This window comes from Delphinus delphis, chromosome 20 (genome assembly GCF_949987515.2).
Source record: "Delphinus delphis chromosome 20, mDelDel1.2, whole genome shotgun sequence".
Lineage (NCBI taxonomy): Eukaryota > Metazoa > Chordata > Mammalia > Artiodactyla > Delphinidae > Delphinus > Delphinus delphis.
Window position 1 is genome coordinate 45045502 of NC_082702.1, and position 144179 is coordinate 45189680.

The window sequence follows — 144179 nt, forward strand, 5'->3', positions numbered from 1 at the left end:
CATTGTATTACAATGTAATCTCGAGATGATTTAAAGTATACAGGAGGATGTGTATAGGTTATATGCATATACTATACCATTTTATATAAGGAACTTGAGCGTGGTATCAGCGAGGGTCCTGGAACCAATTCCCTTGCAGATACGGAGGAAGGGTTGATTGTACAGGCAAAAATATGCAGATCAATAAAGGGAAGTCTTCAGGTCAAAGGCCAGATTATATAAAGCAACACACCAGAAGTCCCAAGCCTTGAGTCAGCCACGAAAAATAGCCTGTATAGCTTCCAGGACACTGATTAATTCAGAAACTGTTCGATAAATGTTTACTCCCTTTCACAGAGAGGGGAGATCCAGAAGAGAAGTCGCCTATAGTGTAGCACAGGCACAAACTGACTTCTCTTTCGTGGGCGGCTAAGAGCCTCTTACACTGTATATTCTTGGACTATGTCAGGTAGTCATAGATTCAGCCACTGGATTTGTCACATTATTAACTTCATAATCACTGTGTAATTCACACAGACCTTTATATAGTCCTTTCTTCCTGGAGGCGAGTTTATTGTTGGAATTAAATGGACTGCCACTCCCTGGGGAAGATAGAACCAACATTTCGCTTGGCTCATCTTGGCTATGAGGAAGGAAAAACAAGATGAGGAAGCTCTTTTTACAACATGTACAGGAATAAAGGTAAATTGTGGTGGAGTGTAAAAGCGACTGATTTTGGAGTCAGACGTCTGGGCAAGTCATTCCACCTCTCTGAGCCCTAGAATATCACTGTAAAATAAGGTGTAAAGTATCAGTGTAAAATACATGTTCACCTAATGGAATTCTTGTGAATGTTAGGATTGGATTCATGCATATAACACCCCTAACACAATATTATGACAATAATGAGTTTAAAAGTGGTAGTTATTATAGAATCATAATAACACCTCTTTTTTTCTTTCTCGGCTGTTGGCTTATTTTCCAAGGCCTTGAAAGAGAGAACAGGCAGAGTTGTGTGAGTCCTGGGATAATCTAGGCAGTATATTTGCTGGTTTCAATCAGCTGAGCCCCCTAAGGCCTTATCATAAGCACCATAAGCACCACCTGTGGTGGTGCCTTGTATTGATTTCAGTCGTGTGGCCTTCTCTCCCTTCCTGTTTCTCTCTAGCAGGTGGAAGAGAAATTTCTCTTCCTCGAGGTGACTCCATTGCAGAGACGTAAATTGAAGAGCAAAACTGGGCCGTTGGTAGTTCTGCTTTTATTCTTACTATAAAAGTAATACTTGTTAATTATAAAAAATTTTAAAAATACAAAATGTATAAAGAAGACAACACAAATCTCTTTACATTTTGCTGCTGAGAGAAGAGCACCATTGATCGTTTTTCCCAAGCCTGCAGAAATCTGTATAATTGGGATCACACTGAAAATATAGTTTTGTATTTATTTTTCCTTAGTCTTTAAAACATTTTAAATTATGAAATTAAAATTAAGGTATAACGGTACAATTTAACAAATGATATAAAGGAACTACCACTCCAAAATAAAACACCCAAAAAACAGAACATTGCCAAAGCTGCCTCAGTATCTCTTCACTCTCACGTCCTCCCCCTTCCCTCATCATTCAGAGGTGACCACTTCCAAGGTAAGCAGCTCCTTATTCTTCCATATAGTTTATCACCTTAAGCAGTACAATTGAATTTTCCCCAAATTAACCTCTTTCTAGGTAGAATTATAGCACATGTATTCTTTTGAGATTTGCTTTTTTCATTTCATTTTATCCTTGTAAGTTTCATCACATTGTTACATACAGTTATGGCTTTTTTTTATTACTGTGTAATATTCCATGTATAAATATGCCACAATTTGTCCATGCTCATGTTAATGGACATTTGAGTTGTTCATAGTTTGGAACTATGACTGAATATTCTTGACATGTCTCCTGGCACACGTTTATACATGTGTCTCTAATAGAGGCTGGGTCGTGGGGGTTAGATCTGCTTTTTTCACTCACATTATATTGTGAGCATTTACCCATCTCAACACATATTTATGGGAGACATTACTTTGAATGGATTTATCATATGCCAGTATTCCAGGATTCTATTGACAGATGTTTAGATTGTTTCCAATTTTTCCTTATTGCATTTGCATATAATTCTGTGACAAATACAGTGATTTTTTTTTTTTTTTTGGTTGTGTTGGGTCTTTGTTGCTGTGTGTGGGCTTTCTCTAGTTGCGGCGAGAGGGGGGCTACTCTTTGTTGCGGTGCACGGGCTCTAGGCGCACAGACTTCAGTAGTTGTGGCACGCGGGCTTCAGTAGTTGTGGCTCGCAGGCTCTAGAGCACAGTCTCAGTAGTTGTGGTGCACGGGCTTAGTTGCTCCACGGCATGTGGAATCTTCCTGGACCAGGGATCAAACCCTTGTCCCCTGCATTGGCAGGCAGATTCTTAACCACTGTGCTACCAGGGAAGTCCCAAACACAATGTTCTTAATGATTAATGAAGCACCTCCCACAGTGCTCAGTGCAAGTAGCCATCACACCTCCTTCCTTCGTGTAATACCACAGATCTTAGCCTCTTTAATTTGTGATTCATGAGTCAGTTAGGAAGAACTCCTGGAAAGGCTGGCTGGAAGCAGTCGTTAAGAAATAAGTATTCATGGGACCTCCCTGGCAGTCCAGTGGTTAAGACTTCACACTACCAATGCAGGGGGTGTGGGTTCAATCCCTGGTTGGGGAACTAAGATCCCCTATGCTGTGTGGCACAGCCAAAAAAAAAAAAAAAAGAAATAGGTAATTAATTGAAAACTCAGGGTATCCAAAACAGAGGGCACTTCCAAAAAGGAATTATGGAGCGTGAAGGTTATGAAAGAAGATCATTGTAGCTACTGCTCCTTCAGAGCTTGCGACAAACCAGGTACTATACTTCACACTTATTTGGGTTATCACATTGTCTTTGCCATGGCCTTAGGAGGTAAATTTCATAATTTCCAAATGATGGAATAGAGGTTTGGAGAAGTTAAATAATGTATCCACAGCTACATGGTTTATAGTGGCAAAATCTGGACTCAACCCCAGGTCTGTTGAAAGCCCAGGCTTACTCATCAGGTAATGTTACCTTGCTACATGACCATGGACCATTTCTTTAAGGCAGCACTGTCCAATAGAACTTTCTGTGGTGAGGAATGTTTTTGCACAAATACAGTGGCAACTACCACTTGTGGACATTGGACACTTGAAATGTGGCTAATGCTACCATTTTGGAAAGTGCAGATAAGGTTGTACAGATCCAGTCCTTTTCTTGTTTTTGTTTTTGCTTTCAATTCTGTTTATTTTTTTAAGTCTGTCTTGAAAATACAAACAATGTGATTAATTGTGCCTTAAACAAAATCAGTGTCTAAACAAATTCAATATCTAAACACATCTTCACCAACGATATTAGGGAAAAGGGAAGGAATTTCAAAACACAGACCAGGAAACAATCACAAAATACAGGTTTAATTACTACGGTTAAAATTTTTTTAAAAAATTAGAAAAAAGAAACTACCAAGAAAACAATCGTAAGTACTTGAGTAAGTCTCGCTATTCTGAATAATGTAACATCTTTTCTAAATTGTAGATTTAGAAGTTTTAGAACACACAGACACTAAGGAAAAGAAAGGCTAGTTCCTTGGGAATTACTATCCAGTATGATACAATTACTTCAGGATAACAGAAGCAGAACCTTCCTTACAATTAGATTTTAACAAATGATTTTGCCGCTAATAGAAATGGGGAATGTGTGAATGACAAGTTTTGGAGGGTGAAAGAAAAAAAAATGGACTGAAGGTAAGCACTGGATACAGAACTGAGATTTGCTTATTTTTCACAACCAAAAATAAGCAAGTTAAACTATCTTGTACAAATCAAGCTTGATACTAAGTATGCAAACAGAAGCATAAACATTTGTAACTAATCACACCCATGAAAGACTAGGTTAACACTCCAAACACAGTATTGCTACTAGTGGACATACAAGGCAGAAATTTCTAAAATACTGTTACACAGATGAGTAATGTTAGTATAAATTCTTTATTTACATTAAAATCTGTTTCAGGGGGCTTCCCTGGTGGCGCAGTGGTTGAGAGTCCAAAATAACATTTTCTGTCAGAGATAATATGGACAAAAATTGTGTGCTGAACAGAAAGTTTTGAAACTGCTTAAAATGCACCTACTGTTTAAAGCAAACAAGTTTAACAAGTGTAAATTTATACTGCGAGTCCTTAGTGGTCATATATGAATAACTGCACATTTCTTTTTTTGTAAACCTCAGCAACTATATTCACACATCAAGAGTTGTCAGTGAGCTCAGTCTTAAACTACACCTTTTTTTTTTTTTTTGTGGTACGCAGGCCTCTCACCGCTGCAGCCTCTCCCGCCGCGGAGCACAGGCTCCGGACGCGCAGGCCCAGCGGCCATGGCCCGCGGGCCCAGCCGCTCCGCGGCATGCGGGATCCTCCCGGACCGGGGCACAAACCCGCGTCCCCTGCATCGGCAGGCAGACCCCCAACCACTGCGCCACCAGGGAAGCCCTGTCTGCTAAAGATTTTTATCTCAACTTTAAATCTTCCTAAAATGCCAACATCCCAAAATAAAATTTAGTATCACCTGACTGTAGACTGAATAAACCTTCAACATCAATCCTTAGCACCTCAAATAATGACACAAAGTCATAACACATTTTTTTTCATGTAAGGACCAATTAGTTTTAAAAACAATCTAGGGCTTCCCTGGTGGTGCAGTGGTTGAGAGTCCGCCTACTGATGCAGGGGACACGGGTTCGTGCCCCGGTCCGGGAAGATCCCACATGCCGCGGAGCGGCTGGGCCCGTGAGCCATGGCCGCTGAGCCTGCGCGTCCGGAGCCTGTGCTCCGCAACGGGAGAGGCTACAACAGTGAGAGGCCCGCGTACCGCAAAAAAACAAAACAAAACAAAAACAATCTAAATGGCCTCAAAGCATTCCCAAACTTACATGAAAATTTGAGTACACATAATACTTCCAAAGAGTAGGATTGTTTTAAGATTCTCTTTGGATTCTAAGAATAACCATTTTGTTCATTTTTAAATAAATTATTTTACGAAAATAAACAATTGAGGATGTTTTTTGTTTTTAGTTTACCCAGGCAAAGGCCTTTGTGTTGCGCAGGCAAAGGCAACCACAATGTACACGCAGGCTAGATTGTAACCTGTCCGCACAGAGCAAATCAAGAGCGAGCAAGCCAAAAGGGACAAATGAAGCCTCCAATCTGATTTAAGCTCTTGTAACTATGGCTCCTAGGGCAGCTTATTCCTGCCCTCTAGGTCTAAGATTGTGGGACGCAGTTCCAAACCTACCAAAAATGGAAGCCAAGGGCATAAGCTGACAGGCAGGCAAAAAGATCTTTTGACAGGAATCACTCCATGAGTTAGGGAAGTGGATGAAAGTGAGGGGAATATAACGAAGATTCTAGAATAAAGGCAGTGGCAGGATTAAGGAGAAGCCTTAGGAAGGGTTCTCACACTTCTAAAGTATACATGTTAACTGGGTGAGGACAAAAGTACAGTCCCCAGATTCAAATGAAATTTTAAATAATTATACGAGTGCCTACAGGCCAGAGTTAAATCCCTAGCAGTACTATTAATATCAGATGTTATCAAGAGTGAACTGGAAACAGATTTTGTTTGTGCCTTTCCACAGACATTGAAGTCAAAGGAAGAAATTGCACCTACAACTAAGAACTAAGAGGCCCAAATACCACCTTCATAAACCTTTGACCATAAATTTCCAAATTTGTGCTCTCATTTAGTTGAAGTTGCATTTATCCTAATTTACTGACATTTTTGTTTAAGCATGCCTACATTTTAAAAAATGGTGATTAGTTTTGAAATTTAAGATAAAACTTCTAGAACCTTCACCGAGATTACTATTAAAACCCTTAGTATAAAAGATTTCTGTGATCCTTACAATTGATGGAAACCCTACTACTTTCACATTTTTTAATTTATATTTTCTGAAATATTAATGGTCAGATATCCCCAACTGCTAAAGAAAATATAGTATGATCTGGTTTCCCAAAATCGAAACATTGTTAATAAAAATGAAAAAAATTGTATTTACACAAAATAGCCTGAAAAATTAAAAAGAACGGTGTATCCTAGGTCCTACAGGGGAGGGAAAAGCAGCATCATAAATAAGTTCAAATTGAAAATTTGGAGTTTTTGTCCTGTGCCCCATGCTATTTATTCACTGCCATATTTTAAAAACAACAATTATGTTATCCGCATTTCTTCCTCATTCAGGTCAGCTTGGCTTTCTTCTTCGCAGGTCCTTTGTGCCCTTTGGCCTTTCTTCTTAAATTCCGCCTGTCGACCACAGGCACTTCCACTTCTATCTCCTCTGAGCTGCTATCCACAGTCTTCTCTGTTGATTGTGTCAACTGATCCAGTTGCTCAGAAGATGCTTCAGACTGCTCCTCTGACTGGCTCTTTTGTCCTGCATTCTGTGCAAATGGCACATCTTCAAGTTCAACCTCTATTAAAGAGCTCTGAGGAAGAGCTGGAGGTGTTTCCTGAGGCTCGGCTGCCCCCTCCTCACCCTGGTCTTCCAATGAGGCAGTAGTGTTGAGTGACACATTTTCAGGAATCGATTCTTCAGAAAATTCAGTTATTACGGAGTTTGGAAAACCATTCTTCATTTGGGATAGTAGCCACATTGTCTGAACTCCCAAAATGTGCTTTCTTTCTTGAAACTAGAGGTAGCCTCTCTTCAGTGTGCCCCTTGTCATCAGATGGGCCTTCATCTAGCAACATTTCTGAGTCAGTTACATGTGAAGTCTTATCCTGTGCAACAGCCTCAGGAGATTTTGAAGATTCTACCACCAGTGGAACAAGATTCGTAGAGTCTTCACTGGCATTAAAAGACTGCAATTTTATTATATTTTATATTTTATTTTTATTATTATTATTATTATTTTTCGGTACACGGGCCTCTCACTGTTGTGGCCTCTCCCATTGCAGGGCACAGGCTCCAGACGCGCAGGCTCAGCGGCCATGGCTCACGGGCCCAGCCTCTCCGCGGCATGTGGGATCTTCCCGGACCGGGACACGAACCTGTGTCCCCTGCATCGGCAGGCGGACTCTCAACCACTGCACCACCAGGGAAGCCCCAAAACTGCAATTTTAATTCTTCACTTAAAACTTCACTAGTGGAGTCCTCCTCTTCTGTTATAGGTGAAGTCTTAAGAGTATCATCCATTATCTCACCATTCATAGGCTCTAATTCAGATTCCTTTTCACCTTCTTGCTTTTCCAGGCCTGGCTGGGTTTCTGGTGCTGGTCGAACATTTTTATCACTACTTTCATCTTCAGATTCAATCACAGTCTGTTAGGGTTCTTCTTCCAAGAATTTTTCTGAGCTCTCTGATATTTGTGCAGTAGACTCCAATTTGTTCACTGAAGCTGTAGGTGAAGTCTGGGGAGTCTTTTCGTCTTCCCCTCGAGAACTACTAAATTCAGAATCCTGAAACCGTTTTCCAATCTTTGGCTGCTTAGATGACTACTTCGAGTACGAGTGGAAACAGGTGTTTTATCGTGACCTTCAGAAGTGCTTGCAAAGGCATCTTTTAGAGAATCAATAGTTAGCTGCATCTCACTAGACAAACTGTCTTCAGCTCCTGTTTCATAGTCTGGAACAGATGCAAGACCATATTCTCCAGACACAGGTCTTTTAGCTTCATTTTGAGAAACTGCAGTCATTTTACATGTTTCTCTTTGTAATGCTCTGGTGATTGGTATTCTCTGGTACCAGCGTCCAACACCTTCAACTTCCCAAAGCAGTTCATGGTCTCCTGGATATTTTTCAAAGTACTGGTTGCAAGCTGTGTACATAAGAGAGGTCAGTGGATACCACAAGCCAAGTGCATCTTCTGTGAAGGAATCAACAAGTCCTCCAGCATATGAAGCCCAAAGTCTTTGCCTCTATATTTCTTTCTTATGAACATTGTATCAAGAACTGGCAGTTGGTAGCTTTGGGTAAGAAATGAGGCACATGTGCTTCCTGTAGGCTTAACTGGATAAAACCCAGTGGCCTCTCCTTTCTTCCACAGAATCTTAGCATAATCAGTACTGCTATGACCCAGGAATGGGATCTCATTTCTCTCCATTTCCTGCTTTCTGTAAATAATTCGATTCAGTACAGAACCCCTCTCTCCCCAAGAGTTCTCACCTGCTTAAGTCTCTCTCTAGAAGGGACAGATGTTTTCACAGTATCATCAATAGCCCACCACCGATCAGCAAGGTAAAGTGCCGCAGCTGTGAGTGAGTCCTCGGGTGCAGAAAGAGCAAGAACTTTCTGGGTCTGATCTCCACCATAGAGAGGTACAAAGCTAATTTGACAGGCTAATAGGAATCGTAATATTGAGAAGAGAAGAACATTCAGGATTTTCAGGGTCCCCACACCTGAGATCTGACATGTAATCTTCAGCAGAATTTTCCATTTCCTCATGACTGCAATTATCCAGCATATCCACAGGGAATGCCATCCTCTCGGACGCGCCGCCTGAGCCCGGGAAAGGAGGCGGAGCCGCGGGAATGAATGAAGCCGGCGGCGGCTCGCTGGCGACCCCCGGCCGGGACCGGGCTGCGCCGCCCGCGGCTACCGGGGCCGGTACAGCCGCCTGCCCCTCGCCCGGGACGCCCGGCTCCTCCAGTCCCTTTCTTCTTGAGTCTCAGAGAATCTGATGAAAGATAAAGACCTTCTCTCTAGAAAAACGCACATTTGCAAATCATCCAATTTCAAGGGGTCCCAAGTTAAGAATCCTTACAAAAGTCTGCATGCACTTCAGGTGCTTCCCAAACTGTGATTTTGTGGAGAGAGCTTTCTCCCAGGGACCACTATACAGCAGAGCTCTGAGCTCCATCAGTTGCTCTTGGATCTTTACAGTCTGGGGACCCATCTGAATGGTGAAGAAATCCTTGGTCAGCCCCTGAACCAGAGTCTGATTTTCTCAAGAGACCAAGAAGGATTTCTATGCTGGTTACACTACGCATTCCTGCTACCTTCACCCAGACCATCACCCCTTGTGTGCTAGGACTGGAGTTTCTCAACTGCTGTACTTGGCTACCTGTCTTTCCTGTCCACAGTGACACTAAAAGCACAGTCCAGCTTTCCGTGCGTTCCTTTTCACATAGGGGCTCCAGCACTCCTCATTTCACTCAGTATGCCTCAGCCTGCAGTGTGGATGTTAAGGCCTGAAACTTGAGTGACGTTACACTCCCTCCATTGTTCACCAGCCCTGTGTGGCTTACCAAAGCCTGGTGTCAGTCCCAACCAGGGTACTGGCTAAGCGGCTGGGTTTAAAGAATGAATTCTGGAGGACCGGAGCTTTCTGTTTGGGCTAAGCCTCTGTAGACGGTAGCAGTTAGTTGGACCTTAGCATCCTAGGGAGCCAAGACCTTCTGAAGAAGTATGCCAGGAAGGGAATCTTGGTTGCTGTAAATCCTATTATCAAATGGACAACGGCCTTCAGTAGAACTTGCTTCCTTGAGCTGGGCCCTGAGGGAGGACACCTGGGTGGGGATCCCCTGGAAATAGGATAGCCCCTATCTCTGTATTAGAAGTATCTATTTCAGTCAACACTGGGAGAACACGCTGAATTAAGGTAGGTCAGTAGGACGTAAAAGGTAAACACGGTTTTAAGTTTCTTGTTGGTTCTTGCTTGCTTAAGTCTCCTTTACACGTCAGAGTGAGTGAGAAAATGGGAAATAGAGCCAGGTGTTCCTTGTTCCTTACAAGAAGAAGTTCCTTACAAGAACTTGTAAGTTCTTGGTGGTTCAGGAGCTTGACATTGTTGGATGATGCCTTACCTGGAGTCAGGACAGGATGTGATCTGAGGATTCTGCCTCCAGGCTTTCAAAAATCAGTGGAGACTGCTGCAGGTGATCCATGATGGCCCAGTCAAGGAGTTGCTGGGGATGAAATCTGGGGAGAATAAAAGGGTGTCTTCTGTTGGTCTGGGGATGAAATCTGGGGAGAATAAAAGGGTGTCTTCTGTTGGTCTGTATTCCTTGTATCACATTGATCACCAAGGTTTGTCTGTTCTACCCGTAAGTAACTGTCAACTTTGCTCCCTTTCCCTTTATGTCCATAGCCACTGTCTTTGCTCAGACTCTCAATTTTCCTTGCTTGAATCTCTGCCGACAGCCCCTCAACTATTCCCTCCACCTCCAATCCCACCCCTCCAGTCTTTGCTCCACCCTACAGCTAGAGTGATCTTTCGCTGTACAGATCTAATCCCTATCACCTTTCTGCTGGAAGTGCTGCAGTGGAGCTCAGTATAGGCAAGATGGAAACTTGGCATGCCATTAAGTATTTTTTTCAAGTGCTGTTGTTTCTGTACTCTCCATCATAATCTCCTTCATGCAGTAAATTCCAGAAATACTTGTTGGGTGTCTCTTACACTCCAGGCACTACTCTAGGCCCTGAGAACAGCAGTGAACAAAACAGGCAAAATTCTCTGTGTCTGTGGAGCTTGCATTCTGTTGGGCGGGGAACAAACGCATAAATGTGTAGTATATCAGATTGTGGCAAGTGCTGTGGAGAAAAATAAGGAAGGAAGAAATTGTGACCGGGGCTGGGGTTGTTCCAATTTTTAATTTATGTATTTATTTATTCATTTTTTAGTTGTGGCACACAGGATCTTCATTGTGGCATGCAGACTCTTAGTTGCGGCATGTGTGTGGGATCTAGTTCCCTGACTGCGGATGAAACCCAGGCCCCCTTCATTGGAAGCATGGAGTCTTAACTCTTAACCACTGGACCACCAGGGAACTCCGTTTTCCAATTTTTAATAGAAGGGTCAGGGAAAGTAACATTTTGGTGAGAACCTAAAGGAGGTGAGGAAAATACCTGAGGAAAGACCATTCTAGGCAAAAGGAACAGGCAAGTGCAGAGGTGCTAAGCCAGGAATCACAAGGAAAGCAGTGTGACTGATCAGAGTGAGTTAGCAAGGAGAGCATGAGAGAGGAGGTTGCAAGGAAGCAAAGGCAGGATGGGACAAACGGTGTAGGAATGCAGTAGACCTTATTAGTTGGAGTTTGACTCTGACGTAGGGTGAAATGGGAAGCTACTGGAGGGTATAAGTTTAGGAATGACATATTCTAAGGGATCACTTGGGTTACAGTGAGGGGAATAACCCATAAGAGGGTCAAGGGCAGAAGCTGGGAGGTCAGCTAGGAGGCTAGGCAAGAGACCATTGTCTCGGATCAGGGTAGTAGCAGTGGAGGTAGTGGATTCTAAAATATCTATTAAAACATATATTTTAAAGGTAGAGTCAAATAATTCACTGATGGATCAGATGTGGCAATGAGGGTAAGAGAGGAGTCAAGGCTGACCCAAGTGTATGGTTGCCCTTTTCAAAGATGGGAAGAATTAGACTTTGGTGTAGAAATCAAGAATTTGGTTTTGGATGTGTTAAGTTCAAGACGCCTATTGGACAACCACGTGGGAATGTTGATCAGGCAGTTAGATATATGTGTATGCATACATATATAGAATTCAAAGGAGAGGTCTGGGCTTGAAACGTATATTTGAGAATCATCAACATAGAGAGCCACAGGGCTGGATAAAAGCACTCAGGAAGAGTGAGAAGTTGGAGAAGAGGACGAAAGAAACCAAGGAGTCCCCAGCAAGACAGGCGGAAAACAAAGTGCGTGTGGTGCCAAGAGAAGAAAGTGTTCCAGGGACAAAGGAGTAATCAATTGTGTTTAAAGATTCAGAAAGATTAAGGATAGATATTGACCATTAGATATAGGAATTTGGATGTCATTCATAACCTTGACAAGAGGACATTCTGTGGAGTCATAAGCATGAAAATCTGATGGGAGGAAAGGTTTGGAGATGGGAAAATAGCCAATTCTCATTGTCTGAAGGGGAGGAGAAATAGGACCGTAGCTGGAAAGAGAAGTGAGATCAAGAGACAGTTGTTGTTGTTTTTGAAGATCAGAGAAATAATGGCTTGTTTATTTGCTGAGGGAAATGATCCAGGAGAGAGAAGAGAATGGTTGGAGTGATGGAATCAGGTGTACACAAGTGGAGGAGTTGGTCCAAGTTAGGAGCACATACCATTCATCATTATTGATAGGAGGGAAGGCAGAGTAGATGAGCATGGATGTGGGGAGGTGGGAACCTTGTGGACTTTCTCTTCTTATTTTTATTTTCTCAGTGAACTAGGAGACAAGGTTGTCATCTTAGGTTGGGGAAGAAGTTATGAAAAGTTTGAAAAGAGAGGGGAAGGTATGGAATGGTCATCTGTGAGAATGCGTTAATGACTGTGCTAGGATAATGTAAGTAGAATTGATGAGTGACATTGAAGGCCTTTTTAAGGTGAGTGGTCATAAACTTAAAGAGAGAGCAGTTAGCAGAGGTATGTGAATTTTCCAGTCATGTTCAGCTGCCCACTTGTGCATGCGTAGGTGGAAGGTTAGATTTTATTAAGGCTTGTGTTCTGTCAGAAAAGTAAAATGAAACAAGAGAGAGAGGGGAAAGGGAACCAAGGTTATATTCGAAGGAGTGATTATAATAACAAACCACAGAATCTAAGTGAGATAAGAGGTGAAACAAGGACACAAAGGGAATAACTGAGCTACAATGGGGGACAAACTTTTTAGAGGAGAGGCGGTCAGGGATTTTAGAAATTAGTGTTTTGAAAGCATCATCTATAAGGATACTGAGGTTATGTGGGAGCAGGGTTGGAGACTGGTAGTGGCCACATGATGGCAATGAGGGTAGCATAGTCTGGTTAACATCAGAATCAAAGCTGGACACTTTTGGGAAGGAGGGAAGCAGAATGGTCTGGAAGCAGCAATAAGGACAAAGAGAAAAAAAAAAAGGACAAAGAGGATACCTATTCCACTGCAAGGTGTGGGGAAAAAACAGCCACCACTTGAGAGGGCTGCAGAGGAATCACTGTCCTCAGAGGAGACCCAGATCTCCTTTAGAGCAAGAAGGAAAAATTCAGAGATTTTGAGAAAAGAGGAATTTTGCGGATCCCAACAACCAGTTCCTGAGAGTTTCAGGAGATGAAGAGGGTAGGAAATGGGGTTAGAAAACAGAATGTACAGGACCATTTGGGATGAAATGCAAGGGATAATGAATGATCTAGAATCCTGGGGCTCCTTGTGTGACTAGCATAAACCAGGCTAAAGGGAATAATGATAACAGATAATGATGGTCTGAAGGCAGATAACGGTGGCCAAACTGTGAATACTGAGGAAAGGGAGGTATGAAGGACCTTCCAGGCGCGTCCAAGGTATGCCCATCTTTACTCTTCACAGTGATGAGGTCAGGGGAGGGGTGTTGTCTTGTCGAGGGCACCTGAAATTCTAGAAATTTAGAAATGTCATTCTGGAGATGAATAGTGTCACCATTTCTGCAAATGATGCAAAGCATCTGGAGTCAGCTTGACTGAACAAATGGGAGTTTTGATTGAAGGAAGAAAGGGGTGGAGTGTGGAACACTGAAGAACAAGGTAATTCTTCAGGGGATTTTACAGGAGTTTCTGGTGCTGACTCATATGACAAGAAGTCTGGGCATAGTCAGTTGGGGCTCTTAACAGTGGCTCAGTGATGTGTTAAGTGCCGTCTTTCTGCAGACCTTCAACCTGACACTTATTGCCTTATAGTCATAAGAAGTTTGCTGCACATGTAGAACTCAAATCTAAATTCCACATGGGAAAGGGGGAAAAGGGTATCTGCATCTATGAGGCAAAAATGTGGAAGTACTTACAATAGCTCATGTGGATTGCTCTGTTTAAAGCATCTTCTTTATTCCCTAGCTAGCTTCCATCTTCTCTTTCAAAATTCTACTCAAGTCAACATAACCTTCTTGGAGAAACCATTCCTCATCTCCCTAGGCTGAGTTAGGTGCCCCTGGTGTGTGTGTTCAGAGCCTGTGATAGATTGCAATGTCAACCCCCATTCTTCCATCTCTGTATCCATGCCCTGTGCCATATAACTCTGATTCTGGTCTCAGCCATGCAGCTTGCTTTAACCAGTGGGATATTTTAAAGCAAAAGCTTAAAACTCCTCAAGAGCATGCTCTTCCTCTTGTGTCTAAGCCAGTGCCATGAGAACATACCTGCTGGAGGATGAGAGACACATGAAACAGAGCTAGATCAACACGGTGAGGCCATCCTAGATCAGCCAGCAGCACCTAACCCCCAGACACTTCACTGAGCCCAACCCAAATCAGCAGAACTGCTGAGGCAACCGCCGAAATTAACAGTTACTGTTTCATCCACTAAAGTTACGTGGTTGGTTGCTACTTAGCATTATTATGGCACTGGATCATTGACACAGAGTCCCTTGGGTATAGCTCTGCTACAAGCCTTAGCCCTGTCTCCTGAACTAACGTTAGGGAGCTCCCTTAGGGACAGGACACTTTTATATGTGTACATCTGTCACCTAGCACAGTGCCTGGCACCTAGAAGGTGCACAGTGAAATCTTGTGAAAGGAATGAATGAATGAACCTTTGTTCAACCTTTACAAAGGGCCTTACTTCTTTGTGCACGACAGGTGCAAAATTCCCCATAGTTAAACAGTGTAATCAAATGGACACACCCACAGAAAACCTAGTTCAGCAAGATATGTGAAGCTACAGTATATAGTAAACACTCATCACAGATTAAAGCTTTTTACTGCCTCAAGTACAAATGACTATTTCTTAAACATTGCGCAATCTATTTTATATTTTATTATGTTGTATAGATCCGTTTAAAGATAATCTAAATACTGTAAGAACACTTTAAAGGGTAGAGTGCAAATGGATATGACTCAGTCTACATATCTTTACTATTATCTTCAGTACACAATACCAAACCATTGTGAACTACTGATATTTCCTAAATCATGTCAAAAAATTTGCATGGCTTAAAAAAAAAAGTATTTGTGTTAATATAAAAAAGAGAGAAAGAGAGAACTTCCTCTAGGGGTCTACAGAGGAAAATATCATTTCTAGTAGCCTAGTCAAGTATGGGGGTGGGGAGAAAGGCAAGAATATTATCCTTATGAAAGGTCAGCAACAATCACATGGTATCGCATGTTTTGGGGACACTGAGCAAACTAGTTTTGCCTAGGAAGAGAGTTTCTACAGAGAAATAGTAAAAAAAAAAAAAAAAAAAAAGTCTGGGAGTGGTAGGGCAGCATGGAGCCCAGTCGTGGAGATCCTTGAATATAAGGTTAGGGACATTTTAACATGATCTTTTACTCAGCAGGGGATAGTTAACTTTTGAGCAAGGGAGTGACATAATGAAGGGTTGGGTCAACCTTAGCTGCTAAATTCTAGCAGCATGGTGTGGGATGGTTTTTGCAGAAATATGGCTAATAGTCATATCAAATAATTTAATACAAAAATAATATTATGCTCCCATTTATCTTTTTTATTAATTAATTAATTTATTTACTTTTGGCTGCGTTGGGTCTTCGTTGCTGCACATGGGCTTTCTCTAGTTGCTGTGAGCGGGGGCTACTCTTCCTTGCAGTGCACGGGCTTCTCATTGCGGTGGCTTCTCTTGTTGTGGAGCATGGGCTCTAGGCGCGTGGGCTTCAGTAGTTGTGGCTCGCGGGCTGTAGAGCGCAGGCTCAGTAGTTGTGGTGCATGGGTTTAGTTGCTTCGAGGCATGTGGGATCCTCCTGGACCAGGAATTGAACCTGTATCCCCCGCATTAGCAGGCGGATTCCTAACCACTGTGCCACCAGGGAAGTCCCCCATTTATTTTTAAATCACATCTCTTATTAAAGTCTAGATTTCTGCTGGATACCAGTGACCAAGGAATTATTTTGAGATGAAAAGGTTTGCTATTCTCTCCCTGACAGTCATTTAGCCTGTTGTCCATTGGGGGTCCATGAATTGTTTCTTCCCCGCTCCGGCTATTGGGTTGTCTCATTTTCTTCTATTTTGCTTTCCATACACTCCCCTGGCCTCTGCTGGTCTAATTCTGTGAAAAACTAATTATAGCCAGGGGTAGAGGTCAGATGTAAGAATGAACGAGACTCCATGTAACCAAAACCAGAATCAACATCGGAATAAACTATTCTAAGTGCTTTTCTTAAGAGCACATCTCACCTGAGTTGTGGTAGCATTTACCTTTCAGGTGTGAGGATGTCATTTTGTCCTCAAAAAGTGTTTCATAATCCACTAATTATATTTGTTAGGTGGGTGTCACTGTTTTTCATGCAAGTGGAATTTAGTCAGGAAGGATAAATACCTTATCTAAAATCTTGTGTCATGTTTTCTCTAGAATATTTTCTCCATTTTGCTCCCATTCCACCTGACACACTCCTTTTAAGCCTTCTAAACTCTGTTCAGACATGCCTTGTCTGTGCAACGTTTCCTTACCCCGCTGCTCAGTTCAGTCTCCTCCCTCCCTGCCCCACTGCAATGGTCTCTGGGTTGTACAGACCTCTGCAGTTATGCACTTTGCTCTACATGTCTGTCTCCCCTGTGAGATTACAGGGGTGATGAGGGGGTTGTGGAATCCAAAGCGAGAGAATCTAAAGGCAAAGTGGAAACTTCTGAACTTGGCCAACAGTCGGAGCAAAAGATAAAGGGGCAACACCTAAAACCATCCCCAGCTAGATTCATTTCCTTCCTGCTTTAAAATGTTTGGGAAGGGAGTTTTCACAGCCCCCCAGGAGCCGTCAGGGCAATGGCGTTCACCTCAGGGGCTCCCAGGCCAACTCCCTGTGCTGTTTGCTGAGCACATCTCGCTTCTCACGCCACCTCATCCCCTCCTGCGCGCTCCTCACAGCACGGCTGCTTTTTCTGCTTCACTGCGTTTCCAGCGTGGATGCTTACGCCTCACTTCACTTTGCCCCGTTTTTTCACATTTCTGTCGCCCGGGAACTTTGTTTCCTCCTTCCGAGGAGATCTGCCTTCACCACCACATCCTCCTCGACTCAGCGCCTCGCCTCCCTCCCACGGGCTCTTGCGGGCCTCCCTGGAGAGCCCGGGGAGGGAGCTAACTCCTCTGGGCCCCCGGGGCATGTTTTCTATTGTGCGGTGAATGTTCCTCCTGACTTTTCAAATCTGTAATCAGACAGGCATGAAGTGTAATCAACTGGTGGTGAGGACTGAATGAAAGTGAGCACAGTTTATTTAAGGGGCAAGGAGGAAGTCTACACTGGCAGGCCTGCTCTTCCAGCTTCTTCAGACTCCCTATGGACAAAACCACTGGTCAGCCGGCTTAGGGTTGAAACTGGCAGGTGGACCTTGGGGAAGCTGAGTCCTGAAGCTTCACACACAACCTGTCCTCAGGATGCCGAAAGAACCCAGTACAGGTCTGCTGCTCCCCACCTTGAATTCCTCAGATCTGTAACAAAGCGGGGGGCCCAGGTGGCCCCACTACTCCAGCTCTAGGGTCTCCTTCCAATAGGTGATGAGAAGGGATGGAGTGGGGAAAAGAAATATTCCAACCTCTCGCTCCTCCCACCCTCTGGTTTCTAATAGGTGCCTCCTGTTGGTTGAATCCTACTGGAAACCAGAAGGCAAAGAAGCCCATTGATGCAGTCCTCAGGGACCAGCCCCCCAGGGACCAGAGCAGGGCTGAGAAGGGCAGAGAATGGATCTGTTGGGAAGAAGGAACATACAGAAAATAACCAAGCACAGTCAGTGAGGCTGAGTGGGGCAAGCACAGGGTTGGAGCCTGCTTTTCTTTAAAACTTAGGTATTGGGCTTCCCTGGTGGCGCAGTGGTTGAGAGTCCGCCTGCCGATGCTGGGGACACGGGTTCGTGCCCCGGTCCGGGAAGATCCCACATGCCACGGAGCGGCTGGGCCCGTGAGCCATGGCCGCTAGGCCTGCGCGTCCGGAGCCTGTGCCCCGCAACGGGAGAGGCCACAACAGTGAGAGGCCCGTGTACAGCACAAAAACAAACAAAAAAACCTTAGGTATTGTGTCATCCTGGATGTTTTGCAATAATTTTGATTTTTTAAAAAATTAGAATATTACTGATTTGTTTTAGCGCTTTCCCCTCCTCTGAAATTTTGCACCTGAGGCAAAATTCACCTCACCTTAATCCTGGTCCTGAAGTGGTGTTCTGTGGATTAGGGAGATTTTGAGTGGGTCTTATTTTGTCATTTTTGCTCACCTGTATGTTCCAGTTTTTTTTTTTTTTCAAGTGATCCTATATTTGTTATAAAAACAGTTAAATGCAAGATATCTTCTTTGAAAGTAGGGATCCTTCGTTCGTACAACGTGGAGCAGACTTAGCAGAAAAATCAAATGTTTGTTGGATGAGTAAATAAAAGAATGTGTATGTCAACTCTATTCCCAAATCCTACCCCTTCTCAAAATTCTAACTCAAATGGTACTTCCTCATAAAACATTTCCTTATATCCCAAATCACATTGGCCTACCAAGGCCTACACAATGTGTCCATGGCCCTCTCCGATCTCTCCATATCCCCCCTTACCTCCTGCCACCCTTCCTCTCCACTATGTTGGCCCCCTACTGCGTGTCGCTCCTGAAACACAGGAAGCAATTCATTAATATTTGTTGAGAATGAGTGTGACCGCTCTCTCTTCTATCATTCTCGTCATAATCTTTTGTTCTCACAGTTACGCATTTATTTTATCTCTCCTACTCTTAAGTGACTCAGGCTATTTTCCTCACTTTGATATGATCCTTGGTGCCTGGCACAATGCTTGGCATGTTGTCATAACAAATATTAACAACAGTAGTAGAAGAGTCATCATTTGAGTGATTACTAGGGGCCAAACACTATATTAAACATTTATCAGTGTCACCTCACTTCTGTTGTTTTTTGTTTGTTTTTTGTTTTTGCGGTACGCGGGCCTCTCACTGTTGTGGCCTCTCCCGTTGCGGAGCACAGGCTCCGGACGCGCAGGCTCAGCGGCCATGGCTCACGGGCCCAGCTGCTCTGCGGCATGTGGGTCTTCCCGGACCGGGTCGCGAACCCGTGTCCCCTGCATCGGCAGGTGGACTCTCAACTACTGCGCCACCAGGGAAGCCCCTCACTTCTGTATTTTAAATGACTGTGAGGACTCACATTTATAGGAATCCACACAAGTCTGTTATTAGTCCAACTTCACAGCTAAGGAAGCTGAGGTCTAGAGAGGTCAAGTAACTTGCTGAAGGTCGCATTGCTAATAAGTGGCATTACAGGAAAGTGTAATCCTAAATTACATCAGATCAGTAGTTCTCAAACCGTGGTCCAGGAACTACTGAGATTCCCAAGACATTTCAGGGGAGTCTGTACATTCCAAACCACTCTTGTATGTATACAGTGTTTTTCCTGAGGCTCCACTCCATGTGATATCAAACACCTTGAATACAGAAGCAGAGAGAATCCAGCTGTCTCCAGTTAAGTCAGGCACTAAAGAGATTTTCAACAATAATGCTGATCTTTTCACTTATTTTTTTTCTGTTTTGGAAAATATAGTTATTTTTCATAGAAAGTCTTATACATGTAATGTGTTTATTATTGTTGTTTAAAAATATATTAATAAATATTTTAAAAAATTCATCAGTGTTCCTTTTTAATATAGTAAATATAGATAGACATAGCCTACATAAACAGAAACTTTTGGGGTCCTCAGTATCTTTAAGAGTATTATGCGGCCCTGAGACCAAAGTCCTTGAGAATAGACATGTTAGATAATTTCTAAGTTTCTTCTCAGCTCAAAAATGTAGGGGTTCTCTATCCGTGAAGCAGTTTTGGAGAGTAGGGGCTCAAGATCATTAATCAGTCTGAGAAAAGAGGGGCAGTCTTGGGGCCTGACTCCATGCCTAGGTTCTACATTGACTGGTCTTGGTTACCTGGATTTATTCTGATCTTAACTGCTCTGTGGACTTCTGAAAACTCGTGTTCCTGCCTTGGGCTCACACATAACTCGTAGTTATAATTCAGCACTCCCAGACTCATTATTTCATTCCTTTGTCCTTCATCCTCTTCTCTGCTTCTGTGCCTTTTTTATCTCGACCCTGCTTCCAACTTTCTACACTTAGTCTTCCGTAGCAAAGGTTTTACAATAGCCAAACACTTCCTGGGCTATAGATTAGCCTCAAATGGTTTCTCTTATGTTGCCCCAGGCATATACAGGATTACAACAGATTTCATGTTTTAAATTCTTTCTCATTGATAACCTCTGGTGAAAGGAACAGGGTGGAGGAGGAAAAGGGTGGAAGGGGAGCCTCTTTTGTAATACCTTTTATATCTGTATAAATGAAAACTTTGCTTCAAAGGAAGCAAAGAGAAAAACAAACAAAAAACCCAAAACTCTCCTGAAGCGTAATTCTTTCTTTCTTTTTTCTCTTTTAAAAAAAATTAATTAATTTATTTTAGGCTGCGCTGGGTCTATTGTTGCTGTGCATGGGCTTTCTCTAGTTGCAGCGAGCGGGAGCGACTCTTCATTGCAGTGCACGGGCTTCTCATTGCTGTGGGTTCTCTTGTTGCGGAGCACGGGCTCTAGGCGCGCGGGCTTCAATAGTTGTGGTTCACGGGCTCTAGAGCACAGGCTCAGTAGTTGTGGCGCATGGGCTTAGTTGCTCCGTAGCATGTGGAATCTTCCCGGACCAGGGCTCAAACCCGTGTCCCCTGCATTGGCAGGAAGATTCTTAACCACTGCGCCACCAGGGAAGCCCTCTAAGATTTTTGGCAAAAATGTATTTAAAATGTGGGATGAGATAAAATTATTTTTATTGGAAAAATATTGAATCGGCTGTGATGCATTGGAATTCATATTTTGCCTTTCCTAATATCTTCTGAGTTTATCAGATTAAACAAGGTATATCTTAAGTGAAAGAGTAACAGATATAATTCATTGTAATTACATAATACTCAACATTAATAATTATGTAATATAATTCTTGAAATTTTAAAAAGTATACTAGTTTACAGAAATTAAGAAAGTGAATGACTCCAATAAGAAGGGAACAAATTAATTTGCAAGTTTCCAATGATTTATTTTTGTCAAAAATGAAAAAGGAAAATAAAAAACAAAAAAATAAAAATAATGAAAGAGGAACTTATAATGAAATGATGGATCTAAGAAATGATCATTAATGATTGCTAAAACCATTAGATGAAAAGCTAATGGGGACCTTGATAATGAGTGGATACATTGAACCCACAGATTAATACTATCAGAAAAAAGAGATACTCGGATGTTATGTACCTCCAATGAAACAGGAAGCACACACACACCACCTATGAAGGATTCTTTTTTTTTTTTAAGTTTTATTTAGCAGCTAAAGATGACATTTTCAAAGTATATGGTTTTTGGGTTCTTGGCTGTACTGGCTCTTTGCTGCTGCATGCGGGCTTTCTCTAGTTGTGGCGAGAGGGGGCTGCTCTTCGTTGCTGTGTGTGGGTGTCTCATTGCAGTGCCTTCTCTCTTGTGGAGCACGGGCTCTAGGCACATGGGCTTCAGTAGTTGTGGCTTGTGAGCTCAGTAGTTGTGGTGCACAGGCTTAGTTGCCCCATGGCATGTGGGATCTTCCCAGACCAGAGATCGAACCTGTGTCCCCTGCATTGGCAGGCGGATCTTAACCACTGGTTCACCTATGGAAGATTCTTGCCAAAGTATCAACTCTGAATCTGACCAGGCCTAAATATCAATTTTCAGGAAATACAGAGGCCAGGGAGAAGTAATCAGCAAAATCCAGAATGTGGAAAACCCTACAAGAAAAATGACCCAGTTTTTCAACAAACCAATTACAAGAGGAAAGAAAAATAGGAGGAAGAATCTGTCACTAAGAGACAAGAGAAATATTAGCCAAAAGCAATTCGTGGGCATTGTTAGGACCTTGAATTGAAAAACCAACACTAAAATCCAAACCAAAACAAAACAAAAAGCATGTATGAGACAACCAGGGGAGATTTGAATGTTGCCTGAATACTGGATGACTTACATTTTTTAGGTGTACTGGTTTGTTTTAAAAAGAGTCCTTATATTTTAGAGCTATATAGAGAGGTATTTACAGAAGAAGTGGCCTGATACTTGGCATTTGCTTCAAAATAATCCAGCAGTGGTGAAGGGTGGGGGATGGAGAGCAGATAGTGGGGGTGGATAGAGATCAAACAGGATTGGCCATAGGTTGGTAAAGCTGTTGAAAGCTTGATGGTGGTCACATAGAGATTCATTTCATTACTCTTCGAAATTTGTATAGACTTGAACTCTTCAATAACAAAAATTAAAAGATAAATGAATCTAAAAAATAAACTCACTGAAGAAATACCTAATCTAGCTGTCAGCAGATAGATCACTGACAGTAATCTTTTGATGATTGACCATTGGGTGGGTTTTGGCATATACCTTCAAAGGATTGATTGACTGCCATTGCTATAACAAAACTCTCTATTCCCATCTACTTGTTTATGTGAACAGTACTTGAATGTGTAGAAGCAAAATCAAGAAATAGAGGTTTATGCTGAACTTTTTCATTTTGGCAAGAGGTAATATTTATCCATGAATTCAAGAATAAACAGAAAAAAAAAGCCCCATCCATGCTATTAAGAGATCTGTATTTTCAGCAAATTTCTTTATGTTTAATAACTGTTCATATTATTTATCAAAATTTGTAATACTTATGTTATTTTGATCAAATGTATACTAATACCAATTATAACAACCCAATCCAGAAGAAAGTTGTAATATTTGGGACCTTTGGTATCAGGAAACTAAAACAAAAACAAAAACCATAAAAAAATTACACAAGGATAAAAATATGTGGGGAAATGTAATGGCAATATCATTTTAAGGAGAAAAAGGAGTGATGTAAAATAGTGATAGCTCTTTTTTCCTGTGTGTATGAGCCATACATTCTGGTTTCTTTGTATATCTCATAAGTGGTTTTTGGTTGTTGAAAACTGCACATTTTAAATAAGATAATGTGGCAACTCTGGAAAAATCGATAAAATATCTGATAGTTAAAGAAGAGTTTATTCATGTATTTTTACAAATAGGTGATGGGGTATCAATTAGAGCATTAGGATTGTATGGATATATTTAAAAGAATGATGTTAACAGTTTTATTTTAAATTGTCATTATTTATAATATACTGGACAGCTGCCCTCTTAGCGCAGCCAGCAGCACATCGGGCTTATATAATATACCGGAAGTTACATCCTTTGCAACTCTTTAAACTTCAGAAATGTTAAATATTAGCTAAAAACGAGTAGGGCGACTACTTAGGTCTTTTTTTCTTTTATTGATTTTTTTTATTGAGTAAAATTCACAAAACATAAAATTAACCATTAACCATGTTAAACTGTATAATTCAGTAGCCGTTAGTACATTTACAGTGTTGCACAACCATCACCTGTATTTCCAAGACATTTTCATCACCTCAAAAGGAAACTCTAGGGTACTTCCCTGGTGGCGCAGTGGTTAAGAATCTGCCTGCTAAGTCAGGGGATACAGGTTTGAGCCGTGGTCCAGCAAGACCCCACGTGCCATGGAGCAACTAAGCCTGTGTGCCACAACTACTGAGCCTGCGCTCTAGAGCCCGTGCTCTGCAACAAGAGAAGTTATGGCAATCACCACAACAAAGAGTAGCCCCTGCTCGCCACAACTAGGGAAAACCCCGCGCACAGCAACGAAGACCCAACGGAGCCAAAAATAAATTAATAAAATAACTTTTTTAAAAAAGAAAATAAAGGAAACTCTACACCCATTAAGCAATCACTCCTCCTGGCAACCACTAATCTGTTTTCTGTTTCTATGGATTTACTACTCTGGACGTTTCATATAAATGGAATCATACAGTATGTAACCTTGTCTAGCTTCGTTCACTTAACATGTTTTTGCTGTTTATCCAAGTTGTATCATGTATCAGTATTTCAGTCCCTTTTATGGTTGAATAGTATTCCACTGAATGGATATATCACATTGTGCTTATTCACTCATCAGCTGATGGACATTTGGGTTGTTTCTACCTTTTGGCTATTATGAATAGTGCTGCTATTATGAACATAGGTGTACAAGTATTTGTTTGAATACCTATTTTCAGTCCTTTTGGTTCTATACCTAGGAGTGACGTTGCTGATAATTTGGTTTAACTTTTTGAGGAACTACCAAACTTTTCCACAGCCACTGCAACATTTTACATTTCCACCAGCAATGTATGAAGGTTCCAATTTCTCCACATCTTTGCCAACTCTTGTTATTTTCCATTTTAAAAAAGTCATGAGCTTTCCAACGCTGGCCGGGCAGGATGGCTCCTGCAATGAAGGGCGGCAAGAAGAAGAAGGTCCGGTCTGCCATCAACGAGGTGGTGACCAGAGAATACACCATCAACATTCACAAGCGCATCGTGGAGTGGGTTTCAAGAAGCGTGCCCCTCGGGCACTCAGAGAAATCTGGAAATTTGCCATGAAGGAGATGGGAACTCCAGATGTACTCATTGACACCAGGCTCAACAAAGCTGTCTGGGCCAAAGGAATAAGGAATGTCCCATACTGTATCCGTGTGTGGTTGTCCAGAAAACATAATGGAAGATTCACCAAACAAGCTCTATACATTGGTTACCTATGTACCTGTCACCACTTTCAAAAATCTACAGACAGTTAGTGTGGATGAGAACTAACTGCTGATTGTTCAATAAAGTAATAGAACTGCCAAAAGAAAAAAGAAAAAAAAAGAAAAAAGTTATGGTTAACTTAGTGGATGTGAAGTGGTATCTCAATGTGATTTTCATTTTCATTTTCCTAACGAGTAACAATGTTGAGCATCTTTTAATATGCTTGTTAACTGCAACTACCTAGTATTCACAAAATTACCTTAGGAGGTGTACAAACAAAAAATGTATGGCTCATGACTCTAGGCCTAAACTGCTGTGTTTCTTTTCTTTTCTTTTTTTAACATCTTTATTGGAGTATAATTGCTTTACAATAGTGTGTTAGTTTCTGCTTTATAACAAAGTTTATCAGTTATACATATACATATGTTCCCATATCTCCTCCCTCTTGTGTCTGCCTCCCTCCCACCCTTCCTATCCCACCCCTCTAGGTGGTCGCAAGGCACTGAGCTGATCTCCCTGTGCTATGTGGCCGCTTCCCACTAGCTAGCTATTTTACATTTGGTAGTGTATATATTTCACTGTTACTCTCTCACTTCGTCCCACCTTACTGTTCCCCCCCCCATATCCTCATGTCCATTCTCTACGTCTGTGTTTTTATTCCTGTCCTGCCCCTAGGTTCATCAGAACCTTTTTTTTTTTTTTTTTTTAGATTCCATATATATGTGTTTCATATGGTGTTTGTTTTTCTCTTTCTGACTTACTTCACTCTGTATGATAGACTCCAGGTCTATCCACCTCACTACAAATAACTCAATTTCCTTTCATTTTATTAGCCCTCTTCTATTTTGAAGACATCATTATAAATGCTAAACTTCCAAGCCTATATGATGGAATTTGAACGCCAGTTAGCTAGCCCCTTGGACATAGTGAGCTTTTTCCATGCTAATTTGTTAGTTTGACATGACAGCCAGAAGAGACCTTCAGCTGTGCTGAATTGTGGTTCTCACAGACTGAGTGGGAACGCTAAGGGAAAGACATTTTTGTGTGAGGCTGGAAGAGAGTGAGGAAATGAGGAGGGATCTGCACAACGTTGTGCCTAGGCAGGGATCTGTGAAAGCAACAGGAGAGTCTCAGAACCCCATGTCTACCCTAGGACAGCAGGGAGCTGTACAATTGGCGATATCCCCTGTATAGATCAATAGTTAGTTCTTTGAGGACAAGAACAGCATCTTAGTCTATATCTTTACATGTTCCCTAACCCAGAACCTGGCTCATAGTAGATACACACAGGATGTTTGCTGAATGGGAAAGTGCACTGGCGACACTCTGACCCATGATGACTGTCTCCTTGGTGGGAATTAGGAGGTAGACATCCTGGTTGTTGCTCCGGATTCTCTCTCCTTCCTGTCCATCTCAGTCTGACATCCTCTAACAGCTCTTCATTACCCCCACCACTGTGTTCCTAAGATCCCCAGCTTCAACATAAAATATCCCCTATATCCTTGATCATTATTTCTAGAGCATTCCCTCTACTTCCGTTATATTTCTGTTACCTTCGACCTACACATAGGCATGGCCATGCTTGCGACCTTAGAATCACATCCAACACTTTGTAGTAAAGAAGAATTCGAGAGACTGTTGAATTTTTTGTCGATAGACCCTTACCACAGATGTCTGTAGGTTTATTGGGTGTTATTCCCTTTATTCCTTGCCTCTAAAGAAGGCCCTTCCAAGCTCCTGTGCAGACGGTATAAAGCCAGGTTGATAGAGTTTGAGAGCCAGGTGGGAGAATAGATCTGGGGGTGGGGGTGGGGGAGGAGGAGCTGAGGCATTGTGATGTTTCTCTGTACAGTTTGCAGACTTTCATTCATCTCCTTGTTCTAAATCCACTGCTTCAATCTGGCCCTCTGTAATTTTTTTTTCCCCCAGAGAATAAACCTCCTGTGTTACAGGGTTTGGGGGCAGAAATCTCTGGGCTGTATACATGGGGATGGGATCTATAGGTCCAGTTGTCCCTATACCTCTTCCCTCTTTCCTCTTCCCTGTGTCTTGTGTCTGCTGTGCAAAGTGTCTGACGCCTGATTCCTGAGCCTTTCTGCTGGGTGAATCAGTTTGCTTTGTGGTATTATCCACGTGTCCTAGCCACCCTCCTCCCCTCTCTTGTCACATGCAAGGCTTCTGGTTTTCTCTGGTTACCACTTCTTTCTCTCTTTCCATCTGCTCACACTGTGTTGATATCTCTCATCAGTTTTCATCTCCTTTCTCATTCTCTTGTCCTTATAAATCCTTATCCTTGTTGTACTTTTAGTGTCATGTTATAGGATTCCAGGAATTCTTGTGTTCAGTCCACCCTTATTTAATAAGCAACTACTCTTTAAGGTCATCAGTTCCACACAAATGTAATACTCTGTAGTTGTTAGATGGAATAACATAGCTACATGTCTGAACCTGTGGAGTGGACAATATAGAAAGTTAAATGAAAAAGAAAGTTGCAGGGAATTCCCTGCCGATCCAGTGGTTAAGACTGAGCTTTCACTGCCGTAGCCCAGGTTCAGTCCCTCGTTGGGGAACTAAGATCCCGCAAGATGCATGGCATGGCCAAAAAAAAAAAAAGCAAGTTGCAGTTGGTATGTATAATATAATACCATTTGTGTTTAAAAATTGTTTATATTAAGGCTCCGTGCTCCCAATGCAGGGGGCCCAGTTTCGATCCCTGATCAGAGAAGTAGATCCCACATGCATGCCGCAACTAAGGAGCCTGCCTGACACAACTAAGACCCGGTGCAACCAAATAAATAAATATTTTTTTAAAAATTGTTTATATTATATATATACACATGCAAATATCATATATATAATATAAAATATATTCTCCTTAGTATTATCTGAGACAGTATAAGTATCAGAATAGGGACTTCCCTGGTGGTCCAGCGGTTAAGACTTTGCCTTCCAATGCAGGGAGTGCAGGTTTGATCCCTGGTCAGGGAGCTAAGATTCCACATGCTTCCCGGCCAAAAAACCAAAACATAGAACAGAAGCAATATTGTAACAAATTCAATAAAGACGTTAAAAATGGTCCACGTAAAAAAAAAAACTAAAAAAAATAGAATATATAGAGCTATTTTCATTTGGCAAAAATATTTAAAACGGTTTAGCTTAAAAGTCTAGGCAATCTGGTGAATGTAAAAATTTACTTCGGGGGCTACGGAGCCAGGAAGCACCATTCGTGTTGTGTTCTATTTGAACAGTACCCCTGAAGTTGTGCAACTGCAGTGGCCCTTCCTGGAGTTCCCCCCCAAAGAAGCTGTCACCTCCCAGAGCAGCGGCAATGATTAGCCAGCTTGCTTCCCCCATGTGTGACTCCTAGTGGCCAATTTCCCAGGACGTGACTGTTTGTAGTTAATGATCCTTCTGATGTATACCAGCGAGGCCAACTCCTAAGTAGGTGAATAATAAGCAGCAAAACTTATATTTGTGGAGATGTCCATTCTAGCATGTTGTGGGGTCCTCCTTATGAAAGCAACCAACTCTTCCTTCTTCCAACCACCTTCAACCTCCAACCCAACTCACGATCCAATGAGAAGATGTGGAAATTTTCCAGTTGAAACTCAGTGGCACAGGGTTGAAAGCAATTTAGCCACATATGCAAATATTCTCTAGCAACAGGTTTCTAGCTTTTTTCCCTCAAACTTAGCTGCATAATGGAATCACCTGGGAAGGTTTTAACTCCCATGCCAATGGGAAAAGACTGAAAAAGAATAGATACATGGTTATGTAAACTGAATCACTTTGCTGTACACCTGAAACTAACACAACATTGTTAATCAACTGTGCTCCAATATAAAATAAAATTTTTTTAATTGAAAAAAAAACTCCCACACGCAGGGTGAACACATATCTAGAGAGTCAAATCTTTAATGAGGTTTCTCAGCATTGCCCATATTGACATTTGGGACCAGACATTCTTTACTATGGAGGCCTTTCTCTTTCTCTGCATTGTGGGATGTTTAGTACCATCCCTCGGCTCTACCCACTAGATACCAGTCACACCCTCTCCCGGTTGTAACAACCAAAAGACATTGCTAAGTGTTTCCTGGTGGAAGGAGCAAATCACCCAATTGAAAATCACTGCTTTGGGGGCAAGACCCAGGCATCACAGTTTAAAAAAATCTTCCCAGGTGATTCCAATGTGCATTCCAGTTTAAGAGCTGTGATCTGATGGAATTTACTTTGGGAAGCGTATCCTGGTGGAGAGTCCCAGGAGTTTTGGAGTGGGTTTTTATAAACTGTGATTTAATATTGATTCAGTAAAAATGAGTATATTCTGAGCCAGATGAGCAGTTCCATTCATCCTATCTAGTAAACATCTGTTTCTTTCTATTAAGGGGACTTTAGAAAACAAAGAGGCTGTGAACATCATGAGAGGTTAGCAAAGCCAGCTGAGCATGTAACTTAACAAGGAATCTTTACAGTGAGCTAATGAAAGGGACCTGAGGTAATGGAAGGTCTAAACAACACTCGAGGGCCATTGGGGGGTACCTTATTGGTGCCAAGATAGTATCTACCATTGAATGGAGTTCCCCTGTGGGCCAGGGTCTTGTGCTAGGGGATCTATTTACATGTCATCAAATAAGACATCTAAGTTAATACTAACTGTAGTAATAATAATAATGAATGGGGCTGGCTGAAGGAGTAGGTATGTCAATACTTTTGAAACATGTTTTAAACCTAACTGGAGTACATAAGCGTTTACACATTTCAAGCATGCTCCTCAGTCCCATTGTGGCAGGAACTGTAAGTTGGTTCACAAAACACCCTTTCCATTTTCTTTCTATTGTGGAAGCCAAAAAGCTAAAAACTTGCCTTCCAAATTCCTTTGCTGTTGGGAGTAGCCATGTGGCATAATTCTGGCCATTAAGAATGCAAGCTGGAAAAAAAAGAATGCAAGCCAGGACTTCCCTGCTGGTCCAGTGGTTAAGAATCCGCCTTCCAATGCAGGGTACTTGGGTTCAATCCCTGGTCAGGGAACTAAGATCCCACATGCCGAGGGGCAACTGAGTCTGCACGCTACAACCAGAGAGCCCACATGCTGTAACTACAGAGCTCACGTGCTCTGGAGCCTGCACGCCACAACTAGAGAGAGAAAACCTGCACACCACAACTAGAGAGAAGCCCACGTGCTGCAATGAAAGATCCCCTGTACCACAACTTAGACCCAACGCAGCCAAAGTTAGAAATAAATAAATAAATACTTTTTTTAAAAGAATGCAAGCCTACGAGGACAGGAATTTTTGTCTGTTTCGTTCTCTGCTGGTCAAAATTCTCCACGTTGTACACCCTAAAAATGTCCAATTTGGGTGGGAGGATAGGACAGATGTTTAAGGCTACAAATTTGCAACAAGTAGTAAATAAGTCCTAGAGTAGTCCCAGTGTAGTGAATATAGACAACAGTATTATAATCATCAAACTTGCTAAAAGACTAGAACTTAATTGTTCCAGCCACTAAAAGAAAGGATAATTACGTAATGTGGAAGAGGTGCAAATAATCACTACAATGGCAATCATATGATACTATATAAATGTATCAAATTAGCATGTTGTACACCTTAAGTTTACACAATGTTATGTCAAATCTATTTCAATTAAAAAATTTAAATATCCAGTCTATTGTACATCACTTTTACTTCAACAGTGTGAAAAATAAAAGAGCAATTGTTAAGAAAATTAAAAGGCAAGTTAGAAATTGGAAAAAAACAAAAACAAATTTCTTGGTCCTGCAGGAAGCCAAGGTGAGAATCCTAAGGCGAAAGGAGACACCAAGACTCTGAATTTCAGGTCAATTGCAAGGCTGATATTTACCCAGCTAACACTAGATGTCACCATTGTGCTGTGAAAAATGTAGCTGACATTCAGGTGTTCTATTTAATATTCAGGACCGAGGGAAGCCTTCAAGTGTTTGAAATTGTTCATTTCTCTCCTCTCCTGATCCCAGTATATGATTACTGTGGCCTTATTAAAACTCCCTGAACCTTGATTTTCTCATGCGTATGATTCATTCCGCATCCCTTGAGCCGGGTAGTGCTTGAGGTTGTCCAAGCTCCAAGGAAGACACCAGGGAGGTCGCCGGCCTCAAAGCTCCTGGTGGAGGGTCTCCCCGTGCAGCGGTTCCCACCTATGGGTCTCTGCCTCGGACCTGCGCTAGCTTCCCCCACCCCAACCCCGCTGTCGGAGGCCACACAGCTGCAAGCTCCACTACTGCAGCCTGAGCTGGAAAGAGAGCAGCCTGGGGATGGTGAGCTCGAGGGAAGTGTGTGCAGATGGCACTGCCCTGCATGAGAGGGAAAGAGGCAAGGAGGCCGTGCAGAGTTTTAGAATGAGGAAACCTCCTGGCCCTGAGAGACAGAACAGCCCCCTGGGTTCTGTCACTGAAAGCTGAGGCTTTAACCAAGGCTGTGGAAGTGTCCAGTTGTTTTGGAGCGTCCAAACCCAGCAGTTTGGTACACCACATGTAGCACAGAAGTTATCGTTCCCCGAAGTCTTTAATGATTCCTGGGCTTTGGCAAGAAATATCAGGAAAGCACATATTGTATATGGAATAGAGGAAAATGATTAGTGAGACCTCACTAATATTTTAATTTGTTGCATTAGTAATTCAGAAATTTCTGTTTAGGATAGTGTACTTCATGAGTATATGGGGTCTTATCCTCAGTGAAAAGAACAAGGGCTCTCCAGGTAATTAGAAACAGAAGCTCTCTGGTTTGTGAGGGATGTCTAGGTAAAGGCAATCTCCTTATTCACAGGCTTATTTACCCTTGGATTTATGGAAAGTAGCCCAATTATCTAGGCAGAGTATGTTTCATACATTTCCTGTATTGATGCATTTAAGAATATTTTAAACAACTTACATTTATTGTGATAAATTTTGGTCTGACATCTGTCATCTTGAATGCTTTTAATTTTTAACGATTACTTGTGTCCTATTTTGTCCCTTTTGCTTTCTTTGCTCTTTTATCAATTTCTGTTAAAGATTTTTTTGACGTGGCATTTTTAAAATCTTTATGGAATTTGTTACAATATTGCTTCTGTTTTATGTTTTTTGGTTTTTTTGGCCTCAAGGCATGTGGGATTTTAGCTCCCTGACCAGGGATTGAACCTGCACCCCCTGAATTGGAAAGTGAAGTTTTAACCACTGGACTGCCAGGGAAGTCCCTCTCTTTTCTCAATTTTTTAAAAGGTATTTCTCCTGGTTTTATTCTACTAGTGGAACTATTGAAATTTTTTTAAAGTTCTTTAAAATACTTCAAGTGTAGAAAAATTAAGAGAATAACAAACACCCATGTACCTCCCCTCAGCTTTATCGTATCTGACCATTTTGTCATGGCTGTTCCATGTGTTTTTTAGAACTAAAGCATTACAGATGGAATTGAAGTCCCCTGTATACATCTTTTGAATTGCATTTACCTCTCTGTGGTTCCAGAGGTAGGTACCATATGAATTTGTTGTTATTCATGCTCATAGATGCTTGAAAACTTGTTATATATGGTTATTTCCATAAACATCATAACATTATTTTACATGTTTTTAATGTATATAAATAGTATACTTGATATTTTCTTCTGCAGCTTACTTTTTAAAATTTTTAATCTAATTTTTATTTTATATTGGAGTAGAGTTGATCTACAATGTTGTGTTAGCTTCAGGTGTAGAGCAAAGTGATTCAGTTATACATATACATATATCCATTCTTTTTCAGATTCTTTTCCCATATAGATTATTACAGAATAGTAAATAGAGTCCCTGTGCTATACAGTAGGTCCTTGTAGATGATCTATTTTTTTTGAACATCTTTATTGGAGTATAATTGCTTTACAATGGTGTGTTAGTTTCTGCTTTATAACAAAGTGAATCAATTATACATATACATATGTCCCCATATCTCTTCCCTCTTGCATCCCCCTCCCTCCCACCCTCCCTATCTCACCCCTCTAGGTGGTCACAAAGCCCCAAGCTGATCTCCCTGTGCTATGCGGCTGCTTCCCACTAGCTATCTATTTTACGTTTGGTAGTGTATATATGTCCATGCCACTGTCTTACTCTGTCCCAGCTTACCCTTCCCCCTCCCCGTATCCTCAAGTCCATTCTCTAGTAGGTCTGCATTTTTATTCCCGTCTTGCCCCTAGGTTCTTCTGACCTTTTTTTTTCCCCATATATATGTGTTAGCATATGGTATTTGTTTTTCTCTTTCTGACTTACTGCACTCTGTATGACAGTCTCTAGGTCCATCCACCTCACTACAAATAACTCAGTTTTGTTCCTTTTTATGGCTGAGTAATATTCCATTGTATATATATGCCACATCTTCTTTATCCATTCATCTGTGGATGGACACTTAGGTTGCTTCCATGTCCTGGCTATTGTAAATAGAGCTGCAATGAACATTTTGGTACTTGACTCTTTTTGAATTATGGTTTTCTCAGGGTATATGCCCAGTAGTGGGATTGCTGGGTATATGTTAGTTCTATTTGTAGTCTTTTAAGGAACCTCCATACTGTTCTCCATAGTGGCTGTACCAATTCACATTCCCACCAGCAGTGCAAGAGTGTTCCCTTTTCTCCACACCCTCTCCAGCATTTATTGTTTCTAGATTTTTTGATGATGGCCATTCTGACCGGTGTGAGATGATATCTCATTGTAGTTTTGATTTGCATTTCTCTAATGATTAATGATTTTAAGCATTCTTTCATGTGTTTTTTGGCAATCTGTATATCTTCTTTGGAGAAATGTCTATTTAGGTCTTCTGCCCATTTTTGGATTGGGTTGTTTGTTTTTTTGTTATTGAGCTGCATGAGTTGCTTGTATGTTTTGGAGATTAATCCTTTGTCAGTTGCTTCATTTGCAAATATTTTCTCCCATTCTGAAGGTTGTCTTTTCATCTTGTTTATGGTTTCCTTTGCTGTGCAAAAGCTTTGAAGTTTCATTAGGTCCCATTTGTTTATTTTTGTTTTTATTTCCATTTCTCTAGGAGGTGGGTCAAAAAGGATCTTGCTGTGATTTATGTCATGGAGTGTTCTGCCTATGTTTTCCTCTAAGAGTTTGATGGTGTCTGGCCTTACAGTTAGTTCTTTAATCCATTTTGAGTTTATTTTTGTGTATGGTGTTAGGGAGTGTTCTAATCTCATACTTTTACATGTACCTGTCCAGTTTTCCCAGCACCACTTATTGAAGAGGCTGTCCTTTCTCCACTGTACATTCCTGCCTCCTTTATCAAAGATAAGGTGACCATATGTGCATGGGTTTATCTCTGGGCTTTCTATCCTGTTCCATTGATCTATCTTTCTGTTTTTGTGCCAGTACCATACTGTCTCGATTACTGTAACTTTGTAGTATAGTCTGAAGTCAGGGAGCCTGATTCCTCCAGCTTCGTTTTTTTTCCTCAAGATTGCTTTGGCTATTCGGCATCTTTTGTGTTTCCATACAAATTGTGAAATTTTTTGTTCTAGTTCTGTGAAAAATGCCAGTGGTAGTTTGAAAAAAATATGGAACGCTTCATGAATTTGCGTGTCATCCTTGTGCAGGGGCCATGCTAATCTTCTCTGTATCATTCCAATTTTAGTATATGTGCTGCTGAAGCGAGCACCAGCTTACCTTTTTTTTTTTTTTTTTACAACTTTATTTATTTATTTATGGCTATGTTGGGTCTTTGTTTCTGTGTGAGGGCTTTCTCTAGTTGTGGCAAGCGAGGGCCACTCTTCATCGCGGTGCACGGGCCTCTCACTGTCGCGGCCTCTCTTGTTGCGGTGCACAGGCTCCAGATGTGCAGGCTCAGTAATTGTGGCTCACGGGCCCAGTTGCTCCGCGGCATGTGGGATCTTCCCAGACCAGGGCTCGAACCCGTGTCCCCTGCATTGGCAGGCAGATTCTCAACCACTGCGCCACCAGGGAAGCCCCCTAGCTTACTTTTTAAATTCAACTTTATAGACTTGAGATTTAACCACATAGCTCAAGTTCATTCATTTTCACTGATGTTTAATATCATGGTTTTATATTTTCCATCTCTGTCAAGCTGTGCTCTTCAATGGGACAGGCCACAACAGTGAGAGGCCTGCATACCGAAAAAAATATATATATATTGGCAAATCCAGTTTTGGGTGTGGGTGTGGGGAAATGGGCATTCTTGTGCTCTGTTGTGACCATAAATTGATGATGAACTTTCTGGGTGGCAGTTTGCTAGCAGTGTATGTAATAAAATTTTAAATATGCTACCCCTTAGACTCAGAAATTCCACATCTACTAGAAATTTACTCTCAGGTAATAATAAAATTGTATTCAGAAATATACTTATGAGAGTATTTCTTGTAGCTTTATATACAGTTTATATTAATGATAAATTAGAAATGACCTAAATATCCATCAATAGGTGGATATATAATCAATATCCATCAATAGGTGATTAGATAAATTATTATAACTGCTGTGGAATACTGTACAGTCACTTAGAACAATATTGGGAATCACTGTTAATATGAAAAAGACATGCCCATACCTTGTTGACTGACAAGTAAGTTATGGTTGAGCATACATAGTATGATACCTGTTTTGGGCCAGATTCTAGCAGAAGCAGAGCCTGAGATGGGGATTCTTGTGCAAGTGATTGATTGAGTGTGCTTAGGAGATACAGGACCAGGGAAAAAGCTAGGCAAAGATGTGGTCTTAGCTGGGAACTAATTTCATATTGATCCCATGAGAATTATGGAGCTTGAATACATCTACTACAATATTTTCTATAAAATTGAATTTATGGTCATGTAATATGCATATGAGCTTATATGCATGAAAAGATTTCTACAAAGGTACTTACCAAATGTTTTCTCCTGTTTTCCGTGGGATTTCTAATAATTTTTACATTGCTTGGTATACTTTTTTAAAAAAATTATTCCATAGGTCTTTTATTTGTATCTAACTTATCAAATTTTTTTTTAGTTCATCTAACCACTTTTTTATAATGGTGCTGATATATATTTTTTTATTTTTTAAAATTTATTCATTTTTTATACAGCAGGTTCTTATTAGTTATCTATTTTATACATATTAGTGTGTATATGTCAATCCCAATCTCCCAATTCATCTAACCATCATTAACCCCCTCCCCTGCTTTCCCCCTTTCATGTCCATATGTTTGTTCTCTACATCTGTGTCTCTGATTCTGCCTTGCAAACCAGTTCACCTGTACCATTTTTCTAGATTCCACATATATGTGTTAATGTACAATATTTGTTTTTCTCTTTCTGACTTACATCACTCTATATGACAGTCTCTAGATCCATCCACATCTCTACAGATGACCAGATTTTGTTCCTTTTTATGGCTGAGTAATATTCCATTGTGTATATGTACCACATCTTCTTAATCCATTCATCTGTCAATGGGCATTTAGGTTGCTTCCGTGACCTGGCTATTGTAAATAGTGCTGCAATGAACATTGGGATGCATGTGTCTTTTTGAATGATGGCTTTCTCTGGGTATATGCCCAGCAGTGGGATTGCTGGATCATATGGTAATTCTATTTTTAGTTTTTTAAGGAACCTCCATACTGTTCTCCACAGTGGCTGTATCAATTTACATTCCCTGTTGTACTTTTTTATAGAATTTGAATTTTCTGTGTTTACATATTCTTTTATAAGGATGTTTGTAAACTTTTGCTTTTTATTGATTTTAAACTTACATACAGTAAAAGTTACTCTTTTTTGGTTGTATAGGTCTATGAGCCTGGACAATCGCATAGTTATGTAATCACCACTACTGCAATCAAGATTCAGAACAGTTCTATCATTTCAATAAAACTCTCTGCTGCCCATTTGTAGTTAAATCCTCCCTTAACCCTTGACCTTGGAAATCACTGATATGGGAAACAATGTTATGGAATTAATGTGGGAAAGCTTCAGATACAATATAAATGACATCACTAGTGAAGCCACATAGGGGGAAAAATTGAAATAAGTTGTGGCTATTCCAAGTGTAAACTGAAGGCTCTCCAGTATCCTAGTGTTATTTGGTCAACCTTCTCCTTTTTCTATTTTTTCTCCCCCTCAATATTCCTAAAGGACCACTAACTGGTAGCCAGGGCTCCCCTGCACCCGAGATCCTGAGCCTCCAACAACATGAATAGATGCCCTCAACCCCATCCTTGGAAGCCAAGTACCACAGCCTCTCTATGGAAGATCTGTCCAGCCAGAAGCCCCCCAGAAAAGACCTTCTGTCTGTATCCAGAGCAATAAATTGGGCTGAAGAATTCTGCCTAGAGTCTAAGTCCCCTTTGTATTTTTCCTACTAGTTGAATTTGAACTGAATTACAGAGTTTACAGTCCAGCCTCATCAGGGCCTGATAATTATCTGTCTAGGAAAAGTGGAACTGGAAGTGTTTGCAGAGCCCCAAGAGATGTTAAGGCCCTCAGTGACTGAGTTGAAGCAGTGAGAACGGAGATAAAAGCCAGGGTCATACTGCAAAGGCGGCCAGAAATCTGCCTAGGTTGCTTTGAGATCTCAGATATGTCTCCTTTTTCTAGGATTCCATTTCCTCGTTGAAATAACGGAGTGATTTTTTTTGTTCCTTAAACAGGGCTGACTTTTGTTTTGTTTTGTTTTGTTTTTATTTTGCCGTGCTGGGTCTTAGTTGCAGCATGCAGGATCTAGTTCCCGGGCCCCCTGCTTTGGGAGTACGGAGTCTTAACTGCTGGACCACCAGGGAGGTCCTTGGAGTGATCTTTATTTTATTTTAAAAATTATTTATTTATTTATTTTGGCTGTGTTGGGTCTTCGTTGCTCCGTGCAGGCTTTCTCTAGTTGCGGCGAGCAGGGGCTACTCTTCGTTGCAGTGCGCGGGCTTCTCATTGTGGTGGCTTCTCTTGTTGCTGAGCATGGGCTCTAGGCGCGCGAGCTTCAGTAGTTATGGTTCGCAGGCTCTAGAGCTCAAGCTCATTAGTTGTGGCGCAGTGGTTTAGTTGCTCTGCAGCATGCCGGATCTTCCTGGACTAGGGCTCGAACTGGTGTCCCCTGCATTGGCAGGCGGATTCTTAACCACTGCGCGCCACCAGGGAAGTCCCTGGAGTGATCTTTAAATGAAGAAGGCATATCTCAGAACATTTTGTTGTCAGCCAAGAGCACTGGGACAGAATAAACATTGTCGATTTTGAAGTAGTCTGGATGCTAATTATGTGTGATGGGAAATTAAGAATATCTAAATATTAATTTCTAGAGCGGTACCATCCAGAAGGCTGAATAAATGTACAGGTGATTCATATAAATGAGCTTGTGTGTATCTACAGTTACAGCTGTTTCTCGTTACAAAGAGTTATAAACAGTACTGCCTTGATCCAGCTGTTCTTTATCGTGACTGGGCCTTTTTAATAGCCTCCTAACTGCTTTCCTGCCCAGCTTAAATCCATTCTTCATACTGCAGTTGCAACTTGATTGACCTACAGCGAAATCTGACCCGATCCAATGAGCACAGCCAGCTTGACTGCAGTCAAATAAGAGAATCCCCAAATGCTAGCGCTCATCGAGGCTGACCTTTGGCTTCCTCCGCCCCATACAAAATGCTGAAAGGCAGTGCCACCATAGGCCACCGGGAAAAAAAGCAGCCTGCTCTTCGTAGGAGTTGGTCCGGGTGAAAGGGAGTGAAGCCCCCAGAGAAGCGCGGGCGTTCTACAAGAGCGGAAGCGCAGGCTCCGTAAAACGCGCCAGCTGGTGAAGTACTTCCGGAGCGCCGGAGCGCCGGAGCGTCGCCGCCCACCGTCGGAGGTGAGTGCAAGGTGAACAGGCGTTCTTGTTCCACATTCCGGGCGGGCAGCGCCACAGGTTCCACCAGGCCCCGGGGAGGCGGACCCGGGAGGGGGACGGGCGGTGGCGCAGGGCCGCATCAAGCGAGGAGGTCTGCGGGCAGTCCAGCCCTGCCCAGACTCCCTCAGCCCCCCGCCACGGCCGCTTTGGGAGTGGGGCGGGGGTGTGGACTGCCTTGGAAGGGGTGGCCCCGGTAAGTGACACGCTACGGTTTAGAAAGTGACCGTATCGAGCGCCTACTAAGTGCAGTGTTGTTCCGGGTTCCGGGGACGCAACTGTGATTGAGACGGACGCGGGGACTTTTCAGCCTCATGGGAAAGTCGATATTAATCAAGTCTGATCATAACCGCTGCTCCTGCTCGTAATAACCCCATTGTTTGGGGGCAGAAGACGATGTTCTTAACGTTCATGGGCCCTGTGTGGCCTGGCATCTTGCTTTTGTTTACGTGTATTTTTTTGCTCTATTGTTTCACGCGGGAGAGAGCATTACTTAGTGGTTATGAATACAGATCTTGTGGCCTAAGATAATTAATTAAACTTTCTAGGGCTCATTTCTTTGTTTTGGTCAAATGAGGACAACAGTATTACATATCTCCTAGTACATAGTAAAGTGCCCGAGTTCTGAGGCTGGCACATTGCAGGCCTTCAGTAAATGTCAGCTGTCGTTATTCGCAGCTAATACAGGTTTGCAGGTTTAAAGGAAAGGTATTGACTGAGTTGGGCTCACTCTTGTTTCTCTTTGCTTCTTCTCTCAGCCCCTGCCCTTCATTGAGAGGGAGCCCCGGTGATGACTATCAGGCCCCTTAAAGCCTGGCACAAGGTGAGCATGGGATCCCTCAGATGTGTCTTCAAGAGATCTGATTTGAAGGAAATGGAGACTGAAAGGGGTGATTCTGACACAGTCCTAGAGCCAAAGCAGTAGGAAGACCCCTGTTCACACATCCCTCATCCAACCCCCGTCCTCCCCCAGTGAGACTGGATGATGGTGAGAGGCTAAGCAGCAGAGACCCCAGGGCCCAGGAAGTGATGGCTGGAGATAGCTGGAGAGAATGTCCTGGGAAGCAAAAGTACAGCCTCCTGCATTCTGAGGATTTCTGCTCAGCCAGAGGATCTCCAAGTTCAATAGTTTCCCCCACAGAGGGATATGTGAGAATGAGGGACTCGGGCTAGTGGTGTGGATCACAAGGTTCTTGGGAAGTGGGGGCAGAGGGACAGCAGGAGGAAGGCAAGAAAAGGGGGGCCTGTGCTGAAACCGCACAACTCAGATGGGACTTGAATCCAGCCGAAACCCAGACTGGGACTTGAACTCCCTGTTTTTTAATTGAGATCACACACCTGGTCTCAGGATTTAATGACACTCAGGTTCTTTATGTCTCCTCGAAGAAAGCATTCAGTGAGAGACAAAGTGATAGGTAAGAAGTGGATTTATTTGTAGAGATACACATTCTATTAATGTAAGTTCCTGTGCCCAATGCACAGTGAGGCCAAACAAACTGAAACGTTGAAGTTTGGAGCAGAGAAAGGTTTATTGCAAGGCCATGCAAGGAGACGAGGTGGCTCATGCCCTAAAAGCCCCAAACTCCCCAAAGGGTTTCAGCAAAGCACTTTTAAAAGCCGGGTGAGGGAGGGGGGTGCAGGGTGTGTGGTCAGCTTGTGCACAGTTCTCTGATTGGCTGATGGTGTAGCAGGATGGGGTCACAGGGCTAACATTATCAGTCCTTAGGCTCCAGGAGGCCTGGGGTGGGGGAGTGGTTACATCTGCAAAACAACTCAGGAAATGTGCATCAAATGCTACTCTCTTAAGTACTTAAGAGAGGAGCTAAAGCAGAGGATACGGGGGAAGGCCTGTAACCCAGGAGTCCTGCTGGGTTACAGTTCCATAGACAGAAAGTGGTCCATCTCAAAGGGCGAGAGTGGCCCTAGGAGAAACACACTCCACAGAGACAGTGTGGGCCATCTCAGAAAGTGAGAGGCCCTGGGTTTCCCTGGTGGTGCAGAGGTTAAGAATCCGCCTGCCAATGCAGGGGACACGAGTTCGAGCCCTGGTCCGGGAAGATCCCACATGCCACAGAGCAGCTACGCCCATGCGCCACAACTACTAAGCCAGTGCTCCAGAGCCTGCGAACCACAACTACTGAGCCCACGCACCTAGAGCCCATGCTCCACAACAAGAGAAGCCACTGCAATGAGAAGCCTGTGTACCACAACGAAGAGTAGCCCCTGCTCACCGCAACTAGAAAAAGCCCGCAGGCAGCAATGAAGACCCAATGCAGCCAAAAATAAATAAATAAAATAAAAAGGATCCGCCTGCCAATGCAGGGGACACGGGTTTGATCCCTGGCCTGGGAAGATCCCACACGCTGCGGAGCAACTAAGCCCCTGTGCCACAACTACTGAGCCTGCGCTCTAGAGCCCGTGAGCCACAGCTACTGAAACCTGTGCACCTAGAGCCTGTGCTCCACAACAAGAGAAGCCACCGCAATGAGAAGCCCGCGCACCACAACGAAGAGTAGCCCCCACTCGCCACATCTAGAGAAAGCCTGTGCACAGCAGTGAAGACCCAACACAGCCAAAAATAAAAACAAATAAATAAATAAGTTTATTCAAAACAAAAAAAAGTGTCTCTAATCTTCTGACATTTGTTGCCTGTGGAGCTTAGGGTCAGGATCTTGGGCTTAAGTTTGCTGTTGTGTGGTGATCCATTTAAGTGTTTTAACCCACAGAGTTGAGGTCAGGTTGGCATTTTCTATAGATCATTCTATGTGCTGGACAGAAGGTGGACTTGGAGGATGAGTCTGGAGTTAGGGACTGTTGCAGTGCTGAGGGACAGTTGCTGAGGAACTGAAAAATTATATGGTGAGTAATGATGGCGAGTAGGAGTCAGATCCAAGAAATACTTAGGAGATAAAATTGGCAGGATCTGATTACTGATTGTGTGTCAGAACTGAGCAGTGAGTAGGGAAATGGTTAAGAGGGATTCTCGGGTTTCTAGCATAGGAGACCAGGCTGAAAGTGTTGGTACTAACTCACTGAGACAAGGGATCAAAATCAGAACCAACATCATGTTTGAGCATTTGTTTCTCACCGTTTGTTTCTCACGTACTGAGCAGTTGGTGTGAATTTGGAGGAGCAAAGGAGCCAGTTTAGGAAGGGAGATGAGTTCAAAACTGGATTGTGGCTCATATGAATGAGGAACATAACTGGGATGAAGGTTGTATCAGCTTAAAGGAAAAAAAGCACAACATAAGATCTGTGAGTTGAGTTTATTCAGTGTTTTACTAAGGACTGTAGCCCAGGAGTCAGCCTCTCAGCTCTGAGAAACTGTTCTGAAGAGATAAGGAAGGAGCCAGGATGTATATGAATATTTGCCATGGGGGAGAAAAAAAAAACATGTCAAACATCAAAAGATTACTCCTAAACACAAAGACATCTTGAGTTAATGATTTTAGTGCTTTGCATGGGAAGATGCAAGAATTTGGGGTCATTGAAAAATTTCCTTAGATATGTATCTTAACTAACTAGGGGTTGTATCCAGAGCACAGAACGATTCCTGTTTTTCTCCATCCTGAATTCTTCTCCATCCTGAATTCTTCTCCATCCTGAATTCCTCTCAGGCGCATTGTGGGTGGAAGACTGCAGTGGCTAATGGCTTGATCCTTGTAAAACTGGAATGGCAGGCAACAATATTTTTTTTCTTTAGTCATCAGGGCATCTGAGTTAGCCATGTGGTGATGCCAGAACCACATGAGACCTTGGAGTGAGGAGATGGAAGGGTCATCACCGCACAGGGAAGGCACCAAAGAGACCAGGGGATCCGATCATGGCACTGTATGGGAAGGGAGAGTTGGGCTGCTGGCAGTTTTGTCTGGCAGAGGACAGATTATGTGAGGGGCATAAAGAGAGATGGCCCGAGGAGCTACCTAGCAGCCATTAGAATCAGGAAGCACCTTCTCCTAGGAAGACCATCCGGAGTTGAGTAGGCTGTTCAGAGGGAAATCTGCTGGAGGGGCTCAAGCAGAGGCTTCACAGTCCCCCCCCCCCTTTTTTTTTTTTGCGGTACGCGGGCCTCTCACTTCTGTGGCCTCTCCCGTTGCGGAGCATAGGCTCCAGACGCGCAGGCTCAGCAGCCATGGCTCACGGGCCCAGCCGCTCCGCGGCATGTGGGATCCTCCCGGACCGGGGCACGAACCCGTGTCCCCTGCATCGGCAGGCGGACTCTCAACCACTGCGCCACCAGGGAAGCCCAGGATATACTTTTTTAAATAGACCTTTATTGGAGTATAATTGCTTCACAAGACTGTGTTAGTTTCTTGTGTTAGTTGTAAGAATGGATATTTCTGATAAACCCTGAGGCTGTGAGCCACGTGGCAGAGCAGTTCTCCTGGGTTCCCTCGGCACGGCCAAAAAAAAAAGTAAAAAGTAAAAAGTAAAAAAATGTAAATGGCCTCATTAATAATCTTTATGTTGATTTCATGTTGAAATAAAATTTTGGATATATTGGGTTAAATAAAATATATTATTTAAATATATTACATAAAATGTATTATTAAAATTAATGTTGCCATTTTCTTTTTACTTTTTTAATGTGGCCACCAGAAAATTTAAATTACATATGTAGCTTGCATTTATGGCTCACATTATAGTTCTTTGGACATCCCTCTTCTACTGCAGAGCATATCCTTAAGCCCCCTTACTTAGCCATCCATGCATAAATGTTGTTGGTGCATGTGGAAAGTCTAGAACACAGAGTTTATGGCCGACCTGAAGAGTTCTGTCCTAGGGAACTTACTGCATGGGAACAGAAAATGAGAGAGCAGTCATGTTGTATGAAAGGAGAGAAGGTTAGCAGTCCCCTTGACAAGGATGGAAGAGGCCCTCGGACCTGACAATATGTATTCAGAAAATTAGAGTGCAGTCAAATGGGAGTGTGGAGCAGGGGCCCCACCGCGGTGCCTTTGCCATCGTGACAGAGTTCCGTAATGGGCTCTGTTTTAGAAATACTAACTCAAAATAGTATGTAATTTGATTGGACTGAGGAGAAAATGAAGGCATAAACCCCTATTCCATTGTCATTATATTGCAATTAATAACTTTGGAGGCCTACACAAGTTTGGGGACAGGGTGATGTAGGGATGGAAAGGATTGTGAGAAATGTCCTGGTACCACTGACAGAGCTTAGTAAAAGTGTCAGTGAATTGGGTAACGTAGGGGAGTCCTGATATAAAAACAGTTTTTATGGTAGATGACACTAGACTTAATGCCACGAAGTTTGAGTTTCCTTGGGACACCCACCTCCCTGGGTATAGCAGGCTGTTGAGAATGCAGCTCTGTAATCTTGGGGAGAGGTCAGGTCTGGAATTGTACAGTTATTTTTGAGCCAGAATAATTTTATTATTGCAGTGCGTGAGTTGTATGCCTATTTATACAGAGTAACAAACAATTATTCAATCATTTATTTATCATACTTATTTATTGTCTACTATGTGCCAGGTATTGTTCAAGACACCCAAGATAGCAGGAAAGAAAACAAAGTCCCTGCTCTCATGGAGTTTATGTTCTAGTGGTTTAAGATCAAGGTCAGCTAATTTGTAAAGAAAAGGAAAAATAAAGCAGGTGTTCAGCACATAGTTTTATTTTGCAAAAGATATAAAAAGCTAATATTTTAGAATACAAATTAACAAAAATGTACGAATTGATAAAGATAAACACTTGAATATAAAATTTATTTTTTTAACAACTCAAAAATTTAGAAATATTGGTTAAATTTTGTGCTTCCCTGGTGGTGCAGTGGTGAAGAATCCACCCTACAATGCAGGGGACATGGGTTCGATCCCTGGTCAGGGAACTAAGATCCCACATGCCGCGGGGTAACTGAGCCCACTCGCCACAACTACTGAGCTCGCACGCCTCAGCTAGAGAGCCTGCGTGCCAGAAACTACAGAGCCCACGCGCTGTGGAGCCTGCACGCCACAACTAAAGAGAAAACCCGCACACTGCAATGAAGAACCCATGCGCCACTAGGAAAGATCCCGCATGCCTCAAGGAAGTCCTGCGGGCCGCAACTAAGACCTGACGCAGCCAAAAATGAATGTAATGAGTGCAGCAAACCTTTTGCTGTTAAGTCAACATTAAGTTGGCATCAGAGAATCCACAGTGGAAAAAAACCATATGAGTGTAGCAAGTGTGGGAAAACCTTTAGGACTTCCTCCCAGCTACATCATCTCGGGTATGCCCACCCTAGAAAGAAGCCTGTCCTGGACCTTGGTTCTTTTGGCCTCCCAGCATTTTTTACCCCATTTTCATGGTAATTACTGCCCTACTTTTGGGGGAAATACGACTCTGCCCCAACACAACAGTTCATGTGGTTTGGGTGGAGCTCTGTTCCCTACTGCAAAGGTGGAACATGTAGCCTAGTCTGGCCCATCTGTACTGTTCCTTCCACCCACCACAATGGTGGGTTCAGGTGACCCAAGTTCATCCAATCAGAATGGACCCTTTGACTGTGCAAAACCTACCATGAAGTGACATTCTTTTCTGCTGGACATGGATGTTAGCCTTGACCCACGTGAAGGCTGAGAAGAAAGCCAGCCCTGCAAACAGAGATGCAGAGAACTAAACTTGCCTCTGGATTTTTCAGTGATGTAAATCAAAAAATTAAATTCTTTGATTAAATAGTTTTGAGTTGGAATTTCTTTCACTTGTAACAGAATCCATACTGATATTGAGCCATTTCAATGTCTCATATGTTTCAAAACCTTCAGAGTTAACATAAACTTGATTTAGCTTCACTGATTCCACACTATGAAGAAACCTTTCATGTGAGTGACGTATTGGAAAAGATGTAGCTGTGATTCTGATGGTTCATACAGAGGCAACCATTCAAGTGTTGTGAATGTGGGAAAGCCTTTAACCCTCGATTAAGCCAAGTCAACATTCAGGCATCCTAAATGGTTGGAAGTTACAGCAATTTAAGCACTTTGATGAAAATTTCAAGTTATTATAAAACAAAATCTCTATCGAATATTCTGTAGGGTAGATGAATGTATTAATTAGAAAATATTTTTTAAAGTATTTATATCCTACTCAGTTTCTAATAGAAGTGGATGCTGAATTTTATCTTATTTTAGATTGTTAAAGATGATATTTCTTTTTTGACCTATTTATATAGTTAATTATATTAATGGTTTTCCTAATATTGAGTCATACTTATGTTCTCATAATCTTAGTTGGGTATAGTGTTGTTAAGTTTCTTTAAATGTTGCTGGATTATATTAATATGTTTAGGATATTAGCATCTATATTCATAAGTGTGATTGGCCTGTAATTTTTTTCACTCTTTGTCAAGATTTGGGACCTGAATTATACCACGTTGCTAAAAATAGTTAGGAGACTATTCTTTGTGCTTTGGAACAGTTTCAAAAGCCTAGCAATTATCTGTTCTTTGGAGATTTGAAAAAAGTTCACCTGTAAAGCTGCCTGGACCAGTTGCTTTTGTTGGGGGTAGTGTAAAGCAGAGTAGAACTTTCACTACTTTAGTAATTCCTTCCCTGGCATTGTCCATTACATTGTCTGTTTCTTCTTGAATCAATGTTGGTAACGTATAATTTCCCACTGACATTTATAAATCATTAGCTTAGCATTGTACCCAAGTAATTTTTCTTATTTTAAAAAGTATTTTCAAATATGCCCCTTGTCATTCCTGTTTGTTTGTCTATAAAACCTATAGGAAGATTTTTATTACTCATATTTCCGTGCAAAAGCTTGATATTATCATTATAATGCCCGGCATAGCATGTTTGCCCTGCCCTTTGATCTGGTTAGGGGGCTTTTACACCCAAGGAAATGGCTTTGGTTCTCAGTCTGAAGCAGGATTTTACAAACGCAGCACTATTGACATTTAGGACCTGTTAATTTTTTGCTGGACACTGTCCTGTGAGTTGTAGGATGTTTAGCCTACCTACTGGCCTCTACCCACTAGATACTGTTTGTGATGTTCTCCCCTACCCTCATTCATAACAATCAAAATTGTTTCCACTGGTCTAAAGAGATACTGAGGATATGTTTTTGTAAAAATAAGGAGGAAGTTCTCTTCTTTGGATGCCTGTCAACCTGTGCCTTGTTACTTCCCATGCCACCTTGTACTGTCATCTGTCATGGCAGTTTTTCAGTTCCAGATTTAACCTGTTGACTGAAATCTGGCCCTGAGAGAATGACTTCACCACTTCCTCTTTATTTGACAGCAATCTACCCCTGCCTGGGGAGGGGAATCATTTTTAGTAGAGGACTTATAATTCTGCCGAAACCAAAGTGATTCAGATAAAGAAATGGTTGAAGTCACTTGAGTTGAGGTTTGTTAGTTCCTGTTGTTGCTTCCCCAACAGAATACTAGCCTTTAATTTGCCATAGCTGTTCTTTAATAAATGCTACTAACCAGTAACATTTTGTGGCACTTATCTCTGCTAGGTGCTCCACAATGCATTAACTTATTAACTCCTAACAGCCTTTGAAGTACTGTTATCTTGTTTCAGTTAGGAAAATGAGGAACAGAGAGGTTAAGTAGGTTGCCCAAAGATACAGCTAGTAACTGGAAGAGCAGAGATTCAAACCCAGGCAGTCTGGCTTCAGAGCCCATGCTCTAACTGTCACAGAGTGATGCCCTAAAGTCTGGAAGCAAGATCTGTAACAAATGTAATTCAGTGACCAAAAAGACACATTTGAGGTGACTTTGCTATGCTCTTTGTGAGTGGAAGACACTGGGGATCAGATCAAGGCAAAGGGAGGCTGTATATTGGCTTTGGAGAAAAGAGGGCGGTGAATGGGTTGAGATAAAACAGCGAGGCATATCTAGTACAGAGTGGCTCATTGTGTGTTTGACAGTCTCAAAACTACTGTTGTCAGGGAGGTAGCATGTGCAGAAGTTGAAAATACAGCTCTAGGAGGCAGAGGACCTCGTTCCTAGATTCCCCAGTAAGGCTTAGTGGCTGCGTGGCACTGGCATTTTTGTTGCTACAACTATTTGAAAGTAGTACCTTCATAGTAAGTGCCTGAGCCAGAGAGCTGGACCCCCAAGGTGTCTCTTATCTCTAAGATAACGGAGTAGCTCCATCTTCCTGAACTTGAGTATCTAGCAGATTATCCATGATATGTGACCTAGGTGCCACTGCTGGAGTCCCCCTCTAACTGACTTACTGTCTTTGGATCAGGCTTGGTTAGGTTCAAGTGCACATAATTGAAAATCCAAAATAATAGAGCTTAAAACAAGAATGGAGTTGATTTTTCCTTTTTTAAAAAGAGATCTGGGGACTTCCCTGGTGGTGCAGTGGTTGGGAATCTGCCTGCCAATGCAGGGGACACGGATTCGAGCCCTGGTCTGGGAAGATCCCACATGCCGCGGAGCAACTAAGCCCGTGCACCACAACTATTGAGCACACGTGCCACAACTACTGAAGCCCACGCGCCTAGAGCCTGTGCTCCACAACAAGAGAAGCCACCGCCGTAAGAAGCCCGGGCACTGCAATGAAGAGTAGTCCCCGCTCGCCTCAACTAGAGAAAGCCAGCGCAGCAACGAAGTCCCAAGGCAGCCAAAAATAAATTAATTAATTAATTTAAAAAAATATATAAAATAAAAGAGATCTGGAGATAGGCAGCTGCACACTGGCAGCGGGAATCCTGCCTCCTTCCAGTTCACCGCACTGCCATCCATCAGATGGGGCAATATCCTCACAGTCTAAAGCAATAGCTAGAGCTCCAGCCATTCCAGGATGCAGGATGGAGGAAAAGAAGAGCATGTCACCTTCCTTTCAAGGAAATATCCTGTAAGTGCTGAGAACACTTCCACTTCCACTTCACTGTGCAGAACTTAGTCCTGGGAGAGCCACAGACTTACAAGGATGGCAAGAACTGTCCTTGGATGAGAGATAAGGTGCCAACCCCTGATGAACTTTTCTGTTACTAAATAAGAGGGACAAATAGATGTTTGTACAGGCAACTAGCAGCCTCTAACACCGCCAACATGTCTTAACTTTATATGTCTAAATTAGTTTGCACGTACTGCTGTAACAAATACCACAGACTGTGAGGCTTAAACAACGGAGATTTATTTTCTCACAATTCTGGAGGCTGGAAGTTCAAAATCAAGGTGTTAGCAGGTTTGATTTCTCCTGAGGCCTTTCTCCTTGGCTTACAGAAGGGCAGGAGGGGCAGTCATAGGAGACAACACAGGACATGAAGAGGTAATCAGTGCCACTGGGCATTATGGCAAGGTTGGTGGCAAGTGGGTACAAACATGTACAGGGAGGCCATGCGAGATGCCTCTGAAGACACCACGTCCATCTGCCAGGGATGCTGGACTGTAGCTTGAGCAGCCCCATGTTGAGGTATCCATTACAGAGTTCAGGCATCAGATGTGTGGGCAGACAGTATTAACACATCTATAGAAATCATACTGCTCATACTTTCTCATCAAAGATGTAGATTTGTTGCAATTAGATTTTTCGTCCACCTGGAATTTATTTTAGTGATGGTGTGAAGTAAGAATCTTATTTTTCTATTGGGATATCCAAATGTTCCAGCATAATTTATTGAAAAATTCCTCCTTTCTCCACTGCTTTTTTTCAGCTCTGTTAAATGATTGACATGCAATTTAATCAGCTTATTGATTTCTACAAAGGTCTTGCTGGGATTTTGATTGGCTTGCTTTGAATATATAGAGCAATTTGGGGGATAACTGACATCTTAATAATACTGAGTTTTTCAATCAATTAACACAGTATCTCAATTTATTAGGTATACATTCATCTCTTTTGTGATTATTTTATAGTTTCAGCATGCATATCTTGTACATATTTTGTTAGGCATTAAGTATTTCATGTTTTTTATGCTGTTGTAAATGGTACTATTTTTTTTAATTTATTAAGGTTGCAGGAAATTTTATTGCTGGAAATTTTGGTTTCCAACAATTGATCTTTTTTGCACTTTTACTTTAACTCTGTGACCTTGAAGCCACACAACTCAGTTTGGGACTTGACCCACTGTCTTTTAATAAAAATCACACACCTGGTCTCAGGACCTACTGAAGTTTAGGTTCTTTATGTCTCTGCGCGGAAGGAATTCAGTGAGAGGTGAAGTAGATTTATTGAGAGAAATACACACTCCACAGAGAGAATACGGGCCATCTCAGCAGGCGAGAGGCCCTGAAATATGGGGTGGTTAGTTTTTATGGGCTGGGTAATTTCATAGGCTAATGACTGGGAGGATTATTTCAACTATCTTGGAGAAGGGTGTGGGGATTTCCAGGAGTTGGGCCACTGCTCACTTTTTGGCCTTTTAGGGTTAGCCTTGGAACTGTCATGGCACCTGTGGGTGTGTCATTAGCATATGGTAGTGTGTTATAATGAGCGTATAATGAGACTCAAGGTTTACGGGAAGTTGAATCTTCTGCTATCTTGGACCTAGTTGGAGGTTTTTTTTTTTTTTTTTTTTTTCCTTCCTTCCCACTCTGTGAGGCATGCGGAATCTTAGCTCCCCCACCAGGGGTCGAACCCGTGCCCCCTGCAATGGGGGCATAGAGTCTCAACCACTGGCCGGTCAGGGAAGTCCAGACCTAGTTGGTTCTAACCAGTTTATGTCGTATCCTCAACAGCTGTCATTCCTTTGAAGGTTGTACCCTGGCCCCTTCCCTCCTGTTTCAACCTTGGTAAACTCACTTGTTAGTTCTAGAAGTTTTGTAGATTCTTTGGGATTTTTTTGTGTAGACAATCATGTCCTCTGCAAATAGTAACCGTTTTATTTATCTCCAATCTCTATGCCTTTTATTTCTTTTTCTGGCCTTCTTGCACTTGCTAGGACTCCCAGGAGGATGTTGAATAGTAGTGGGAAGAGCGGACATACCTGCCTTGTTGCCAACTTTACAGGGAAGGCGTTCTCTCACCATTAAGTATGTTTTCAGCAGCAAGGAGATAATCACATCAAATATAGTCAATATAGGTACTGCAACAAAACATTAGGTTAACTTTACATTTTTTGTCAGCCAAGGCAAAAATGACCGTGCATGATACTTAAGTTCCACTATAACTTCATCAATTGCAATGTGATATGAAAACATCTATGATTTCTATTGTTGACAAAGTCGCAAGGTACTGCTGATACTACTGTGGTTTTTGCCAACATATAATTGAAGGAAATGCTAAGTTTCAGCTAGAGGTTAGCTTAAACAAGGATAAGCTTTTTCTATTCTAGGTCCGTGGTTAAAAACGTGCGCCAGGGGAAGAAAAGCAGAGTCCACAGAGAGGAGCGTTCTGGCTTCCTAGAGAGGAAGCTCGTGAAGCTTGGGCGTCGCAGCCGCAGCCGACTTAGTGACGCACTTCCGGTCAAGCCGCACTTTGCACCTTTCCTGAGGTGAGTGTTGGGGGTTTGTGGCCCCAGCAAAGCTGCTGGGGCCACGCTCTTTACTCCCCTGGAGGAGGCTGTCCCCTTAGTCCCTGATGCCGAGGAGGAGGGAGTCGGGCGGCGCCACCGGATCCGGGGAGCGAGGGCGCCCGCCGGGCAGTCCAGCCCGCCCTGGCGCCTTTTCTCCAGCTGCGGCTGCCTTAGGAAATGGAGGCTGGGTATGGAAAGGAGACGCCTTTTGACCCGACACAGCCACAGCCGCCCTGAGCAGCTAAATGCCTGCTGCTCTTGTAGGTTTCCAGGATGTAGCTGCGAATGAGATGGCCGTGGGCCCCTCCCCCAGGGAGCTTTCAGTTTAATGGAAAGCCCCCTGTTAATCCAGTGCGGTCGTTTCACTCCCCCTGCTCTGAACCCTGTAGTTGCGGTCTGTTGCTTTTAGGATGAAGACGAAGTCCTTGACGTGCAGAGGCCATGGGGGCCTTGGCCTCTTGCAACTTCACCTTCGTGTTCAGCACACTTCCCTTGGCTCTGCTACAGTCTTCTTGGACTTTCATATCGGGAACATGTTTTTGCACATGCTGTTACTTTCGGAAAGATTTTTCTTTCAACCTAGTTAATTCCTATTCTTAAGCCTCCCCATCTAGGATAAATTCTCCCTGGCACTAATCACGATTGTGGTCTTAAAGCTAACTATGAGAATCTTTGATTTCTTTAGTCTAAGCTCCGTGATGGAAGAGATCAAACCTTTCTCTCTCCACTGTTATCTCCTGTGTCTCATGCTTGGCCTGGAATGAAATAAATATGTGATAAATGTTTGTGGGATGAAGAAAACATACATCAGTGTATTATCTCAAACTGGGAGAGGTGGTATACAAGAAAGGGAATACAGTGCTAGTGGAGTGTGTAACCCAGGGCCCCCGACCTGATCTGTGGAGACAGGCGGTGATCTGAAGGGTGAGCAGGCACTTACGTAGATGAAGAGAGGTCAGGCTGCTGGGGAGTATTGCACACAGAGACTTTCAGTTCCAAAGGTTCTAAGGTTGGAGAAGAGTGGTTCATGCAGAGGAACAGTAGGTACAAAGATCCTGAATTAGCATAGTAGATAAACTGAAAGAAGATGAGGCTAGCAGGAAATTGCAGCATGCAATGAGTTTTGGAAGATGCTGGCTTTTTGGTAGAATATGACTGGTTAACAAGAATACAAAGTGTCTGTAGGGGATGATATAATTAAAGTAATAACCCAGACCTTTTGGCATGTTTTGTGGCCTCTTCAGGGTCCTTTGCTAATTTGTTTCTGGTTATTACTGGGTGTAGAGTGGGGTGATTAACAAAAAAGATGCCTGCCCCAAGGTCCAAGAAAAGGAAACCTTACTCTAAGATTCTTTTTTCTGATTTTGGGGGGGCTACTTTTGCCTATTTTTCCATATTAACCTTAGAAGCACTTTATGAAGTTCTAAAAAAAAAAATATCCTGTTGGGATTACTATTGGAAGCACTTGGATGTAGTTATTAAACGCTTGGCTTCTGGAATCTGGCTTATTTGGTTTGGGAATCCAAGTTCATTCATCCACTGGGTGACTGACCTTGGTAGAGAAAATTATTGTCTTAGACTTGTTTTCTTATTTGGAAAAAAGAAAAGGTTCAAAGGATTATTGTGGAGATTGAATGAGAGAATATGTATTTTTCCTCCAAAAACACGTTTCTATTTTTTTTTTTACTTTTTATGTTTCTCAGTAAACTTTTATTTTAAAAAATGAAGGTCTGGATTTCCTCTTGTTAGGGTTTGCTCTGAGTTTTCTGGTGTCTTTTGCTTGTTTTGCTCTTTGTGTATTCATGTTCCCCTCTACTCATGTCTTAGGACAGGCAGCGTTGCATGATGTTGGTGAGTACAGCCTGTGGTGCTGAGGGCAAGTTACTTACCTTTCAAATTCTCAGTTTCCTCAGAATTCAAACTTCATGGCATAGTGTGGATTAAAAGAGGAAATATTCATACACCACTTACCAAGTGGCATTTAGTAAATAATTGCTACTGTTACCGGCAAGTTTGTTGATTTAAAGGAGAGCCTTTGTCTGGGTTGGGCTCACTCTTGTTTCTCTTTGCTTCTTCCCTCAGCCCCCGCCCTTCATTGAGAGGAAGCCCAGGTGATGGCTGTCATGCCCCTGAGAGCCTGGCACCAGGTGAGCTGTGATTCCCTCAGGTCAGCCTTGGAGAGATCTGATTTGAAGGAAACGGGGGATGAGAGAGATGATTCTGGCAAAAGTCTTAGAGCCAAAGCAGTAGGAAGACCCTTGTTGATTCTCTTCAGTAGGACTGGCTGCCAGGGAAAGCTGATGATGAGGGATTGAACAGCCAGAAGCCCAGCAAGTGATGGCTGGAGAGAGTGTCCTTGGCAGCAGAAGCCTAGGCTCCTGCACTCTGAGGATCTCTGTTGAGCTAGATGGTTCCCAGTTTCAGTGGTTCCTCCTACAGAGGGACCTGTGAGAATGAAGGACTCAGGCTGGTGCTGTAGGTATTGATTACACAGTGAGAGTAATCGAGATTAGCGAGGTCACAAGGTTCTTGGGAAGTAGGGGCAGAGCGGTGGCAGGAAGAAGACAAGAAAAAGTGGGCTTGTCCCATTTATTAAAGAAGTTGAGGGCTTCCCTGGTGGCGCAGTGGTTGAGAGTCCGCCTGCCGATGCAGGGGACACGGGTTCGTGCCCCGGTCTGGGAAGATCCCACATGCCGCGGAGCGGCTGGGCCCGTGAGCCATGGCCGCTGAGCCTGCGCGTCCGGAGCCTGTGCTCCGTAATGGGAGGGGCCGCAACAGTGAAAGGCCAGCGTATCGCAAAAAAAAAAAAAAGAAGAAGTTGGCTCCAGAATCAGGGAAAATATATTTTCCTTGAGGTCAGTGCTGTTGGCTAATCAAGGCAGGGGGCTATAATAGGAATAATCTGCACTAGGACAGAACACCTGAAGTGAGGGATCCCATAAAGCCTGAGTGGCTTTGTGGCCTTGAGCCAGTCACTTAACCTCTTTGCACCTTAACTTCATCTGTGAGGTGAACATTAAGTACCTTACGTTTGTGGGACAGGGAAATTGATCTCTTGAGTTGATTTTACTTTTTGAGACTGGTGAGTTGCTGGGTGTTCCTTAACCATTTCCTTCTTCCTGGGACTTATTTATCCAGTAACTTATCATCTATGAACTGTATCCTAAGTCCCAATCCTGGATTTCTGGTATCTGGCAGGTCCTTCTGCCTACTGCCTCACCAAGACATTATCTTTCTTGTTGCTCCCGTCCTCTTCTGATCTTCTGTAAGTTGTTAGTGAGTTACTGGTATCACCGTGTCGCAATCCTGACCACTCAGTTTCTAGGTTGCTGAGTAATTGTTGACTCTCTTCCTCCTTGATACCACTTTCAGAGAGTTACCAAGTCTCATTGCTTCTGCCTACTATCTCTTCCACTTGTCCCATCTTTTATATTGCCCTCATTCAGCGTTTGTCATTCCTTTTCTGGGATTTTGTTTGCAGAGTTTCCCAGATAGTTTCTCTGTGTACAGTCTTGTGCTTTCCCATCTCCAGCTGTTACCTGATAGAGCTTGGTTTCCTGAGCTCCGATTTTATCCTGTAGTCCAGGGTTCTCAGACTTTGGTGTGCGTCAGAATCACCTGGAGGGCTTATGGAAGCACAAATTGCTTTTGGATTGGGGCCTGTGAATTTGCCTTTGCAACAAGTTCCTATGTGATCCTGCTGCTGCTCTGGGGAACCACACTTGGAGAACGACTGTTGTAGTTAGTCGTGACTCATTCAAGGAAATCATTCAGTTGACTGAGTCAGTTTGTCATTTTAAGTTGTTGATTGTATGGCTGGCTGAGGATGGATTCAGAACAGGACAGGCCCGGAATTGGAGTTAAGTATCCCCAGCCCATACTACTGTACTGATTGTACCATAGTGAAGAGGAGTCAGATTCCAGAAACATATAGACAATGAAATTGGCAGGATTTGATTACTGACTATTTATCGGAAATGAGTAGTGACTAGGGCAAGTTAGTCTAGTATGAATTTCAATTTTCTAACTTAGGAGACTGGGATGAAATTCGCACTGTTAAATGACAAACAACACTGTCACTCACTGTGTCAGTTAGTTATGTGAATTGAAAATAGAGTCAGTTTGGCAGGGGGCAGGAAGGGGGGATGCGTTTGGTGTTAGATGGGTCAGATGTGTTAGGTCCCCCAGGGAGTCTGAGGCAGTGCTGGGGAGATCTGCAGAATCAGTTGAGGTGTTGGAAGGTGGCAGGATATTCACTGTGCATTCAGGTAACCAGGTTTGATACCAAAGTCTGGGGAATGAATAAGAGTTTTATAAACCAGATCCTGAGCTCTCTGGGAAGGTAGAGTTGGGACCATCAGGGAAGGGAAAGGGTGACTATTAAAAAAGCATGAGCCTTAGTTGGCAGAAACAATTACAGATTGTCTTGGAGGTATAAAGAAAAGCAGTTAAAAGAACTTCCCAGCAGCAATTTGATTCCAGAAGCATCTTCTCCCAGGAAAACGCATCAGGAAGCAGAATAGACTGCCCCCGGCAGCACTGAGCTGTCCCTACTGGACATTCTTGAGCACAGGCTGTACAACCCCTTCTTCAAGCAACAGATGAGGGTTGGATGAGACCAGTCATCAAGGCAAAAATGTGACTCTGTTCCTGTCATGTAGACTTGCGGTTTAGGGTAGAATGAGCATGTGTGGGGAACAGATGGATTGACTGGGCACTTGGGGCAGTGAAGGGGGAACAGGTCAGTCCTGAGATGCTACCTCTGAGTGGTGTCTGGAGAGACTGAAGCTAATTGTTTCCTTGTAGTTGCAACAATAAAAGACACAGTTTTATAAAATCACAGAGATTTTGCTCTAGGAATATTAATTAATGGGAGACTTTCCAGGCTTTTCAAAATGTGTCGTGTTTTATGACACTAAATTTTGTGTTCAAATGGAAACTCTTCTGGTAGTGAGAGAAGTTCCAGATTTTTGGTTGTAGCAATAGTCATTTAACACTCATTTCTTTCACATTTTCTCATTACTCATCCTTAATAAGACCCCTCCCTCATACTGTCCCCTGTACCCCCCACTCTGGCCCTGAGCCATAGAATTGGCTCCGGAGCAGCAGGAACGTCTTGTTTTAGGAGGTGGTGACCTTTGAGGACGTGGCTGTATACTTCACCCAGACAGAATGGGCTGGCCTTTCTCCTGCACAGAGGGCCCTGTACAGAAGTGTGATGCTGGAGATTTATGGGAACTTGACGTCTCTGGGTAAGGCCACTTTTCTCCTGGGACTCAGATCTATGCTTTCCCATTTCCTTCCTTTTTTCCTCCTTATCAGCCGGAGGTGTGGTGTGGAAAGGGAGGAGTCATCTCTTGTATCCTTCACTGATGGTTCTGGGACTGAGACCAAATGACCCACTTGAGAGCTTGCTGGGTAGGGACAAGTCTTGGGTCAGTTTGGTCTCAATATAGGGAATTACTGTTGCCTGGTAAGAGTATGATCTGTCCTCCCAGGGGCTCTGCACAGTAAGGAATAAGTAGCATCCATTGCCAGATAAGTTCTCAGCTTGTTGCTGTCTCCCCGTAGTCTAGGGAAGGATATGACCCCTTCCCTGTGTTTGCATATGTCCTGCAGGATCACTAACTTACGTACTCTTACGTGTTGTTTTAGGAAGAGGTCACAAATGCTCAGTTTCCACTTGAGCAAAAATCTTGGCTTTCCCCAGTCCTGAGCCCTATTCTGTGGATCTCTTTTATTATCACTGAGACTCCTGAGCTTTTCCTTCTTTTGACACAGCAGACACAGGACTGAAAGGTGCCATTTTCTACCCCTTTTCAGGATACCCAGTTCCCAAACCTGCATTGGTCTCACTTTTGGAGAGAGGGGATTTGCCTTGGGGCCTGGAGACACGGGATGATCCCCCTGCACAGGGGACCAAAGACATCTGTAAAAGTAAGTGAGGCAGGTTTAGGAACAGCAGCTACAGAGCTTTACAGAGCAGTATATTTTAAAATGAACCATGCTGGGAAGGATTTAAATAAAACAGATAATTTCTCAAAATAGGTAAAATATGAAACCATTTCCACCAATTTTAATTCTTCCTAACATATTTCCAATTAACACATCTCATAATTCTCGAATCTATTGCTCCTTTCTTCTTTTTTAATTAAAAAAATGTTTTTTATTGAAGTATAATTGACATATAACAAATTAGTTTCAGGTATACAAATAATGATTTGATATTTGTATACGTTGCGTTAATGATCACCACAAGAAGTCTAGTTAACGACCGTCCCCTTACATAATTACAAAATTTTTTTTTCTTCCAGTGAGAACTTTTGATTTACTCTCAGCAACCTTCAAATATGCAGTACAGTATTGTTAACGCTAGTCACCATGCTGTACATTACATTCCCATGACTTATTTTATAACTGGAAGTTTGTACCTTTACCTATTTCTCTCACTCCCTACCCCTGCCTCTAGCAACCACCAACCTGTTCTCTGTAACTGTGAGCTTGGTTTATTTGTTTTTGTGTGTGTGGTTTCCTTTTTTTAGATTTTAGGTATAAGTGAGATTATACTGTATTTGTTTTTCTTTGTCTGACTTATTTCACTTAGTGTAATGCTCTCAGGTCCATCGACGTTATCACAAATCACAAGATTTCCTTCTTTTTTTATGGCTGAATTAACATTCTTCTGTGTGTGTGTGTATGTATGTATCAATCACATTTTCTTTATCCATTCAGACATCAGTGGACACTTAGCTTGCTTCAGTATCTTGGCTATTATAAATAATGCTGCAATGAACATAGGGGTGCATATATCTTTTCTAGTTAGTGTTTTCATATTCTTTGGTTAAATACCAAGTGTTTTCATTTTCTTTGGAATTCCTGGATCACATGGTAGTTCTCTTTTTAATTTTTTTTTTTAAAGCTTCTTTATTTATTTATTTTTGGCTGTGTTGGGTCTTCGTTTCTGTTGCGAGGGCTTTCTCCAGTTGCGGCCAGCGGGGGCCACTCTTCATCATGGTGCGCGGGCCCCTCACTGCTGTGGCCTCTCTTGTTGCAGAGCACAAGCTCCAGACGCGCAGGCTTAGTAGTTGTGGCTCACGGGCCTAGTTGCTCCGTGGCATGTGGGATCCTCGCAGACCAGGGCTCGAACCCGTGTCCCCTGCATTGGCAGGCAGATTCTCAACCACTGCGCCACCAGGGAAGCCCCTCTTTTTAATTTTTTGAGGAACCTCCATACTGTTTTCCATGGTGGGTGTACCAGTTTACATTCCCATCAACATTGCACAAGGGTTCCCTTTTCTCCACATCCTTGCCAACACCTTATTTCTTGTCTTTTTGATAATAGCCATTCTAATCAGTGTGAGGTGATATCTCATTGTGGTTTTGATTTGCATTTCCCTGATGATTAGTGATGTTGAGCATCTTTTCACGTGCCTGTTGGCTGTCTGTCTTCTTTGGAAAAATGTCTGTTCAGATCTTCTTAGTTTTTGTGTGTTTTTTTTTTGCGGTATGCGGGCCTCTCCCGTTGCGGAGCACAGGCTCCGGACGCACAGGCTCAGCGGCCATGGCTCACGGGCCTTGCCGCTCCGCAGCATGTGGGATCTTCCCAGACTGGGGCATGAACCCGTGTCCCCTGCATCGGCAGGTGGACTCTCAACCACTGTGCCACCAGGGAAGCCTCTTCTTACTTTTTAATTGAATTGTTTGGGGTTTTTTTGCTATTGAGTTGTATGACTTCTTTATATATTTTGGATATTAACCCCTTATCAGATATATGATTTGCAAATATTTTCTCCTGTTCATAGGTTGCCTTTTCATTTTGTTGGTTTCCTTTGCTGTGCAGAAGCTTTTTAGTTAAATGTAGTCCCACTTGTTTATTTTTGCTTTTGTTGCTTTTGCTTTTTCTGTCAGGTTCAAAAGATCATCTCCTAGATGTCAGGAGGTTACTGCCTATGTTTTCTTCTAGGAGTTTTATGGTTTCAGATCTTACTTATGTTCAAGTCTTTAATCCATTTTGAGTTAACTTTTGTGTCCATTGCTCCTTTCTGAGTTTCATCATTGCCTGTCTCAGAGGCCCTCCTTCCTTGCATGGGATAGATTTATTCAGGAGCAGTTTTTGAGCACTTGCCATGTGCCAAGCTTTGATTTAGAAGCTCTGGAGGATATAAGTTATGGAGACAGATGTTTAGAGCTGCAAAATGTGTGTCAAGTGCTGTTGTTGATATATAGGCAGTGGGCTGTGAAGCATAGCAGGAGGAGAGGTTAGAGTAATTTCAGTTTAGAAGCTCAGGTGATGCTCCTTCAGTGGCAGGGCCATTTATTCTGAGTTCAACAGATAAGAATGGGTTGCAGATGGGAAAAAAAGGAAGGTAGTCTGACTGGAGGAAGGGAATAGAAGATCCACTTCAATTTCTGGCATAATATAATATCTGACAGAGACTAGTATCTGAAATATATAAACAACTTTCCATCTCAACTGTTCTCTGCTTTTGAATATTTGGCACTTTCATTTTATTAGTCTTGTCTCAATAGCAGGCTGATGTTGGGAGTTTTAGTAATCTCTAAAATCTCTATCCAGTAGTCCCCCCTTATCTGTGGGGCATACATTCTAAGACCCCCAGTGGGTGCCTGAAACTGTGGATAATACTGAACCCTATGTAGTTGTTCCTGGGTATCTGTCGGGGATTGGCTCCAGGACCCCTGTGGATACCAAAATCTGCAGATGCTCAAGTCTCATACATAAAATGGCATAGTACAGTAGGCCTCCTGTAACTGCGGGTACTTCACTCGTGGTTACAGAGGACTGACTGTGTATATGCCATGTCTTTTTCTATACATACATACCTATGATAAAGTTTAATTTATAAATTAGGCACAGTAAGAGAATATCTAAATTGCCAGCATCACTCCTCTTGCACTTTGGGGCCATTATGAAGTAAAATAGGGGTTACTTAAACACAAGCACTGCAATACCGCAATGGTCAATCTGATAACTGAATCAGCTACTTAGTAACAGGCAGGTAGCATATACAGAGGGATGATTTACATCTGATCACAGCGGGATGGCTCTAGTTTTCATCATGCTACTCAGAACAGTGCACAATTTAAAACTGAAGAATCGTTATTTCTGGAATTTTCCCTTTAATATTTTCAGACCATGGTTGACAAGGAAACAGAAACTACAGAAAGGGAAACTGCAGATAAGGGGGGATGACAATAATTTTCAGTGTTCTTTTGTTTTCTAGTATAATCCTCAGGTGGCATTTTTGTTTTCTGTTTGTTATGTCAGATGCTGGGACCAACACTGACAATGAGTTAACACCAACATGGGGAGTTTCTGAAGAAAGAGATATGATGATGTTACATGGGCCACAGAAGAATGTTCTTAAGAGAAACAGCTTCCTAGAAACATGTGAACTGGAGAAGCACCAGGAAATCCCCACAGTGAAAAACATTAGAGGAAAGGTTCCAAGAATCCACTATAATAGGAAACCCTTCAGATGTGAGGAATGTGGCAAATGCTTCAGCTATTTTTCTTACTATGTTAGACACCAGAGAATCCACACTGGGGAGAAACCCTTTGAGTGTAATGAGTGTGGAAAAGCCTTTAATGGCAATTCTTCATTAATTCGACATCAGAGAATCCACACTGGAGAGAAACCCTATCAGTGTGAAGAGTGTGGGAGAGCCTTTAATGATAACGCAAATCTGATCAGGCATCAGAGAATCCACAGTGGGGACAGACCCTATCTCTGCACGGAGTGTGGAAATGGTTTCACCAGTAGTTCTGAGTTTGTCATACACCAGAGAATTCACACTGGGGAGAAACCCTATGAGTGTAATGAGTGTGGAAAAGCTTTTATTGGTAATTCACCACTGCTGCGACATCAGAAAATCCACACTGGAGAGAAACCTTATGAGTGTAATGAGTGTGGCAAAAGCTTCGGACGGACTTCTCATCTTAGTCAGCATCAGCGTATTCACACAGGGGAAAAGCCTTATTCTTGTAAAATATGTGGGCAAGCCTTCAATTTTCATACAAAACTAAATCGGCACCAGCGAGTCCACAGTGAGGTGAAACCCTTTGACTGTGTAGATTGTGGAAAAGCCTTTAGTGCTCAGGATCAATTAAAAAGGCATCTAAGAATCCATATTCAGGAGACTTCCTATGTGTGTGATGAGTGTGGAATAGTCTTAACTAGCAAAAGAAATCTGCTTCAGCATCAAAGAGTCCATACTAGAGAGAAAACCTGTGAATATGTCAAGTATGAAAAAACCTTTAGGACTTCTTCCCAGCTAGATCATATCCACCCTGGAGAGAAGCCAGTGCTGGATGTTGGATGTTTTGGCCTCCCAGAATTTTTTACCCCCTTTTACTGGTAATAGTACACTAAATTTCCTTTTGGATTCTGTCTTCCACTCGGGGTAGAATTTGTGACACAGCCCCAGCTCAGCTGCAGGTTCCTTCCCTCAAGCTACAGCTGTTGGTTCAGATGTCAGTAGATAACCCAAGATAGTCCAGTTAGAATCACAGACTTGGCAAGAGTTAATAACCTTGTAAATGGTGAGTGTGGCCCTGGCACAACAACCAGATGGCAGACTGTGGCCAGGCAATCCTTTCGCCTTCCAGTTGTTAACAAACTTTTGACATTCCTACTCATTAAGATCTTAATCACTCATACTCGTTAAGCAGCTGGGCCTCCTAATGGGCAGTTTCACAGTGGCTGAATGGTGTTGGAGAGCCACGTGCACCCATGTGGACTTTGGAAAGCCTGCCAATTATGAATTCCATGGTACTGAATAATCCTCGAACCTCCCAGTACTTCACTGAACAAGAATTTTCTGCCACCCTTAGCATTTGGTGTCTGCTCTTTGTCGTGGAGAGAGGAGACTGGAAAAATGAGCAATGTTTGTTCTTTGGGAGTGGTTGATTAATGTGGCTGGGGGGCAGGCATGAGTTCTGGGCTACTACCCCCCCGCCCCAGGAACAAGAGTGAGGTCTGTGTGCCTTCCTAGGGCACATGAGCTATGCAAGGACCTGATGCCCAAGGCAGGAGCCTCGAGTTTACCATCATCATCAACCTTGCTTTTCAGCAAATGGAAAAGCTGCTTGCTGTTGTGAAAGGATAGCAAGAACATTAGATGGGTGGCTGCAGCCCCTAACCCTAAGTGAATCCCTTTCTACCTTGTGCTTCAGATTCTGTGCTGTGCAGTGGGTGGTCAGTGATAGGGAATCTGCTGCTTTCACCGAGCCAGCATCTGTCCTCATGTCCAAGTGCAGCACCTCAGCTTTCCTTTGGGAGCTACATCTTGCCTGCTTCCGGTCCAAATAGTTTCAGAGGGCTGACCCCACATTCCACCCACCTGGCCCATCCCATCTTCCATCCTCTGATTGCTGTGATCAGTGCAAGGATGAGAATGTTATCCAAGCCAGGCCAAAGGCATTCTAAGCCATGAGTTTTCAAGGAAGCCTACTGAAGGAGAAAGCATTCCTGGTATGGACTTTAAGCTTGTGTCATTTTGGAGTTGCTGGATGCAATGAGAGAAACTGTGCCTGTGAATGGGACCACAAGGCACTCAGCAGGCTGATGGTAGGAGAGGGACCAGGTCACACTACAAGCATGTGAGCCCTTGGACCTGACACCTCTGAACCCAGTTTTCAACTTGTCTCTTGTAAGGATTAATTTCTGTCATTTAAAATATTTATTTTACTTGAGTAAGCATGTCTAGTCCCTTGTAATCAAATAAGTCCTGACACATCAGGATCATTTTTAAAATTTTATTTATTTACTTTTGGCTGCATTAGGTCTTCATTGTTACATGCAGGCTTTCTTTAGTTGCGGTGAGTGAGGGCTGCTCTTCATTGTGGTGCATGAACTTATTGCAATGGCTTCTCATTGTGGAGCACAGGCTCTAGGCGTGCGGGCTTCAGTAGTTGTGGCACTCGGGCTTCAATAGTTGTGGCTTGCAGGCTCAGTAGTTGTGGCACATGGGCTTAGTTGCTCCACAGCATGTGGGATCTTCCCAGACCAGGGCTCGAACCCGTGTCTCCTGCATTGGCAGGCAGATTCATAACCACTGCGCTACCAGGGAAGCCCACATCAGGATCATTGATTCCTGAGACTCCCTCTGGCATGGTGTCCTCATTGGGCGGGGCATGTCTGGGGAAGATAAAGACAGTGGGTGGGGTCAGATTTAAGGGGAGCTGCCAAACAACTCTGTCCCTGTTTCCTCTGTGTCCCAGGAGGGGGAAATCCCAGAACACGGAGAGAACTAGCAAGGAGAAAGGGTCAGAGGATGGTTAATTGGTCTGCTTGTATTTTCCATATTAAATGGGGTGTTTTTCACCTGTTGGAATCATCCAGAACATCTGCCAGGAACTCCTGACAGTCTATATACTTATTGGACTCCTACACTAAAATAATCCATGAAAATCTATCAACTTATTTTACCTGTAACAACTGGCAATTCCTTAAGGACAAATATCTTCAGACTTCCAACAGTCAGTTGCATTTATTGGCAGACAACTTTTATCAGCCTCGTTGCTTTTTTGTTTTTAAAAGCCCCTCTTTCTCTTCCCCAGAAATTCTTTTGTTAAAGCAGGAAGGTAGCTAGATGTGAGCAGAGAAAGGGGGGGGGGGAGCATGGGCCAGATGGCAGGAAACCATGCGTCTTGTAAAAGGCGGGGGTGGGATGGGGTCCTTGGAACCTCCAAACTGGCAGGAAACCATACATTTTGGGATAAGTGTCCTGGAGGCAAAGAAAGGTAGGAAAAGGTGGGAATCTGGTGTCCGAATGTAACCTTTTGCCCATTATGCTCTCATTACAATAAAATTAGCCTTGCAGATAAGAAGTACCCATCATGCACAGAAGCCATGACACTTCTGATCAAGGCTAAATAAGGACAAAAATTCCTCCTCCCCCCGGGAAGGTGGCGCTGGGGTGAAAATCAGGGAATATCACCCCCAAACCCCTCCCTCCCCAGTGAACATTATACCCCATGTAACCGGCTTGCCAAAAGAACTCAGGGCAGCTTACTCACCTGAGCCTGCCCGCTCTCCCCAAGAGCGTACTATAGCTTAAATAAATCCTCACTTTACTTTCTTGACCTCCCTGTCTCATCTCTGAATTCTGCCTGGGACGAGGCAAGAACCTTTCACTTTCAGGGTTACCTGAATCTGTGTCTCCCAAACAGCAATTCTTAAAGACCCCAAATAAATTCTTTTCCTGTTTGTTGTCTCCTGCATTATGTTATTTTGTTTCTGGTTGACACACTTAGCAATATATACAGAGTCATCTTTGTCTTTGCTTGGGCTTGTGGCTCATTTCTTTCTATTGTTAAATTGTATTCCATTGCATATATAGGAGAGGAAAAATAAATTTTCCTCCACCCTTCTTTGTTCTTGGTTCAGATCCCACCCTGTAACGACCTCATAAAAAGCAACTTCTAATGCGTTTATATTGTTCCATGTTTGCAGTTTTGAAAAAAAATTAATCAGCCTAAAATAATTCTTATGTCAAACAGGCATATTTGGGGGTCCATATGCTCTTACCCTTGACATGTAGGTGCCCCAATAATCTTACGCGTTCATCTACAGAAGAACATCCTAATATCTTTAAGCTTTTAGCCATTATGAATAGAACTTGTGTATAATTTTATGGTAGTTTTTGTTTGAACACAGTTTTTCAAAGCAATTGTCTAAATACTAGAGGTCTGATTTTTCTATTCTATGCTAAGACTTTTTTAGTTTTGGAAAAAACTGCCAAACTGTCTTCCAGAGTGATTGTACCTGCACTCCACCAGCAGAGCAGGAAAGTTCCGGTTGTTCTTCCCCCAGTTGATATTGTCATTTTTTGGAGTTAGCAGTTCAAATAGGTGTGCAGTGCTAGCTCATTGTTTTAATTTGTATTTCCCTAATGGTATATGAAGTTGAGTATATTCTTGTATGCCTGTTTACACGCTGTATATCTTCTTTGGCCAGGAGTCTGTTCCGATCTTTGCCCATTTTTAATGAGGTTTTGTTCTAGGGTTCTTGGGAAAATTTGATTATAAATCCTTTATTAGCTATGTGCTTGGCAAATATTTTTCTCTCAATTTGTGTTTTTTCTAATTTTATAAAATGCACATTATTAACTTTTTTCTTGTTGTTGATAGGCTTTTGGTGGTGTGTGTTAAGTCATCTCCACACCCAAGGTCATGTAGATTTTTCTTCCGTTTTCTTCTAGAATTTTTATAGTTTTTTAATTTAAGTTTGTGGACAGTTTTGGGTGAGTTTGGGTATAAGTTGTAAAGTTTATGTCTATATTCATTTCATTCCATGTTTTCTAATTAATTACTTGGAGAGTAGTGTCCAGTTTTCCCAATACCATTTTTTCAGGGGACTGTCCTTTCCCTGTTGTATGTTCTTGGCCCTACTGTCATGAATTACTAACCACACATATGTGGGTTTATTGCTGGGCTCTCTATTCTGTTCCTTTATTCCGTGTATCTGTGTTTGTGACAGTTCCACACTGTTTTGGTTACCTTAGTTCTGTGATACAGTTTGAAGTCAGAGGGGGAGATGCCTCCAACTGTTTTCTTTTTTCTCAGAATCCCTTTGGCCATTCAGGATCCTTTGTGGTTCCATACAAATATTATTATTTCTGGTTTTATGAAAAATGCCATTGGAAATTTAATCAAGATTGCATTGAATCTGTAGATGGCTTTGGGTAGAATGGACATTTTAGTAATAGTAATTCTTCCAATCCATGAGCACAGAATATTTTTCTATTTGTGTCTTCCATTTTTAAAATCAGTGCTTGATAGTTTTCTGAGTACAGGTTTCTCATGTCCGTGGTTAATTTATTCCTAGGTATTTTGTTCTTTCTGATGAAGTTATAAATGGAATTTTCGTAATGTCTCTTTCTAGTGGTTCATTATTAGTGCATAGAAACTTAACTGATTTTTGTATATTGATTTTATAGTCTGCAAATTCACTAAATTTTATTCCAACAGTTTTTTTTGTGGAGTGATGTGGAAAGTTGTAATTCTAAAATCCCACTGTTTCTACTGTATCCCAGGTCATCCATAACACCCAAGACATGGTGGTTCCTAGTGTAATCTTCTTACGGTGTCTCTTAATAACATGTGGACTCCTACAAGGCCAATTAACATGACAGCTTTCGTTGAACTGGATCTGGGTAAGTCTTGGCATTTATAACGAAGTTCGATGTGTTCTGTTTTTCTGGCATGGTATTGACATGGTTGTTTTGAAAAGTAATTTCTAGTAATTTCACACATACAGAAAATTTTCCACAAAAGTAAAAAGTATTCACATTTGCCACTTCACACAAAATACTCCAGTGTGTTTTACCCAAAACAGGGATACTCTCCCTGAGAACCAGCACATAAGCCCCAAATCAAGAAATTATATGGTACCCACATTATAATTTAATCCACAAGCGCAGTTTAACTTTCACCATCTGTCCAAATGTTTGAAAGTATCTTTTTCCATTCTGATCCGGTTTTCTTTTTTTTGGAATGATTACTTAGATTTTCCCTTATTTTTATAACCTTAATGGATTTAAGGCACACAAGACAAGTATGTGATCAGGGTGGCCTTTTCTGTATGGCTTTTTTCAGTACGGATGTTTTCAGTGTTCATGTTGTAACACTTATCAGTACTTAATTCATTTTTCCCCACTGTTATTAAAAATACATGACATGACATTTACCATTTAAACATTTTAAGTGTACAGTTCTGTGGCATTAGCTACCTTCATACTGTTGTACAAATAACCTCACCATCCATGTCTAGAACTTTAAAAATTTTTCTCAAGTGAAACTCTGTATCCATTCACTCACAGCCCTCAGCCCCTGGAAACCACATTCTTTTTGTCTCTGAATTTGACTTCTCTGGACTGACTTATTTCACTCAGCATGGTGACTTCAAGGTTCATCCATGTTGTGGCATGTATGAGAATTACTTTAGTTTTAAAGGCTGAATTATGTCCTATTGTGTTTATTCGTTCATACCATATTTTGTTTACTCATTCATCTGTTGATGGGTACTTGGGTTTCTGCCACCTTTTGGCTACTATGAATAATGCTGCTATGAATATGGTTGTACAAATATGTTTCAGTTTCTGCTTTCAAATATTTTGAGTATATATACTGAAGTAGAATTGACAGATCATATATTAATTGTCTGTTTAAGTTTTTGAGGAACTACCATATTGTTTTCCAGAGTGGCACCACCATTTTACTTTATTCCTTTATATGGTATAGGTTAGTTTATGGATTTACCCATTTTATTTATCCATTCACCCTTTGAAGGACATTTTACTTGTTTCTACCTTTTGGCTATTGTGAACTGCACTGCTATGAATATTTGTGTACAAGTTTTTGTTTGCACACCTGTTTTTATTTTTTAATTTATTTTTTATTGAAGTATAGTTGATTTACAATGTGTTAATTTCTGCTATACAGCAGTGATTCAGTTATACATATATATATATTTTTAAATATTCTTTTCCATTGTTGTTTATCATAGGATACTGAATATAGTTCTCTGTGCTATACAGTAGAACCTTGTTTATCCATTCTATATATAATAGCTTACATCTGCTCACCCCAACCTCCCACTCCATCCTTCCCCCACCCCCCTCCCCCTTGGCAACCACAACTCTGTTCTCCATGTCTGTCTGTTTCATAAATAGGTTCATTTGGGTCATATTTTAGATTCCACATATAAGTGATATCATACGGTATTTGTCTTTCTGACTTACTTCAATTAGTATGATAATCTCTAGTTGCATCCATGTCACTGTAAATGGCATTATTTCATTCTTTTTTATGGCTCAGTAGTATTCCATTGTATATATGTATGCCATCTTCTTTATCCATTCATCTGTCGATGGACATTAAGGTGGTTTCCATGTCTTGGCTGTTGTGAATAGTGCTGCTGTGAACATAGGTGTGCATGTATCTTTTTGGATTAGAGTTTTGTCTGGATATATGCCCAGGAATGGGCTTGCTGGATCATATGGTAGTTCTATTTTTAGTTTTCTGAGGAACCTCCATACTGTTCTCCATAGTGGCTGCACCAACTTACATTCCCACCAACAGTGTAGGAGGGTTCCCTTTTCTCCACATCCTCTCCAACATTTTGAATACCTGTTTTCAATTTTTGGGGGTCTATAGGAGTGACGTTGTTGTACCATATGATAATTGTATTTTTATCTTTTATTGGAAATGCCAAACTATTAATGCACATAAGCTGCACCATTTTCCATTTCCACAAGCAATGTTGGGTTTCATTTTCTCTACAGTGTTAACATTTGTTAATTTCTGTTTTTTGATTATAACTATTTTAGTATGTGTGAAGGAGTACTGAATTATGGTATTACTTTGCATTTCCAGCACAACAACTGATGTTTTACACCTTTTCATGTGCTTGTTGATTATTTGCTTTTCTTGTCTGGGGACAGGTCTATTCAAGTCATTTTCCATTTTAAAATTTGTGTTGTCTTTTTGTTGATGTTTTGTAAACGTTCTTGATATATTCTGAAGAACAGATTCTTGTCTGATATAATACAATGTGCAAATACTTTCTTCCTTTCTGCCAGCTGTGTTTTCACTTTTTGGATATCATCTTTTGATGCACAAAAGTTTTTAAAATTGAGGAAATATAATCTATCCATTATTGCATGGTTATTGTAACCTTCTGCCTTTGCTTATCTGTAACTATCAATTGCAAATGTAAGATGCCAGCCTACCACCTCTGTCCTACATTGAATTCATTGCTTGCTCCCTTTAGATTACAGATATAGTAGTATTACTATTGTTAGGTATTACCACCATGGGAAAGAACTTACAGAGTCCAGTATTTATGTATAGCACATTTTGCCTTTGCTCTGCAGAGTCCATTTATTTCCATAGTTACTTAAGTCAGCACCTTTTGCCCTACCAACAGTGAGTTTTTTCAGTACATTTCTAAATCAGTTAGGTTCTTTGTCACATCTGTATTCCATCCTGTGACACTCCCATATCCTAAATAAATTTGATTATGATTTACTTGTTGGGTTGTAAAAACCCATGGGTTTAGATTAATGCATGGTGGCAAGTATCCATCAAAGTACCATATAGAACATTTCAAACCCCACACCATAACTTGTTTCCCATCTTTTTTTTTTTAATAAATTTATTTTATTTTTGGGTCTTCATTGCTGTGCGCAGGCTTTCTTTAGTTGCAGTGAGCAGGGGCTACTCTTCATTGCCGTACACGGGTTTCTCATTGCAGTGGCTTCTCTTGTTGCGGAGCGCGGGCTCTAGGCGCACAGGCTTCAGTAGTTGTGGCTCACAGGCTCTAGAGCGCAGGCTCAGTAGTTGTGGCACACAGGCTTAGTTGCTCTGTGGCATGTGGGATTTTCCTGGCCCAGGGCTCGAACCCGTGACCTTTGCATTGGCAGGCGGATTCTTAACCACTGCGCCACCAGTGGGAAGCCCTACCATCTTTGTTTTGCCTATTCCTGAATGTCATATAAGTGGGGTCATAGAGTGTGTACCTCCTCAGACTGGATTTTTTCACTTAGCAATACTGTATACTTGTAAGATTAATCCTTGTTTTTTGCAAAGGTTGATGGTTTATTCCTTTCTATGTCTGAATAGTATTCCATTGCATGTGTATGAGAGGAAAAATAATTTTCCCTCTACCCTCCTAGGTTCTTGGTTGAGAAGTGCCCCCATAATAAAAGATTACCATCAGAAAAACAAAGAGAAGTTTAATAACATTTGTACTTCCTATATGCATGGGCGATGCCCAGGAAAAATTAGTCCCTGAAATGGCCTAAGTCATCACCTTAAATACCATCTTCACCTAAAAACAAAAGAAGGGCTTCCCTGGTGGCACAGTGGTTAAGAATCTGACTGCCAATGCAGGGGACACGGGTTTGAGCCCTGGTCCAGGAAAATCCCACATGCTGCAGAACAACTAAGCCCGTGAGCCACAACTACTGAGCCTGCGCTCTAGAGCCTGTGAGCCACAACTACTGAGCCCGCATGCCACAACTACTGAAGTCCGTGAGCCTAGAGCCCGTGCTCTGCAACAAGAGAAGCCACCACAATGAGAAGCCCGTGCACCACGACGAAGAGTAGCCCCTGCTGGCTGCAACTAGAGAAAGCCCGCGTGCAGCAATGAAGACCCAATGCAGCCAAAAATAAATAAATTAAATTAAAATTTAAAAATTAAAAAAAAATTAAAAAAAAGAAAACGCAGATTTAAGTCCTGGCCTTCTTTACTGATAAGTGTTTCATGAGATTTAGTCATCTGTCTATTCCTGGTACAGAGAGGGAGACAACTTTTTAAATGAAGATTTCCCTTATAAATGTAAATTTCCTTCACAAAAGTGTAATCTTGACTTGGTTTTCAGAAATTGTCTTTTTTAAAAATAATCAAGCCAAAATAATCCTTACACCAAACAGGCATATTTTGGGGTAGCATATTCTGTTCCCCCAACATGAATGTACCCCAGTTTTCTTATATGTTCATCTGTTGAAGGGCATACTGATTTAAGTTTTTAGCCATTCTGAATAGGGATGCTATGCTTAATTGCATCCTTGTTTTTGTTTGGACCTAGTTCTGCAGAGCAGTTGTCTAAATACTGGAGGCAGGATGTTGGCTCTTTAGGTGAGATTTGTTTAGCTTTGGAAAAATCTTCCAAAATGTCTTACAGAGTAGCTGTATATTTATTTTACTGGCAGTGATGTATAGTTCCCATTGTTCCTCACACTCCATCAATTGGTAGTGTCTTTTTTTTTTTTTTTGAGCTCAGCAGTTTTAATAGTTGTGCAGTGCTATCTCATTGTTTTAATTTGTAAGTCCCTAATGATATATGATGTTGAGTATATTTTTGTATGCTTACTTACTATCTACTTTGGCCAGGTCTCCATTCAGATTTTACCCATTTCTAATGGGGTTGTTTGTTCTATAGTTCTTGGTATAATGAGTACAAATCCTTTATCAGATAAGTGTTTTGCAAATCTTTTTCTTTCCGTTTGTGGCTTATCATGGGATTTGGGGCTCCATTTGAGTCTGAATTTTCAAATTTAGTGGATTCATCAGACCTGCCAGCTGAGAGCAGGGCCTCCAGTGGAAGTGGCTGAGGCTTGCACTTCCAAACTGGCCAGCAGGTGGAGCCAAGTCCACCTCTCTGACTTTCGAGGCTAGTGCGTGTTCAGCCGGAGGACTTGATTCCATGCAGCTGACCGGGGCTTGGTCTTTTCAGGATTCTCCAGGGCTTTGGCTTCCGGACAATGACTGGCTGAGTCAACATAGACAGGAGGTTGGTCTCCTCCAGACATACTAGTCCATGCAGACAGGAGCCAGTGTCTTCAGGACCTGCTGGGAGGCACCGCCGCAGGAGTAAAAGGTAAAGAAAAAGTGGGGAGAAGCTTCCTGTATGCGGCTGACTGCTGAAAGGGGGTCTGTTTGCAGAGAAGCCAGCAGACAATGGGCTTGATGTGGAAAACTGTGGATTTCAGGTCATTTTGTGTGTAGTGTAGACAGTTTCCAGTGTCTTTCTTTGGTGTGTGGTATCTAGTTTCTTTGGCATCAGTTTATTGAGGGGACTTTACCCCAGTGTATGTCCTTGGCAGCTTTGTCATAAATTAAGTGACCACATACATGTGGGTGTATTTCTGGGTTCTCTGTTCTGTTCCTCTGGTACATGTGCCTGTTTTTATGCCAAGTTTTGGTTTTGGTTCCTGTAGCTTCACAGTGTAGTTAGAAGTCAGGGGGCAAGTTGACTCCAGCTGTGTTCTCTTCCTTAGGATTGCTTTGGCTATTTGGGGTCCTTTTTGGTTCCACACAGGATATATAGAATTGTTTGTTCTGTTTCTGTGAAAAATGCCACTTTAATTATGTTAGAGATTGAATTGAATGTGTACACTGCTTTGGAAGGATGAACGTTTTAAGAATATTCTTCCAGTGCCTGATCACGAATATTTTTCTTTGTGTCTTCTTTGGTTTCTTTATTAGTGTCTTACAGTTTTCATTGTGCAAGTCTTTCACATCATTGGTTAAATCTATACCTAGGTATTTTGTTCTTTTTGATGCAGCTGCAAATGGGGTCGTTTTCTTAATTTTTCTTATACTTCTTTATTAGTGTCTAGAAACTCAAATGATTTTTGTGTATTGCTTTTGTATCATGCAACTTTACTAAATTCGTGTATTACTTGTAACTTTTGGCGGTTTGATGTGGAAAATTGTAATTCAAAAATCCCTTTGTTTCTACCACATCCCAGGTCATCCACAACCCCCAAGACACAGTGACTGCTAATAATATAATCTTCCCATAGCACCTCTTAATAATACATGATTCCTACAAGAGCAGTTAGCTTAACCATTTTGGGTGAAATGAATCTGGGTAGGGCTTGGCTTCATCATGAAGTTTGATGTCTTATCTATTCTTCTGGCATGGTGTTGACATGTTTTGCAAAGTTATTTACTTTTTACTAACTTCAAACATACAGAAAACTTGCAGTAGCAGTACAATGTAGTCTTTATCTGTAAGTTCAGATTCCCCAGTCATCACTGTTTTACCACATATGCCAATTTCAATGACTGTTTCCATTGTGTTTCCACCCCAAAAAGGGACACTCTCCCAGGGAACACCCCTATAACCCCCATATGAGAAATCATTACGGTTTTCACCTTCTAATCCAATCCACTGGCTCCACTTCCACTTCCATCACCTGCCCCAAAGCATGAAAATGTCTTTTTCCATTTTTTTCCAATGTTTCCATTTTTTTCCAATGTTTCCAAACATTTTTCCAATGTTTCCAAAAAGAAAACATTCCAGTTTTCTTTTTCTGGAAGCAGTCTTGAGACTTCCCCTCATTTTCACAGCCTTGATGGATTTAAAGCACACAAGATGAGTATGATCTGGGTGGCCTTTTCTGCATAGCTTTTCTCTTAGGATGTTTTCAGTGTTCATACATGTTGTAACTTGTATCAGTACTTCATTCACATTTTCCATTGTGATTAAATATCGAACATAATGACATTTACCACTTAAACCATTTAAAATATATAGTTCTATGACATTCACATTTATATTATTGTACAAATATCCTCACCATCCATCTCCTGTACTTGTTTTATTCCAAGTGAAACTGCATCCATTAAACACTAACTCCCTTCAACCCTTGTCAACCACATTCTACTTTCTCTGAATTTCACTTCTCTGGATACCTCATAGAAGTGGGATCATATAATATTCGTCCTTTTGTGACTGGGTTATTTCACTTAGCATAATGACTTTAAGACTCATACATGTTGTAGCATGTGTCTGAATTTCCTTAGTTTTTAAGGCTGAATAATGTACCTTTGTGTATATTATCACATTTTGCTTATCAATTCATCTATCCATGGACACTTGGGTTGCTTGTGCCTTTTGGCCAGTGTAATGCTGCTGTGAATATGGGTGTACAAATATCTGTTTAACTCCCTCCTTTCAAACCTCTTGGGTATATACCCTGAAGTGGAAGTGATGAATCATACTTTGTTTTTGACGAACTGCCATACTGTTTTTCCACAGCAGATGGCACCATTTTGCTATATTTCTATGTATGGCAGAATAATATGGAACTTTTTATAGATCTACCCTCTTTTGCTTCTCCATTCATCCACTGATGGATATTTGAATTTTTTCTACCATTGGGCCAATGTAAGCAATGCTGCTATGAATATTCATGTACAAGTTTTTGTTTGAACTCCTGTTTCCAATTCTTTGTGGCACATATCTAGGCATTGAGTTCTTGAACCAGACTCTAATTGTATTTTACCTTTTTGGAGGAAATGCCAAACTATACATTTCCACAAGCAATGTGTAAGGGTTCCAATTTCTCTACATTGTTGCCAGCATTTTTGTTTGTTCTTGATTATAATCATTTATTATATGTGAATAGATGTCACTTTGTGGTTTTAATTTGAATGTCCATCATAACATTAAAGAAATATACCTAAGAGGGTTTTATTAGACTCTCAAACCTCAGGACACTGCTTAGTAGACATAGCTGTTGTATAACCAAAAACTATTCACTTTCTCTTTAAACAAATTTTAAAAACCATTAAGCACAAAAACGATCCACCAAAATTCATTACAATATCACAACCACTCAATTAACCCAGTTAACCCAAGCCCGCCATAAATTTGTGAAGGTTTTGAACAAAGACCTACAAAACTACCAAAATAGTACTTAAAACAAATACAATGTGTGTCATCATTATTCTTAAATGCAATGTAATCATGGCCAATGATCTGAAAAATCATCATTGTATTTCAGCTATAGAAACACTAATGACCAACATTTTACAATCCCACCCATTAATCAGAATTGTTAATAATGCATATAATGATCTACCAGCCCCATCAAATAGCTCATGATGAAAATTTCATCCCTGCTTTATATTTAATTTTACAAATCTTGACAGGGTTATTTTTTGAATTTTTTGGCTCCGTTGGGTCTTCGTTGCTGTGCGTGGGCTTTCTCTAGTTGTGGTGAGCAGGGGCTACTCTTCGTTGCGGTGCGCAGGCTTCTCATTGCAGTGGCTTCTCTTGTTACAGAGCACAGGCTCTAGGGCACACAGGCTTCAGTAATTGTGGCACACGGGCTCAGTAGTTGTGGCTCGCAGGCTCTAGAGCGCAGGCTCAGTAGTTGTGGTGCACAGACTTAGTTGCTCTGCATGTGGGGGTCTTCCCAGACCAGGGCTTGAACCCGTGTCTCCTGCATTGGCAGGCGGATTCTTAACCACTGCACCACCAGGGAAGCCCAACAGGGTTATTCTTAACAATACATTAATACATCAGATACAGTAACTGCCTTCTCATCTATAACTCATATCTACCGAAACAAACCATGGATGAATTATCTGATATGTATATGCAGACGGACCTTTCCTATTCTTATTCTTTGTTTGCTTATTTATCCATGTAGGGCGAGGCCTGTGTTATGGATCTTACACCTTCCTAGAAATATGAAACAACGGAATCGTCCTACTATTTAAGGTAATAGTCCAGCATCCTTTTGAAGAACATCAGTCATGACAAGTCTCCTTTCAGTAATTCCTTACATTGGCATTAACCTAGTCAAATGACTCTTAGGAGGATTCTCAGTTGATAAAGCCACCCTTCCCCTATTCTTCACGTTCCACTTTATCCTCCTATTCATTATTGCAGCTTTAGCAGTTCTTCACCTATTATTCCTTCATGAAACAGGCTCTAATAATCCAACAGGGATCTCATCCTATATGGACAAAATCCCATTTTATCCATACTACACAATTAAGGATATCTTGGGTGCCTTGTTCCTATTTGTAATCTTACTAATACTAGTACTAGTCTCACCTGACCTTCTAGGTAGAGAAAGTTATACTCCACCTAACCTCCTCAGCACTCTCCCTCACATCAAACAAGAATGATACTTCTTATTTTCATATGCAATTCTGTGATCTATTCACAACAAATAGGAAGTGTACTAGTATTAACCATCTCATTCCTAATTTGATTGATTGTCCCAGTACTTCATACAGTGAAACAATGAAGTATAACATTATGACCTCTTAGCCAACGTTTATTCTGAGTACTTGTAGGGGACCTATTAACAGTAACATGAATTGGAAGACAAACCATTGATCATCTATTTATTATCATCGGACAAACAGCATCTACTCTATACTTTCTCATAATTATAGTCCTTATACAACTAACAAGCATTATTGAAAATAACCTCCTAAAATGAAGAGTCTTTGGAGTTATTTATTACTTTGTTCTTCTAAACCAGAAAAGGAAAACATTTTTCCCTAAGACTCGAGGAAGAAGCTCCAGCTGCACCATCAACACCCGAAGCTGAAATTCTACTTCAACGATTCCCTGAACAACTTGCTTATGGGACAGTAACACTGTCTTTAAGTACTATGTAAGTATTTAAAAGTGACATCTTGAAAACTAACATTACTGTGTACTTTGTGCATTTTGTGCCCTTCCACATGTGTAAGTATATATACCTTCTTATGCATAATACATGATATGTAATCATAAATTAATTATCCCATGTATATAAACAAGTACATCAGCCTATTGATATTACATACACATTAAACAGTTCAACTCACATTAGATTCCAGGGGTAATTGAAGTGATTGATATTATACAGGACATATGTTTATTAATCATACATATCACATAAAGTCAAATCATTTCCAGTCATCATGCTTATCATAACCGATAACCAGAGCTTAATAATCAAGCCACAATCAACCCATCCACAAATATGTCTCTCTCCTCGTTGTAGGCAATGAACCATGAGGATTGCTATAAATGAACTGTATCTGGCATCTGGCTTTTATTACTTCAGGACCATCTCACCTAAAATTGCCTACTCTTTCCTCTTCAATAATGTACCTCGATGGACTAATGGCTAATCAGCCATGTTCACACATAACTGGTTTCATGCTTTTGGTATTTTTAAATTGGGGGGCATGCTGTGACTCAGCTTTGGCCATCAGAGGTCTGAACACAGCCGAGAAACTTGTAGCTGAGCTTGAATTACTATTTTCCAACATCATCTACCATAATATGTTATTGCGTCAGTGGTCACAGGATATAGAGCAGTTACACACGTACCACACAGGCACACTCATATCTGGTAAACAGCTTGCTTAATCAAACCCCTACCCCACTAATTCTCATACTTTATATACCATTATCACCCTGCCAAACCCCCAAAACAAGTCAAAGCATATAAGATTCAACTAACTCACCTAACAAACATACTGCTGTCACTTCACCAACCCAAAGTAAGTGTAACTCCAAACTTGCCTCTTAACTATACCACTGAATTATGTACATATATAAGGCTTATATAGACAGCCATCTCCCTCGATCTGTCATTTACCTCAAACAAAATTAAAATTACATTTTAATAATCTCCACAAGAAAAAAATTATTTCAATATTTTAACACATTGTCAATTAATTACATAAATATGATACATACAAAATCCTACTCAACCTAATGATGAAGCTTAATAATTAAAGCGAGGCACTGTAAATACCTAGTTGAGTTTACTAACTCCATAAACCCATAGATTTGGTCCTACCCTTTCTATCAATTTCAAATAAAATTACACATGAAAGTATCTGCATCCCAGTGAGAATATCCTTTAAATCAAAAAAGATTAAAAGGAGCAGGCATCAAGCACACTAAAAAGTAGCTCAAAACAACTTACTTAACTACGCCCTTATGGGAAATGGCAGTGATAAAAATTAAGCCCCAAACAAAAGTTTTTGAGTAAGTTAGATTAACTAATTAGGGTTGATAAATTTTGTGTCAGCCACCTTGGTCATAAGATTAACCCATGTTAATAGAAATGCAGTGAAAAGCGTGTTAAAGATTACCCCAAAATAAAATGAAGTCCTAGCTAAGCTGTAAAAAGCCATAGCTAAAACAAAAATAAACTATGAAAGTGACTTTCACATTTCTGATTAAATGACAGCTAAGATCTAAACTGGGATTAGATATCCCACTATGCTTAGCCGTAAATTCAAATAATTATAACAATAAAATGATTTGCTAGAATACTACCCGCATCAACCTAAAAGTCAAAAGACTTGGCAGTGATTCATACTCCTCTAGAGGAACCTATTCTGTAATTGATAAACTCTGATAAACCTCACCAGCCCTAAGTATTGTCATCCTCAGGAAACTTTGGTAAACAATAGTAAGCAAAATTATCAGACATCAAAACGTTAGATCAAATTGTAACCTCTGGGAGGGGAAGAAATGGGCTATATTTTGTACCTGAGGAACATAAAATATATAAAATTCTGTATCTCTCTCTCTCTCTCTCTCTCTCTCTCTCTCTCTCTCTCTCTCTCTCTCTCCCTCCCTCCCCCCTCCCCCTCTCCCCCCCTCCCCCTCTCCCCCCCCCCCCCTCTCTCTCTCTCACAAGAGGAGATAAGTGAGCATACTGGAAAGTATGCTTGGATGAATCAAAGTGTAGCTTACAGAAAAGTACCTGGTTTACATACTGCATGAACACTTTGTACTGAAACTAGCCCAAACTTCCCACCGAATTCAACTACCATAAGTGAATTAAACATTCATTCAACATCTAAAGTATAGGAGACAGAAATTTAAATCTGGTGTTATGAAGTATGCTACGGGAATGATGAAAGAAGTACTCAAAATACCAAAAAGCAAAGCTTACCTCTTTTACCTCTTGCGTAATGATTTAACTAGAAAACTTTAACATAGAGAACTTAAGTTAGATAACCTGAAAGCAGATGAGCTACTTATGAACAGTTTACAAGAACAAACTCACCTATATGGCAAAATAGAAGATTTCGGGTAAAGGTGACAAGCCTAACAAGCCTGATGATAGCTGGTTGTCTAGAAAAGAATTTTAGTTCAACTTTAAATATTACTTAAGAAACATAACTTTTATTATAACTTTAAATGTTATTCGAAAAAGGTACAGCTTTTAGTATCAGGATACACAGTTCCCCAGAGAGTAAGCATAAACAATACTTGGCTTAAAAGCAGCCACCAATTGCAAAAGTGTTCAAGGTCGACCACACATTCATCTTAAATACCAATAGTAAATAAACCAACCCTAATTTAATACTGGACTAATCTATTAATAGAAGCAATACTGTCAGTATGAGTAACAAGTAGTATTGCTCCTTGCATATGCTTATATCAGAACATTAACCTACTGAGAGTTAACAGTAAAATAAACCTAAACCAATACCTAGTTATTTATTAAAACAATTGTTAAACCCAACACAGGCATGCATTTAAGGAAAGATTTTAAAAAGTAAAAGGAACTCAGCAATCACAAACCCTGCTCCTTTATAAAAAACATTACCTCTGGCACTTCTAGTATTAGAGGCACTGCCTGCCCAGTGACATCTGTTTAATGGTCATGGTATCCTGAGTGTGGAAAGGCAGCATAGTCATTTTTTCTCTAAATAAGGACCTGTATAACTGATCACACGAGAGTATTACTGTCTCCTTTAATCAGTGAAATGGACCTTCCTGTGAAGAGGCAGGAATAATATGAGAAGACCCTATGGAGGTTTAATTAATTAATCCAAAAAAATAATAACTGTACTTTAAGGAAAAACATAGCCTTTTTTTTTTAACATGTGTATACTGCAGTTTTATTTCAATTGCACAAACGAAGTTCATGTGTAGGAAATATAAATGAAACAGTACAGTAAAAATAGCAGAGAACCAAAAACTCTAAAAAGGAAGTACACCTAAAGCACAAGAATTAGTGTTTAGTGTTTCATCTTCAGTTTTGTTTGACACTTAATGCTTGCAAATTTTGAAACAAACTTTGAGATCATAATGACTCTTCTGAAGAGATTTCAGTACAAGCACTAAGATTTGGACATTCAGTTGGTTTGCAATTGAGTTGTTAGCTATTTACATAGTGTATAGTACAGACTTCTCACAGGTCAGATCACCTTCCTGTGATTAGAAAGGATCCCCTAAACTGCACTCAGCTTAAGACATCCAATGTACAAGGGCATGAAAACCATCATAATAATGTGGGTCCAAGTAACAGTTTTGATAAGGAAAATAAGCTTCTGTTTCCCATTTTAATTACTGAAATCTCTAACAATGACAAAACTGTCACAGGACAGTAACTGTATACAGTAATTCGATAAAACTTCTTGGAAAGAACACATTTAGCAATCTGAGATAAAGCAGAATGACAGGAAATAAAACGTGATTCAACACTGGTTCTTTCTGTCGTTTTTACACAGACATCACGTTACTATTAGACCAAGGCACAAAACGTTTAGTGCATAAACCAGTTTCTTTTTTAATATCTAGCATTCTTATCGTAGTCTTTTCTCTTACTTTGGACCACTTGTACCCAATACTCTATCCTACTATAGACTGTTTAACTTAATCAACAAAATCCAAAGTGATTTCTGACTAGATTTATGGGGGACATAAACATTTATATCATCGGGACTTCCTTGGTGGTCCAGTGGTAAAGAATGCACCTTACAGTACAGGGGACGCGGGTTCAATCCCTGGTTTGGGAACTAAGATCCCACATGCCGAAAGGCAACTAAGCCCACGCACCCCAACTACTGAGCTCGCGCGCCTCAACTAGGGCCTGTGTGCCGCAAACTACAGAGCCCACGCACCCTGGAACCTCCCACCACAACTAGAGAGAAGCCTGCGCGCCACAATGAAAGATCCTGCATGCTGCAACTAAGACCTGATGCAGCCAAAAATAAAAATAAATAAATAAATCTTTAATTAAAAAAATTCATATCAAAGTGTTTGCATAACCAAAAGTACAATAATAAAGATGAAAATGCCTATTTCTTTTAGAAAGTAATACTTCATAAGCTTGCTGCATCTTTAATGTCTTTACTATTGGATGACAATGAATAGTTGGTAGAAAAAAAGAATGTATACTTGAATTATGATAGCTTATCCATCACAAATTAATCTAAAAATGAAGTTTCTACAGAAACAGGAACTATCTTAACAAGGAAAAAAAATTCCTTCAAACCTCTTTGAAGTGGTAATGGCTGCAAACCTGCAGCATTTAGAAAACTATGCTATCAACAAGATCTGTCTTATGAATTTAGATTAAGAAATCTAGAAAGCAGATGAAAGTGGATTATTTCTTCAAAATTTTAGTACAACTACTGATAACCAAAGATTTCAAAGCAAATATGGCACATAACAACTCAAGCATAAATCAGGATGGAGAGCCTGGAGAATTTCTGATTTCCTGAATTTTCAAAAAATTCTCTCATTGCAACATACAGGATTTCTCCCCTATTTTAATCTTAGAAGTCTCAAAGAAAAGGGAGTGGATAACATACACACACACGAGTGCCCACACAAACACGCACGCACACACACACATGCACACGGCGGTAAGTAGAGTATCTAGTTCCTTCCTTCCACCACCTAAGTCTATTAAAAGAAAATTATGCAGGACCCGTCGTTTTCCCTTTAATGATTTCTGTAACATTAATTGCTGCCATCATTGTTACTTTTTTAGTATTTCAACCTAACAAAAATTCAAAAGCAGCTTTGTAGTCAGGAACGTGCACCTGAACACCTGTAAAACTGCAGGGCCCCTAGTTAATAATAATAGCCAAATTCAGGGATCGAACTTTTGAGTTCCACAGTAAGATACAATGCATGTGAAGCTCAGAATCATGTTTCAGACCACTGAACTTACTGAAGTTAAAATACAAATAGCCGGAGACATGATGTAGAAGATTAAGTACTTGGTTCTGTTAACATATTTATCAAAGTCACAAAATATTCCTCATTATTATTCATGCAGATAATTGAGAAAAAAGATAGTACGGAAGTTAACTTTAAATAAAAAATTATTCCTCCCACTCCCCTATACTCTACAAAATGTTTTCCCTGGGACTAAGCCTTGAAAAGGCCACTGTATATTAGTTTGACATGCATTACTGTCTGCAATTTAAAAAACTAATTTTGTGGAGGTTGTAATTACATTACAAAAACGTCTGCAGGCATTAATCTAAAAAAGGTCAAAAACCTACAGTAAATCTACAATATATTGTTTTACATTTGACCACTGGTTTGTGTTACGTAGAAGTCGTAGATTTGGTAAAGCACTGTAACAATTAAGGAAGGCATCTAAATCTTTAAATTCTGGATGAATTTTATGTTTGAATCTACAAAATTGCATGAAGGCTAACTCGAGAGACTTCCTATCATTCTAAAATTCCTCACTCTGGACAAATCATTTCTAGGACTCTTTCTTATAAATATCACCCTTTGAAAGCAAATACAATTCCTTTGGTTCCACACTTTATGATCTTAACTACATAGGGCTGATCTCAATTATTCATGGAATATTAAATATGATAGGAAGACAAACCTGAGAGAAGCGTTTACAATACAATAGCATAACTTGCTAAATTCTTCATCAGCATTCTCTGAAAAAAACTTCTCAAGCCTTTCTCCTTTTTATTTTAGCAATGGATTGTGGAAAATGTGCGGTTTTCTCTTGACATGAAAATATTTCATTGCAGTCATCTTGCCTGATGCGTTTAGTATTTTCTGCAAAACTGATACAGGAACTCCTATGCGACTCTCTTCCATCCTGTTGTAAAGGTCAGAAAAAAGCAACAAACTGGGAGGGAAATGGCTTATCGCCAGAGTAGTAATGTCTGAAGACTTTCAAAGTATGTTGGTTTTTCCCTCCTTCTGTTTATTTCCATTTTCTTCTTACAGCTCACAAAATGTAGAGGTTTGTTGTTATTAACAGTTGCTGTTTGTAGGGTTTTTTTTTTTTTTCCACTCCAGATTGAAATCCTATCTCTCCTTAGTTTGTTTCTCTACGCGGTGTTTGACTTGCTCAGTTCCTGCCTGATTGCATCAATGAGCTCTTCTTTTAGCTTAGTTAATTCTTTTCTCATTTCATCTAGAATGTCCTGCTTTAGCCTGTCATAGTCCAGTCCCTCTGTCTGGACTCTGTTGGCACTGGGCTGTGACGAGGGCGCAGATTTTGGTCTGGAAATAACAGGTGACTTGCTGCCATTCATTGTATTTGTTCTTTCCCAAGGTTTTCTTGTCGGTTCAGGTGTACTTGTTGAAGAGGCCTTAGAAGTTACAGACTCTGAATTTTCATTTTTGTCCTGTTTTTGTTCTTTTTGTATTGATCCCTTTTCAGCAATTCTCCTCCTCCTGGCCAGCAGGGCACTCACTTCTTCCATTAAACCACTACCCCTAAAGGAAGGGGTCCATTTCCACGACCCGTATCTGTTTTAGATGACGCTGAATTCACACCAATGGTAGTCCCTCCGCTTGGGAAGGAGGCATCCTCCATGCGCAACAGTTTCCTAAGTTTTGCTCTAATAATTGCAGCTGCAAGTCCAGTTAAAGGGCGATTGTCTTCAGACAGGGATCCCGAAAAGAATCCAGATGCAGGGAGGGGAGAAGCAGGTGGTGGAGAAGGAGGGGGTATATGATTAAGAGGTGGTGGAGGAGGCAGAGGCGGGGGCCCTGAGGTTGGAAGTGGAGGAGGCAGAAGGGTCCTGGGGGAGGAGGGAGCGCAGCTGATGCCTGGGCAGGACCTGGTGGGAGTGGAGGAGGGGGTGGGGGTGCAGGTGGTCCCAAGACAATGTCCTGCTGGGCTGGAGTCTTGGCCGGCAGAGAGGTTGCCTGCAAGTCTGGCTCAGAAGCAGAGGAGTCGTCTCCACAGAGGCAGGGGCAGCGGCATTTGCCATTCTTGGCTCTCGCTCCCATTCCAGCTGCTCCCTTTCTAGCTGCTCTCGCCGCTCTTGTTCTGGCCTTACCCAGGCCCGTCTCTCCAGCCCCTCCAGCTCTTGTCTTTCCCTCTCCAGCCTTTCCCTTTCTAACCTCTCCCTCTCCAATCTCTCCCTCTAGCCTGTCCCACTCCAGCTCCTTTTGTTGCTGTTCTTGTAGTTGCCTTCTTTGACTTTCCAATTCTTCTCGTGATGGGCCATTCTGAACTTGGGCAGGTAGCTCTGTGAATTTTGTCTAGGCAACGTTGGCCGTTTCCTGTGAATTCAACACTTCTAAGGCATGCATCATGGCACTCGCGAAGACACTGGCATCTTCTTTGCTGCCAAAGTTGAGACCGTACACCTGTCTAGTTAGTGTCCCCCCATTGGTGGAACGTCTGTGTTGCTTGATTGTACTTCAGCCCTTTAGGAATGGCACAATTTACCACGACCTGATGGTCCTGAATCTTCCTGCCCACCACTCAATGTGTTGTCCCATGTATGACGATATATATGAACTGTGCTGAACCCAGCTGAACCACCAGCTGGTACCCACTTTTTATTGGCATCATTGTAAACCATCACAGCAGCTCTTGCCTGACAGACACACTTAAAATAAGTGAACAGAGTATCATGCCATTCCGTTCTGGTCTGCAGAGTCGCTGCTGAAAAATCAGCTGATAACCTTATAGGAGTTCCCTTGTGTGTTATTTGTTGCTTTTCCCTTGCTGCTTTTAATATTTTCTCTTTAATTGTTGTCATCCTGATCACAGTGCAGCGTGGTGTATTCCTCTGTGGGTTTATCCTGTATGGAACTCTCCGTGCTTCCTGGACTTGGGTGATTGTTTCCTTCCCCAGGTTAGGGAAGTTTTCAGCTATTATCTCTTCAAATATTTTCTCGGGCCTTTCTCTCTCTCTTCTCCTTCTAGGACCCCTATAATGTGAATGTTAGTGTGCTTTATGTTGTTCCAGAGGTCTCCTGAACTGTCCTCATTTCTCTTCATTCTTTTTTCTGCTCCACAGTAGTGACCTCCCCTACTCTGTCTTCCAGCTCACTGATCCATTCTGCTTCATTTACTCTACTATTGATTGATTCCTTCTAGTGTGTTTTTCATTTCAGTTATTGTACTGTTCAACTGTTCGGTTGTTCTTTATATTTTCTAACTCTTTGTTAAAAAACACTTGTAACTTATCTATCTGTGCATCCATTTTTCTCCCAAGCTCTTGGATCACCTTTACAATCATTACTCTGAACTCTTTCTCAGGTAGATTGCTTACCTCCACATCACTTAGTTCTTCTGGGGTTTTATCTTGGTCCTTCATCTGAAACACATTCCTCTGCCACCTCATTTTGGGTTAATTACCTTTCTCGACTTTGGAGAAGTAGCCCTCTGTAGGAGACGTCCTGTGTGTCCCAGCAGTGCACTCCTCTCTCGTCACCCAAGGGCCAGGGGCCGCAGGGTAATGTCCGGCCTGTGTTTGAGACAACAGGCTGCTGGATCATAGTTTTCTTCCTTCTGGTTTCTGCCCGCCATGGGTGAGGCTGGTCTAGAAGCTTGGGTAGGCTTCCTGGCGGGAAGGGCAGATAGCTGCCCACTGGTGGGTGGAGCTGGGTCCTGGCCCTCTGGTGGGCAGGGCTAGGGGCATGTCTAGAGGCGGCTGTGGGATCAGGAAGTCTCTAGGCAGCCCGTCTGCTAATGGGTGGGGCTGTGTTCCCACCCCGTTAGTTGTTTGGCCTGAGGCGTCTGGCACTGAAGCCTATAGGCTGTTGGGTGGGGCTGGGTCTTGTTGCTAATGATGTCTGCCTCAACGAGAGTTCATGCAGATGAACAATCCCCTTCTGCCACCAGCTTTTATGACCCCAGCATGAGCTACAGCCACCCCCCACCTGCCCAGGAGACCCTCCAAGACCAGCAGGTAGATCTCGCCCAGGCTCCTATGAGGTTACTGCTTTTGCCCTTGGTCCCGGTGCATGAGATTTTGTGCAATACCTTCAGGAGTTAAGTCTCTATGTCCCCCACTCCTGTGGAGCTCTGCATTAAGTTAAGCCCCTCTGGTCTTCAAATCCAGATGCTCTGAGGGGCTCTTCTTCCCAACACCAGACCCCCAGGCTGGGAAGCCTGATGGGGGCCTCAGAACTCTCACTCCTGTGGGAAAGTCTCTGCAGTGTAATTATTCTCCAGTGTGTGGGTCACCCACGGGCGGGGGTGGGGGGATTTTATTATATTGCGAGTACACCCCTCCTACCATCTCATTGTGGTCTCTTCTTTATGCCTTTAGATGTAGATGATGTTTTTTGGTAGGTTCCAGTCTTTTTTGTAATCAATGGTTGTTCAGCAGTCAGTTGTGATATTGGTATGTTCATGAGAAGGAGGTAAGCTCAAGGTCCTTCCACTCTGCCGTCTTGAAAGCCTCCAACATAGCTTTTTTTTTTTGCAGTATGCGGGCCTCTCACTGTTGTGGCCTCTCCCGTTGCGGAGCATAGGCTCCAGGCACGCAGGCTCAGCCGCTCCACGGCATGTGGGATCTTCCCGGACCAGGGCACGAACCCGTGTCCCCCACATCGGCAGGCGGACTCTCAACAACTGCGCCACCAGGGAAGCCCCAACATAGCTTTTAATGGATTAACAATTTTGGTTGGGGTAACCTTGGAGAATAAAACATCGGAGTGATTAAGATTTAGACCAGCTAGTCAAAATGCTTTATCATTAATGATCCAAAATATTGATAAGTGGAATAAGTTACCCTAGGGGTAGCAGCACAATTGTAGAGTTCATACTGACGATAAGGTTTATGACCTTGATGCTGGATCAGTACATCCCAATAGTATAACTGCTATTAACGGTCTGTTCAGTGATTAGTAAAGTCCTGTTTGATCTGAGTTCAGACTGGAGTAATCCCATTAGGTTCCTATTCTATATTTCTTGCAGTATGAAAGAACAAGAGAAATAAGGCCTATTTTACAAAATGTCTTCAAACTAATTGATGATATAATCTCAATTCAATTAATTTATACATACCCCACTATAGAACAGGGTTTGTTAGGGTGGTAGAGCCCGGTAATTGTGTAAAACTAAAACCTTTATCCGCAGAGGTTCAAGTCCTTTTCCTACAGAAATATTTATAATCTGCATTCTTTCACTAATTCTACTTTTACTAGCTGTAGCATTCCTCACATTAATGGAACGGAAATTCCTAGGCTATATACAAATCCAGAAAGGGCCACACATCGTCAGCCCTTATGGATTATTATAACCTATTGCTGATACAGTCAGATTATTTATTAAAGAAACACTATGACCATCAATCTCATCAATTTCTGTATTATCGCATCAAGTCTAGCCTCAAGCCTGGCTCTCGCAAGATGAATTCCTCTCCCCCTACCCTTTCCACTAGTTAACATAAACCTAGGTGTACTATTTATACTAGCTATCAAGCCTAGCCATTTTTTCCATCCTCTGATCTGTATGCGTTTTGGATTCAAAATACACAGTCATCGGAGGTCTCCATGCAGTAGCACAGACAATCTCATATGATGTAACAGTAGCAATTATTCTCTTATCAGTTCTAGTGATAAATGATCATTTACACTTTCAGCAGTAATTATTACACAAGAATACCTGTGACTAATTTTCCCATCCTGACCCCTAGCCAGAATGTGATTTATCTCTACTCTAGCAGAAACCAAGAGTCCCATTTGATTTAACCTATATTTGGCTTCAATGTAGAAAATGTAGCAGGCTTATTCACCCTGTTCTTCCTAGCAGAGTATGTCAATATCATTATAATAAATATTTTCACAACAATCCTATTTTTAGGAGCATTTAACAACCCCTATATGCTAGAATTCTATACAGCCAATGTCATCATTAAAACACTCCTCCTAACAATCTCCTTTATATGAATTCAAGCATCCTGCCCACAATTTTGATAAGATCAGCTTATATATCTCTTATGAAAAAATTTTTACCACTAACATTAGTCTTATGTGTATGAGAAGTTTCACTACCTGTCATCACATCAGGCATCCCACCACAAACGTAAGAAATATGTCTGACAAAGAGTTATTTTGATAGAGTTAGTAATAGAGGTTTAAACCCTCTTATTTCTAGAATCATAGAAATTGAGCCCACCCTTAAGAATTTTAAATTCTTCATGGTAAAGTCAGCTAACTAACTATTGGGCCCATACCCCAAAAATGTTGGTTTACATCCTTCCAGTACTAATAAACCCTCTTGTGTTTACTATCATTCTACTAACCATTATCTCAGGAATTATAATTGAAATAACAAGCTCACACAGGTTACTATTATCCCCATTCTAATTAAAAAAAAAAAATTTAACCCATAAGTGTGAACAATAGCACAAATACCAGTAGAAAATCTAAGGCAACCCAGTTATCTAATACTACCTGGGCTAAGGAATATAGGGATATCTGTTGTGCTGCAGTGCAGTCTTTTTGGCTGTTTGACTAGTGGTGGCTGATAAATTTCTGATCTTTTTGTTTACATACACTCCTGCATTAGGAACCAAGATTCCCAAAAGATTTGCCACTGGTATCTTGGTATTTTGCTAACACAGATTGCTTGACTCTTTAATGAAGAGAGAAAGGAGATTCATTTATTTCCTGATGTATAGACAATGGGATAACGTAATATTCTAATAAATATATACCTTCTATTTGTCAGCTATTAAGACATTTTTCAATTAAGTAAGGGACAGAGGGAGGGGGTCCTGGGGTAAGTATTGCTCAGTCTCTAGGGACTGAAGATAGTATCAGACAAGGAATGGCCATATTAATACGTTGAAGAATTTAAACCTGAAAGATTAGGTCAGAGAGAGGTTGGTCTGGGTGAGTGGTAACATTAGCAACATCTGAGAAGTCAGCGACAGGTATTATGAGGGGCCTATCCCAGTAGCTATGCTTTGTGACAACTTTACTAAAGAATTTTCTTTCCATCTTCAATATTGAGGCAAAAGTACAGCTAGAAGTAGAAGAGTAACTTTCAGTTTTGATAGGGAGACAAACATTCAAATAACAGTTCAATCGAACTAGTAGGATGGGTCTTACAGGCTTGGCCCGGATTCTTGGGTCAGCTGTCCACTGTTGTCATCGTCTTCTCGTCCTGGCTTGATGGTTGTTTTAAGGTGAGCTTGAGGTCAGCAGTCCCCTCTACAGACCAGTCTGATGCAGGGGCCCTTTTTAAGTGAGAAATAAAAATTGGAGAGTTAATTCCCTTCAGTTTTACTGTGCATGAGCCAGTTAAGAGTACCTGATAAGGATCCTTCCTTTTAGGTTTGAGATAGTCCTTTAAATGATCTTTTCCAGTATGCCCAATCTCCTAGGTGCAGGTCATGGAGCATCTGATCTTCATCCAAAGATAGAACACTGTGATCGGCTTCAGAAGCAAGCTTGGATATCCTTTTAATAATTCAATTAAACTTTACAATAATGTGACATAACAAAGTGGCATCTCGGATGTAGGCAGTAAGTACAACACCTCAGTACATATAAAACCTCAATATCCACGAAGGTATATCATTGAAACTTAATTTTTCTATATAAATTATCTTCATTTTGACCAAACATAGTCAAATTAAGACTAATTTGTTTGAAGAATAAATCTGGTTTCTATACACTTACCCTGGTTACTTACATAAGTGTAACTGATCATATAGGCCCTTTGAAATTTGGCTTTATTGCAACTTTTCATAAGGGATCTCAAATTGAACTTTTAAAAGGCCTCTCAAAGCCAGGAAAGCTATGCCATTAGATTCTACCTGCAATACCTACAGATTTAGGTGGATTCCTCTCTAACTATGTTCCAAAATATCTTGAGGTTCTCATTTCTGCCAGGAAGCGGACTTCCTTTTTCACCTGGAAAGGCTGTGAGGAACCTAAGAGATTCTACATTCAGGAGGAATCAGGTAGAGAGAAAAGATAAATGCTTCAGTTCTGCTCACAAAGGAATAATTTACCAAATTGCTGTAAGTCATACTTTGCTTAAGGGGAAAGGTCTCCTTATATCTGGAAAACAAAGATGAAAAGCCAGTAATATTTTAGACAAAAAATCATAAAAATTATAATCATATTTACAAGCTCATTCAATCCCATATAATTAATTTTTGTTCTGCTTGAGTCCAGTTTTCCCATTAGTTTTGGTGACCTTGCCTGATGATTGAGGACATTTTTTTTAAAGTTTTTGAGGTTTTTGTTAAGGCTTATATGATTTGTCACGTGAAGTGGGTGCCTTGTTCGCTGGAGACTGTGTAAAGTATACCCCAAGTGGGAAACACATTTTCCAACAGTTTCTTTGTCATTGTGAGGGCATCAGCCTTGCAGCCAGGGAAGGCCTTAACCCATCAAATAGAAATGGGGTTTGCCAGGAAGCCAGGAAAAGCCAAGCAGCCGTCTTGGTTTCCCATATCCCAGACTGTTTAATTCACAGCTATTGTTGACCCATCTTAATTTCTCTGATTTAGGAGCAGACTGTTGTCGTGTTATAAGGACATCAGGATGGCAAAAGCCTGACAATGAGGTGTTAATTTTCTGTAGACACAGAATGGACTTCACCTACAAGTGCCATCAGCTGTGTTGTTGCCTTTGCATGAAAGAGCGGAGCATCTCCCTAATACTCGGGGGTTCAGTCCCTTTAGTGTGAGCCTCGATTTTGATGACAAAGAAACATTCTATGTCAGGACATAAGATTTTCAGGAATTTCATATAATTTCGGGAACATTTACACGATATACTTATAGACATAAAGAAGGCTTAATGTTGACAATGCTTCCCATGTCAATTATGACCAAATAAGCATAATTAGTTGAATATCTCGCTCTTTGAGACACTTCAGGACAGTATCACTTCATTTTCCATTAACTAAATCCATTTTCTTTCTTCAATCCTCCTTTTACTGAAAACACCCATCTTTTTTTTCCTTGAATACTCAAATGTTTACCTTTCTACTAACTTTAATTACAAATATAATATTTAACCCTTGAAAACCTTAATCCCTAACAAAAACCAAGAAACAGTACATTGTGAACTGTTATCCCAGCGTTTCCTGACTGGCAAGCTTATCAACATATTTCAACAACCTTTAGAAACATACATTTTCTCATAGCATGATTTCTTTTCTCATTGTGGTACAAGACGTGTCCAATAAACCCAAACATCTTTAGTTTTTCTCTGATAAGACAAAGTAGGTAAATTTAGACATGCTGAGCAATTAATGTTTTAGTATTTTTATCTTAATTGGAAATGATCTGGATAGTTAGTGAATTCCCATCATTTAATTTAATTTAGCACAACTCCAAAGTTTCAAGTTACCCAAAATCTGGAGAAACTCTTTCTAGGTATACATACCATAAAGCATAATTATTTTTAAAGAGTTCACCTAAAAGCTTTTATCCCATTTATCTCAATTTTATTACTTATGAAAATACCACCATACTAAGTTAATTTTCTTGTTGACAAATTTTGTAACAGAGGTAGCATGAGCTTATTGACTTTTAGGAAACCTAGGTACCAAATAAAAGTATTATACTTCACACTGACGACCCTAAAGGCATGTTTGTATTAATCAAGTCAACAACTTAAAACTTATTTTCATGTACTGAAGATTAATCCTAGATCGCATGCTCCTCTAAAAATTTGGGTTAGGTTTTTGTTACAATTAGAAATATCTGATTTGTAAGTGCGTATTTTTAAGTCAATTAAATAGAGCTCTTTTTTTTTTTTCCCCCAGTACGCGGGCCTCTCACTGTTGTGGCCTCTCCCGTTGCGGAGCACAGGCTCCGGACGCGCAGGCTCAGCGGCCATGGCTCACGGGCCTAGCCGCTCTGCGGCATGTGGCATCTCCCCGGACCGGGGCACGAACCCGTGTCCCCTGCATCAGCAGGCGGACTCTCAACCACTGCACCACCAGGGAAGCCCTATCAACTCATTTTGATGATATCATCTGGAAGTAGAAACATACTTGTAACATACATACAGACATACACACATCCAGATAGACACAGATATCTCATAGTTTTCCTGCCTGAGGTTTAAAAAGCCTTTTTATTCCCTTCAGTTTTACATTCCACTAATTGAGCCAAGGCTGTAGTCTCAAACAATGTGGTATGCGTTAGCACTTCAAGGACATGATAAGAGTCATAATTACAAGTTTTCTCCTAGGAGTACTTTTATTCTTAGAGTCAGAATTTTGAAAAGATGTTGTATCAAGCCAGCTTTCTTTAATTGTGCACACAAAAATCAGTTTTGAATGTCAAAAAAGTTCCATCCTGGCCATTTTTGGATTAGGTAAGTACTTGTTAAGTATTAGCTCCATACCAATTGTCGAAGCCAGCTAGAGTGTCAGTGGGTGGATGCCTGCCTGGGAGCTGGTAGGTTTTAGAAGCGCAATTTCCCGCTTTCTTCTAGGTTCATTCTATTATAAAGTACACATCTAAAATTAAATTTAAATGTCCAATTTTAAGCCATTTTTTAAAAAAGTCAGCCAACACAGTTCACTCCAAAATTTCTTCCAGGCTTTCCTGCTTAGAAATTCCCCCAGGTCCTCTCCCTGGAAACTTACCCCTAGGACCTCTTCACCTAGGAAATATACCAGTATCCCCTTAAGACTCCAAGTCTTAAGATAACAGCTCAAATAAAAGTCAAACTGTCACTTAGTACAAGGAGATCCAGATAATGAGGAAGAACTCACCAAAGCACCTGAAGGGTACTTTGAAGCCAGAGGGGCTCAAAGGGCCCAGGCTTGGTCTCCCGAGCACCGGTCCAAAGTAGATCCAGGTGACCTCAGGCAGGTTTTTCTGATATCCTGCCGACTATAAGTAATTTCAGTGAAAATAATCAATAAACAATCTACAATAGGAATAGAAAAGAGTTTTGTTTTATAAAAGAGCCAAACTGAGGACTATAGATCCCAGAAGACAACGTCTCAGGTAACTCTGAGGAACTGCTTCAGAGAAGCATGGTTTTCAGTACAGTTTTATATCTTGTCAGAACAAAGAACATTAAAGCCAGCGATACATTCCTTCAAGATTTCAAAAATAAATAAATAAAAACGAAAAAGAAAACTACACATGTACACAAGTCAGTATGGCCTTGACACCTGGGAAAGAGTCTTATCATTGAAGGGTCTTACCAGAATTGGCATCCCAGGAAGGGAAGCATTTAATCTTTATTTTTAACGTGGACATTCTTTACTTCTGGTCAGTGTGCCCTTTTCTTTAAAAATTAAAGCAGGTGAACAATGTATGTTTGATAGCCCACAAACTGGCTATTTTTAAGTTAGCATAAAATTTGAGTTAAATCATATATAAGCCAGAATTACTTCCCCGTACCTCAATATGTGAAAATTTCTTTTATCGGTGCAGAATAACGCTATCTTCTTAACTATTTATGCCCAGCTCAGGTACTGCAACACTGTCATTATCACACACATTAAACAAAACACCTTTCAACACAATCCTTATCATTACCATCATATTATCACTGGGAGGTCTCCCACCCCATCAGGGTTTTTACCCAAATGAGTAATTATCCAAGAGAAAACAAAAAACAATCACATCATTCTGCCAACACTAACAGCCATCAGAGTACTACTCAACAGGTATTTCTACTTTCGGCTAACATACTCCATGTTACTAACTATACTCCCTTCAATAAATAACTTAAAAATAAAATGACAATTCAAACATACAAAACGAATAACCTTCCTATCATTACTAATCCTCAATATCCACACTATTACCACCCTTAATACCCATTCTATCAGCACTGGACTAGGAATTTAGGCTAGTATAGACCAAGAGCTTTCAAAACCCTAAGCAAGTACAATTTACTCAATTCCTGAAAATAAGGATTGCAAGACTCTATCCTACATCAATTGAATGCAAATCAAACACTTCAAGCTAAATCCTTACTACATTGCTGGGCTTCCACCCCACAAAATTTTAGTTAACAGGTAAATTCTCTAGTCAGCTGGCTTGAATCTACTACTCCCACCATCAAGAAAAAAAGAGGTAGAAGAAGAGCCAGCAGAGCTGAAGCTGCTTCTTTTTTTTTTAATTGAATTTTTTTTTTTTTTTTTTTTTTTTTTTTTTTTGCGGTACGTGGGCCTCTCACTGCTGTGGCCTCTACCGTTGCGGAGCACAGGCTCCGGACGCGCAAGCTCAGCGGCCGTGGCTCACGGGCCCAGCCGCTCCGCGGCACGTGGTATCCTCCCAGACCGGGGCACGAACCCATGTCCCCTGCATCAGCAGGTGGACTCTCAACCACTGCGCCACCAGGGAAGCCCCTAAAATAAATTTTTTTATACATCTTTATTGGAGTATAATTGCTTTACAATGGTGTATTAGTTTCTGCTGTATAACAAAGCGAATCAGCTATACTTATACATATGTCCCCATCTCCTCCCTCTTGAGCCTCCCTCCCACCCCTTTAGGTGGTCACAAAGCACCGAGCTGATCTCCCTATGCTATGCGGCTGCTTCCCACTAGCTAGCTGTTTTACATTTGGTAGTATATATGTCCATGCCACTCTCTCACTACATCCCAGCCTCCCCTTCCCCACCACACCGTGTCCTCAAATCCATTCTCAACGTCTGCATCTTTGAATCTGCAGTTCAATTTGTTGATTCACCCCAGGGCTTGACAAAAAGAGGGCATAACCTCTGTCTTTAGATTTACAGCCTAACACTTGCTCAGCCTTTTTTACCTATGTTCACAAACCGCTGATTATTTTCAACAAATCACAAAGATATCAGGACTTTATTATTTGGTGCTTGAACTGAAATAGTAGGCACCACTTTAAGTCCATTAATCCGTGCTGAGCTAGGCCAACAGAGTGCTGCTGGGAGCTGACCAAATCCATAATGTCGTCGGAACATGCATTTGTCATAATTTTCTTTATAGTTATACCTATTATGATTGGAAGGTTCAGAAACTGGCTTCTCTCCGTAATAACTGGGGCACTCAATTTAGCATTTCCCCGAATAAATAATATAAACTTTAGACTACTTCCCCCATCAGTCTTACTCCTACTCATATCATCAATAGTAGAAGCTGGTTCTGGTACCGGTGGAACCATATATTCAGCCCTAGCTGGCAGTCTGGCCCATGCAGGAGCCTCTGTCCACCTCACCATTTTCTCCTTACATTTAGTAGATGTTTCCTCAATTCTTGGTGCTGTTACTTTTATTACTGCCGTCTTTAATATAAACCACCAGCCATTATCCCAATATTAAACACCATTATTCGATCTGCCCTAGTTATAGCCATATTACTATATCACTCTCAGTTCTAGCAGCTGGAATTACCATACTGTTAACAGATCAAAATCTAAACACTGCTTTCTTTTACCCTACAGGAGGAGACCCAATCCTACACCAACGGCTATTTTGATTCTGTGGTCACCCTGAAGTCTATATTCTTATCCTACCAGGGTTCAGAATAATCTCACATATCGTGACATACTATTTGGGACAGATATGTGGGAATATATGGGAATAGTATGAGCCATGTCCACTGGCTTTTTAGGATTTATCTTGTGGGCCCATCATATGTTTACCGTAGGAATAGATGTTGACCCATGAGCATGCTTTACATCAGCTACCATAACTATTGCTATTCCTTTAGCAGTAAAAGTGGCTGATTAACAACTCTTCATAGAGATTATGATATAGTATAGCAAAATGAGACTTATGCTTTATTTTTCTTTTTACAGTAGGTGGTTTAACAGGAATCATCTTAGCCAGTTCATCCCAGGACACTGTCTTCCACAATACAGACTATGCAGTAGCACATTCCAGTATGTAATGTGAATGGGAGCAGTCTTCACTATTATAGGAGGCTTTGTGCACTGATTTCCAATAACCTCAGGTTATACACTTAACATGAGCAAAAATTCACTTCACAATTTTATTTGTAGTAGAAAATATGATTCTTTTTTCCCCTGCAGCACTTTCTTGGCTTTTCAGGGATGCCACGACTTTACTCCAGCTACCCTCAAGCACACACAAGAAATATTTCACTCATTCATCTCATTAACAGCAGTAATGCTAATAATCTTCAAATTTTGAGATGTATTTGCATCTAAATGAGAAGTTTCAGAAGAGGAACTAACGACTACTAACCCAGAATGGTTACATGAATGCCCTCTACCATATTGTATACTTGAAGATCATACCTATGTAAATTTAAAATAAGAAAGGAAGGAACTGAATCCTCAACCAGTTTCAAGCCAACACCATAACTATTATGTCTTTATTAATAAGTGAGATAATAGCAAAAAATTATGTAACTTTGTCAAAGTTGAATCATAGACAAAAATACTGTATAACACGATGGCAAATCCATTTCAGCCAGGCTTTCTAGATGCAACATCACCTATTATGGAAAACCTTTTACATTTTCATGATCATACATTAATAATCACTTTTAAAATAAGTTCTCTAGCCCTCTGTATTATTTCATTAATACTGACAACTAAACTTACTCATGTACACACAATAGATGCACAAGTAGAGACAATTTGGACCATGTACCGGCCATCATTCGAATCTTAATTGCCCTATCCTCATTACAAATCTTTTACATGATACATGAAATCAGTAACCCTTCCCTAAACGTAAAAACTGTGGGTCATCAATGATACTGAAGCTATGAACACACAGATTATGAAGATTAAAATTTTTACTCCTCTATAATCCCCACATTAGATCTAAAACCAGGAGAATTATGACTAATTCAACAACGAAGTAGCATAGTCATTGAATATTAGTTTCATCTGAAAATGTTTTATACTCGTGAGCTGTTTCTTCTTTAGGCCTAAAAACAGATGCTATTCCAGGACACCTAAATTAAAGAACCATAATATCGACAGGACTAGACCTGTATTGTGGATACTAATAGGAGAAATCATTTTCCTTCATTCAAAGACAGGACAGAGGGAGATGGCGTGAGCCACAGGGTGAATCCAGAGCCCACAGGGGATGTGCTCTCTGAGCTCCAGGACAGGAAGGGGGTCTCTGGGGTCCCGGGCCACCCAACACTCCCTCCTGAGTGGGGTCTTGGGAACATTCTGTCAGTGATGTGGCAGCCTGAGCATTTGTCACGGCCCTCACGCTGTGGCCCGCCCCCCAAGCTCCAGAGATCGCATTCCACACTCTGTGGGTCCCCCCTGCAGGGTCCTTCCTGCTGCAGGAGCAGAGACCACCCAGCTAGCAGCCCTCTCCCCAACCAGCAGAAAGAGCAGGTGGAAGGCAGGGCACCAGAGGAGTCTCACTCACTCAGACATCAGTGCCCCAGGGCTGCCAGCGTGGACAGCAATGATGCAGATGACGAACAGCCCAAGACACGGGAGCAGAGGGCCCCAGAAGCGGCTGGTCAGGTTCTGGCTCATCTGTGCCCCGCACACCCTGTCCCTCCTACAGCCTCTTCCTCACACGCCCTCTCCCTAAATATAGGGTATTCAGATGCAAACAAGCAGAGCTTCGATGGGCAAACACTGCAGGATTCCACTCAAATAGGGGCCCAAGAGTCGACAACTCATGGACCTAAGTGGTCGTTGGCAGCAGGGCTTCGGGAGGGGATGGAGTGAGACTTTCACGGTCATGGAATTTTCTAGAGATGGTGGTAATGGCTCCACAACAAGGTGAATGTACCTGATGCGTCAGAAACATGCACTTAAAATGATGATGATGGTAAATGGTGTGTGATGTGTGTTTTATTTCATTTAAAAATTTAAAATGTCTGGTTAACTGAGACTCCAATCTGACCCCTTTGTTACAAATGTGCAAGGTCAAAGCACTGTCCCCCACCTCGGGCACATGGCATGTGGAGGACCATTCTTAGGGGGGGCCAGTCTGTGTTACCTGAGCTCTGTCCACGGGAACCCAGACAGCAGCGACCCCATAGATAAGACATATGATCTGCTATGATATTAACATGATACCACCAAGGGTTGTCCCTCAGCAGGAGGACCACCCTGCTCAAAGGTGCCTGTCCTCATATGAACATGACAAGGTTAAGAGAAGGAAAGGGACCACAGGTTAATCAGGGCAACACCCTCAATTCGGATGTTGGAAATCTCAGAGGGGGCAAGACACACTGCAGGCAAAGAGCAGACATGGGGTCTGCACATGAGCCTGACCCACACGGATGGGGTGAGCCCCACACAATCCCCAGACACCGCAACTAGGGTCACACATCCCCCTGGTCAGGATACCATGGCTGTGCTGCATGAGCCCCCAACGTGGGAACAAGCCAGGTCCCTGGGACCAGAGAAAGAAGTGTAGGGTCTGTCTCCTCTCCTAACACTTGCCCCAGAGAAGTCAGTCCCCTCCTGTTTTCACTTTTGTTTTTAACTTTTTTGTGCTGCAGTTGAACACACTACCTTGGTTCTGGCAGGCTTGGTCCTCTCCTGATTTGCTGGGGTGTTGAGAAAACTCACAGGACGGCAGGGCTGAAAGACGAGGGGCAGGTCTGGACTCTGCTGAGCAGAGATGGTTGACCAGAAGGAGATTACAGAGACACATCTCACCTGCTGCCAATTGGCCTTACACCTAGATCCATGTGCCCGGCAATCAATTCACCAGGTAAACCTGCCTTCCTACTCGCTCTGCGTGTGCTGGTGAATTGGAATAATCATGAGGTAGCCCACCTGAGGAGTCTCCACCAGCCACAAGGAAGGTGAACCTTGCAGGGGTAAGGACTAAGGCCCTTACCATGGCTCCTTTGGGAGGGCCATGTAACCACACTCAGAGCAGAGCGCTGTCACCCAGACAAGCCCACCTCAGCTCCAGACCCCAGACGTCTGAGCACTGACATTCGGACAGAGGCATGGAGCTTCTCAGTACTGAGGCCAGGCCAGGTCTCCATGTCCCCCTGAGGCTCCCAGGACAGAGGCCAGGCCAGGTCCCCACGTCCTTGCGCACAAACAACACGGTCAGGTCTAAATATTCTCATTGTAGACAGCACATGGTCAGGTCTAAACGTACTCAGTGTAGACAGGACATGGAGCTGTCTAACCCTACCGTGCAGACAGAACTTGATCAGGTTTAAACTAGCTTAGGGCTGCTCTCCCAGGAGGCACAGGTCACACATGTGGGGTCTCTCATCTCTGGACAGGGGCTCACCCTCGTGCAGGAACCAGGATGTACATTTCTGGGAGAATAAATCAACATTGGGCTCGCACACTTTACCCACATCAGGAAACTAAACAAAATCTTTCTGACATTGAACATTTCAACGTGCAAAACAAAAACGTTACCAATTTCTCTGGCCACGTGATGGTCAGGATCCCAGGCTAACCCTGAAACTTCTTGCAGTGCAGCCCTGTCCAAGAAGTGGCCTGATTCCAGCATCCCAGGCCCCCAACAGGAGGCGGCCTCAATGGAAGCCCAGGAAGGACAGTGCATCCCGTGGGCCAAATCGGGGGAGCACGCTCAGGGCAGCTGAGAGCACCGCGCACAGGTCCTGCTTCCCGGCAGCATGTGCCGGGGTGGGGGACGGCTCCTACAGCACCCAGCCAGGCTGCTTTGTGCACCAGGGCTGATCTGAAGGGCGAACACAGGGAGAGGCTGGAGCACAGAAGCCATCTGAGCGCAGAACTAATCCACTTTCTGTCGCTATGGGTTTGCCTGTTCTGGATGTCTCATGTTAGTGGAATTAATAAATTGTCCTTTTGTGTCTGGCTTCTTTCTCTGAGCATCATGTTTTCAAGGTTCATCCATGTTGCAGCCGATGTCAGCGCTTCACTCCTTTTCATGGCTGAGTTAATACTCCCCGCCCCCGCCCCCTTACTTTTAACTCTATAATTTATTGTGACTCCCTGCCCACACTGTATAGGGCTGATGAGAAATTCACCTCCTGTCATTCTTGGGCCATAACCTGCATTTTTAACCGACACCCAGGGGTCCTGTGCAGGAGCTGAAAGCCCAGCCCCACACGGTGCACAGTCATCCTGTGTGACCGGAACCCAGGAGGAAGGGTGAGACAGGCCTGCATGCTTAGAGGACCAGCCCTGCACTCTCATGCGAAACCAACTTGCTGGTCAGTGTCCTGTGAGAGCTGTCCTCAGGGCACCATGTGGGGAACACAGAACAGTTAAGAGCCACAGCACTGCCTTCAGTTCAGGCCCACCCACTGCAACTGTCTACTTGCAAAGTGCTGAGGCTGCAGGGGAGGGTCCTTCCTGCCTCTTCCAGCTTCTGGGGACTCCAGGCATCCGAAGACCTGTGGCTGCATCTCTCCCATCTCTGCCTTCACCTTCACGTGGCTTCTCCTCTGTGTCTGTTACCTCCCCTCATCTTATAAGGACGCAGTCACACAGGACGAGGGCCACCCCAATGCCCTTGTCTTAACTACTTACAGCACCAGGCCCTACTTCCAAATAAGGTCATGTCCTGAGGCCCTGGGGTCAGGATGTGGCTGTCTCTTTCCATGGGTGGCGCTGGGGTGGGCAGACACAATCCCCCTTCACTCTAAGGTAACAGGCTCCCATATGACAGGTGTCCTTATAGGAAGAGGATATCAGGACACAGAGACACCAGGCACATGCCCAGGACCACCCGAGGTGACCAAGACTCTCCTGGACCATATCTCACCCAGACCCTGTCCGTGGCCTCCACCTTGGCCCCATCCTTGCGGGGCCTGCACAGCCCGGTCTCAGCAAGAATCCTGCTCAGTCAGCGCAGAAATGAGGGTACCAGAACACACCACTCCACAATGTGCCTCTTTGGCATGTGGATTACTTTGAGCTAAAGGCCACCAAGAACCAGCAGATGCAGGGAAAGCTCTAGAACACGCCAAAGAGGGAGACGACAGGACAAACCAACCCTGCCAACACCTTGAACACGGAGCTTCAGCCCCCAGAACCTGGGAGACAATGAATGTCTGTTGTTTAACCACCTGGTCTGTGGTGTTTGTTACGGCAGCCCCAGGAAACACGGACACCATCCTCTATGGAGAGCGGTGAAGAGCTGGGTTTGCACCTGAGCTCCACCACCAACGAGCCACCCTTGGACCAGTTACCCCACCATCCGGGCCTCGGTTTCTCACCTGTAAAATGGGATTGGTTATAGTGCCCCATCTCACAGGGTCACAGGGTGGATTCTGTGAGCTAAAGCATGTGAGGCACTCAGAACTGAGGCGCACAATAACCACGAAGCATGCTGGCCATCACCCCAACATTCTGGACCCTCTCCTCTGGTAGGGAAGTTTTCCCTCTAGTCTAGAGGAGGTCCATCCGCCGGTACCACATCCAGTTGTTATAAACTCTTTATACAGCTGAGGGGGTTCAGAATTTGCCACCCCAAATATGTCACTTTGGCATAAGGGTTATTTGGAGTTGAGGTGATTGAGAAGCTGCAAAAAGAAAAACTCTGCCCTCCTCCATCTGCCTGATCCCTTTGCGAGGATGTCCCCCTCCCTCTCCTGTTCCAGGAAGGGAAGAAACAATCTTATCATCTGAGATGGTACTGACTTCAGTCTGCATAACAAACCTCACTAAGTCAGCTCTGTCCTCTCTTATTTTCCCCCACTTACTTACCTTCCCACAACTTCCTGTCCCTAGAAATTGAAACCTGTTTTCCTTTGTCTTGTCACTTCTCCAAAAACTTATCACCCTGTGTTAACATGGCGCATAAGTCCTTAAGTCTAACTGTCTCTTTGCATCTCCACTTCTTTTCTGTGCAGGGCTCTGTACACAGACATAATAAATCTTTTGCTCCTGTTAATCTGTTGTCAGTTTAATTTGCAGGTCCCTGGGACAGAACCTAAGAGAGTGGAGGAAAAATTTTTCATCCCCTATACCGCGTCAAATACACCAACAGCCAACCCCCCCTTTGTTCTTGTTCTGCCTCAGCAGCAACAGACACCAACCCTCTCCCCACCTATGAGATACTCAACTAGCACCCATCTCCATCTTCTCTCGCAGCCTGTCCCATGGCTCCCTCAGTCACACCCTGTCTCATAAATGTCCCCTGAGGTGAGAACCCGGGACCCCAGGCCACCTGGGGGGGTGACATTCCAGCACCAAGTGTCCAGGTGGCTGGAGCTGGACTCTGCCATGCAGCACACCCAGGGGTGATTCCATCCCAGTGCCCTCCAGCTACAATGGCCCACACATCGCCCACGCAGGTTTCTGAAATGCTGGCGGATCAGGGCAAGGGCTCAGACCCCAAAACCCCACACTCAGGGCTCTGTAGTGTGGGACGGCTGCATCGTAGGGACCCCAATTAGGAGTGTGGTCAGCCTCAGTGTAGGGAGACACACCTCTGCTGTCCTTAGGAGAACAAGGGTGGGTCTGCGCCCCTCCCAACCACGCACCCCAGTGGGCCCCCTTCACAGCCAACTGGAGTACTGGCTGGAATCCAAGCCCTTGTGGATCCTATCCAAGTTGGGCCAGGTCGCAATGATCCCAGACCGAGGGGCTCAGGTGACTCCTGGGACTTCCCCAGTTTGCTTTTAAGGGAGAACCACTGAGTTTCAAATGAAAGGAACCAGGACTCACCAACCCAAATGTGCATGTTTGGCATAAGGATTATTCTGAATAGAAGGCCACTGAGAACCAGCAGACTCAGGAAACGCTCTGAGAACAGGGCACAAGCATTCCTTCCATAAAGGAAATTCACATTTATAAAGGAAATGCCCACTGTAGGGACCTCCTCTTCTCCCACACCTGGAAGAGGAGGCTGCGCAACAACTCTCACCAGCAAAAAAAAAAAAAAAAGGCACCGACTTGAATCTGCATCACAAGCCCCACTAACCCTCTTGTTCACCGGGCTTTCCGGACTGACTTCCCACGGCTTATCCCCGCCCCACCAACCCCTTCCCTCTGTCCAGCCCAGGACGGTATTTCAGCCCCCAATTCTCACTGCCTCTTTGAGGAATACTGCCTTATAAACTCCCACACATTCCATCTTTTTTCCCCTCTTGTTAGTCTGCCTTTTCTCAGTTTAACATCTGGGTTCCAGGCACTGAACCTGGAAGGGGAGTGGGCGCTGGAGCGGGCTGCCATCCATCGTGAAAGCCATCTTGGAAACTTCAGAAATGGCGTGAGCCACTGTTAACCACAGCCAGCGTTAGCAGTTAACTTACGGCCTTACACTGAAAACTATATTCAGAATAAAGGCAGCGAATTCTCAAAACTCACTACCATTACTGTAGACCTCACTGGTTATCGTACTGCATTTACTACCATCTCTGCTCACTCTTACCCTCTCCCACCCAGAGTGTGTGCGGTGGAAACTCTCTCTGGGGTTCTTCCCGGCTGCGCGTTCACGAACATCACATCGGAAACTCAAAACTGGCCACCGTGGGAATATCTACACCACAGAAACGGCAGATGCCACCACCCAGCCTTGGGTGATTGTTTTGTTGATGGTCTAGACTTAGAAAGTGATGGGAGAAGTGTGACTCCTGCAGACCGGATGTGCAGGGGTGTGCCTGTGGTGTTGCATTGCAAAGACCGAGAGAACACTCTTCTGCATCCGAAACCCAGGACGCGATTCAGCAGAGGCTGCTGACGTCATGGAGGAAGGAGTGAGGTTCTACACACGTGGACTTCGTAGTCTTACTCCTTAATTACAAGAAAATTCCAAGCAATACCAGAACTGCTCTCGTGTGTCGACTAGGGGAGCACGGGTGGTGGGGGAACAGGAGCCAGGCAAAAATCCACAAAAGCATCCCGTGAAGCCCTGGTCTCTCTGGAATTTACACCAAAGTCCTGTCCACTAGTATTTTTTGTTAATTGTTTGCTACATCCTGGGTATCAATTTAGCTAATAAACGTATGGGCCCATATATGCACCTTTTGGGGGAGCCCTTGAGAATCAGGCTTGTGTGCTGTTATCACATGATATCAGCACAGCATCATCTTTGTTATCTGTGTACCACTGTCCTTCACATCATCTTAGATCATAAACTGTGCAGGCATGCTGGCTCTTCTTTCCCTGGAGAGCAGGGTCCTGACCATTGGCCAGTACATCCTTGCGTATGACCCTGTCACCACCCCCTGGCAGAACTCAGACCCTGAAACATTGGCTGGACTCACACCCAAAACCTAGGTGTCCAGGGGTATGGATTTTCCAGATTTTCACCTCAATTCCACAACTTGCCAAACTGGAATAAACACGGCCACTTTGCACATTCAGATGTCAGCAAGAGCAGTGGGCAGAGCTCCTACGAGACGGAAGAGGAGGAAAACATTGTGTCCGACCAGCAGGTCCGTGATTATGGCCGTGGTGAAGCCAGACACCCTCACTTGAGAACCAGACAAGGATGCTGTTGCTTCAGGATGTCTGCGTCCGGGCACTGTCACCACAGGAGAAAGGGTCACCCCAGCAGACCTCAGCCTCACTCATGCCTGAGTGAAGAAAAGAATGAAGGAAGGAAGGAACTGGTGGTAACCCAGCAGGGCGTTCACAGGGACCCCAGCCCCTCCCCGAGGGAAATTCCAGAGTCACTCCCAACAGGAGCTCACCCGACACCTGCATTGCAGGCCCTCACACACGCTCCTTGACCCCAAACATGAATATGTTGAGTAAACGAACAAATGTCACTCCCAGGTACAGTCACAAGAACCCCCACCTTTTAAGATGACCCCTGTACCACAGAAGCACACAGACATTTCTATTTATAGGATACAGTGTTGCTCCAGGAAAATCCATCAAAAACGTGCCCTTGAAAACGGAAAGATCACCCCTTCCCTGTACCTACCTCGTACCTCCCCTAGGCCCGCCCACCTGCTCCGCATCCTCAGGTACACACACCTGATGATGTGCCTGTGACTAATATTAGTGGCAGCTGTTCCAGAAGCAGGGACGGTGGTGGTAATTGTTCCACTACAGTACTCGCACACTGCTTTGCAATTTTAATCCTCAACCGAGTGAAATAATTCCTGGGGCCTCATCTACATTGAGACAGAACAAAAAACAACCAGCCACAGTGCAGATGAACTTGCAAAGAAGGCTGAGGAACTCGGTTCCTACACAGCCCACCCGGGACGCACAGTAGGCAGTGTACAGCAAATCCAAATCCAAACCAGGGGGCTTAATTTCCCTGGAGAATAAAGGAAGACGCCCTTCTTCTGCTTTTGTAGGACATTCACTTTAGAAAGTGTGGGAATTCCTTCTCTCTTTGTGGCGTGTGCACATCTTTTAAAGGCAGAACACACCTCTGACACTACCACAGCTCAGAATGTTTCCTGCAGACGTGGGCGTGTGTCTGAAATGTGATGGAGGAGGAAACCCCGTCTCCCTGCTCCTGGGAGGAGAGGCCCGAGTCCAGTGGGGCCTGGCTCCAAACACAAAACCGCCTCCATTATCAAGACAACAGTGATTGTTTATCTGGGACAGCTGCACGAAGGGTGAGACTCTTCTGCCTCCGCAGCCTCTCAGTGGGTCTGCCCCGACGCCACCTGTGATGCACATCACACTATGGTTTCATGCTGGGTCCAGAGCAAATGGTTTGTGGAATGTCCCCTCCCTCCTGTCACAGCTCAGGTCTGAGTGTCCCTCCACCTGTCACAGCCCAGGGTCTGAGTGTCCCCTCCCGTCACAGCCCAGGGTCTGAATGTCCCCTTCCTCCTGTCACAACCCAGGGTCTGGATGTCCCCTTCCTCCTGTCACAGCCCATTGCCTTTCGACAATGTTGAAGGTGACCTAAAGGTCCAGAAATCCCCTCACCCTCTGTGTCTGGGAAATGGCTTCCTGAAAAGACCCCTCCCCACAAAGACTCTGCTGAGACTCAGGAGCCCCCCTTTCCTGACCAGGCCACACAGACCCAGTCCCTCCCCGGGCTCATCAGCCAGGAGCTGACCCGCTCCTTCCCAGGATCTGTGAGAACAAGATCTCACAGATCTTGGTGACCCACGCGTCCCCCTCCTCCCTGGCCCAAACTGCAGCCGCCGGGTCAGAAGCCCTGCTCAGGGCACCTCCTGAGTCGGGGCCCTTGATCCACGTGCCGTCAGGCCACCTTTTGTGCCAACCCCTCGCCTGGGCCTTTATACTTGTGTTTATTTACTCCTCTCCACGGAGAAACCGCCTTTGCCCCAACTCTCCAGATGCTTCCAGACCTTGTCAGGAATTCTCTCTGTAGTCATAGTCCCCCCTCTACAGCAATAGTCCTCCCCTATTGTTATATCCCCCCTCTACAGTAACAGTGCTCCTCTACTGTTATAGACTCCACTCTCTAGTAACAGTCCCCCCTCTAGTTACAATGCTGCTCTATTATCATAGTCCCCCCTCTGCAGTAATAGTCCCCCCTCTACAGTGATAGACCTCCCTCTATTTTAACAGTCTCGCCTGTACTATAATAGCTCCCTCTCAACAGCAACAGTCGTCCTCTATTGTAATAGTCCCCCCTCTATGGTAAGAGTTCCCTCTCTACAGAAATAGTGCTGCCTCTATTGTAATAGGCCCTCTCTACAATGGTCCCCCTCTGTTGTAATAGTCCCTCCCCCTACTACCACACTCTCATCCCCTTGTTATAGTCCCCCTTCCTCCTCGCAATAATTCTTTTGAAATGAAAGTCTCCTTTCTAACCCAGACTTGATTTTATTTTATAGGCCTAAAGGACTGCAAGGATGACATAAAGCAAAACACTTATTGCAGGCCCCAGGCGTGGGTGGTGCAGAGGCGCCTGTGGATGTATGTCCCCCATAATGTAGGGCACCTGTTAGTGTGTCTGTGTCACCACTGTGGGGACACCTGTAGGTGTGTGTCTGCATCCCCATCACAGAGGAGACCTCTCCCCAAACACAAGTCACACGACACTCAGGGTGTCTTACCAACTCCTGTCCCCATGTCCCCATAATTCAGGTCACTTGAGCACTGAGTGTCATGTTCCTTCCTGTCCCACATCCCCCAGTTTCATCAGAATCTGGGTCACTTTGTAACAAGTCCCTCATCCTCCCATTTGCCCCCGCCTGAGAAGGTCATGGGTTTGTCCACGGTGGGAAGAAAATCGTCCCATCCCCGTGGACACCAATCCTGCACCTGCCAGGCACTCACCTCCTCCCAGGTGCACAGGTGTGAGTTACCCACCCTCTCCCTCGACCGCAGACCCCAGCTCTCTGGTTTCCAAGTACAGATTCAGGTGTGCTCAGCAGCAGCGCAATCCCAGAACCAGCCAGGCGATCCCCACTCCCCAGGTGCAGCCCCAACCTCGAGCCCTGGGACAGCACCCCTGGGAGTAGGCCAGGTGCCCCCCGCACACCCCGATGCCTTCCCCACCCAGCACTTCCTCAGCTGGATCCACTCCACCCTTTGCCTCCTCAGTCAACACGGGACTCAGGTGGGCACAAGGAGACACTTTCACAAAATGCAGCGGGTGCGAGATGAGCTAAGGGCCCAGTCCCGCTGACCCTCCTGGATGGCCAGGTGAGACATCTGAGCCGCCAACCTGTGACCATGGCAGGAAGGCTCCTTCTGTGACCACGCTTACCTGCAGGTGGTGGCTGGCACAGAGTAGACACTCAGGAAATAGCTCTCAGGTAAAGGAACGGATGGGCGTGCTCACTGATGGCAAACCCACTGGAGTTCCCATCGTCCTCCTCACCGGGGCCCCCGGACGCTCAGCGGGCTCCCCAAATGCTCACCAGGCCCCCCGGAATGCTCAGCGGGCCCCCCAAATGCTCACCAGTCCCCCCGGAATGCTCAGCGGGCTCCCCAAGTGCTCACCAGGCCCCCCCAAATGCTCACCAGCCCCCTGAATGAATGCTCACCAGGCTCCCCAAGTGCTCAGTGGGCTCCCCAAATGCTCACCAGGACCCCGGAATGCTCAGCGGGCTCTCCAAATGCTCGCCAGGCCCCCCAAATGCTCACCAGGCCCCTGAATGCTCACCAGGCCCCTGAATGCTCAGTGGGCTCCCCAATCTCCAGGCCCCCAGAATACTCTGCGGGCCCTCGAACACTCAGCAGTCTCGCCGAATGGTCACCAGGCCTCCTGCACACTCACTGGGCCCCCCAAATGTTCACCAGTCTCCCCAAACACTCAGCGGGCTCCCAAGATGCTCACTGGGCCAATCAAGTACTCATCAGACCCCCTGAACGTTCAGCGGGCTCCCCAGATGCTCACCCACACCCACCTGCCCAGATTGGATGGCCCTGTCCCCGCAGCATAAGGACAGGAAAGGAGGCCTCAGACAACAAGTTCCTGCCTGACCCAGACCTGTCCTACCAACTAGGTTAGCGGCCCAGCAGACAGCGGGCTTGTCAACGCCCCCTGTGAGCCACTGTCCAGGGGCTCCTGCCGGCTCAGTGGCTCTGACCCAGCGGGTCTCCTATCCTCTACGCTGGGAACACCAGAGCCTGCGAGCGGACGCTTCCCCCCGGCCCCCACCCCCCACGCCGCCCTCCATGCTCTCCTGCTGCCCCTCCAGCCCCTGGGTCCCAGGAAGGAAGGAGGAGTCTGGACCCGAGGGGAGCGCGGACCACCCTTCACCACCGCCCCATCTCGAGCCTCTGAACTGAGACAGGCAGGCGGTACTCACCACGACAGCTGACTTCGGAGAGTTTCCGGCTGCAGCTCCGCCCGTCTGCCAGTCCCCCGGCACTTGCCGAACCACTCCTGCGCCGTGATTGGATGTGAAACTCCCACTCCTGCGAAGGTGTGGGAGGAGCCACCTCCCAGAGCTGACCTGCCCCAAGCGCAACACAGGGAGCAAATCCCCAACTCAAGAAGGGACGTCATTGTGGGGACAGCACTGCCCAGCTGGAGGGTCCACAGATCCTCTCCGCAGGGACCAGGAGCTGAGAAGTGGAGAAAGGGAGCCACTACTCCCTCCGAAGACTTAAATGTGTTCTCTATTTTAACACAAAACTTCGCATTACAACACCCTCGTCAAATCAAAGAGTCAAAATAAAATTGGAAAGGGCAGATTACACCTGAATTGATGCAGCCTTCCTAACAGCCAAAGAAGATGCTATCGACGGTGCCGCTGTTGTCTATGAAGAAAACAAAAGGAGGCTCACCAGCCTCCCTATCGTCACTGTGTACTCTGAACATTCCAGGTCTCCTCACTGTTTGCACAGTTTGAGATAAAAAGACAAAGCACCTCAGCCTCCTGAAAGATAAGCCATTGTTGCATTTCACCAAAGCCAGATCTTTCTAAAGATATCCATAGCATGTTGGAGGTAGAGAGGATATTACACTCATCAAATTCAGTATCCTCCAGGTGGTCTATGTGATGCTAACAGCTTTCTCAGAAGAGAGGGTCTGTAGTCAACACTATCTATGGCTCGTTGTTGTTTTTCTGACCCCACAGACTTCTCAGAGCCTCGTGGTTGCTAAAATGCAGTTTTATACATTTTACAATATTAATAGAATGCATATCACAATATATAATAATACTATAGATAAACTTTAATATTTATCATGTTAAAATTCTTATGTCATGTACATAATATACTATGATATATCTCTTAGATATTATCTATATAAACTTTAATATTATACTTTGGGGGGGAGTTGGTTTGTTTTTTTTGCCACCAATCGTGGCTTGTGGGATTTAGTTCCCTGACCAGAGACTGAACCCGGGCCCTTGGCAGTGAGAGCAGAGTCCTAACCACTGGACGTCCAGGGAATTCTAATATTATAGCTTGAAAACCCCATGGAGTAAGCAGGTTTTTTTTTTTTTTAACAACTTTCCTGACCCCAGAAGCGCTGTTACAAAGACGGTTTTTAGAGCACCCTGAGTAATACAGATGTAGTCCAATTGCCTTGTTTAACAGCTTAAGAAACAGAGACACAAGATTGATGCCAATTTCCCAGGGGCAGTGCCAAGATCAGGACACAAATATCCTAATTCCCAGTGTCCTTTCTTCTCTGCCACTGAACTTCTTCCTAATGAATACTGGTCTCTGGACTTGGACAAAAGGCCTGTGCAGGTATCTATTCAAGAAATCTGATCCCTCAAGTTAGAATGTAACGTCTCACATAAATGATGTATTTAATCCCCATAAACTATGCACTAAACATTATGTAAAGTTTTGGATTTGGGTTATAATTGGGGTATTCATATATCCCAATTCATACGTCACGTGTTCGGGTTTGCAGCAGGAGCCCAGCTTGGTCAGGTGCCAGGCATTACCTCACCTGTGATTTACGGCACTTCCCCAAGGCTTCTTTTACGTCAATTACCCAACGTTTATGGCCGGTGACCCTGCTTTACGGCACAAACCCCAGGCTTTGTTTACATCAATTTCCCGGGTTTTGCGTCATCCGACCCTGGTTTACATCACCTGGCGCTGCTTTACAGCACCTGACCGTGCTTTACGGCACAATCACAGGCTTTGTTTATATCAATTTCCCAGGCTTTATTGTCACCTAACCCCGATTTATGCCACGCCTGCCCCTCAATCCTGCAAAAGCTGGAGGAGTTCAAAAACTGGAACTTCCTGTTGATTCCAGGGCCTAACATAGCTTTTGGCATAGAGGCTATCAGTGATTGTTCAACAGACGGATAAGTGAGAACCTTCTGCTGAGGGGAGGAGTGTGGGGATGTAGGACCCTATGGGGCCTTTCTGAGACAGGCCTTCCCCCGTATCCTCTGCTTTAGCTCCTCTCTGAAGTCCTTAGATGATAGTATTTAATGCACATTTCCTGAGTTGTTTTGCAGATCTGAACCCCCCCGGCCCCGCCCACCACCACCAGGTGGAAGAACTACTTGACCACGAGCACATAGGCCCAGGCCTCCGGGAACCTAAGGCTTGATAATGTTAACCCCTGTGACACCACCCTGCTACCTCACCATCAGCCAGAGAACTGTGCACAAGCTGATCACATACCATTTGATCCACCCCTCCCTCACCTGGCTTTTAAAAATGCTTTGCTGAGGGCTTCCCTGGTGGCGCAGTGGTTGAGAGTCCGCCTGCCGATGCAGGGGACGCGAGTTCGTGCCCCGGTCTGGGAAGATCCCACATGCCGCGGAGCGGCTGGGCCCGTGAGCCATGGACGCTGAGCCTGCGCGTCCGGAGCCTGTAGCTCCGCAACGGGAAAGGCCACAACGGTGAGAGGCCCGCGTACCGCAATAAAAACAAAAACAAAACAAAACAAAAAAAATGGTTTGCTGAAACTCTTCGGGGACCTCGGGGTTTTGGGGGGCATGAGCCACGTCTCCTTGCACAGCCCTACAATACACCCTTCTCTGCTCCAAATTCCGTTTCGGTTTGTTTGGCCTCACTGTGCATCAGGCACATGAACTTGTGCTAACAGGGACAGGAGAAAGAGGCTCAGACGGCAAGGGAGAAGGAAGTTTGCGGAGAACTCTCAAGAGAACGGGCACAGGGATGAGCACAGCCTGCGCACCAAAACACCACGGTTTTTACATGCTCCGTATTCACGACCCCCAGCACCATTTTCCAGATGCCAAAACCCACGCAGGCCTGCAGCTTGAAAACTCCAAGCCCAAGAGTCATGCCAGGTATTTCTGGGTCTAGAGTTCTGCCTCTAGAGAAACAAAGGGCAGTCAGACCGCAGAAAGCCTGTTAGGCTGTCCGGCCAGTGGGCCACCTGGCCAGGCTAGAAGTGCCCCATCAGGTGCTGAAGGCAGACCTATGTCCCCTCTACGACGCGAGGCAATTTGGGCCAGAGAGTCAGAGGAGCCTGGTAATGAACCCCTCCTCTCTGCACGTCCTTGGGGTTCTGCCAACCCATAGATCCGGAGAAAACTCTAATTTGAAAAGATACCTGTACCCCAAAGTTCATAGCAGCACTAGTTACAAAAGGCAAGTCATGCAAGCAACCTAAATGTCCATCAACAGAGGAATGGATAAAGATGTGGTATATATCTGCTATGGAATATCAGTCATAAAAAAGAATGAAATAATGCCATTTGCAGCAACATGGATGGACCTAAAGATTATCATACTAAGTGAAGTAAATCAGAAAGAGAAAAACAAATACCATATGATATCACTTATATGTGGAATTTAAAATATGGCACAAGGAACTTACTTACAAAAAAGAAACAGACTCACAAACATAGAGAACAAACTTACAGTTGCCAAAGGGGAAAGGGAGGGGAAGGATAAATTAGGAGTTGGGGAGTAGCAGATACAAACTACTAAATATAAAATAAACAAGCCCTAATGTAGGGGGGAAAAATCAGGAGAAAGAGCCTCCCCCCAGCGTGTATGTGCACACTCTCACACACTCTACTCTCACACACACACCTAAACCAGCCCAGAGAAAGAGCCCAGGCACTGACTTTGATGTCACAATGATCAGGATCTAAAAAGCAATTACATTGCCAGGCATTGTGCTAATACAACTATTGAAATCGCTAGTCGAAAACACTTAATTGAATAACTTAGATAGACTGATCTAAAAGCTGATTTAAAATTAACCTGGCACGTGCATACCATCTAAATAATTACTCTCTCCTATGATCTAGTCTCTCATTAAAATCAAATCTCATTAGGAGAAATTATACATTTTGTACCATGATTGGGAAGAAGCCACATTCACTCACCTGCTGATGAAAGTGGACGGTTATCATTAGAGCTAAAGGGGAAATGAGTGTCCCGCCTTCCCAGGTGCAGTGAGATCCGTCTCTGCAACAAACCACCCTCCCTCCCATTTTTCCCTCAGGAAATGATGGAAACCTATTAAAATTTCATCAACTGAGAACCCCAAACCAATAGGTGCCTGAGTGGGAAGGAGGGGCCGTGGGGCTGGGGGGGGTCTCGCAGGAGCACCTCAAACTCAGAGGAAACTCAATAAGCCGGCATCTAACGCATTTCTCCACAGGTAAGAAAACCCAGGCCAAGGGGGAAAGGGGCTTGTTGGAGACCAAACACCAAGTCGGCGGCAGAAGTGGAAGCAGAAATTATTTTCAGCAGAAAGCTCCCCCCAGCCCCCACAACACTTCTCCTTTCGACTCACAGTTTCCTGCCACACGCCGGACCAGAGGAGCTCCTGACGCAGCGCGTTGCTCCGCAGAGGAGCTTTTGGCTTGGACTAGGCTCCTTAGGCCACGCCCAGGGGTGGTCCCAGGCTGCTGAGGAGTTCTCTCTCGTTCGCAAATGTAGCCAGCTGCCTGCCATTGGCTAATCTGGGCCCGCTTGAAGAGGCCCACGTGTGGGAGGAGGGTCGTGACTGCCCCGCCGTCCGACGTGCCTGAGGATCCAGGCGGGAACCTCTTAGCCAGTGTCTGAGCACCGGGCGCTGTGTCCTGGTTTTTTGGAAACCTTTGCAGTGACCTTGATAATATTTTATAAGTGGATCTCCCACTCCGCATATTTATGAGATAAAGAATTTCCCCCCCTTAAAATTCAAGAGGGGGCTTCCCTGGTGGCGCAGTGGCTGGGAGTCTGCCTGCCGATGCAGGGGACGCAGGTTCGTGCCCCGGTCCAGGAAGATCCCACATGCCGCGGAGCGGCTGGGCCCGTGAGCCATGGCCAATGAGCCTGCGCGTCCGGAGCCTGTGCTCCGCAACGGGAGAGGCCACAACAGTGAGAGGCCCGCATACCACAAAAAAAAAAAAAAAAAAAAAAGAAAATTCAAGAGGGACATTCTCTTAGAATGAACAGGAAGACACAGGATGCTCCCAAATGATCTATTACTTGGAGGATTTTAAAATTCTAGCGAGAAAATGTAACGGAGCAGGACGCTATGGGGCCTTCCCGGGACAGGCCTTCCGCCGTATCCTCTGCTTTAGTTCCTCTCTGAAGTCCTTAGATAATAGTATTTGATGCACATTTCCTGACTTGTTTCACAGATGTGAAACCCGCCCCCCCCCACCAGGTGGAAGAACTACTTGATGACCAAGAGCACGTAGCCCCAGGCCATCTGGAGCCTAAGGACTGATAATGTTAGCCCTGTGGCGCCGCCCTGCTACCCCACCATCAGCCAATCAGAGAACTGTGCACAAGCTGACCACACACCCTGCAACCCGACCCCACCCCACCCCACCCCCTGGGCTTTAAAAATGCTTCGCCATACCCTCCCGGGAGCTTGAGGCTTTGGGGCACATGAGCCGCCTCGACTCCTTGCATGGCCTTGAAATAAACCTTTCTCTGCTCCAAACTCCAATGTTTCAGTTTGTTTGACCTCACCGTGTGTCGGACACAATAACTTGCGTTATACAAAACACTCATTCTCTTCACCCTCTTGGGCATCAGCACCAGGTGGGAAATGGCTGCACTCCTTATTTAACCCTCCGATTTCTCCAGAACCTTTCCTTCAAGGAGAAATCTCTGGGCTCTGCAGGGACTGTGAGTGGTGACAGGTAACTCTGAGACTGATAATCTGGAGGAAAAGAGACAAGGTCTGGAAGCATCTGGAGAGTTGGGGCAAAGGCGGTTTCTCCGTGGAAAGGAGTAAATAAACACAAGTATAAAGACCCAGGCGAGGGGTTGGCACAAAATGTGGCCTGATGGCACGTGGATCAAGGGCCCCGACTCAGGAGGTGCCCTGAGCAGGGCTTCTGACCCGGCGGCTGCAGTTCGGGCCGGGGAGGAGGGAGACGCGTGGGTCACCAGCCCTTGTTCTCACAGATCCTGGGAAGGAGCGGGTCAGCTCCTGGCTGATGAGCCCGGGGAGGGACTGGGTCTGTGTGGTCTGGTCAGGAAAGGGGGGCTCCTGAGTCTCAGCAGAGTCTTTGTGGGGAGGGGTCTTTTCAGGAAGCCATTTCCCAGACACAGAGGGTGAGGGGATTTCTGGACCTTTAGGTCACCTTCAATATTGTCGAAAGGCAATGGGCTGTGACAGAAGGGAGGGGACACTCAGACCCTCGGCTGTGACGGGAGGGAGGGGACACGCAGACCCTGGGCTGTGACGGGAGGGAGGGAACACTCAGACCCTGGGTTGTGACAGGAGGAGGGACACTCAGACCCTGGGTTGTGACAGGAGGAGGGACATTCAGACCTGGGCTGTGACAGGAGGGAGGGGACATTCATACACCTTGGTCACACCCAGGACATCCTCACATCCTGTCCTCTAACCTGTAGCCCCCGAGGTCACACTCAGAATGTCATCACATCCTGTTATCTGACCACTGGATGTCATCGTCACGGTCAGGACATCCTCTGGTCCCCTGTGAGGGTCACTATTATTCCTGTTATTATGATTCTAGTTTGGGGTATTTTCTCAATTCATATTTATGTCACATAAGAGCTTAGAAAACTGAGATCTTTATTTTGTAGTCAAAATCTTTCTCTCCTTAGGTCTTCTGGCTTTCAGCAGAAAATCGTCAGCTTTGTAAGTCATTCATGTGGCCTCTGAGAAATGGGACTACTGTGATTGATGTCTTGGCTGCAAAATACCCAGTCTGCTCAGAATATGGTAGAGAGATGAGGAAGCATGAGTATCCAAACAGTCTTATGATCCGAATTAGATCTCCTAAAATTCACATGTTGAAATCTTAACCCCCAGTACCTCAGAATGTGACTGTATTTGGAGATAGGGCTTTAAAAGGTGTAATTTACTTAAAATGAGGTCATTGGGATGGGTCCTAACTCAATTAAGAAGCAGAAATTAGGACACAGGCATGTACAGAGAAAAGACCATGTTAGGATACAGGGAGAAGGTTGCCATCTTCAAGCCAAGGAAAGGGACCTCAGAAGAAATCAACCCTGCTGACACCTTTTTTTTTTGGCCATGCCACGTGGCATGTGGGATCGTAGTTCCTGATCAGGGATCGAATTCGTGCCCCCTGCAGTGGAAGCGAAGAGTCCTAACCACTGGACTGCCAGGGAATTCCCCAACCCTTCTGACACCTTGATCTCAGACTTCCAGCTTCCAGACCTGAGAGAAAAACTTCTTTGTCGAAGCCACCCAGCCTGTGGTATTTGTAAATTCAGCCCAAGCAAACTAAAATGCATAGGTATCGCCTGGAAGCAGAGTCCCACCTCTTCCCACACACAGGTGAGATGGTTGCCTTGAAAATGTGATATTTTTGGTCAGAGGAACGTTCAACTGGCTTCTCAGCTCCTGTGCTGATGTAATATGTTGGCAGTATCTTTAGCATGCTTCCTAGAAGAAGGATCAGTGAATAAGCACCTTGATAAAGAAATAGCATCCAAATAAACAGGTGTTTCTTTTCACAGACGCCATCCATTGTGCATGGGAACAGTTCTTCTGGTCTGTTTTCTTTTCTTTTTCTTTTTTTAAATAAATTTATTTATTTTATTTATTTATTTTTGGCTGCATTGGGTCTTCATTGCTGTGTGCGGGCTTTCTCTAGTTGCGGTGAGCCGGGGCTACTCTTTGTTGTGGTGCGCAGGCTTCTTATTGCAGTGGCTTCTCTTGCTGTGGAGCACGGGCTCTAGGTGCACGGGCTTCAGTAGTTGCAGCACAGGGGCTCAGTAGTTGTGGCGCACGGGCTCTAGAGTGCAGGCTCAGTAGTTGTGGCCCATGGGCTTAGTTGCTCCGTGGCATGTGGGATCTTCCCGAACCAGATATCGAACCTGTGTGCATTGGCATGCGGATTCTTAACCACTGCACCACCAGGGAAGTCTATGTATCTATATTTTTAAAGGATTTTTTTGAGCAGTTTTAGGTTCACAGAAAAATTGAGAAGAAACAGAGATTTTGCACATTTGTTACAGCTAATGAATCTACATTGACACATCATTATCAACCAAAATCCATACTTTACATTAGAGTCTGTTCTGGGTGTTGTACATTCTATGGGTTTGGACAAATGTATAATGACATGTATCCACCATGACAGTATCATAGACAGCATTTTCACTGCCCTAATAAACCTCTGTAATATTATATTTTTAACTATAGAGATCATACACATTGTACAATAATATGTTTTTTCAGTTGACTATCTTGGTCTCTACACATCAATAAATTCTATCTCACCTAATACCTGAAACATGATATAAAATTTCCAAATGTTCCAATTATGTGTTTTATAGCTGGTTATCCAAATTAGTATCTAATCCAGAACCACACAAATGCTTGTGTTTCAATAATTTTTTGTGTTTTGAACAGGTCTATTTCAGTCCAATAAGTACCTTCATTAAGGTTTGGTTCTGAGGTTTTGTCTTGTTCTTTTGTTTGGAACATATTCTTTTGTTTCTTCGTTTTGCTTGACTCTCTGTTGGTTTCTATGCATTAGATAAAGCAGCCAGACTTAAAGCAGTGGCCTCCTGCAGGAGATGGGCCTGACCGTTCAAGCCTGCCTCACTCTTGTTGTCTCTCAAACCTCAGTGATTGTCCAAGCAGCCTATTTTATTTTTAATAGCTCGTAGTAGATGAGGGTGTGCTAAGACCAGTCGGTGTTCCAAAGCAGGGGAATCTCAGTCAGAACCTAGATTCAGGCTGATTGGAAGCCAGACCCTCAGGCAGAAGATTTTAAAACTTGCAAATATAAACAGTGCTGTGGGGCTGAAAGCATAGGCCAGAGCCAGGTGGTGTAGAGGTGTCCCCTGGAGGCAGCCTCAGTTTTTTTTTTTTTTTTTTTGCGGTACGGAGGCCTCTCACTATTGTGGCCTCTCCCGTTGCAGAGCACAGGCTCCGGACGCGCAGGCTCAGCGGCCATGGCTCACAGGCCCAGCCGCTCCGCGGCATGTGGGATCTTCCCAGACCGGGGCACGAACCCGTGTCCCCTGCATCGGCAGGCGGACTCTCAACCACTGCGCCACCAGGGAAGCCCCAGCCTCAGTTTTATAGACCCATATTTTTATTTCCCCGGTAACAAGCTAGTCATGATTTAGTTTTATTTGGTAGTGTCTTATTATTTTCAGTTAAGTTCTCTGAAATTATTTTTAATGCTATGAGTAAGCAAGCTCCAAATACCATAACTAAGTGAGGTTTGATGTTTCCTTCAATATAAAACTGACACAAGACTGCAGACTATTAGGAGACACTCAACGTCAATCCAGGGATTTGAGATCAAGTGGCTAGCAAGTTAAACCCTAAAATTCACCAGGGTCAATTTTCAGGATGCTGAGCCATTTTAAGTAATACAGGCAAGATTTATGCAAAACCAGAGCACCAAACCGCAGTCTGAAAATATTAAACGGAAAATTCCAGAAATAAACAATCCATAAATTTAAAATTGTGAGCCTTTCTGAGTAGCGTGATGAAATCTCACGCCCTCCTGCTCTGTCCCAGCCGTTATTCAGCTAGCAGCCGTCGTAGTTATCAAATCGACTGTCACTGTGTTACTGAACCACACTTGGGTCCACTTGCCCACGGACAGTAAAACCAATCTACTTGACACCGGGTTATGGTGAAGGAAAGTGTAGTGTTTATTGTAAGGCATCAGACAAGGAGTCCAGGACAGCTAATGTTCAAAAACACCTGAACTCCTCCGTGGGTTTCAGGGAGCATTTTAAAAGGCAAGTTGAGGAAGGGGAATCCCAGGGTAGGTGATCAGCTCGGACACAATTCTCTGATTGGTTGATGTGAGGTAAGAGGGCGGTGTCACAGGGGTTAACATTATCAATACTGAGGCTCCTGTCAGTCTGGGGGCTACGTGCTCATCATGGTCACCAAGTAGTTAACTTCTTCCATTTAGTGGTTGTTTTAGCATCTGTAAAACAACTCGGGAAATGTGCGTCAGATACTGTTAGCTAGGTACTTCACAGAGGACCCAAAGCAGAGGACTCGGGGGGAGGGGTCTTTCCAGGGAAGACCCCGTAGGTCCTGCTTGGTTACTACAGCATCACAGTGCTTGTGTTCAAGGAAGCCTTATTTTACTTAATAATGGCCCCAAAGTGCAAGAGTAGAGATGCTGGCAATTCGGATATGTCAAAGAGAAGCCATAAAGTTCTTCCTTTAAGTGAAAAGGTGAAAGCTCTTCACTTAGTAAAGGAAAAAAAAATTCCTATGCTGAGGTTGCTAACATCTAGTAAGAACAAATGTTCTATGAAATTGTGAAGAAAGAAAAAGAAATTTGTGCTAGTTTTGCTGAACCTCAAGCTGCAAAAGATATGGCCACAGTGTGTGATAAGTGCTTAGTTAAAAGATGGAAAAGGCATTAAATTTGTATAATAAAATATTTAGAGAGGGCACTTTCACATAACTTTTATTACAGTATATTGTTATAATTGTTCTATTTTACTATTAATTATTGTTGTTAATCTCTTACTGTGGCTAATTTATAAGCTAAACTTTATCATAGGTATGTATGTATAGGAAAAATTTTATACATAGTGTCCAGTACTATCCTTAATTTCAGGCATCCACTGGGGGGTCTTAAAACATATCCTCCACAGATAAGGGGGATATACTTATATGCTTAGGTATTTAATATTTTTTCATGCTCTTACAATGGAATTCATTTGCAAATTCATTTGCAAATTCTTTTGTTGTAAGTACATGGAAATACAATTTTTGTTTATTGATCTACCCAGGGACCTACCTAGCTAAAATAATTTACTAATTCTATTAGCTTGTATGTAGATCCTTTTGACTATTTTTTTCATCTACCTATTCTGGTTAACCACAAATAATAATAGTTTTATTAAAAAAAACAAAAAACAAAAAATACCAACCAGGGCACATGACATAAAGTTGGGGCACCTGATGTAAAGCCAGGGGACCTGACATAAAACCGGGCATGTGACTATATTTCTCCACATAGTAAGTTGAATGATCTGCTAAGTTAATTCACAATATCAATAAATAAAGGAAGATTTTATAATATTGAAACATCCTTGAACTCTTGGAATGAACCCCAACCAGGCTCTTATTTCTTTCCCACAATTTTCAAGAGGAGACACAGGCAGAACCATCTTTACTCTGTCATCTTAAAACTGGAAACACCAAAAGAGATTTTTTAACGTGAGAAGACCGTCAGTTTCCCCTAGCAGGCAGGGAGGAAGGGCTCTGGGGAAGCCCTGAGATTTCGAGGACAGAGGGTCCAGGAGAATAAGCCTTAGATCTGACTGTGAATAAAAGTGGCTATAGGCCCAGTATAGAGATGGACTTGCAGAACACTGAACTATTGTGTGATTCTTTTCACCAGTCCTTATTTCTAAGGGTATTAGCTAGGATTTGGGCTGCTAGGGCTGATATAGCAGCTCCATGACTCTTCCTTCTGGCTGCTCTGTCATCTTCAGGGGCCACATCCTCATTCATAGTCCAAGATGCTCACACCCCTGCCAGCATTCCCTGGCTGAGGGGCAAGGGAGAGCATGCCTCTACTCTTTAAGACCAAAGCATTGCTTTTTCTTATAGCCCATTTGCCAGAAGTTACTCACATGTCCACACTTTGCTATAAAGGGGGCTGGGAAGTGTGTTATTTTTTCTGGACTGTCTTTGCCTTGCTAGAGATTCTGTTAGGGAAGAACAGAGGTTGGCAAACGAGGAGTGGTCTCTGCCTCTGCAGGCCTTCTGTAGAGCCTTAGAAACTTGGCATGCACCTGTCCTAGCACTCTTAGTAGTAGAAGATTCATGATTATTTAGGAGGACTTATTTTTTCTGTGTAAAATTAGGCAACTGGTTTATGATCCAACACTTGGGGCCATCATTTCTGTGACACTGTGATCTAATTCCTTATTTCTTTAGACGAGTCCTCATTCCTAGCTAAAGGTCTGCTTTGTGAATCTAGGAAGAAGTGGAAACAGCAGTTCTTGCCAAGAGCAATGTAATCCCCAGCTATCGCTGTGCCCAATCATGAGACCACTTTCCCATCTGAAGGAGATGAGCCATGTAAAGTGCTCATTTTGGGCAACAGTGATGATCAGAGTCAGGGCAAAGCAGAGATGAGTTCCTGGTCAGTGCCATGATCCCAGGCATAAGACGTATCCTATCTCTAGTGGCACAGAAATAAAGAAAGCTTCTACCCAGGAGTTGGGGCTGAAGCCTTTGGATTATGTCAGCAACCAACGTTTATCGTACACCTCCTTTGTGCCAGGCCTTGTGCTCTAGCTGAGGACAATGGTGTTGAACAAGATAGATATAGTTCCTGCTCCCTGGAGGGATGAGAGAAAACAGAGATTTAAATAAACTGTCACCATTGAATAATTACACATGTGCCATGTACTGAAAAGTACAGGGTGATGTTGGCATGTGACTGGGGACCTGCCTTATTCTGGGTGGTCAGGGAAGACTAGCTTCCCACGGTAAATGGGATATGAGCTGAGACTTCAAGTAACAGTCAAGACAGAGGGTGAGAATGGGAAGTACATTCTAGGTTTAGAGAACAGCATGTTCAGCAAGTGGGGCTGAAGTTGAGAGGAGAATGGGAGTGCTAAGAGGCTGGAAGAGAGTGAGGGCTGGCCACCTTCCAGTACAGCAGCACTGAGGGATCAGAGCTGAAAGAACAAGGGCCAGCTCGGTCACGGTTGGGAGGGAACTTAAGGGTGGTCAATCCAGTGGCTTTTGGTGCTGTCCCCCTCCCCCAGGCCTCATTTTGGAATTTTACGGGGCCATTTTTGTCACAAGATTTGGGGGTGTTGGATGGGAGCCAGGAGTACCACAAATCCTGCAATGCACAAGACAGACCTGTCTATTGAAAAAGTTTTCACAGACTTTCATATGTCTTGCTGAACATTCACATAGGTAAAAACTGTTTATAAATTACCTGAATCTAGAACTTTTTCTAAAAAAAATCAAGATGAACGCAGTGTATCTTTGCACAGTTTTAACATAACTGAGTCTCCAGAAATATAACTACTGTATAATCAAGAGAAGATTCTGTGATCACCATTTTTTTTTTTTTCCATTTATGCCCATCTTGCAGGATCTTACTTCCTGGACCAGGGATCAAACCCGTGCCGTGCCCCCTACAGCTTGGATGCGCTGAGTTCTAACCACTGGACCGCCAGGGAAGTCCCTGTGCTCACCATTTTGGATAACAACTTGTGATTTTTGAAATACCAATATGAGATACAGCACTGTGGCATTCAGGCACTTTCTATGTGTAGAGCAAATGATCTGACCACTTATTAGGTCTCCTATACCAGTCACGACCAAACCTATACGTTCTGAAATATATTTTTTAAATTATAATTTTCCTTTTATTTCTCCTTTATTACATAAATGTTAGCACATAACATTACTTTTTTTTTTTAACATTACTTTTTATAATGCAGGTTGTTTATACCGTCTATGATCTTCTAAGCCATTACCTATGAGTTTCATGACAGGAGAGTATGCTGGTCATTAGGAAATATTTGTTCCAGAAAGGGGGCCTTGGGTTTGACAGCATGCGATCCAGGCGTCCAGTCCGGAAACTCCCAAATCTGGTTGCACGGCAGCTTTACTAAGATACAAATCCCCGGCGCCACCCCTGGTTTGGGCCCAGCGCTCGCCGCATTCTTGTCTTCCCTAGCTCACCGCGAGGAGCAACTGCTTCCTCGTTGCGACCCGCATCGGGGAGAACGGTGCCAGGCTTCGGAGTACCAGTGCTTCGGTTGCAGGGGGCGGGGCCAGAGCACCGCCGAGAAGGAGCGAAGCTGCTCCTAGAGAGGCTCGGCCGGGGCCTGGTGACGCACTTCCGGCCGCCCGCCGCCGAGCAGCCAGCTTTGGAGGTGAGTACGGGCTGCGGGAGGCGGGGGCGGTGCCTGGTTCCGAGGCTCTGGGTGAGGCAGGGAAGCTCCTTCCCCCTGCGTTGGCGGTGGGTTTCCTGTCGGGGGGGTCCTCTTCCCCCCTCCTCGACTCCCACTTTGGACTTGGTGGCCGATGACGTTCTGTCTCGTGGAAGGCGAAGCCCGGGGTACTGCCACAGCCACGAAGCCCCGAGCATTTAGCACTTTGGGGAAGATGCTGCTCGCCTTTTGGGAACTTGTGTTGGAGCAGCCAGGGGGTAGAATATTTGCAGGGGTGAAGCGGCCTGAGGTGATATGAGTCTTTTGACGTAATGAGGTCGTGCAGGGGCTTTTACCTGCACGTTTTATGCATTTCAAGTATGAACTATATGCGCCCCGCCCTCCTAACTCAGGGAGTGAATCGAGGCCAGTGCGGGAGCAGAAAAAGCAGAGCCCCTCCAGGCTACAGAAGAAGCCCGACTTTTGAGAGCACTGTCTGCAGGAGCCGTGTCAGTTCCAAACGGTAACCCGGCCCAACTTCTCTTGGGCGGTGGGATGACAATGACCTGGGAATGATTTCTACAATGTAGAATATACTGATTTGCTTAGTCCTAGAATACACAAAAAGTTCCAGAATGACTCATTCATACCCTCATGAAAGCAAGTTTACAAAAAAATATGCTATAAAACAGTAACGAAAACATGAAGTGTGGCTAGTAGTGTATTCAGAGGAAATTTTGTGGCCTTATAGGTTTTAATTGCCAAATAGGAAAGAATGAAAATAGATTTTAAAAATCATGCAACCTCAAGAAGTCTTTGGCTACAGGTCTTTTTAGCCTTAGAGAATTTAGTTAAAATACTGTTTTGCAGAGTTACTTAGTTCTTTTCTTTCCCATCACTTCACTGTGGTTATGCTGTGGTATAGTTAGGCTTATTTACTGTTGTTTGTATTTTTTGGACGTCGTCACCCCCCCATCCCATTCTGGTTGGTTGATTTTTATACGTATGTATAGATAGATAGATAGATAGATAGATACAGATATAGATATATGAAACATTACTGTGGTTATGAAAGTCAGAACAAAAAGGCACAGGGAAGTATCATTTCCTCCTCATCCCTTCTGCACTGTTTCCTTCCATCCTGTTTCAGTTCCCAGGTTCCTTTCATCTACTTCCCATCCACACCTGAGGCCCCTATTCTCCTTAGTTTCTTGTTTTTCCTTCTGTTTCTTTTTGCACAAATCACCAGATACACATGTATTTTCTTATACTCCCTTTTTTTCTTACACAGAAGATAGCACACTACCTTTTGCACACTGAAAATCATTTCATATCATAGAGATAAGTATGTATATTTTAAATGTTATGCATCTAGCATGGCATTTATGGAGCATAGTGGTAATGTGAGCACGCATTAAACACACCACACCATTAAGAAGAGCACTGCCCATACGGCTGCATCTGTGTGCTCCTCCCCAACCCAGTTCCCACATTCTCACCCCTAGAGGTAACAGCTCTCTTGAATTTTGTGTTAATCATATTTTTGATTTTTGATAACACATATCATATTTGTGTTAATCATATTTTTAAAAATAATTTTATCATATATACATGTGTATGTAAATAATGTGATTAATTTTGTTTTTGAGCTTCATGAAGATGGCATCATGGTGTCTGTAGTCTTCTGGGACTGGCATAACTCAATGTTCCTAAATTCATCCATATTTTGTGTGTAGCTGTGAGTCATTCGTTTTTGCTACTGGGTAATGTTCCATTGTAAAAATGGCACGACAGCTTATTTGTGTATTCTCAGTGGACATGTGAGTTGTTTCCAATTTTTTGCTATTAAAATACTGCTGATAATAATTTTGTATATATACAAAATTTTGTATGTATATCATATATCATGTATATCATATGAGAGTTTCCCTAGGGTATAGGGTATATATAATTTTGTATGTATATCATATATCATGTATATCATATGAGAGTTTCCCTAGGGTATAAGTTTTAAAATTTAGGCATGAATATTGAATTTATCCAACACCTTTGACATCCACTGAGATGGAGAGTATGTTTTTCTTTGATTTATTAATGTGGAAAGTACAATCTGTGCTAATATTGAACTTTACTTGCATTCATAAGATGATCCCTCTTAGTCATGATATGTCACATTAAGGAACTACTGGAGTCTAGTCCTCAATATTTAGGATTTTTGCATCAGTATTCATAAATGATACTAGTTTATGGTTTTTGTATCCATATTTTGCTGGCATCATAAAAAGGTCTGGGAAACTTATTTTGCTGTTCTCTGCTACAGTTTAAATAGTGTTAGAATTATTCATTTCTTAAAGATTTGAAAGGCTTTTCCCATGATACATAAGGGCTCAGTGTTTTGTGAGAGTTCACTCTTTACTGGCTCTCTAAACAATTAGGTAAAAGTAATCATGGGTTATGGAGAAAAATCTATATAATAAAATTGGTAGAGTTGATCTATTAGATTCAGATAGATTATGTTCTTCCATCACAGGATAAGTTTCCTTTTTTTAAATTTATTTTATTGGAGTATAGTTGATTTACAATGTTGTGTTAATTTCTACTGTACACAAAAGTAATTCATTTATATAGGTATATGCACATATATATACACACATTCTTTTTCATATTCTTTTCCATTATGGTTTATCACAGGATATTGAATATAGGTCCCTGTGCTATAAAGTAGGACCTTGTTGTTTATCCATTCTACATATAATAGTTTGCATCTCCTAGTCCCAAACTCCCAGTCCATCCCTCCCCCACCGCCCTCCCCCTTGGCAACCACAAATCTGTTTTCTATGTCTGTGTTTCTCTTTCACAGATAAATTCATTTGTGTCATATTTTAGATTCCACATATAAGTGATATAATATGGTATTTGTCTTTCTCTTTCTGACTTATGTCACTTAGTGTGATAATCTCTAGGTCCATCCATGTTGGAATAAGTTTTCTTTTTAAGCATCCATGGAATATTTTTAAAATGGACACTGTAGCCACAAAAGAAAACCTTTAAAAATCTGTAAAGCAGAAGTAAATAGATCAGGTTACTTAAACACCATGCAGTAAAGCCAGAGAATAAATTAACAACAACAAATTATCCTGAACAGTTCTTTGTCCAGAGACAAAACACAGTTGCTGACGAGTTATAAAATAGTAATTAAAACATGAAATATGAAAAGCCTCTGGAATGTAGGGAATAATGTATTCAGAGGAACATTTATAGGTTTAGATTGCTACACAGCAAGAATGAAAATGAATGAATCATGTAGCCTCAAGAAGGTAGAAAAAAGCTTTTTGTAGTCTAGCTTTCCCCGAAAGCAGAACATAGGACAGAGATTTGTGTGCGGGCAGTTTATTTGGGAATGTAGTCCCAGGGGCAGAGTGAAAGACAAGGAGAGTGCAATGGAGAAGGAGGGACAGACAATACAAGGATGTGCTGTCAGGCTGGCCCCTCCACAGGTGACTGGTGCTCTGACTTGCAGGATCTTTGAGGAGCCTTGGAATCTCATGGCTGCCCACATGGGGGACTAAAGGGGGAAACGTTTATCCACTGACCTCTGTCTCCTGTTGGTCAGTGGTAGCATCACAGGCATTAACTCCCCTATCCTTCAGGACCCAGCAGGTGTCCGCAGATGTCCCACACAGGACAGAGAAGCCCTAGGGCAGGAGCCAGGCATGTGTGGTGTAGACCCTTGAGGAGGCATTTGTAGGTTGTACTTGTGCAGAGCTGGTCAAAGCCTCTGGAACTGGACTAAGAGTGGACAAGAGGATTTGGTGAGGTACATAAGGTGTCTCTTACAGAGCTAAAAAACAAATTTTAAAAAGCAGAGCTTAATTTAAAACAAGTAGAGGGGGCTTCCCTGGTGGCACAGTGGTTAAGAATCCGCCTGCCAATGCAGGGGACACGGGTTCGAGCCCTGGTCTGAGAAGATCCCACATGTCGCGGAGCAACTAAGCCTGTGCGCCACAACTACTGAGCCTGTGCTCTAGAGCCTGTGAGCCACAACTACTGAGCCTGTGTGCCACAACTACTGAAACCCGTGTGCCTAGGGCCTGTGCTCCACAACAAGAGAAGCCACCACAAGGAGAAGCCCACGTACCGCAATGAAGAGTAGCCCCTGCTTACCGCAACTAGAGAAAGCTTGAGTGCAACAACGAAGACCCAGCGCAGCCAAAACTAAATAAATAAGTTAATTAATTTTATAAAACCAAACAAACAGGTAGAAAAGGGAGTGGTGTTCTAAATAGAAAAGCTAGTTCTTTGAAAATAAAACAACATTAAACTAGATAAACCATGGTTCAGCCTAATGTTATTAGTCTGCTTGGGCTGCCATAACAAAATATCATACACTGTCTGGCTTAAACAACAGAAATTTATTTCTCACAGTTCTGGAGGCTGGAAGTCTAAGATCAAGGTACCAGATGATGTGGTTCTTGGTGAGGCTGCAGGTGGCTGCCTTCACTGTGTCCTCACAGCAGAGACAGCTCTGGAAGACTCTTCCTCTTCTTACTAGGGTACCCGCCCTATCAGATTATTACCTTGTTTAACCTTATTACCTCCTCATGGGTCCTGTCTCCAAATACAGTCACATTGGAAATTAGGGCTCCAACATACGAATTTTGGGGGGACACATTCAGTCCATAACATTAACTAAGGCTAAAAGGTCTAGAGAGCATATATATTCAAAGAAGAAGTAGGAAAAGCAAGGTATACCTCAAGGTATGGAGGAAATGAAAAAAATCATGAGCCACTGTTTCCCATAATTCTACACTCAAGTTTAAATTCTGGAAGATATAGACAATATTTTAGGAAAATATAAAATTTCAAGACTGACTTTGGGAGCACTAAAAATTAGAAAATAACCAGTCCATGTGGTCTTGAATACAATGAACAAGGAGTGCTGGGTCATGGGACCAGGGACGGGATGCTATGGTGACCCCCTCTCTCAGGCAGCTGAAGCCTTGGCTTCTTTGCCATCAAAAGGCTGGAAGGTATGAGGAGCCATCCGGTACCTCACTTGTGGCCTAGCTTCCTCACAGTAAACCTGGGCCGGGCAGGAGCCTAACCTCCCAAGATCTCTACAGAGGTATCAGGACTCTTGAGGGCAGTCAGCTGTGTGAGGGAACGGGCATGTGGGAGGGAGCAGCTGTCCCTTTCTCCAGGAGGTGCCTCCCTGGGGCCTGACTCAGGCCTATGTGCTGGGGCTGCAGCCCGTCCAGCTGGCTTCTCTTGCAGTATAATAGAGAGGGATGCTCGTTTAGAGCATCGTGTTGCTACACGAGTCTTTGTTTTATTATTCTTTAGACTCTACCTGCATTTTATGCACACTCGTGTGTGTGTATGATATGTGTCCAGAATTGTAAAAATCCTAGGGTCCATGGCAGTCAGTGTCAGTGTCATGGCCAGGAGGAGCCCTGGGCACAGATCCAGTGAACAGATCGCTCCTTTCTTCCCATGGCAGCTCCTGCTTGCACTTCTGTCTGGATGCTGGCTGCCTGCATCTCAAATCTTCTGTGAGGGGCTGTATTGTTCGTGGTGGGGGTGGCTTGTCTCACATCTGTCCCCCTGTTTTCCCTCAGCTCCAGTCCTTCTCTGAGAGGGAGACCAGGTGATGGCAGCCATGCTTCTGACAGCCTGGCCCCAGGTGAGCTGTGGGTCCTTCAGCTCTTCCTCTGAGCAGTTTCACATTGAAGAAAACTGAGAAGGGAATCTGGTGAGCCTTTCTATGAAAGCTGGAGGGGCCTGCCAGACTGGAGCTTGTGGGAAGAGCGATGATATGGAGGGATAGGGGCCAGAGACCAGGACAGGCAAGACAGAAGTGTCTGGAAGGCAGAAATATAGTCTTCTGCACACCAGTTTGCTTTGCTCCCCCAGCAGAGGGCTTTGGTGAATGAGAGACATGGAAGCTGCCCATGAATGGAAGAAGATAGCAGGGGACTAGGATTCCAGGGAGGGGGGTGTAGATAAAGAGGACTAGCAGGACCAGATCCACATAAAGAATGGCTGTGCCTCTAATTCCAGGGGAAGGGGACATAAGGAGAGTGGGATCAAGGGAGGGAAAAAAGACAGGAAGTCCTGTGTCTCATTGTGTCCTGGGGAGGCTTTCAGGGCTTGGGGTGCAGTGGCCAAGCTTTAGGTCTCTGATAAGAGCTCTGGATCCTCTTCCCAGAATAACATGCAAACGAAAATTTCCATACGATTTCAGGGATTTCATGGACCCCACTGATGCTCATCCAGGGACCTCCATGGGCTACAGTTTGGGAATAATCATAGTCACAGTAACTCCAGTTACACCATTTGAGGCTTACTACGCCGCAGGCACCATACTAAGCACTTTACATGGATCACTCAGTCCTGACAGACGCCCTGGGAGATAGGCGCTGTGTTGCGTTCATTCTACCACAAAAGAAACAAAGGCAAAGGGGAGTGAAGTGACTTGTCATTGTGTGACTTAACTGTTCAGCCCTATGACACCTATGGAGCCAGTGAAGTTAACGAGGTCAGGTTTCTGATGCCTGTGTGGGGAATAATTTTGAGGGGAGGTTTAAAAGCAAGGTGACCACTTCAGAAAGAGTCCTATTGGTCTAGGTGACATAGGCTTCATTAAGGCAAGTAGTTGCTAAAGAGGGAGACCCAATTCAAGTAATGCTTAACATAAAAATCTCTAGGAGGAAGAGTCAAAAGATTGGGGTGGGGTAAGGGGGAGGGAGGAGTCAGGAACGAATCCCCAGGTTTCTTTCCTTCGCGGATTGTGGTGGGTGACACCAGCTGAGGTTTGAATTAAGGAGGAGGCACCAGTCGTGGGCTAAAAGGGGATGGTGGGCGAGAACGAAGGCATTTAATTTTGTACCAAGAATTTCTTGTCTTATCCAAGTCACACGATGAATGACTCACAGAAGTGCCCACAAGTTGGACTAGAATTGTTGATGGGTGGAGGCCCGTAGAATCAAGCAAGACAGGTGCTGGCAGAGAGCAGTTGAGAGGCAAATCGCTGCCAGTGTGTCCCCAAGGTTGTTACAGAAGGCCGAGGTGGGTAGAGCAAGGGCAGCCAGAAGTGGCAGCTGCCCGGAGGGGAGGAGGTGGGCCTGGGAGCGGCTCGGCCATCAGCCCTGATGGTGGAGCCTGTGCTGAGTGCCGAGCGCCGAGTGATGCAGAGGAGCGGCTGAAAAGATGGCTGACCTCCCTTCTTTCCCAAACCTCCTTGGAGAGACAGTGAAGTCTTGGGTGAAGTTGGACAGGATGAGGCTTGACTGGGAGAGGGTAACAGAAAATGGGTTTTTGGCGAGAGCCATTTGCAAGCAGGATGGGCTGCCTGCTCTCACCCCTCCCTCCACCTCCACGGTGCCCAGCCGATCTGGGCAGCACTGAGCTTCCTCTGCTGAAGGCGCTGGAGCAGAGGCTATGCAGCCTTTTGTAGGGGGTCCATGATAGAAATCAGGTGGGGCTGGGTGAGATGGAAGCCATGGCCGTTCTTTGGGCGCGGCTTGAGGTTTGAGGGTGAGGGCGAGGGCGAGGAAGTGGGAAAACCTGTGGGTGGGCCCAGAGCTACTTCCGCCAGTGAGGGCACGGCCTGACTGAAAGAAAGCAGTTGCGTTAGGGGAACTTGGTCATGGGAGGTGTTTTTCTTTCATCTCAACTTATGTCATCCTTTGTAAGTGTGAAATATGGCATGAGGTTTCTCTGCTGGGAGCCAGGTCAGATATTCCATGCTTTACCTTCCAAGTGTTTTTCTCAAATCTTTCCCCCTGTTATTAATGTTGTGCTCTTCACAAGCCCCTCCTCAAGCCCTCATACTGCCCTCTGCCCCTCACCTAGGGCATGAGCCATGGAATTGGCCCCTAGGGCAGCAGGAACCTGTTGTTTCAGAAGTCGGTGACCTTTGAGGACGTGGCTGTGTACTTCACCCAGACGGAGTGGGATGGCCTGTCCCCTGCACAGAGGGCTCTGTACAGGGATGTGATGCTGGAGAATTATGGGAATGTGGCCTCCCTGGGTAAGGCCTTTCTCCCCCGGGGACTCAGACTCTGCTGATTAGGGTTTCCTGGCTTCCTTTCCCCTTACTGGTTGCAGGTGGGGCCTCTGGTAATCCTTCACTGAGTGGGAACCTCAGGGGCTGATTCCTAATCCCCTAGACCCAGGGTTGCTGGGAAGGGTGAACCCCAAGCCCTTTTTGGGCCAATATAGGACTTTACTGGGACTGTTGTGCACTCTTGATCCACCCGATAGAGGCTGTGTTTTGGACACAGCGTGGAAAAAAAGTAACTTCCTGTTCTACAGCATTACCTTCAGGTTCCCCCTCACCCTACCTGGATATCTTGAGTGTTTCCAAGGATCTCGGTGTACTTGTAATATTTTAGGCCCTGGTCAAAAACTGGTACCTATCCCTTTAGGCAGAATCTCCCTGTTTGCCCTGCATGAGGTCTCACAGTCTGGGCCCTCCCCAACTCCTCCCGCATCTTCTCAAGCCTCTTCCTCCCACTCCCCGCCACTTTCCCATAGTTCTTAGGCACGGGACCCTCTGGGGCTCTTTCCTTCCCTCCCCATTGCTGACACAATCTGAGAAGAGGTTTAGGAAATCAGCTGTGGGAGATCATTCACCTATCTTTCCTATTTCCTTTCCCCAAAACAGGATTTCCCCTTCTCAAACCTACTGTGATCTCACAGCTGGAGGGAGGAGGTGAGCTGGAGGGCCCATCTCCACTGGCCTCTGGAACAGGCACAGGCCCCCAGGGCCTCTGGACTGGTAAGGAGGCACACATTGCCCATTATGCTGGAAAAAGTAATCCTTTAGGAAGAAAGTCAGCTTTAGCAACATATAAGCGTGCCACATTTATTGGCTAACCGTACAGAGTAACATTTAAATTTTTTAAAATTAATTAATTAATTAATTAATTTTTGGCTGCATTGGGCCCTCGTTGCTGCACGCAGGCTTTCTTTTTTTTAGTCGCAGAGAGTGGAGTCCACTCTTGGCTGTGGTGCACAGGCCTCTCACTAAGGTGGCTTCTCTTGTTGTGGAGCACAGGCTCTAGGCACACGGGCTTCAGTAATTTTGGCACATGGGCTCAGTAGTTGTGGCTTGCAGGCTCCAGAGCTCAGGCTCAGTAGCTGTGGCACACGGGCCTAGTTGCTCCTAGGCATGTGGGATCCTCCCGGACCAGGGCTCGAACCTGTATCCCCTACATTGGCAGGTGGATTCTTAACCACTGCGCCACCAGGGAAGCCCCATTTAAATAATTTTTGATGATTTCTAGAGATAGCAACAGTTGAGACCTTTCTGACTATTTTCATAGTTTGCTATTTCTTTCTAATTCCAAGAAGAGATCTTTTTTCAAATGCTTTATTGTAATTATTTTCAATCCTAATTTTGGAATTCTACCTTTCTCAGACAAAATGAATGGATTCAGTACTTTTTTTGGGTCCTTGCTACTTTCTAAGCACTGTCCACTTAATGTGAAGGGTACAGAATTAAAAGTCTTTTTACTTAGACTTTGGAGTAGACTTTCTGAGTTCCAATCCCAACTGTGCTACTTCCTAGTTGTGTGACTTTGAGCAGGTCAGTTATCTGCATTCTCTAAGAGTTAGTGTTCTCACCCTTGAAAATGGAATAATAATTACAAAATGAGGTAATGGTGCTAGGTTTGATGATAAAATGAGATAACATGTACCAAGTGCCTAGCTTATAGTGTGTGCTCAGTTAAATTCTGTTTTTATTATTATTATTACTATTATTATTATTATTTGGGGGGGGAGAAAGCTATATATAATAAGCTCTAGGAAATAAGGTGGGAGGAAGTAATGCTATCAATTTGGTGCTTCTCAAAATATGAACAAATGCATCACCTGGGCATCTTGCAGATGTGCAGATTGTCATTCAGTTAGTTTGGGGCAGGGCCAAGATTCTGCATTTCTGTTAAGTTCCCAGGTAATGCCAGTGATTCTTGTTCCCAGACCACTCTTGAAATAGTGAGGTTCTCATGGCTCATGCAGAGTAGCTGCCAGGTGATTTCCCATCTCCCATGAGGCCCAGCTTTACTTCCTGCCTTTGGGGTCCATAAGATACTCTTGCATCCTTTTGATGAATCCTCTTTTTTTAAAAGATGGTTTCAGTGGCTTTTTGTTCCTTGTAATCATTCAACCAGATGTTCACTGACCAAGGAAGACATGTTTTGGAAATGGAGAGCTTAAAGTGCTTGACATATAGAGGGGGATGAAAGTGATATTGTGGAGCTTCTTAGTCAAAGAAGTCTGGATTTCATTCTGTAGGCAACAGACAGTCCTGAAGTCTTTGAACAACCCATCGTGATGTCAGGTGAGGATAGAAACATTCATCTAGTCAGTGTATGTAGGTTAATTGGGGTCAGGAATCAAATGGGTTCTAGGCAGGAAGAAGGGGAAATCACAGGGCACAAGACCCATGTCAGCAGAGTTGATTTTTTAAAAAAATTTTCCAGGTAATTTGAATTTTTTTCTTTGTAAGTTTCTGATACTACAGATGAATATTATTTCTATAATCAGGAAAAGACCAATATTATTTTGAAAATGATTGCTAGGGAAGTTCAGGTCATTTGGGTCTGTTGAGGACAATTATAATGAAATACTGGGGTAGGGGGCATATTACATGTGGCTGAGGAGAGATGAGAGGTGAAAAAATAAAGGAAGCATTTTGGGGCCAATTTTGAGAAATTGAGAATAAATGTAGAGATCATTGGTTCTGCTAGGACTATGGGGTTATAGAAAGACTAATAAGATTACAGAAAGAATTTTAGGGAGTGACCAATTTTAGGATTGAGGGAAGAGGTAGAAGGAAAGGCAAGGAGAATGCTGCAGTGTTCTGGAGGGGTGGGAAGATATGGGATCAAAGGGATCAAATGGGCCTGAACAGAGCCTTTCTGAAGTAGAGAAAAAAGAAGTTAAAGGAGAAGTTTTGGAAAGCCTAGAGTTTAAGTTCTAAGAAAATAAACAAGATTTGTTCCCATTTGCTTCCTAGTGCTAATACCTGCCATCCCTTGTTGCCACATGTTGTTGGATTCTGTGCCTTCTCTTTCTTAAGCAGTTTCCATTTTTATTAATAGAAACTGAAGAGTGTAGTAAAGTATGGTGTGATGGAAAGAATGCTGATCTGGCAGATAAGACCTAGAATTTTGTTCCACTGCTGTCACTTTTAACCTTCTTGTTACTGGTTATTGGTTTAGAGACTGGTGATCTTTTAAAATCATTACTTTAAAATTTGTAATATTGGTACATGCTCAAAACAGTATAAAAAGTGCATAAAGTGGGAGCAGTGGGGAAGTCTCCCAAACTTCCTGTGCCAGTTTGCTCAGTTTCTTGTGTATTCTTGCAGTAGTTTTCTAGGCATATTCAAATATATGTGTTTATGTCAGCCCTTTTTACTCTCCTTTGCACAAATGGAAGATACTCTACATACCATTTCTCAACTTGTTTTTCCACTTAACAGTGTGTCTTTGACATCTTTTCATGTCAGTACATATAGATTTATTTCATTTTATAACAGCTGCATGTTATTCCACCTTATGGATGAACCTTAGATTCTCTGACCTAGTCTGGTGATTTTAAAGAGCCCCCCCCCACCCTTGATTACCCTGATCCTTTTTTCTTTCTATCACAGTTCTTTTGTTTTCTAACATGGTTCTTACATGATATTTTATGTTTTCTCTTTTTTATAGTAAATATTGATATCCAGACTGACAATAATTTGACAGAGGAAATGTATGAAGAAAAACATAATACATCATTTGAACTTCAAAGGAACTCTTCCCAGGAAACAGACTTTTCAGAAACTTATATTCTAGAGAAACAGCAGGAAGTCCACTCAGTAGGAAGTATGGAGAAAGAAAACAGGAGTGTCATTGATGGGACAGTGAAAGACAATATAAGCCCCATGGAGGAGTGTTGCTTTAGGCAAAGTCCAAACTTGAATCAGTGTCATACCATCTCCACTGGAGAGCAGTCCCCTGAGTGTACAGGATTGGAGAAAGCCTTCAGCTTTGACACAAAACTTATTCAACATGAAATAATTAATTCTGGGGAAAGACCTTTCAAATGTGAAGAATTAGTGGAAAGCTTTAGGTGTAACTCTCAACTTAATCAGGATCAAGATAGCTACACTGGGGAGAAGCCCCATCAGCATAAGGAGTGTGGCAAAGCCTTTAGCGTTAATGCAAAATTAATTTGGCATCAAAGACTTCACAGTGGGGAGAAGCCCTTCAAATGTGTAGAGTGTGGAAAAAGCTTCAGTTACAGTTCCCATTATATCACACATCAGACTATCCACAGTGGGGAGAAGCCCTATCAGTGTAAGGTGTGTGGAAAAGCCTTCAGCGTTAATGGGAGTCTGAGTAGGCATCAGAGAATCCATACAGGAGAGAGGCCCTATCAGTGCAAGGAGTGTGGGAATGGCTTTAGCTGCAGTTCTGCATATATCACACATCAGAGAGTCCACACTGGAGAGAAACCTTACGAGTGTAATGACTGTGGGAAAGCTTTCAATGTTAATGCAAAATTAATTCAACATCAGAGGATCCACACTGGAGAGAAACCTTATAAATGTAATGAGTGTGGGAAAGGCTTCAGGTGCAGCTCCCAGCTTAGGCAGCATCAGAGCATCCACACTGGAGAGAGACCCTATCAGTGTAAGGAGTGTGGAAAAGCCTTTAGTAATAATGCAAAACTCATTCAGCATCAAAGAATTCACACAGGGGAGAAACCCTATGAGTGTACTGAATGTGGAAAAGCCTTTGGCGTCAAAGGGAAGTTAATCCAGCACCAGAGAATCCACACGGGTGAGAAACCCTATGAGTGTAAAGAGTGTGGGAAAGCCTTCAGGTGTAACTCCCAGCTTCGGCAGCATCTGAGAATCCACACCGGGGAGAAGCCCTATGAGTGTAATGAGTGTGGAAAGGCCTTCAACGTTAATGCAAAACTAATGCAGCACCAGAGGATTCACACTGGGGAGAAGCCCTTTGAATGTAATGAGTGTGGGAAATGTTTTACTTCTAAAAGAAACCTACTTGATCATCACCGAATCCACACTGGAGAAAAGCCTTATCAGTGTAAGGAATGTGGGAAAGCCTTCAGCATCAATGCCAAACTAACTAGGCATCAGAGAATACACACTGGGGAGAAACCATTCAAATGTATGGAATGTGAGAAAGCATTTAGCTGTAGTTCTGACTATATTGTACATCAGAGAATCCATACTGGAGAGAAACCCTTTCAGTGTAAGGAGTGTGGAAAAGCCTTCCATGTTAATGCCCATTTAATTCGGCATCAGAGAAGCCACACTGGGGAGAAACCCTTCAGATGTGTGGAGTGTGGCAAAGGCTTCAGCTATAGTTCTGACTGTATTATACATCAGACTGTCCATACTTGGAAGAAACCCTATGCGTGTAATGTGTGTGGGAAAGCCTTCAGGTTTAGCTTCCAACTTAGTCAGCATCAGAGAGTCCATAGTGAAGGAAAATCCTAATAAGGATGTAGAAAACTGTCAAGGTTAATGCTGAACTAGATCAAGTATCCTCAGATTCACCCTGGTGGAAAACCCTGAGAGAGAAATGGATACGGCAGAGTCTTCACAAGGAAACAAATCTTTTCCATTTTATTCAATTTTAGATCAAGAATGACAACCGGTTTTAAAATAACATCCAAAAATAAGTAGTTTGTTTTATACCAACAACCAATAGAAAATATAATGAAAGAAAATATCCCATTCCCAACAGCATCAAGAAAAGTTGATTTTCTAGATATAAACTTACTAGGACCTATGTGGAGAAATTATAAATCTCTGCTGAGGGGTACAAAAGGAAAGTTAAATAAATGGGGGGAGAGAGAGTGATACCTTGTTCTTAGATAGAAAAACTCATAAAGATACTACCTACCTAAATTAATTTATTGCCCTTTTACTTTGACAACAAGCATGCATCACTTTTGTAAAGAGGAAAAACAATAAAGAGTTCCTTAAGGAAAAAATATGAGTAAATCTTTTTATTTTCATGCTATGGAGAAAAGCTTTCTAAGCATCAGATGAAAGCCAGAAACCAATCATGAGGGAAAATATTGATAAATTGACTTCAAAATGAAATATTTATGTTTTTGTTTTAAATAACCCCAAATAAGTTTAAAAGATAAAGCACAAAAAGTGGAAATACCTTTGTAAAATTTGTGATATAAAAGTATCATACAAAGAGGTCTAAATTATGAGAAAAATAAATGACAATAGCAAGCAGCTTTTAAGAAGATATAAAAATGACTAATAAAGGAAGATGTTCAGTCTCAGTAGTACTCTAAGGAGTAAAAATTTAAAACAAGCATACAGTCACACATAGGAAGCCCTCCAACCTCTCTCCCACTGACAAGACAAACACAGAGACCCTCTTATAGACACACAGTGTATCCCCACAGCGCCCCTTTCCCCATACCTGCTGCTGTGCTCTCTGTAGCTCGGGAGGCCCGTGTTGGCTGGGAATGCTGTCTTGCATACCTCAAAGGAGCCACTCCTGTCAGAAAGCTACTGATATGGTATAGGACCTCAGCAGAGTGTCCAGGGCCATTGTGTAAGTGACATTCCCCCCACCCCACCTGCATATGGGTGGAGGCAGATCCTGGAGCCCCCAGAACAGAGAGGAGGGAGCAGAGTCCTTCCCCCTGACCATCTGGCCCTGCTCCTGTGAGCAGCTCCAGACCATACAAAGAGACCCAGAAGTGCCCTGGGCCATGGGGTCCAAGTCCTTCATTTACTTATAAACTGAAGACCAGAGACGGATGGCACTGCCCCGGTCACACAGCAAATCAGTGGCTGAGGTGGTCCATTACCCAGGCCAGAGGAGAGGTCAGAAGGCCATGGCTTACCCCAACCTTCCTAGATCATGAATCACCTCCAGATGGTCTCCAGATGTGACAGGGAAGATGGGGACTGGAAGTCCTGCTGTCCTGGCTCCCAGTGGGGTTTGGCAGTTTGTTTGCTGTGGCAGGACCAAGGCAGGGACTCTAGGAGGGCTGAGAACCACTGAGGACAGGACCAGATGTTCCAGATCTGCCACCAATGTCCTGTGTGACCTTGGCCTCTGGGTCTCAGGCTCTTTCTCAGTGCAGGGTGGGGGCTAGTCCCAGGGCTCAACACCCTTCTCACCCAGTCAGTCCCTGAGGGTCTTCTCCCTCTCTGTAGCTTTGTTACTGTCCACAGCAGGTCCTTCTGTTCAGATCCCAAGGATACGAGGGTGAAGAAGGAAGATACCTGCAAAGTCTCATGAAGTCACGTGGTCCCATGGCCCAGGATTCCTGACACCCTGTAGTCTTGATGTTCACTACTCCAGTCAAGAGCTGCCTGGATTCAGTGGAGGCCTTATGAGGAAGAACAAAGAGGAGCCGTGGCTCTGGATACCCTTTTCCAGAGGCACAAAGGCACCTCTTTTCTGAAAGGGAGCCATGAGCCTGGAAGGGTCAGGATTAAAGCAAGTTTCTCCCTCAGTCCAGGTCAGCATGTTCTGTCCCTGCAGCACAGGGCATCCTCCCACCCTGGCCTATCACCCTGGAAGGGACCTCAGAGAACATCTGGTCCTGCCCTGTCCAGGTCAGGAGGGGAAACAGGCTCAGTGGAAAACGCGGCTGCTGCGGGGCCCCGGCAGGACCAGGAAGCCTGGTGAGAGAGGTCCAAACACAGCTGGGAGGGTCCGTGGGTGGGTGGAGACAGGGCTTGGGTGTCATGTGCGGGGACGAGAGACTCAGCACAGCTCTCCCTGGGCTGGCAGCCCTCTCCTGGTGATGGGTCTGGAAGTTCTGAGGAGAGGCACCTGGACGCTCTTCTGTCCTCTCTGCCTCTTAGGTCTCCATTCTCCCCAGACCACAGCCCCACCCTGTATGCTATCCTTTCTCCTGACAAGGAACTGAGGACACCCCTTCCCTTACACAGTCCATTCAATTCAGTTGAACATTTGCACGCCCTTCCACGGGCCGGGGTTTGCCAAGTCCCAGGGAACCTGAGATGGGGGAACCTCGGCCACATCTCCCCTCGGCGAGCTCCCCGCAGCCCCTTCCGCCTGCTCTCGGGCCCCATTCACACCACAGACCACGTGGTCTCAGCAAATCCAACACCTCACGTGGCTCCTGAGGCTTCCGCCTGGTCTGAGCCCCCTTTGCGGGGCCCTGCGTTTTGCGCCTGCTCCTGGGATGCCCGCGGCCTGACCGGCCCTCCGGCTCTGGCTTTCCCTCCCACCGCTCGCCAGCCCGTGAACGCGCAGGCAGAGCCTGGGAGGTTCCAGTGCTCCTGAAGCGTGGCCCCCACCTCCTCCCGGCCACTGAAATCCCACCCACGCTCAGCCCGAGCCAGCCTCCAAGAAGCCCTCCCGGAAGCGCAGCCGCACGCGCCTCTTCCGGCTGGTTTCCTCAGCCCGCCACGGTAAGGGATCGTCCTGCCACAGATTTGGCGCGTCTGTCAGCCGTGCGTGGCCCGGGCGCCCAGGGCCCATGTGCTCCAGGCGGGGACCCGAGGCCCTGGGTTCCACCCCCCCACCCCCGCCCTGGGCCACAGGCGCGCGGCACTGGCAGACGGGTGGCGGCCTCTACCTGCCGCCTCCCTCCCCGCCGGCCTTGGGCGCACGCCTTCTCGCCCTGGGACCCCGTTTTGGCCTCGAGGTGAGACGGAGCGGGGAGGCCGGGCCTGCGCGTTTAGGGCCCTGAGGCCGGCGCTGTGGGCGTGAGAAGCCATTACGAGGCACTGGCCGCCAGCCTGGGCCCCCTGCTGCCCCTGACGGCCGGTCCGCTCACTGCAGGGCGGGAAGAAAACGACCGCGAGGCTGCCCGGGTCGCCTCAGCGCGGGCCGGCTCTCCCTGCTCTGATCCCGCGGAGTGTCGCGCGCGCGGAGTCCTGGGGCAGCCGGTTTGACCTCTCCGCGGAAAATCTCCTGTGGATCCGCGGGGTGGCGGGGGTGGATGGTGGTGGACACGGTCTTAGAGGCCCTGGAGGACTGCAGGGATCCCTGACCGCGCGGAGCCGGCCTGCGGCCGGGACCCCGTGCCCTGAAGGCCAGTCAGAAGAACGCACACAACGCATTGCAAACTTTTCTTAAAAGCAGCACAGCCTACTCCCCTCCCCCATCACCCATGAAATCTTGCTTAGAGGTCTATATTGTAAATGCACATATGTACAGCTGCTGCGAGGAGGGGGCAGTTGCCAGCGGGCCCCTGGGAGTGAAGGCCAGGGGCTTTGCTTAAACGTCCCTTGGGAGGTAAGAGGTCGATCCAGAATGGAAAGTGGAACGCAGGATTCAGAATGCAAGCGTTCGATAGCCAGGCCGCGGGCACGAGCTGGGTAGGAAGAACCGTACAAGATGGGGGAGGTGGGACCCGCCACCCTGCTTTCCTGGGAAGGGCTCCTGGGAAGGAGTGGTGAGTTGGAGGCTCCTCATGACAGGGAGGGAGGAAGAGAGAGGAAGCGCAGGAACCAGGGGAACAATGAGGAGTGTCCCGTATACCCGGAGAACTCTCCCCCTCCCCCTTCAGATTGAGCTCAGACAAAGGCCACCTACCCTTCGCTGGCCTCCCTGGTCTCCTCGGTTGGCATTGGGTCCCCTGCTCTGGGTCCTCCGCCAGCTTTCTGCTCTCACCTCCGTCTAGTCTTTACCACTCTCTGCCTTCTCTACTTGGAGCTGCTGGTTTACCGGCTCGCCTTGTGGACCGCAAGGGCATTGGGGGTAGCGCATTGGGCCAGGCCGGAACTTGCTTGGGAATAATTTCTGAGCGGATGATGTCAGTGAATTAGTAAGGGAAGAAGTGTTTTTTTGCCTGTGTTTATATGGTTTATACATTTTCATTCACAACAGGCGCCCAGGTCAATTCTCCGGGGGCTCTAGTGAAGAAAGAGAAATTCTGGAGTGGGAGAGCAGTATCCTGAGCACAACCATCGAGTGCACTGGGCTGTGAGCACAAACGTCTTACGGTCAAGTTAGAATTGGGTTGCTCTCCGATTGCCCACCAGAGGGCGCGCAAGCCCCTGCCCATTTGACTATAGCTGGCCAGGGTCTCGGCAGGGGTACCTGCATGTGATTGGTTCTTCTCCTGAGAAAGCAAAGGTAAGAAAACCACCAGCTAAACTGTCTGGGGTTTGGTGGATAAAGAGGAAGAAGGAAAAAATGCTACTGGGACTTGCAAGGCCTCCAACTCATTGACACAATGTCTGTTTTTGTTTGTTTTTTAATTGTGGTAAAATACACATAACGTAAAATTTACCATTTTACCTGTTTTAAAGTGTACAACCCAGTGGCAGTACGTACATTCACAATGTTGGGCACCCATCACCGCTATCTAGGTTCAGAACTTTTTTATCACCCTAAGAGGAGCCCCATGCCCATTAAGCAGTTACTCCCCATACCCACTGCCTTCCACCCCCTGGAAACAACTCATCTGCTTTCTCTCTCTGTGGATTTGCCTGTTCTGGGTACTTCATGTAAATGGCCTCATACGATATGGAGCAGTTGTGTCTAGCTTTTTTCATAGCGTAATGTTTTCAAGGTTCATCCATGTGGTAGCATATATCTGTCCTCCATTTGTTTTTATTGGTGACTAACATTCCATTGTATAGATATACCACTTCTTGTTTATCCATCCATCCGTTGATGGACACTTGGGTTGTTTGCACCTGTTGGCTATTGTAAATAATGCTGCTGTGAAATTGGTGTAGAAAAATCTGAGCCTCTATTTTCAGTTCTTTTAGGTATATACCTAGGAGTGGAATTGCTGGGTCGTACTGTAATTCTATGTTTAACTTTTTGAGGAGCTGCCAAACTGTTTTCCACAGTGGCTGCACCGTTTTACATTTCTGTCAGCCATGTGTGAGGGTTCCAATTTCTCCACATCCTTACCAACATTTATTATTTTTTGTAGTTTTGTTGTTGTTACATCCATCCTAGTGGGTGTGAAGTGGTACCTCATTGCGGTTTTGGTTTATATTTTCCTAATGATTACTGATGTTGAGCATCTTCTCTTTTAACTGGTTTCTCAGACTTGCCCCCTCCTCCAATCTTTACACTGAAGAGTAGGCTGAGTCCTTATAAAACACAAGTCTGATCATGTCTCCCCTAGTTTAAAACCCCTCAGTGCCCTCCCACCCACTCTCCCTAGATACAGCACACATCCCTGCCCTCCCTGCCCCTAAAACCACACACCCTCTGTGCTCCAGCCTTTAGAAAATTCTTCCGGTGCTAAAAGACACTTCTGCAAACCCTTGCACCTGCTGTTCCCTCTGCCTAGAACATCTTCCTGTGCTCTCCTCTGCCCTCCCCCACTAAGGCCTCCCATCCATCATGTCTCAGACCTCACTGGCTCCCCATAACCTTTCACGTCAGGGTTCTGTGCCCCTTCTCTGTGCTCCCCCATCACACCCTCCCTCCCTCATCATGGCACTTTCCCCTCTGATTTGTAATTGCCAGTTCAACTGTCAGTTTCAAAGGCTGAAACCCACAAGGGTCAAGGTCAGGTCTGTAGGCTCAGCCTTGAATCCTCAGAGCCCAGCACAGCCTGGATCTCAGTAAAACACAGTGCAGACTGGTCACTTGGAGGGAAAGGTGATGGGCTCGTGGGTAGATGCGTAGATGTGTTTGATTGCCCACCTGGCCCCAGTCTGCTTCCTCTGCCTGGAAGTTCCTCCACCCTGGTTCAGACATTTTGGTCCTGCCACTTGGCCATATGCACCTGACTCCCATCCACGCACAGCCGGGGCTCAAGCCAGCGCCTTCATCCACAGACATGGTTGAGGGACAATAAGTCCATATTATCTTTCCACATCTGGGTTTTCAATTCCTTTCCATCTTAAATTCCCTCTTCTGTGCCCTGGACCTCAGCCATCCCCAGCACCTCAGGAATCTTCCTTTGTCACTTCTGTCCCTCCGTTCTCAGCCTCTGCAGTATCTCCCACCCACTTATCTCTACCTTCTGCCCTATTTCCTTCCCTACAAAACCCTCTGCTTCGGAGATTCCAACCTTAGCTTTGGAATTGGAATCACAGCAGGAGGTCTGAAAAATCCCCATGCCCAGGCTGCATCCCTACTAATTAAATGGGAAAGGGGGGCACACAGATACCTGCGCATGGGTACTTTTAAAGCACCCCGGTTACTTTAACTTGCGTCTTGAGTTTCAGAACCACTGTTCTCCTTGACCCTGTAACCCCTCAGGCTGCCCCATTTTTTCTTTTGTCCGAATGTCTCAGTTGAGTTCTCTGCACCCCGACTTCCATTCTTATCAGCAGCTAATTCAACTCTTAGCAATCTAGCGTCTGGCCTAAGAGTGCCCAGAAAGCACCCCTCCGGGCTGCTGCAGCCAGGTGGCCCCCTGTTCCTGTCATCCTCCTCTGTCTCCCTGCAGCCTGGTGGAGGGCTGTGTGGGGTTGTGAGGACCTGGCCTCAAACCCTAACTCCCGCCCTTCCTTGCTGTGCCATCCTGAGCAGGTTACTTAAACTTTCTGAGCCTTAGTTTGCTTCAGTGTAAACCTCCCTCCTGGGTCAGCTCTGAGAGTGGGCTGTGATAATGCAGAAAATGCATGTCCAGTGCCTGACAATGCTCTGGATTATGCTCCAGACCCTAGGCCCCTTCTACAAACCCTCTTCTCCATGGGCTGCCTCGCTGACCACTAGGTTCCTCCCACTGACCTCTCTCACCTCTCTCTTTTCTCTTCCTCAGTCTCCTAAGAATTGCTAACCCTGAATGAGCATTGACTTGAAGCCTGACAGCATCAAAGCCCTGTTAACCTCCAGGTCTGACCACAGCTTGAGGAGGAATCTAACCTCCGCATCTCCATTTTATAGATGAGAAAACTGAGGCACAGGCTGGCAAGCTGTCAAAACTCATGCTGCTTGGAAGTGACAGGCCTGGGTTTCAAATCATGACAGTTTGACAGAAGGGCCGGGCTCCTCACCCCTGCACCCATTGCCTCCCATTGAGAGAGGCCCAGGCCTCGGTCCTGGACCCTCTGTGTTCCCTGCAACCCTTTCTAGATAGTGCCAAGTTCCTAAATTTCATAGATCTAGATGTGAAAGGTAAAATAGAGAAGCTGCTAGAAGACATAAAAGAGCACATCATCGTGACATTGGGGGCAGCAAATATATCCTAAATAGGATTCTAAAATAACGAACCTTAAAAGAAAAGATAAACTGGATTGAATTAAAATTGAGAACTTTTTTTGCTAAAAAAAAATAAATCGAGAACTTCTGCTCATCTAAAGACACCATTAAAAGGGTTAGAAAGCCACCCACAGAGTGGTAGAGACATACACAGTCTGCACAGCTGACAAAAGGTTCATATCCAGCATAGAGAAAGAGCTTCTATGATTCAACCCACTTTCCCACAGACTTCCTTGTAAACATCATATAGGCCTGGATTTGGATCCTGGCTTTTCCACCTGTTTAGTGAGATCTTGGACAAGTCTTTCTGAGTTTCTGACACCCTAAATTAATTCTCATATTTCTAAATTGGGGATCAAATCCATGCCGGTATCCCACATTGTTGTGTTTCCTATGGGAATCAAAAAAGAGAGAATGTTCCAAAAGTGGATCATGTATCAGATGGGGGGTTATGTGTATATATATCAAGACCACCGCCAACCCCTATCCCTCCTCTCAGATTGAAGCTCCCCAAGGACTTGGGCCAGGTGTTAGGCTGATCTCTGACACTGTGCACAGGACCTGGCACATTGCTCAGAGTATATGGGAGCACATATTTAATACATGAATGGGCAGGGAACAGCATTTCTGGATGAGGGAACAGCATGAGGGTGGAAATGTACAGTCAAGTACATTGGGGGTCAAGTTAGGGTATAATCACAGGAAAAGTGAGAACACGCTGGGCCTGGATGGGGATGGATCTTAAATACAGGCATTGTCTGGAGGGCCCTAGGCAGCCATTACAGTTTTGGGGACAAGGGCTGTGTACAGGAAGGGGGAGAGAGAAAGGGAGAGAGACAGAGAGCTTTAGAGATTGGAGGTCAGGGGTGGTAAAAGATTTCTTTCTAAGCAGCAGCCATTTCAGAACTTCTGCTTCAAAAGAAGGAAGCTGATGAGTGAGAAGAAACAGAAAAAGAGTGTGTTCAGTGGGAGGGGTGGCCAGTGGCCGGAGGTGAATGAGGGGAGCAGAGCAGGAGAGGATCTGGCCTCACCACCCCTTCCTCTCCTGCCAGAAAGGGACCACCAGACAGAGTGCTTCTCCAATGGGGTCCCCAGACCAGCAGCCCCAGTGTCGCCCTCACCGGGGAGATTGCCAGAGATACCAAGTCTCAGACCCCACCCCAGACCCACAGAAAAAGAATCTCTTGGGGGTGGGCCCAGCACTCTGTTCTAACAAGCCCTCCAGGGAGTTCCGAGTGCTGCAGTGTAAGAATCACGATGAGGCCACCGCAGAGAAGAAAGTCTTCCCTGGTCTTCCCTTTCAGAGACACTGGTGAGAGATGAGAGATGACTGAGCCGGCCTCCCCAAGCAAAGGGGATTCACCTGGAGATGAGCATTTGAAACTGCTCTTGGGTGCAGCTCAACCCGCCTCTCCATCTTTGCACAAACACTGGCTCTTGTGGGGCGCCCAGAATCCAACCCAAAGACT

General features: G+C 43.7%; 2 protein-coding genes, 1 long non-coding RNA gene, 1 other non-coding gene and 4 pseudogenes across 20 annotated transcripts; 4 read left to right on the forward strand and 4 right to left on the reverse strand.

Annotated features, from left to right (window-relative positions):
* Positions 1-6292: 6292 nt before the first annotated feature.
* LOC132416340 (soluble lamin-associated protein of 75 kDa-like) lies at positions 6293-8552 on the reverse strand (annotated as a pseudogene).
* A 15535-nt stretch (positions 8553-24087) lies between these two features.
* Positions 24088-24770, forward strand: LOC132415797 (large ribosomal subunit protein eL31-like; annotated as a pseudogene).
* A 9295-nt stretch (positions 24771-34065) lies between these two features.
* Positions 34066-34172, reverse strand: LOC132417368 (U6 spliceosomal RNA). The gene has a single exon (XR_009517808.1). It is a non-coding gene; the product is annotated as a U6 spliceosomal RNA (small nuclear RNA).
* A 4026-nt stretch (positions 34173-38198) lies between these two features.
* On the forward strand, positions 38199-97133 carry ZNF19 (zinc finger protein 19). Of its 16 annotated transcripts, XM_069540232.1 has the most exons (13): positions 38199-38332; positions 39127-39191; positions 50609-50767; positions 52871-52935; positions 55914-56040; positions 56612-56725; positions 60075-61164; positions 65846-65965; positions 71051-71194; positions 74763-74833; positions 75609-75743; positions 81830-81967; positions 85540-85724. In XM_069540232.1, exons 4-8 carry the CDS (start codon positions 52903-52905, stop codon positions 65883-65885), a joined length of 1404 nt encoding a protein of 467 aa, XP_069396333.1. In that variant the 5' UTR covers positions 38199-38332; positions 39127-39191; positions 50609-50767; positions 52871-52902; the 3' UTR covers positions 65886-65965; positions 71051-71194; positions 74763-74833; positions 75609-75743; positions 81830-81967; positions 85540-85724. The 16 variants fall into 16 exon arrangements, with proteins under 16 accessions (XP_069396333.1, XP_059856775.1, XP_059856777.1 ...); XM_060000792.1 differs by lacking the exons at positions 81830-81967; positions 85540-85724 and adding an exon at positions 94475-97133; XM_060000794.1 differs by lacking the exon at positions 81830-81967.
* On the forward strand, positions 43191-43279 carry LOC132417365 (U6atac minor spliceosomal RNA; annotated as a pseudogene).
* Positions 62476-112082, reverse strand: LOC132417150 (uncharacterized). The gene is made up of 3 exons (XR_009517763.1): positions 111996-112082; positions 88172-88299; positions 62476-62946 (listed from the first exon to the last, which is right to left on the reverse strand). It is a non-coding gene; the product is annotated as an uncharacterized lncRNA (long non-coding RNA).
* LOC132417146 (protein enabled homolog pseudogene) lies at positions 82192-85524 on the reverse strand (annotated as a pseudogene).
* A 9441-nt stretch (positions 112083-121523) lies between the features above and the next one.
* Positions 121524-135559, forward strand: ZNF23 (zinc finger protein 23). 2 transcript variants are annotated; one of them, XM_060000783.1, is made up of 5 exons: positions 121524-121549; positions 127165-127229; positions 129452-129578; positions 130215-130328; positions 133270-135559. In XM_060000783.1, the coding sequence occupies exons 2-5, from the start codon at positions 127197-127199 to the stop codon at positions 135069-135071; spliced, it is 2076 nt and encodes a 691-aa protein (XP_059856766.1). In that variant the 5' UTR covers positions 121524-121549; positions 127165-127196; the 3' UTR covers positions 135072-135559. The 2 variants fall into 2 exon arrangements, with proteins under 2 accessions (XP_059856766.1, XP_059856767.1); XM_060000784.1 differs by lacking the exon at positions 121524-121549 and adding an exon at positions 121958-122069.
* The last annotated feature ends 8620 nt before the right edge of the window (positions 135560-144179 follow it).

Bases quoted from the DNA above. Each gene is read 5' to 3' on its own strand.
- ZNF19 (XM_060000792.1), top strand. From the start codon at position 52,903: ATGGCTGTCATGCCCCTGAGAGCCTGGCACCAG. The intron at 52,936-55,913 runs GTGAGCTGTGAT...GTCTTGTTTTAG, and splicing joins CCCTGAGAGCCTGGCACCAG to GAGGTGGTGACCTTTGAGGA. The intron at 56,041-56,611 runs GTAAGGCCACTT...ACCCCTTTTCAG, and splicing joins TGGGAACTTGACGTCTCTGG to GATACCCAGTTCCCAAACCT.
- ZNF23 (XM_060000783.1), top strand. From the start codon at position 127,197: ATGGCAGCCATGCTTCTGACAGCCTGGCCCCAG. The intron at 129,579-130,214 runs GTAAGGCCTTTC...TCCCCAAAACAG, and splicing joins TGGGAATGTGGCCTCCCTGG to GATTTCCCCTTCTCAAACCT. The intron at 130,329-133,269 runs GTAAGGAGGCAC...TCTTTTTTATAG, and splicing joins CCCCCAGGGCCTCTGGACTG to TAAATATTGATATCCAGACT.